The sequence below is a fragment of the Helianthus annuus genome, chromosome 16 (genome assembly GCF_002127325.2).
Source record: "Helianthus annuus cultivar XRQ/B chromosome 16, HanXRQr2.0-SUNRISE, whole genome shotgun sequence".
Classification (NCBI taxonomy): domain Eukaryota; kingdom Viridiplantae; phylum Streptophyta; class Magnoliopsida; order Asterales; family Asteraceae; genus Helianthus; species Helianthus annuus.
In genome coordinates, this window is record NC_035448.2 from 151,542,985 (window position 1) to 151,687,163 (window position 144,179).

Consider the following 144,179-nt stretch of genomic DNA (forward strand, 5'->3'; position numbering starts at 1 on the left):
AATATTACTAAATTAGCGAGTAAAATGATGCAACGTTCATATCCACTAGTAATTTTTATGTAAGCAAGAATATATAAAATAAAAGAAGGAATTCTAGCATCAAGTTATGTAAAATATGCTTTTCATAAGATGACAATATCTTCTTTTGGTGAAAAAAAAAACAAATTGTATTGATATATAAACAGATCTAACTGCAAATTTTTGATCCTTCAAATTCTTAAGTTTGACCTCCACTTTTCTAATGTTTGTCTCTAATTGATGGATTAAAAAGAAAACAAGGGAAACAATAAGAAGGAGCTATTCTTAGTAGCAACATGGAGATTATACCAAAGCATACATCTACTTATATGGGTGAGATTGATGGAACAATGTCCTTAGTTCAAAGACTCAATCAGAAATATGACAATCAGATAACCATATCCTTAAGTCATATACTGCCTCTTCACAAACAAAATTTCGACAACAAGACAACCCTTTCCTTATTTCAAAACTCAATCAGAAAAGCAAAAAAACATTTTACTATATAAGAGTATAAGAATCAATGGACTGTTAGCTTTGTAAATGTAGCATGCTATTTCTGACCTAATTAAGCTACAATGAAACTAGAATCATGTGACGACGCGTAGAACTGTTGTAGATAACATAAACAGATACAATCAGATAAACAAAATCATGAAATCTACCTTCGCTGAATTTCCGATCAGATGTAACCTAACTTTGGAATTCTCACCAGCGAGAAACGGGTCCGATATCATCTCAGATTCCTATGAACTCGATTCATGCTAGCAGCGACGACGTCGACGAGATCTGCTAACACCGACAGTGATGAGGAATTACGCCGGCGATTGGCATCCATTTTCCAGACGACGGTTGTGAAATCCAGATGAATTCAACATTAATACACTTTAAAATACAATTCAAAATGAGGCATTATTACATACAACATCGATAAAACCATCAGGCATTTTCAGAGCATCATAATAAACTTAAAATCAAATCACACACACTCACCTATCAAAGTTAAGTTAACTGCAATCAGAATAATGATATTACACACAACTGAATCAACTTAGAAGCAAAATCTGGTATGTTGTATCTGATATAACCAGATAAATTATTCAGCTTAACATGTTAAATAATTACAAACTTACATGTCATATATATAATTATTTCAAATAAATATCTACTATTAAAAATTAACTTCAATTTCAAAAAAAAATATAGTTATTTATAGTTAATGGCAAGATCTAACCTAGATAACATGAAGAGAGCTTTATCATAATTAAAAACACAATTTAGATGATGTATTCCTAATAGCAAACCACTAAAACATACAGATCTGACGAAAAACAACAAAAAGCATTTGCAATGAAAAGAAAAATGAAATTACACACAACTGAATCAAGTTAAGAGCAAAATCTAGAAGTTAGATCGCAAAGAACCGATAAAAAGAATGAAACGTACAGAAATTATAGAGATTAAATCTTACAGAGATGATGCTAGGGCTTCTATTCAGTCGGAGTGGTTGTTTCTGGCAGTGTTTGATGTTAGCTTTTGCCGATGCTGGTGGCGTACGGCGGTGGCGGTGGCGGAGGTGGTGGTGGAGATGGTGGCAGCGTCGGCGGTGGTTGAGAGAAGCTAGGGTTTAAAAGTGGGATGTAATTCTGTTTGAAACACTGTGTTAATTATTAGATATTTTTTGGACAAAAATGCCCCTGTTCCCTGGTTCCCCACTTTTTTAGTGTTCCCCAATGAACCCTCCCCTATATACATATATATATATATATATATATATATATATATATATATAAGAACGCTAAATATTGTGAGAATTGTGAGAACGAATAAAAAAACCATAAGAACTTCAAAAATAGTTCAAATTCAAAATTTCTTTTTACACTTGTCATTATTATCCGAATAAAATGTTAGAAATTTAATTTACACGTTTAAATTTACGTGAATTCGTAAATATGGAAAATTTACACATGTGTAAGTTTGTCATTTACACATGTGTAAATTTGTTATATTTACACATGTGGCAAAAATCTAATATTAAGACTGATTTTAAGAGGAGAAATGAATTACTTGATGTTGTAAATTCTTTTTTTATGTTATATTTTAATTTCAATGAGGGTTGTATTAAAACATGGTTTTGATTGGTGTTCTCATTTGTTCCCACGATTCTCGCAATATTTAGCGTTCTCAAGATAACCCCCCCCCTATATATATACACACACATATATGTGTGTGTGTATATTAAAAGCTTTCTAAGTAAAATAAATCAAATAATAAAGCAAAACATTTTAAATAAAATTTAGATATATTCACCAATCAATCTTATGTTGACCAAAAACCTTTTTACGCATGATGTAGGTACATGACTTGAGAGAGTTTGAAGTTGAAGACACGTAGGAGGTTCCTTAGTAATAAATGGGATCCTTAGACTTAGTCTATAGTTGATTAGATACCTTAGGTTACTTATGTGCTTAATTGATTAAATTTTCTTAGCTTATAAACACTAATGTCACATACAAATGCATGTGAGCACTTTAATTGTTATATGTTAAGTGTTATATGCTTTACATAACAACATGTGATTTATTATTAAACTAGAATCTATTATTTCTTTTTCTATGTCACCTATGTACACGCACATTGTGCTATATACGAATATTCGATATTCTAATTCTTATTTCTACTTAAAGTCTTGAATCGACTTTTCTTGTAATGCATTTCAATTATTCTTGGATTTGATTTAGTTTTGGATTCCAAGTTTCAATTAATATTTCATTCTCGTCAAAGTGAGCTTTTCAATTAATATTTCATTCTCGTCAAAGTGAGCTTTTCAATTAATATTTCATTCTCAGCAAAGATCCATAGAAAAGAAAGCCATTCTTGCTAGGACCAAAAATCTGATTGAATTTCATGGATATAGTATGTTTGAGATAGGAAACTGATTCAATATATAAATGTTAATTAGTCGACACAGATTCATAAATATCCAAAGAGTTTCAATCAATATTTAAGCACGGGAGATCACATCTATGATCTCCTCTCAAACACACACGCTTAATCACTCTAAAAAAAGATCAGACTCTCAAGGTTCTAAAAGGTTATGAGCAATTTCAAGTGATTGGGTTTATATAGGTGCTTGATTTAATCACTAAGGGATGTCCTTAGTGACTGAGCTCAATCACTAAACCATGACTCAGTTGTTTACATCTCCAAACAATTGAGCCTCATTCAATTACAAACTTTAACAAAAATTAACATATTAAGAACACGACTACACCAAGCCTATTCGCAAAAGCGACATCCTGCAACTTCAGAGTCACGCGTCTAATGATGACAATCTACTTTTGTCAACAAATTTCCCCTTGATCGATGCCTCAGGTATGTAGAAACTTTGACTCGAGTTTTTGTAGCAAAAACCAAGTCCTATTGTTCCGAAAATGATTATAGTTGTTCAACTGTTTGCAACAAGTCCCTAGTTTGTCTCGAACATAGTTAAACATTCATATGCACCATAATGACATGCTCCTTTGAATAATGACAGCAATCTTCTTGAAAGTTAACAAACTTGAAACCCAACACTGTAGCTTCTTCATCTCAATGGAAATCCCATTTACATTCGATTTAATGCAACATCTGCGTTGTTTGATCCGCTGATCATTAAAACCCAATAGACAATGGATAGAAACTTTGAACACTACACTGAAAAACATTTAATACGTCAAAGCTCACAAAAACTTGAAATCCCATTTTGTTTTACTAGGACTGTGAGTCGAAAGTGTTTACATCACTAGAACATCCAGCTCATCAATAATGAAACTCCATAGAACATCCTTGATCTACTAGGACTGTGAGTCGAAAGTGTTTACATCACTAGAACTTCATTTTTTGATAAACAAAAAAGACAATCTGGACAAACACGCAATCCTTTACTGGATCTTTATGTCAAACCACCCGAATACTATTGCAATAACACCTGACTTTCCCAAGAATTAAATAATTTTCGAAGTTTTTATTCCCTCTAATTGTTGGTAAATTCACACCTCATCAAAATCAAATGCAAAAAATTTGTTTTTGGCCCATAATAGTCACATCACCAATCCAGAACAACGATCATCTACTAATGAATGATTCACCAATACCTGGCATATGCTCCGGATCTCGTGAGCAATCTTCAATAACACATATCTGCGTCATCACAAACTGATCCAACACATTCCTAAACAACTAAATTCGACGCTGAAAACCGAATTCGTAAATTCCTGAAAATATGTTCCAAAAACTTTTCACAACATCATCCCCTTATATGTATTTTCTGATTTTTTATGAAAATGATTGCGTCTTGGTAAGAACACGGTGGAACAAAAATCGAAACAAATCGGCTGAAAATAACATCTATCTTCACAATCTTCATCCTCACTTAAATGATTGAGCGAAAAAGTAAACGATTAAGCAATAGTCAAACTATTAAACCCATAGTCAAATGATTGAACACAATCACTAACTTCTGAAATGAATGAGTCAATCATTGAAATCCTTAAACAATTGGACTCAATCGCCAATACTCTCAAACAATTGAACTTGGTCACTAAAACTCTCAAACGAATGAGCTCAATCACTAAAACTCTCAAATGAATGAGCTCAATCGCTAAAATTACTTAGCGATTGAGTCTTAATGACTATCGTGTTGGGGATGAGAACTCATGTTTTCAGCGGAAGTTTTAGACATGGATACATTCATGTTCATGATTGATTGGAACGAATGAATGTCTAGGAATGAAAATGCGAATGCTGAAAGTTCAAACAGAACAAATGGACAATTCAAGTATAACTGAAAATGTCTTGGTACCGGACATTGATTCCGGTGACATCAATTTATACTAAAACGTTTTGGCGGTTCGGGAATTTGGCGGGTAACTGTCCATTACAGTTATTTGAAAAGCTTTCCCGCTTATCCCTTGATTATTACATAAACTTATCATTAACTAACCTTATAAGTGTTTCTAAATATATAAGTATATCCTAATAACATATAAACCATAAACATAACTAGTTTAATAAATCTAACATAACCCCCCTTAAACTAGGTTATGTTTACGAGCTTGATCCAGTACGCTTCGATTTGCTTCATCCATTGCCCATTTTGCATAGTTGAAATTAAAACGCTTCCTTCGCTTTCCTTTATTCCAGTCTTCATCGTCAACTCCTGCAAATAAGGCAACAGATTCCATTTCGACCGCATTTTGTTTGGCAACTCCTGCATTCTTCGAACCTTCTTGATGACCACTGGTGGATGTTCCTTCTTCCAGAACTGTCTTCTTGTCCTGCATATTCTGTTGAACATGTTTGAAATTGTAGTAATATTCTAAGACGTCAAGATATGCGGCATATGTGGCTCTCATGTAGTCACCATCTTCATAATTGAATCCCATATCTTTGGCTATTGCAGGCCAAGTGTTCTCGGTTGTTATATTTGGATAACCACCGTCCATGGCCACGAGTAGATACAAACTCAGTAGATTAACTTTCCTCATATATGAATCCATTGGCAGAACCTGTCTAGTTCTTATTCCCATGTAATTGAACAAGAACCATTTAACCAATTCCTCAAATTTTGAATCAAGTATATGTTTATACTTGATGACAAAATCTCGATCGTCCAACATGTGACACCTGTGTCACTGTGACCGTCAAACAAATGCCAAACCAATGAAATTTTGTATTTCATACTTGGGAATTGTGAAAATATGTGTATCATTTGCACATATCAATTCTTGTTCGATTTCGGGCTTTAAATCGCTTTCTGGAAGGTTATACGCGATCTGATGCGTAAATATAACCAGTTTAATACAACAAACACTCCGGAATAGTGACATAGACTTAACATACCTTAAATAACCTTTACATAACTTAGAAATAAGTTTTGGATGGTTTGGTATGCCGAAATCAAGTTTATTCGACCGCAGGGACTATTTGTGTCAAACTGCGAAACTATACCGATTCGTATGGTGTCGAACAGTCCGGAACTTGATCATAAGTTAAACATACCATATATAACCTAAACATGGCTTAGAAATAAGCTTTGATAGGTTCGGTGTGCGAAAACATGCTTATATGATCTTACAGGGACTAAAAGTGTCATAAACGGCGTAAGTTTGCATTTTCGCGCACATCTTACGTTCTGGACACATCTGGACATCCAAAATTTTTGTACACACTAAAATATTTTTGTTTTAGTGATCGCCATGCAAAAATTCCATTCGTCGCTTAATTTGGATCGTTTTCGCGTCCGTTCGAGTTTCGTCGTAAATAACCGAACAACGTGACCGTACGACCAAACGAACCGACATCCGAGATATTTTTGAGCATGTTTTGAGTCCCCTATGCTTTAACTTCATTTTAGAGCCTTGAAATGAGGTTAACGGGGTTTAAACGCATCGAAAAAGGCTTTAAACACGTGCAGGGACCATTTCTGTCAATTTTGAAACTTTGCTGAACCTGATACATGCTAGCGTAGCGCGAGCCCTAAGGCCTATGCCCTAGCGCTACGCGAGTGCCTCATCTGGGCAGAATGTGTGTTTTCAGCAACAGTTTGTAATTTCAGGGGCCAAACTTGCAATTTCTTTGTGTGGTAACCAAGTTACCACCTCTCCAAGGCTTTGCACCTGCTCCTAACACTTGTATGGATGAGATTTATTCCTTAATGGCTAAACAAACCACTTGTGATGATCCTAGAGCATCACCACAAGTATAAATAGCCCATCCATTTCATTCATTCCTTGCTCATTCTTCTCATTCTTCTCTTCACATCTGCTTTGGAGCTCTCTCTCAAGCATTTGGGACTTTGTCTTCTTGTAGAAAAGATAGCAAGGACCTTAAGTGAGCTTCTTTCATTCTTTTTCTTGCTTTTTCCTTATGTAGTGCAGAAAGTCAAACAGTTTGGCCAACAGTTTGACTTTCGGTTTTGACCATCAATTGGTCAAGTCAAAGTTCAATTGAACTTTGAAACGTGATTGTAATCACGATAGTTATAATCCTTCGCGATTATAACCGCTGATTACCACGTTATCTAGTTGTAGTGTCGAGTCAAAGTTTCGGTCAAAATGCGTTTTAGCACGCATTTTGCCTCGGAACTACTTTAGGGTATCAAAACACTTTGTTTTGATACCAAATCAGTAGGTTAGACATGTTTTGACATGTCTAACACGACACTATTAGTTTGTGCTTGTTTAGGGTCGTGAGGTAAGCGGTCTAAACCACCGCTTAGCCTTTCGAACCCGACCCGTTTGGTCGATCTTTAGGATCCGACCAAGCTTAGTTAGTGATCATAGTTGCATAGGGAATAACCACTGAGGTTATACCTTATGATCACATAGGATTGGTTAGTCATTTGCTTGTTAGCTTGTATGCCCATAGGAAATGACCAAAATGCCATTTTGAAGCTAAAATCCGTATTTTTGCCTATGTGAACATATTTTTGACAAGTAATCTGATTTAGTAACATGTTTAGGGATAATTGGGCATGTAAGACTTGGCATAGCACATAGTTAACCATCCGAACATAGTTTTACGCTAACGACGCCTTATAGTAGCTTATGTTACCATAACGTGTCGAAACGGGTCAAAAGCACTTAGGTAGGCCTTTCAATCAGAATGTAGGGTCTATTAAATCATACCATATGAGTTCAATTACTCATTTGATTTATAGAACCTCATTCTATCCTATCTCCCGATTTAGGTCCGGTTATTTACATAGTTACCTATATAGGGTGCCGTTTGATTCCCTAATCACTCTAGCTTTGCTTGGTTGTTGTTCAAGACTTCTAAGCACCCTCAGGTGAGTACATAGTCCCCTCTTTTACTGTTTTCAAACTGTTTTGGGGTGGAATACATGTGCCTACTTGATACTTTCATGTTTCCCATGTTTTTATATCATATACTTACTATGTTCAATAGTACATTATTAGTACACGATTTCATTATGTTTTGCTATGTATGTTCACTTAACATGCTAGCACATTGATTTCCATATACTTCATTTTGTCGCATATGCTCATCCAGCATATGGACACATTGTTTTACATTTTGAACCGTTGTAACCATTTGATCATATGAACCGTTGGTAACCATTTGACTATGTGAACCGTTAGTAACCGTTGATTATGTGAACCGTTTGTAACCGTTGACTAGATGATCCGTTGGATTATGTGAACCGTTTGTAACCGTTGATTGACACGAACTGTTTGAATCTGTTTGAACCGTTGGGTTAGGGAAGTGATTAGGTAACGGGGCGGGTATAATGTGTTAAAAGCATGGTGGATACGCCGCTGGTACTTCCTATATATAAGTGCTTTTAATATTTTATACATCGTTGCATTGTCTAGATCACTTGGGCAATGGTAAACAAAACAAAGTTGTAATACAAGGTTTTTCCCAACAATATATTATACTATTCGAGTTTTTATTCCATAAACGATTTACAAATCTGGATTTAATTAAACAAATGTTTTGGGGTTAAGAATCATGGCTACGAGATTTTTATAAATTATAACCAATTTGATTTGAGTTGGTTATTTATGTCGCAATACTATACTTTTCAAAACAAGGTTTTTTTTAAATAAGTATTGCAATATGTAAAACGAGCCATGAATCTGAAACTCATACAAAACCTATGTACTCGCCGGCATTTTTATGCTGACGTACCTATTTTCACATGTGTTTCAGGTACATTAGTTGATGGCATTTGATGATGATATTGGTGTATTCTCACATAGGAATGGACAAGGCCTTAGCGACTTTAAAACTTGGAGGATAATAGTTGTATTTATCTAATTTGTATCAAAACATTTAGTTCAATAATTCAATAAAACGAAACTATTTATTCCATGGTTGTGAAACAATGATTCTGTTACAACACTCCCCGACGTTTCCGCCACGTTTTGTTGTTTTACGTGGTCGGGGTGTGACAGAAAAGTTGGTATCAGAGCCAATGGTTATAGGGAATTAGGTTATTAGTAATGCTTTGACCTAGACTATAACCTTCCTAGGACCCTAACGCGAGTTTACTTGCGTTTAGTCATAAAACAATACCGTCACTTATCCTTAAGTGACAACCACAATAAGAACATAAATTGATCTGCCTTGAAAACTAATCATCTGTTCTAGGATGATTTATTATATGGTTTTGAACCCATCCAGTTTGACTCATATTTGGCTTAGTGCCTCTTGAGTTTTCAAACTCGTCAAAGTTTGGGTCTAAATAATGTGAACACGTGCAAACTGGAAGAGTGGATGCCTGTACCCTAGGTCTTCTGTCTAAGGCTAGAGTGTTCGTACAAATCCGCAGTATCGGACCAGTCACTCTTACCTGGGAACTCTTGGGGTGAGTGTCCACTTATAGGCAAGCATGTCTTCGCGATACATTATATTGAACCGCTTACTTTGATTAGTCACTGTCTCATTTGTTTGCCTTTGGTAACAAACAAATGGTCGCAATCTTCATACATTGTCATTCTCTTTTGACTATCTTTCGTTTGTTTCCTCCTATGCCTTCCATTGTCTTCAAGATGCCTCTTCATCGCAACAACACTCAAATGTCCGAACTAGGTGCTGCAGTTACCCAGCAAATAGGCGTCATACTTCAGAGGACCGTTGATTTAGCTATCACCATGACTCGCCTCAGGGATGAAACCGTGCAAGGGAACTGCTCCTTGGTGCAATCAATGCTACCGTCATCACCCAAATCAAATACCCTGTTTCAAATGTACCCACGGTGGACGATGGGGACATTTGGTTAACATCTGCCGCTTTGCGATCCAAAGCAAAGTTGTTACCAATCCTGCTGCTACTCAACCTTCAAATTCTGCTTCATATGTCGCCTTGGCATATCTAGTGCCTCAACCTCATGAACTTTCTACCTTGTGTATCGACGTAAGCACGCCTAGTGCAAGGTGTCGGAACACCTCTCGTTACACAAATTCCAAAATCCATGTAGGATCTTTCTATCCTCATAATTAGATCCTTGTGGATGGGTATCGTTCATCGGAGCCCTTAATTGAATTCTTTGTATGATTCAATACGTACATTACAATTCAATAAGGACAAAGCCGAATTCCTATTAAGATTTTCCTATCTTCATAGATAGATTCTTGAAAATGATTAAAGTGCCAAATGAAATCCACGGATTGGATTCCTGGTATGCTTTAAGTATCCGCGTTCAAAGATAACAATTTAAAGGCCAAATTAAACAATTATGTGATTATATGCTTATGTTCTCCCTTTTATGTTTTTGTGATCCAATTTTGTTATCCAAATCCTCGTAGAATCTTCCATATCTTCGTATAAGGGATTCATAGTAGGATATCCAAAGGTACTATCTTAAATCCTTAATGGACTTCTACGTTGGAGTTGAGTCCCTTGGGTTATGAAGTACTATTCCATAATTAGACCCCTTGAGTGGTCTAGTTAAACAGATTGATCCAAAATTCTGGTTAGGAATATCATGTGATGATATAGCTGAAAAGACTCCTTGAGTGGTCTAATTAAAGAGATCTTTTGTTGATCTAATTAAAAGGACCCTATGGTAGTCTAGCCACACTCATCACAAGTTTGATTTTTCTTCCCCTACACATTATGAAATGAACTGTGCAAACTGTGCAAGGAATTACGTAATTATGGAGGCCTACATAATTATGGAATTTACTGCACAGAAACCACAGCGAGTTTTGTCATGTGCCTTGAGTGAACCTTGTTCATTTCCAATTCTGATGAAGCACCCGTTGAAGAAAAATGAACTAGCTACTCATTTTTCACTTCTGAAAGAATATCCGTTGATGGAAATGAATATCCGTTTGTTTAATCCTTCATTTCCGTTCTGAAGAAGAATCCGTTGAAGAAAATGGATCAACCATTCATTTTCGCTTCTGAAGAATATCCGTTAATGGAAATGAATATCCGTTTGTTTAATCCTTCATTTCCATTCTGATGAAGAATCCGTTGAGGAAAATGGATCATCCATTCATTTTCGCTTCTGAAGAATATCCGTTGAAGGAAATGAATATCCGTTTGAATATCCTTTTCATTTCTGTTCTGATGAAGAATCCGTTGAGGAAAATGGATCATCCATTCATTTTCGCTTCTGAAGAATATCCGTTGAAGGAAATGAATATCCGTTTGAATATCCTTTTCATTTCTGAATCTGAGGAAGCATCTGTTGAAAATGGATCATCCATTCATTTTCGCTTCTGAAGAATATCCGTTGAAGGAAATGAATATCCGTCTGATTATCCTTTTCATTTCCGTTTCTGAGGAAACATCTGTTGAAAATGACTCCGTCTGTTCATTTTCATTTCTGAAGAATGTCCGTTAAGGAAATGATAGGATTATGCTTTGCATATCTCTAGGGGTTATTTGACACAAAGTCACAGACAGACTCCTACGAATAAATTTCGGGACGAAATTTCCTAAAGTAGGGGAGACTGTGACACCTGTGTCACTGTGACCGTCAAACAAATGCCAAACCAATGAAATTTTGTATTTCATACTTGGGAATTGTGAAAATATGTGTATCATTTGCACATATCAATTCTTGTTCGATTTCGGGCTTTAAATCGCTTTCTGGAAGGTTATACGCGATCTGATGCGTAAATATAACCAGTTTAATACAACAAACACTCCGGAATAGTGACATAGACTTAACATACCTTAAATAACCTTTACATAACTTAGAAATAAGTTTTGGATGGTTTGGTATGCCGAAATCAAGTTTATTCGACCGCAGGGACTATTTGTGTCAAACTGCGAAACTATACCGATTCGTATGGTGTCGAACAGTCCGGAACTTGATCATAAGTTAAACATACCATATATAACCTAAACATGGCTTAGAAATAAGCTTTGATAGGTTCGGTGTGCGAAAACATGCTTATATGATCTTACAGGGACTAAAAGTGTCATAAACGGCGTAAGTTTGCATTTTCGCGCACATCTTACGTTCTGGACACATCTGGACATCCAAAATTTTTGTACACACTAAAATATTTTTGTTTTAGTGATCGCCATGCAAAAATTCCATTCGTCGCTTAATTTGGATCGTTTTCGCGTCCGTTCGAGTTTCGTCGTAAATAACCGAACAACGTGACCGTACGACCAAACGAACCGACATCCGAGATATTTTTGAGCATGTTTTGAGTCCCCTATGCTTTAACTTCATTTTAGAGTCTTGAAATGAGGTTAACGGGGTTTAAACGCATCGAAAAAGGCTTTAAACACGTGCAGGGACCATTTCTGTCAATTTTGAAACTTTGCTGAACCTGATACATGCTAGCGTAGCGCGAGCCCTAAGGCCTATGCCCTAGCGCTACGCGAGTGCCTCATCTGGGCAGAATGTGTGTTTTCAGCAACAGTTTGTAATTTCAGGGGCCAAACTTGCAATTTCTTTGTGTGGTAACCAAGTTACCACCTCTCCAAGGCTTTGCACCTGCTCCTAACACTTGTATGGATGAGATTTATTCCTTAATGGCTAAACAAACCACTTGTGATGATCCTAGAGCATCACCACAAGTATAAATAGCCCATCCATTTCATTCATTCCTTGCTCATTCTTCTCATTCTTCTCTTCACATCTGCTTTGGAGCTCTCTCTCAAGCATTTGGGACTTTGTCTTCTTGTAGAAAAGATAGCAAGGACCTTAAGTGAGCTTCTTTCATTCTTTTTCTTGCTTTTTCCTTATGTAGTGCAGAAAGTCAAACAGTTTGGCCAACAGTTTGACTTTCGGTTTTGACCATCAATTGGTCAAGTCAAAGTTCAATTGAACTTTGAAACGTGATTGTAATCACGATAGTTATAATCCTTCGCGATTATAACCGCTGATTACCACGTTATCTAGTTGTAGTGTCGAGTCAAAGTTTCGGTCAAAATGCGTTTTAGCACGCATTTTGCCTCGGAACTACTTTAGGGTATCAAAACACTTTGTTTTGATACCAAATCAGTAGGTTAGACATGTTTTGACATGTCTAACACGACACTATTAGTTTGTGCTTGTTTAGGGTCGTGAGGTAAGCGGTCTAAACCACCGCTTAGCCTTTCGAACCCGACCCGTTTGGTCGATCTTTAGGATCCGACCAAGCTTAGTTAGTGATCATAGTTGCATAGGGAATAACCACTGAGGTTATACCTTATGATCACATAGGATTGGTTAGTCATTTGCTTGTTAGCTTGTATGCCCATAGGAAATGACCAAAATGCCCTTTTGAAGCTAAAATCCGTATTTTTGCCTATGTGAACATATTTTTGACAAGTAATCTGATTTAGTAACATGTTTAGGGATAATTGGGCATGTAAGACTTGTCATAGCACATAGTTAACCATCCGAACATAGTTTTACGCTAACGACGCCTTATAGTAGCTTATGTTACCATAACGTGTCGAAACGGGTCAAAAGCACTTAGGTAGGCCTTTCAATCAGAATGTAGGGTCTATTAAATCATACCATATGAGTTCAATTACTCATTTGATTTATAGAACCTCATTCTATCCTATCTCCCGATTTAGGTCCGGTTATTTACATAGTTACCTATATAGGGTGCCGTTTGATTCCCTAATCACTCTAGCTTTGCTTGGTTGTTGTTCAAGACTTCTAAGCACCCTCAGGTGAGAACATAGTCCCCTCTTTTACTGTTTTCAAACTGTTTTGGGGTGGAATACATGTGCCTACTTGATACTTTCATGTTTCCCATGTTTTTATATCATATACTTACTATGTTCAATAGTACATTATTAGTACACGATTTCATAATGTTTTGCTATGTATGTTCACTTAACATGCTAGCACATTGATTTCCATATACTTCATTTTGTCGTATATGCTCATCCAGCATATGGACACATTGTTTTACATTTTGAACCGTTGTAACCATTTGATCATATGAACCGTTGGTAACCATTTGACTATGTGAACCGTTAGTAACCGTTGATTATGTGAACCGTTTGTAACCGTTGACTAGATGATCCGTTGGATTATGTGAACCGTTTGTAACCGTTGATTGACACGAACTGTTTGAATCTGTTTGAACCGTTGGGTTAGGGAAGTGATTAGGTAACGGGGCGGGTATAATGTGTTAAAAGCATGGTGGATACGCCGCTGGTACTTCCTATATATAAGTGCTTTTAATATTTTATACATCGTTGCGTTGTCTAGATCACTTGGGCAATGGTAAACAAAACAAAGTTGTAATACAAGGTTTTTCCCAACAATATATTATACTATTCGAGTTTTTATTCCATAAACGATTTACAAATCTGGATTTAATTAAACAAATGTTTTGGGGTTAAGAATCATGGCTACGAGATTTTTATAAATTATAACCAATTTGATTTGAGTTGGTTATTTATGTCGCAATACTATACTTTTCAAAACAAGGTTTTTTTTAAATAAGTATTGCAATATGTAAAACGAGCCATGAATCTGAAACTCATACAAAACCTATGTACTCGCCGGCATTTTTATGCTGACGTACCTATTTTCACATGTGTTTCAGGTACATTAGTTGATGGCATTTGATGATGATATTGGTGTATTCTCACATAGGAATGGACAAGGCCTTAGCGACTTTAAAACTTGGAGGATAATAGTTGTATTTATCTAATTTGTATCAAAACATTTAGTTCAATAATTCAATAAAACGAAACTATTTATTCCATGGTTGTGAAACAATGATTCTGTTACAACACTCCCCGACGTTTCCGCCACGTTTTGTTGTTTTATGTGGTCGGGGTGTGACACAACAGATTCATGAAGGCTCTGCAATCTTCGAATTCTTTGAACTCCATAGCATTGACAATCATGATACTCCAATCTGTTTCTTGTGAAGACAGATTAAGTTCTTCGAAATAGGAATTCAAATAGCGTTGTTTGAATTCTTCATCAAGAACATTTTCTTCGATAACCTTTTGTTTCTCCTGTAAGCCTAACTCTTCTTCTCTTGTATCCCACTCGTTCCATTGAACAAGTTATTCACCGGACACGAAAACATTGGATAAATTCTACAAGTATCACCGGCCTTTTTGACCGTAAATCCTTGCAACGTCAATTGATCTAAACTCAATACATTTCGATCGAGTTCCGGTGAATAAAGGACGCTTTGAATTCTCATGTTTTCATTTCCAGTTTTTATTTCTATTGATCCAACCCCCCGTGTGAACAAAAAATTATGTTCACCAGTGCGTGTATCAATCCCGATTATATGTTTGATTCGTTTGAACACGTTTAAATTTCCGGCAATATGATGTTTAAATACAGAACTTACGTACCAAATGTCATTCCATAACCCTCCTTCGGTACCGACAACAATCATTTCCTGATGATTGTTGACATCTCCATCTTGTCTCTGTATTCCTTCATTTACTGCTTGCCGTATCAATTGTGTCGCTTCATCGGTTTCTTTTCTTTTACACGCGTGAATCTTGTGCCCCGGCTGTCGACAATAGTAACATATCTTTTCTCTTAGATTTCGTTTGATTTTTTCTCTTGCCTCATCCGTGCAGTGTTGACAGGGAAGTAACGTAGAACTTGGTTTAATTTCGGTTTTGTTCATCTTTCCCAACACGGCTCTGATACCACTATGTTGGGGATGAGAACTCATGTTTTCAGCGGAAGTTTTAGACATGGATACATTCATGTTCATGATTGATTGGAGCGAATGAATGTCTAGGAATGAAAATGTGAATGCAGAAAGTTCAAACAGAACAAATGGACAATTCAAGTATAACTGAAAATGTCTTGGTACCGGACATTGATTCCGGTGACATCAATTTATACTAAAACGTTTTGGCGGTTCGGGAATTTGGCGGGTAACTGTCCATTACAGTTATTTGAAAAGCTTTCCCGCTTATCCCTTGATTATTACATAAACTTATCATTAACTAACCTTATAAGTGTTTCTAAATATATAAGTATATCCGAATAACATATAAACCATAAACATAACTAGTTTAATAAATCTAACATATCGAATTTAAAAAAACTGAGACTTGTTGGAACACAGATGACCATTGTCAACCCCGGTGACCTTTTCCGGCCAAAAACTCAGCGGAAAAACTCGAAAACACTCTAAATTCAACCAAATTTGACACTAACTAGATCTATGGATTCGGAAATATCAAAATTGTAACACCCTGAAATTCGTATTTCAGTTATTATGTTTATTTTGATAAGTTTCTAGCATCAGATGTTGTGAAAAGTTTTTGTAACAAGTAACATGGTTATGTTAGTATATTAGTATGGATTGAATGAGTAAATAAGGGGCCAATCTAATCAATACCTAAACATGAAGGGTTAAATGTGACATGTGTGAAAGTTATCAAATAAGAAAAAAAATGCAGATGTATGTGTGTGTGCGAGAGAGAGGAAGGGAGAAAACATCTCCAAGAACTTAAACCCAAAATTCAGCAAATTGAAGAGGTAAATGATGGTAAATCTCATGCATGAACTCTAATCTACGATCATCTAACCTTATTAAACATAAGGTAAGTCACAATTCTTGATTTGGTAGATTCAGTGTGATGAAAGTGTACGAAGATAACAAATTCTCTATGTGTGATGAAAGTGTACGAAGATGACAAATTCTGTTGGTTCAGGTCCCACACTCACACTACACTTTAAACTCACGTAAGTATGTAGTATATGTGAATTGGAAGCTAAAAATAATATGCAGAAGGGTTTGATAAACAAAAAAGTGTGTATCTTATTCAATAAACATGGGCTAATATATAGCCATATTACAAACGAACAAAAAACAGAATAAACTTATATTCTCTCCTAAAAATCAGTAACTCCAATGACCCAATCTTCTAAATCAAACGTGCACCACCAACTTAAACTACCATAAAATAAAATTCGGTCAACCCTTTTACAAAGTCTATCTAATTAATATTATTAAATAAAACCCTAAACTTAAAAACCATGTGATTTAGTCTTCAACAACCGGCCATGCAACCTCCATACGTGAAGACTTTTTATTCCATGCATCCAACTTTGCAAATTAATACAATCTAAGATATTATCCTGTGACCCGATAACGTGCCAACCTATGACCCGCGAACAAACCCGAGTAAACCCAACAATCACCCCCTTAATCGGTTTGTTCACACCACTCGGTCACGACACCTGAATCACCTTTTTTTTCTCGAACCCTTACGACCTATCCCGGACACCCGATCTCCACCGATCACGTCCAAAGTCTTCTCGGTTCAACCCGATTAAAAAAACACCACGCTTGTAACATGTCACATGGCATAACGCTGGAACCGTCCATTCACATCTTGACTCATCACAGATCAACGACCCACCCGGTCACATCCGAGTCACCCGATTTGAACTCCATCACCATAATGTTACACCGTGTTTTTTCTTTCTTTACCTTTTTTCCGATCACCCTTGTTCAAGAGGCCGCTCCACCGACAAGAAAACAAAGCCACCCGCTTCTAACGTTTTCTCACCTTGCCAAACGAAGCAAATCCAAAGCCACCTGCTTTGACGGATCTTTTACGCCCGTTTATCACGCAACACGCCGGTCTCCTCTTATCATGAACAATCTGATCAAGGCAACCGTTCTCACCATCTACTATTATCACCAGTTGTATACCAGATGCGCAAACCCACAACTAACAACCGAACAGCCCCGTTCTTCCTCCTTTCATCACCACTAATAGCCACGGACACAAGTGTTTATCACCGGTCACCCCCGTCATCTTAACTGGTACGTCTACCACAACAACGGCCTACCGAAAACACCATAACGCCTCCGTCTTCTGCTGTTAATCAACCCCGAAACAACACCTTCTTTTACGACTTCCCTCCGCCGACCGACCGACACACCCGTCAGCGGCGGAGGCTTCCTCCGATCTTCAAACCCGCTTCTCGAGCCCTAGGCTCTGATACCAAATGTTGGTTCAGGTCCCACACTCACACTACACTTTAAACTCACGTAAGTATGTAGTATATGTGAATTGGAAGCTAAAAATAATATGCAGAAGGGTTTGATAAACAAAAAAGGGTGTATCTTATTCAATAAACATGGGCTAATATAAAGCCATATTACAAACGAATAAAAAACAGAATAAACTTATATTCTCTCCTAAAAATCAGTAACTCCAATGACCCAATCTTCTAAATCAAACGTGCACCACCAACTTAAACTACCATAAAATTCGGTCAACCCTTTTACAAAGTCTATCTAATTAATATTATTAAATAAAACCCTAAACTTAAAAACCATGTGATTTAGTCTTCAACAACCGGCCATGCAACCTCCATACGTGAAGACTTTTTATTCCATGCATCCAACTTTGCAAATTAATACAATCTAAGATATTATCCCGTGTGTTGGTGCACTTTTTATGTCTGTCGCTAGTCTTGTATGTAGTGTCGTATTTTGTACGGTCTTTAGTCTTTTATCGAGTCTGTATCCGTAGTCGACCAAGTCGGATATCCTCCTATCCGCTTGTGTCCGACATATTTTGTCTCTCTTGTTTGTAATGTCGGTTAAACTATGCATGTCGCATGAAAGGGCTTTTATGTATTTTACTTCTGTTCCTTACTGTTTCTGCAAACTGTTGTGCAGAAACAGTTTACATCTTGCAGACCTTGACGAAACAGGACTGTTTCGTCAATATGATGTCGACGAATCAGATCTGTCTGTTTCGTTTATGATTCGTCAAGGTGGTCAACGAATCAGACTTGATTCGTTGACTGTTGGGCTTTATTTTGGGCTTTAATCTGTTTCGTCGGCCCAATTTCACTTTCGTCAATGCTGTTAGCCCAGCTGCTATATATAGGAACAGAATGTTATCTGATAAGGTTAGAGATGCTAGTTTACCATTGTTGCTTGTAAGAACTGTGTTTGTATCAGTTGGCATTTCTCAAGATTAATCAAACGAGGGTGTTTCTTTGGTTAACCGCGTGTTTATCTTGTTCTATGTTTGGTTGGCTTAGTTAAGTGGATTCCGCACACTTAACTTTGTTTGTTATAAACAAGGATTCCGTAGTGAAAATCGATCCTCCGATTTAGGGACCTACAAGTGGTATCAGAGCATTCGCTCGTATCCTTGTTTAAAATCAAACATAGTTCGATTTGTCTAGCTTGTGGTTGTGTGTGTTTTTGCTCAAAAAGTTCTTGAAACTTTATACTTTCTGGAAATATATTCTATAAAAGGTGTGTTTGTTGCTTGTTTGTTGAAAGTTTTACCAAAAACCATGCTAGTTTAAGGTTACACTTACAACCGGTTGGTTTTGGTTGAAAGTTTTACACAAATTTCTGATTTCAGAAGGTTTAAAGTTCTTGAATATTGATAGTGTTCTTCATTTTATTTATCATCTTCAAAGTGTTCTTGATAAAAGTTTGTTTTTGATCCAAAAAGATAAGGTTGTAGTTTGAAAGAAGTGTTTGACCCTTGCTATTGTCCACCATACTTCTAAGTTGGTGGATAGCAGGTGTGGGAGAGCGTGTGAGTAGACAGGTTGGGGTATAAACTTTTCACCAACTTTCACCAAACTCTGACAGTTCTTTTTGACGAAACAGACCTCAACGAAACTGAAAGTCAACGAAACAGGAGTATCTCGCCAAAGGTATCTTTGACGAAACTGAAAGGTGTTTCGCCAAAGATTCCTTCGACGAATCACGTCTGTTTCGCCAAAGGTCCTTTTGACGAATCACAAGTCTGTTTCCTCAAATTTCTTTGAAGAAACAGGTTCTGTTTCGTCAACTTCTGTTTCGTCAATAGTATCATTCTGTTTCGTCAAGGCAGTTTCAAATTTTCAACAGAAGGTTTGCAAGTTAACCATAACTGTTTGTTTTCAAGTGTTTGTTCAAGTTTTCAGGTAATTGTTATCAAATATGAGTTGTACAAGTCCTTGGGACTGGAGTATTGACTCCCAATCTAGTCAAGAACTAACTTCTGCTGCAGCTTGGGCGAAAAGTATGTTTCCACCGCCATCAATCAGTCCAAGTCAATGGGCATTAGTTTCCAATCAGAGTCAAAGCATTCAAAATCTTTTGATTAGTGAAAGCGAAACGGGCAGCAACAACCGTCCACCAAAGTTGAACCATATGAACGACTTTCCATCATGGAAAAACCGCTTTCACACGTATGTTCAAGGGCAAAGCACCGATCTTTGGACGTGTTTCATCAATGCATTCAATGATAATCTCGAGATTGCGGCGTCCACTTTAGAAGGTTATGCCAACATGCTCGAAAATGACAAGAAGGCTTATGAATTGGAGAAAAAGGCCTTTGCCACACTTACACAAGCTCTCAACAAAGATATCTATCATCAGTTCTCCTACTGCAAGAACACGAAATCATTGTGGGATGCCTTAGTTGCTAGAGGAGAAGGCAATGCAGCTACTCGAAAGTCTCGTCATGATTTATTGAAGAAAGAGTTTGATTCATTTCAGTTTTTGGAAAACGAATCTCTAAACGATATGACAACACGTTTCTATCATCTGATTAGTGAAATGGTTGCTTATGGGGTTGTATCTATTCAACAAGACATGGTGAATAAGTTTGCTGACGCTTTACCTCCTAAGTGGAGTTCTTTTATTGAGCTGCTGAAGCACACTGGAACTCTAGACACGGTTAACATCTATGAGTTCATTCAGAAACTGGAACATAAAAATGATGAAGAAATTAGGAAAGCAAAGCGAGCCCCCGTTCCTCAGAATACAGAAATGTACCTTCCAGGCTTCGACTCTTTGGCCAGATCCAATGCAGCACAGCAACCGAAACTGCAAACTGCATTTGTGTCCAATACAAGCTCCTTTCCGTTTCCTCAATCAACTGCTGCTCCTGTTTTTGATCCAAGATCATATATTCCAACACCTCAAGTTAACCCGGCACAACCCCAATTTGATCCAAGATCTTACATCCCAGTTCCATCTCAGCCACAAGTCCAACCTCCACAACAACAACAGCAGGCTCACTATACAAGCAATCCTCAACCTCAAAACCCTAACACAATCCGAGTTGATAATTCAAACCTTTCACACCTCAGCATTGAAGTTGCTAAGGAGCATATGGAAATTATTAATACGATGGTCAGTGCTTACTGTGGTTTGGTAGCAGGTCAGCTTGGTAACATCAACATGACCAATGAAGATTATCAACAGATCGACAAGGAAGAAATGGAGTTGATGGATATTAAGTGGGCTTTTGCAAGTGCAGTTAGAAGGGCCAAAGACTTCATGGCTCGTACTGGTAGAACTTCGTTGGAAGGAAAGAAAGACACGAAGTATGGGTTTGATATTAATGCTGTCACATGCTTTAATTGTGGCGAGAAAGGGCACTTCAAACGTGAGTGCACTCGACCAACAAAACAAGGCAATCATAACCCCTTTAGAAACCAGACGAGGACTTCAAATGTGAATGCCCAGCAAGAAAACCAAGACAGGAGGATTGTGGCAGTCAACAACAATCAGAACCAGTCTGGACCATCAAATCCCAATCGGGCTTTGACAGTTCAAGCTGATGAAGGATGTGACTGGTCTGTGCAATTTGGAGAAGGTGATCAGAGTGGTGGAACAGCTTGTTATGCAAAGATTATCAATCACATCAAGCATGTTCATAAGGAAGAATTTTCTGAGAGTGATGACAGCTCTGGTTATTCGGGTAGTTCTGATGAAGAAGGCTCTATTTCTGGGGATAATCAGTCTGAGCCTGATGTGAAGGAGGAAGGAGGTGCTGATATTCAAGATCTACTGAATGAAGCTGATGAGCTTAAATGTCAGAAATCAATTCTGATTAGGAAGGCGGCTACTGCATCAAAGGAAATGGAGAAGTTCTTTTCTGAAGATGGAGCTTTTTCTTTTCAAACTGCCTTTATGGCAAACATCTCAGCCTCTTCTAGTCAGGTAAATTCTGAACCTCCTGCTCCTAGTGTTTGTAAATCATGTGCTGATATGAAGCTTGAATCAGAAAAGCTTCATAGTCATAATCAGAATTTGGTTATTGAACTGTCGAAATGCAAAGAGGCGAACATGGCTTTAACTCGGAATGAAAAAGAATTTAAATCTGTAATAGAAACATTAAAGAAAAGTGTGTCCGAGGTTAACAAAGTAGTTTACCACAAGCAAGTAAGTATAAATGAATACATTAACATTGTGGAAGAAACTAAGAAGCAATTAGCCATTGCCCAATGCGAGCATGATGCGATCAAACAAAAATTGGAAAGTTATTCTAACTCCCAATTTGTGCTTGATCACATCATCGATGTTCAACAACCGAACGGAAATCAGAAAGGCATAGGGTATAAGAATTGTCCGCCCCCTTTGATGAACAATTATACCAAGATGCCTGATGAGGAGGAAATGCCTCGGTATGAACCCAGTGTGCCTCTTGATGTTGAGGAATTTGCTACTGGCCTAGGGTTCAAACCGGACAATTCTTCAAACACATCCTCTAAGCAACAAGAAACTTCATCATCCATGAAGCAAAGTCCTCCAATTATCGAGGACTATGAGACATCGGATGATGAATCAGAAGTGGATGTAAGTGAACAGGATAAATCACTTAACAAGATGAAAGGAGTAGTTATTCCACGAGAGAATCACATTCTTTGTGATCCTGATACTCCTGATGTCTCATCTGTTAAGAAACAAGTGATTGATTCTGTCAAAGTTGATAAGACATGTGTGTCTACTGTTAAAAGCAGTAATGTGTTGTATACATTGGTTGGAGATAATAAAATCTACTCAGATCACGTTTTCCCAATTAAAAATGTAAATCAATCTTTGATTGATAAAGTCTTTGAAGACAACACAAACAAATTTTTGGGAAAAACACTTCCGGGAATTGTTGTAACACAATGTGATCCAATTCCTAAGGCTGAGATTAGAAAACAGTTCGGTAATCAAAAATCTTCAACCACTCAACAACCTAGTGCTTCTAATGGTAAACAACCAGTCAAACGAGCTCAAAAGCATATAGTCTCTCAGATGAAGTCTGAAACAAAAGGAGCTCGATTTCAAAAGAAAGCAAAAGATGTCAAGTTCGTGTCATCCAAGGGTACTGATAAGATTGAAACTTTTGAGAACAAATCTAACACTGATTTTGTAAAACAAGTCACAATCTTAAAACGTAACAGTGATAACAATTACACTCAACATACAAATGGGTGTGATGAAAAGGCTAGTACCTCTGGTTCCACGAGCTCGACATCTCATGGTCAATCAAGTTCTCCCAAATTGGTTGAAAGGAGAACATGCTTTAAGTGTGGGGAATTTGGGCATATCATTAAAAATTGCCCAAACGCTCCAAAAGAAAAATTTGTTGAGAAAACTCCACCTGAAAAGGTTCACCTTCAACGTCAGTCAGTTTCACCAAAACGTGATAAACGAACAATTAAAGAACAGGAATTGAAACTACGACGTAAGAATGTAAAAACTGTTGAAAAAGGTTTAAAACCTGAAGTTAAAACAGTTAAAAGGGAACCAAGTGTGTCACAGCAGTTAAAGCCAGAATCTTCAAAAACAATTTATAACACTCAATCTGGTAGGCAAAAAGAAACTTGGAGACCTAAAAAGGGTGATAGTTCAGGGGGAGTTAATGTGTTTGAGAATCATCAACAGATCGAGATCACGTTTCGTGATGCTCAGGGACGACCCAAGACCACTACGGCTTGGGTCCCCATCCTCAACTGATCTTTGAACGACATGTGCAGGGTGTTCCAGGAGGAACTATTAATAGTCATTGGATTGTTGATAGTGGAGCATCCAGGCACATGACTGGCGACTTACGGCTTCTGTACGACGTGAGAAATATTAGAGGAGGCTATGTCGCATTTGCGGGAGACAAAGGCGGATACATCACTGGAGAGGGAAGTATCTCCAATGGTATTGTGTGCTTCGATAAGATCAATTATGTTCGTCAAATTGATCATAATCTTCTCAGTGTGTCGCAAATCTGCGATAAGAAGTTCACCGTGCATTTTGATGATGCCGGCTGTTATGTGCTAAAACCCGGATTTAAAATTCCACAAGAATGGATTCTCTTATCGGCTCCGAGAGTTAATGATCTTTACATTCTCGACATGAGCCAGGCGATTACAACATCTGCACAAGTCACTTGCTTTGTCTCTAAAGCCACTGAAAAGGAGTCTATATCTTGGCACAGAAGAATGGGACACATTCACTTGAGGAAAATGAACCATCTGGTGAAGAATAATCTTGTGAATGGTGTTCCCGTGAGAAGTTTTCATTTACAAGATATCTGTGTATCGTGTCAAAAGGGGAAGCAAACGAAGAAATCCCATCCCTTGAAGAAAATCAACACGGTCAGCATGCCTCTCGAACGTCTTCACATGGACCTTTTTGGACCTATGAAGCACAAGACAACGTTCGGTGATGCCTATTGTCTAGTAGTTACTGATGACTACTCTAGATTTTCTTGGGTATCCTTCATGGCACACAAGAGTGAAACTCCTGGCATCCTCAAGGATCTTCTCACAATGTTGGAAAATCTCTATTCGTTGAAAGTGAAAAGGATCCGAAGCGACAATGGAACCGAATTCAAGAATCAAGTTATGGATGAGTTCTGTACTTCTAAAGGCATTCTTCATGAATACAGTTCTCGTTACACTCCACAACAAAATGGTGTCGCGGAGAGGAAGAATCGCACGATAATAGAAACTGCAAGAACAATGTTAGTAGAGTCGGAACTCCCTGTTCAATTCTGGGGGGAGGCTGTGTCGACTGCGTGCTACACATTAAACAGAGTTCTTACAGTAAAGAGACATGGCAAAACTTGCTTCGAACTTCTTCAGAAAAGGAAACCGGATCTTTCTTACCTAGAACCTTTTGGTGGTCCTTGTACTATGATTGAACCAGATGGAAAATTTGGAGCAAAGGCTATCGAGGGATTCTTCCTTGGATATGCAACTCCAAACTTTCGTGTTTGGAATCTAGCTACTAAAAAGATAGAGCTATGGAGTGAAGTGAGGGTTCAAAGGTACACGAGTCCCGTTAGGGCTCCGGGTGATCCGTGGATGTTCGATTATGATGGATTGTTTGACTCCTTCAATCTGCCAACCTTTGACGAAGAATCAGCAGCTGCAAGAATGTTATTTGAAAGTGACAATGCTACTGTTTCGCCATTGGTCAGACCTGTTATTGTTGACCCTCAAAGTTCTTCATCGGTTAACAATACGGTTCAAAATGAGGTCTATGAAGATGCTGCTGACTATAATGAGTCTTCTGAAGATGATGAATATCATGATGCAGCTGAAGGATCTTCTGCTCCAGTTGCTCCTGTTCAAGGTGCTTCTGTTGATACACCTCATGTGCAGAATGTGGATACTGCTGAAGGGAATGCATCCACTTCTACACACATCCCTGGTGTGGAGTTGGTTGTTGATCTTAATCTTAACAATTTGGGTATCAATGCTCGTGTGCCAGATAATCCTGAAATGAGGATTCATGATACCCATCCCCAGCAGAACATAATAGGAGATGTCCATCGCGGTGTGCAGACGCGTAATCAGCTGAGAAACAACCAGAATGCTGGTTTGTATTCAGCCATCAGAGAATCTGGTCTGCAGAATGACTGGTCCTTTGCGTGTTATGTGTCACAAGAAGAACCGAAGTCGTGGAAAGAAGCTTTGAAAGATAATGCTTGGGTTGAAGCCATGCAGGAAGAGCTGCAGCAATTTCAAAAGCTTGGTGTTTGGAAGCTTGTTGAAAGACCTGAGAATTACAAGAAAATTGGCACTCGATGGGTTTTCAAGTGCAAGAAGGACGACCGTGGAGTGGTTATCCGTAACAAGGCAAGATTGGTCGTTCAGGGTTTTCGTCAAATAGAGGGGATTGACTACAATGAAGTCTATGCACCAGTTGCTCGTCTAGAGGCTATTCGAATCTTCCTTTCTTATGCATCATTTAAGGGATTCAAAGTCTACCAGATGGATGTGAAAAGTGCTTTTCTTCATGGGATAGTTCAAGAAGAGGTGTATGTGGAACAGCCTCCAGGTTTCGAAGATCCAGTTCATCCTGATCGGGTTTGGTTGCTAAACAAAGCTCTTTATGGTTTACATCAAGCACCTAGAGCTTGGTACGCAACCCTATCCAACTATCTTCTGGAGAATGGATTCCGGAGAGGCCTTATTGATTGCACCCTCTTCGTCAAGGAACAAAATGGAGATCTTCTGCTGGTGCAGGTATACGTGGATGATATTATATTTGGTTCAACTAATGAATCTTTGTGCAGGGAATTCGAGCAAATTATGCAGGAAAAGTTCGAGATGAGCGCGATGGGAGAGATGAACTTCTTTTTGGGCCTACAAGTTCAGCAAACAGAGTCTGGGATATTCATCCATCAGACTAAATATGTTGGTGACATCTTGAGCCGGTTCCAGATGTCAGATGCAACGCCCGCCAGTACCCCACTTCCGCAGAATCACGGGATTACTCCGGATTTGAAGGGTGAAAGTGTCAACTCTTCCTATTATCATGCTATGAACGGATCTCTCATGTATCTTACTGCTTCGAGGCCTGACATCATGTATCCAACATGCCTGCTCGCAAGATATCAAGCTAATCCGAAGGCCTCCCATTTGTCAGCTGCAAAAAGGATTTTTCGCTATTTGAAGGGATGCCCAGACACCGGTCTTTGGTACCCTAGGGATGATAGCTTTGATTTGACCGCATATAGTGATTCTGATTTTGGTGGTTGCAAAATTGACGACAAATCAACAACAGTAGGATGTCAGTTCTTAGGAAGTCGCCTGGTGACGTGGCAGTGCAAGAAGCAGACGTGCGTTGCTACATCAACCTGTGAAGCAGAATATATCGCTGCCTCAAGTTGTTGCTCCCAAGTCTTGTGGATACAACAACAAATGCGCGACTACGGTTTTGAATTCCTAACTACTCCTATTTTTGTTGATAACAATGCTGCCTTACAGATCACTAGAAATCCTGTGCAGCATTCCAAGACCAAACACATCGAAATTAAATATCACTTCATACGTGATTGTTTTGATAAAAGATTAATCGATGTGATTCATATCCCCACCGAACACCAACGTGCCGACCTGTTTACAAAAGCCTTTGATAAATCACGGTTTGATTATCTACTTTTGGTCAACGGCATTAAGGTGCTCCCTGAGTAAACTCTTTGGCTAATCGTTTTTGTAAATATTTTCTTTCAAAATCCGAAAAATACAAAAAGATTTTCCTTTTATAATCTTTTAGCATTTTAGGGGGAGAAAATTTCAAGAAAATACAAAAACATTAGAAAATCTCAAAAATCCAAAAAGATGTGTTACGTTTCTGTCTTTTATTTCTTAAATTAAAAAAAAAATCAAAAAAAAAATAGAAAAACCCAAAAAAAATGAGTTTCTTGGAAAAAGGAAAGTGATGATATTCACTGGTGTGGTCGGTCAACATGTTTGAAATCATTAAACAAATGATTAGTATCTATTCTAACGATGTATCGATAGGCTCACAATCAAACTAAAATGTGCAGGATGATACAAACCTAACAGACTTCAAGTCAGGTGGGAACCATTCATTGGCATATGGTCTTAGTACCGAAATTTCGTTTGATAGATTGCCGAGGTTCAGAAATATTCGGTCTTTATGCTGCTTATCATCTGGGTATCATGGTTGTATCTTTTACCGAAAAATAACGGGGACGCAAGTCTAGATCTTCCATGATACCATACATACGTGTACATATTGCATCCGACCTCAATAAGTGATAAACAATCACATGTCCAAACAAATAAGTGATAAAATATCACATTTATCCGGGAGTCAAGTTCGTCTCTCTGCTGTACGAAAGTACTGACCTGTTCACGGACTTGCTCCTGTGTCCTCATGCATCGAAAATCAAGTTCCTCATCAATAAGTGATTCTATCACATAGGGCTTGGTTTTCAAATCAAAATAAGTGAGTATCTCACATCTTATACGGTCAAACAGATGATAATCAGTATACTCATCGGTAAGATGAACTCTCGTGCATGCCTTGATACGGGAATGTGTCGTGAGGTGGATTCACATCGACTTGTAAGTATAATTCTTACCGTAAAGCGTATCTCCTAAGTATGATTACGTTTGATAAGTATGAGTTTATGTGGACAACAATATCGATAATCGAGGTAGTATACTTGTTAGGAACTTTAATCAGAAATCAAATCATGTTGACTAAGACCGTAAGCTGGTATGATTCCTTATCCTTGAAACTCGAAAAAGTTGCATCTGTACAGTTGTTTATTTTATCATTTCAACTACATTTAGTTTAGTTTTCAGCATCTTAGGAAATGTAGTGTTTATGCTTGTTTTTGATTATGCCAAAGATGTTGCTTAAGTGTTTGTGACCGGAAGCCTGAAACCTACTTCATAAATCGTTCTTGCTTTTTGAAAACTCAAACGAATGTCAAAATGGTTAAATTGCTAAAACCCTGTGTGCAGTATGCAAAAAGTTTCATGCCTTGGTATTTTTGAAACTGAAGTTGACGAATCAAGGATCTGATTGACGAATCAAAGAACCATTGACGAAATAGACCTGGTCAAAGTCAGTCTTTAGTCAATCTGCTTCATATTGACGAATCAAGTCTATCTCGTCAAGGACTTTGACGAAACAGGGAGCCCAAGCCTGTTTCGCCAACGGGCTAACTTTAGGCCCAAGATAAGGCCCAGTTGTCTGTTTCGTCAAAGCCCGAATCAGATTCGTCAAGGTCCTGTTTCGCCAAAAAAGGTGGGGCGGTGTATAAAAGTCTCTGATGTCAGAGATGTGGTTCATTTTTTCAAAAACACTCAAAAGGTTTCCATCATCTTCTCTCCCAAACAGTCAAAAACCATACCGGCGGTTATCTCATTCTTCTCAGTAAATCTTCAGTTTTTCTTCAAAAACTTACAAACATAAAGGTGCAATGTCGTTTATCTTCATGTCTGTTAAGTTTTGGCTCTTTCGGTTCTCATCAGAAATCGCCGGAACCCTCGTCGGTGACCGGATTTTCGGTGACATTTGAGTGTATTGATGTTTGCTTGCTTGGCTTACATATTAACTGCTAATCCTAAGTGCTTATTTGCTTGTTCTTACTTCTGATTCGGGTGTGGGTTTGTATAACAAAACAGGGTATTGTCTTGATAAATGGATATTAGGGTTTCTACTGGATTTTTGCCAAAATGACTAAGAAGTTATCAACCCTAGATAAAATTGTGACATGTTGTTGGTAATTTTCTGTGGATTGTGGTAATCAAAACATGTAAAAACTGTCTGTTTGGCGAAACTGACAAAACCCTGTAACTATTCCGGCGAATCTGAACTGTCGGCGAATCAGAAATTGGGGGAAACAGACTTGTTGACGAATCAGAGAGTCAACGAATCAGACTCGTTGACGAAACACAAGTGTCTTCTGTCTCGTCAAAGGATGTTTTGACGAATCTGGATGGTCAACGAATCAGATCTGGTCAAACAACCATTTCTGTTTCGTCAAAAACATCTCTGTTTCGTCAAAGGATCCTTTGACGAATCACAATGGGTCAACAAAACAGATCTGGTCAACACTCAGATCTGTTTTGTCAAACTCTTTCCTGTTTCGTCAAATGTAGTCTGTTTCGCCAAAATGCCTTAGTGAAATTCTCAGTAGGCAGTTTGTTCACAGTGGGCATGTATAACAGGCTGTATGTCTAGTGGATACATGAACTGGTATCCATACATGTCCAAATTTATTTGTAAGTGACTATTATTTATTGTGGATGTTTATACTTGCAGATGGCACCCAAGGAAGGTAAACGTAAGCCGGCAACAAAGAAAGAAAACAAAACGGAAGAGGAAATCATGTCGGAAAAGCGGCACAACCAGGTTGCATATTTGGATCCAGAGGAGAAACTTATCGAGCTAAAAGAAATTACACAATGGATCCGGGAATCGCGTATCAATTATGCAATCACATTCTCAACGCCTATATACAAGTCTCTAATCAAGGCGTTCTGGGATTCGGCACATGTTGGAGAATTGGATGGCAAAGAAGTTATCAGCGGTCGGGTAGAGAACGTGGACGTGATTGTGTCACCGGAGATTCTGAATGAAGTTCTTCAGCTACAGGATATTCCGGACGCGCCAATTTCTGTTCCTATCATGTGCATCCGTGGGTGTTTATTACGGATGAAGTGTACGGGTGATATCTTCAGCATGCAGATAAACAAGGGTGACTTCCCGCTTCGATACAAGTTTCTTTTGCACGTTCTCATCCAGTGTATAAGCAACAAACGGGCCAGTTATGATATGGCCAGTAACGAGCTCATGGGACTCTTTGTGGCCTTGGTACTAAATAGACCGTTTAGTATTTCAAGGTTCATATTTGAGTATATGAAAGAGAATCTGACGAGGACGGGAAAGAATCGAACCATCGGAAGCAAATATTGGATGTACCCTCAGTTTCTGCAGATGATCATGAACGTTCAGCATCCAAGCCTGCCAAAAGCCGACAATGATCTGCTAAAAATTGAAGCTATGAATCTCCATTCTTTACGTCTCATCAGGAACTTAGCACATAAACGGTACAAGGAGAGTAACCCTCCAAGGAAACTTTTCGGTGCTCTTCATGATACTACGTTTGTTGCTCCTAAAGATAACAAGTGGCGTCATGCAGAAAGTCAATCTGATGACGAAGAACCTGAGTTGACAAGGATGATGAGTGAGAAATTCGGTCCAGAACCTGAAGTATCAGATGAATCTGATAGTGATGATGATGGTGACGATGGTGGTGATGCTGGTGATGTTGGTGCAGTTGGTGCATCGAGTGTAGGCACAACTGCTGGTGCTTCAGCTGGTGGCACCTCAGCAGGGGGAGTGTCAGCTGGTGACACCTCAGCTGGTGGTGACGATGAGGCAAAGTCAGATTCTGAGGATGACTTTCTACTTGAACCCGGATACAAAATGTATCGGGATGAACATGGGGTAAGAAGGTACAGAAAGATAAGACAGGAAGATGATCCTGAATATGTTCCTGAAGACCCTGAAACGGAGCGTGCAAAGAAAAGGAAAGCTGATAAAGCTGCTGAGCATCATAAGAGAAAGAAAGCTCGAAAGTACTTAAGTACCTCCTCCAGAGGATCGGCACCTCAAGCACCCACTCCTGAACCTCCTGTGATTTCAACCCCTCCTGCAGCTCAAACTGTGCCTGCTCAAGTTACTCCTCAACGCTCTATGGCAGCATCGATTAGAGCAACGACAGCTGGGCCAAGTGCTGAACGAAAGCAGACTTTTACAGATATGACACAGGATGAAAAGAATAACTTCTTGTTTATACAATTTGAAGCTGCGGCTGATCGGATTAAAAGGAAAACTGACTTCATTCATATCACAAAACGTGACCAAGTCAGTCAGTTGGTGGAGATTGAGAGGTTGAAAACAGCAGTTGGTGCACAGCAGGCCACTATCCAACACCAACAGGAAGAGATCAACAGGCTTAAGGCAGAGAATGAGCGTCTGAAAGCGTCTGAAGTTGAACGGGATAGGAGAAGTTCTGTTCTTCAAAAACTGGCCGAAGACTTGAAGGGTCGGTGTGATTATATGAAGAACTGGTATGAATCAAGGAATACAACTATTGCTGAGGGTGTAAAGACAATGACGAGGGGGTATGAGTTCCTAAGAAAGCGCGTGGCGACTTTATGGGAAGATCGGTGCAAGCAACAGGAAATCTTGCAAAAACGGGATGAAGACCCAGAGGATCAGGGTAATCCAGATACAGCTGCTGCACCTCAGCAACCCCCAGCTGGTACTTCATCTGCTATCATTGTATATCAGCCGTCAACTCTTGGATCATCTCAGGCTGGCTCTAGTGGAATTGTTGGTGAAGAACAGCTCCTAGAGGCGTTAGCTGGTACATCCTCTGTTCCCAGTACTGCAGATTTTGCTTTGCAGGTTGTACCACCAGTCACCAATGGACTACTGGAGGAGGGTGAGATAGTTGAAGATCTCACGCCTCAACAGATGATCACTCTCATGGCAATGCGTGATGTAAACGACGAAGAAGTAGAGAAAATGCCAAGTGAACCGGAGACTGGGAGTCTGTGAATGTGGAAAATGTTGATGAGATAGTATTTGAAGGTGATGCCAAGAAATCAACTTATGTGAGAGAAGACGGTACCGAATTTGCTCCGTTTGATGAGGACTGGCTAAAGGATAATGTTGAGGACATTGATGAACACTTGAAGAACCGTGACGCTTCTGAAAATGCCACAGATGCGTTTACCGCATGGCGTCAGCGGTTTCTGTCTAAGGTTGCTAAGCCAGCTCCTGAACCTGAACAGGTGGATTTCCTACGGCTAGAAAAGGCCAAGCCAAGTGTGCGTATCTTATGTTGGATGTTTGTTAAAGAAATCCACTGTATAGCTATCAAAAGGGAGTTCGGGATTCAGTATTTCCGATCATTGCTGAGTATTCTATCACTGCCATTCTACGACGTCGCAGCACTTACAAAACTTGAGCTCATTAATCGCTCAAATTTTGAAGGTGCTTCTCACTTTGCGCGTCTTATCAAGATGAACAAGAAGTCAGGATGGAAAGACAAGTCATACAAGCCGCAGTTTCCAAGGCATGAGCAGATCAGGTTCACACTTGATCCGGAAACAAATACAGGGAGGTACAAGCTGGTGTATGATCCTCCCAGAGTGGTAGACAAGATTCCTCTCATGCCGATGCAACAGGACTTTCTTGAAGATATGCGTCTGTGGTGTTATGATTCGGATACGCATGAAGCAGTGATCGTGTTCAATGATGACAAGAATTTTAGAATATTGGACCCGATGTGGTTGGTGAATATGTCGGCGTCTGATATCACGAAGCTGTATAGGCATGACATCATCTACGAAGACAAGGATGCTCATCAAGCGTTAAAGTTTCAAAGAATTGCATGCTACTGCTATTACCGGGGAATACATTCTGGTAGTTCCTGGTCAAGGCGTCACCTGTGAAGATCAAGATGAAGACCGAAGACGAGCAACAGACAAGGGGGAGTTTGTTGGTGCACTTTTTGTGTCTGTCGCTAGTCTTGTATGTAGTGTCGTATTTTGTACGGTCTTTAGTCTTTTATCGAGTCTGTATCCGTAGTCGACCAAGTCGGATATCCTCCTATCCGCTTGTGTCCGACATATTTTGTCTCTCTTGTTTGTAATGTCGGTTAAACTATGCATGTCGCATGAAAGGGCTTTTATGTATTTTACTTCTGTTCCTTACTGTTTCTACAAACTGTTGTGCAGAAACAGTTTACATCTTGCAGACCTTGACGAAACAGGACTGTTTCGTCAATATGATGTCGACGAATCAGATCTGTCTGTTTCGTTTATGATTCGTCAAGGTGGTCAACGAATCAGACTTGATTCGTTGACTGTTGGGCTTTATTTTGGGCTTTAATCTGTTTCGTCGGCCCAATTTCACTTTCGTCAATGCTGTTAGCCCAGCTGCTATATATAGGAACAGAATGTTATCTGATAAGGTTAGAGATGCTAGTTTACCATTGTTGCTTGTAAGAACTGTGTTTGTATCAGTTGGCATTTCTCAAGATTAATCAAACGAGTGTGTTTCTTTGGTTAACCGCGTGTTTATCTTGTTCTATGTTTGGTTGGCTTAGTTAAGTGGATTCCGCACACTTAACTTTGTTTGTTATAAACAAGGATTCCGTAGTGAAAATCTATCCTCCGATTTAGGGACCTACACCGTGACCCGATAACGTGCCAAGCTATGACCCGCGAACAAACCCGAGTAAACCCAACAAATTCTCTTGTTTGGAAGCATTTGTGAATGTTAATTTGTATGTGTATATGTTATCAGTGAAAGCCTCCATGAATGATGAAGTGGGTTTTGGACATGAAGGCAAAAGTAAGGCTCATAGGATGGATTTCGTTGTTAGTAGAATAATATGGAAGTAGGACGAATTAATTTGATGAGATGATGCTTCAATTTCTATGAGTACTTAGGACATTGCTAAAGGGGAGAACAATGGTGTTTGATGTGAGGAATACTAGCTTTCTATGTATTTTAGAATGTTGCACACCAAGTGCTCGATGAAACGCCTTAATTATGAATCATGTGTTTTTGTGATGAAATCTTGTTAAATATTACGTAGAAATGTGAGGAATTGATGTATGAGATAGAATTTGCTATGATCTTGCTAAATGAGAATGCGTTTATGGTTTATGTTGAAATTATAAAGAAGCTAAGTATGTAATGGTTAAGTGTAGGTGTAAAGGAAGAAGGGTCAAGCAAGCAATCTGAAGTCACAAGGAACACAAGACCGAGGTAAGTTACTTTAGCTTACAAGTTCTTTAATAGTTGTTGGTAGTGTTTTTGAGTTAAGGTTTATGTGGAAATTATATTTGACATGGCATTTCCAATGGCGTAAAGTAGACCCGTTGAAACGGGTCAAACAAGTCAAGCATGATAAATCCGGGTACGGTTGGGTTTAATAATTCGACATCAAGCATACTTAGAAAGATTATTAGATTGGAAAGAAAAAAGTATGGATGAAAAGAGTTATGTTGCGAAATGACTTTGAATGTATATGAATACCAATGAAAATGTAGGATGATTATCAGAGGTTTGAACAAATGTCATATGCCTTGGTGAGTAACTCGTATGTTTATGGTTGTAGGTAAATCCTCTTGTTAGGTTGATAGCAAGCTTGGAACGAACACATCACCCGCCCTCAAGCGCTTCCGAAGTGAATATATGGTCAAATGGGTCAAAAACGTTTGGTAGTAAACTATTATAGTTAAAGTTTAGGTGATGTAAAAAAAATTGTTTTGTACTTACGTAATGCTTTAACTTGTGTGATCATGTTTTTTCTTTTTAACTTTTAAAACGTTCAACTTAGTCTCTTTTTGGGAAATCATACCTTTTGTATAAAAGTTTTAAATTAGACACCCATCTTGTTGTTCCTATTAAGCGTTTTTGACCTTGTTTGTTATGTGAGTTACAAAAACAACAATACGGACCGATCAATATTGACTCTAAAACACTTTTGAATCCTAATTCAAACCAAAATCCGTTCGTGATGTTCATGACCCACTGCTTTCAAATTTTCAACAAAAATATTTAAATTCAACCACATAACCAAGAGATCGGTGATCTAATCAAACTGTTTAAGTAAATTAGATCTAGTACCGGCTTCAATACCACTTCTACGACGGCTTGGATACCACTTCTAGGACTGATAATCTGATTGAATTTGATATAAATTGTATGTTTGAAATAGATAAACAACAAGCTGTAACGTTAACGAAATCATCACGGATTCATAAAGACATTACATTAACATTTAAGCATGGTTTGTGATCTCCTCTCAAACACACAAGCTCAATCTCGTTCAGCATAGGTTTTACTATCAAAGTTCTAAAAGGTGATGAGTAATTTCAAGTGACTGGGTTTATATAGGTGTTTGACTCGATCACTATATCACGACTCAAATGTTTACATCCCCAAACAATTGAGTCTCAATCACTTACAAACTTTAAAAGAAATTAACCTATTCAGCACACACGACCACACCAAGCCTATTTGAACAGCGATAGACACACCAACATGCATTAACAATTATCCAAAAGGGTGCTCGGATTACATAACTATATGCATCATGCATATATTGTGTAGTACTGTCATTATAAAATCCATTAAACGAAACATAAACATCACTGACTTATTCTTAAACGTATGATTGCTTAAAAATCTAGCATAACATGAACATTATACCGGCAACACAAATACAAATGATATAAAACAGTTCAAGTGCTTACTCATCTAGGATTCGAGATTCTTCAGAAATTTTACTATTGAGATAGAGGTCGTAAACGCTTGAAGACGATTGCTGAACAAGAGAGTCATGTGGAGGCTGCATATTTTCAAGATTCCCTTTGACTGCTTGCAACCTGAAATCGTCTTCCGATGTAGCTGGATTCAGGTCTGATTTCTTTATTTTTCTATGGCCCTCGAGCATATTCACTACTTCGGACATGGTAGGCCTAAGAGCCGGGGACTGATTAGTGCACAATATAGCAACTTCCATCATTCTCACAGCTTCTATTTTGTTGAAATCAGACCCTAATCTTGGATCCACCAAATCCATCAAACTTCCCTTCTCTTTGAGAACAACAGCCTTATATAGGTAAGACATATATATAATTAGTCATTGTCAATGATTTGCATGGAAAGGACCATATTGTAGTTTCAATAAAAAGATTTTTACCAAATCAAGAAGAGAAACATAATCTTCATTTGGTTGATATTTCATATTGTTCTTTCCAGCAACAATTTCCAATGCAAGAACCCCAAAGCTGTATACATCGGCTTTGTAGGTTAAGTAGCCCCATAATGCATATTCTGGTGCCATGTACCCTCTAGTGGACCAAAAAAAGGCTTTACTAAGTTGTCAGTATAAGAAAATATAACTAATTACAAACAACTCACAGAGTTCCAGCAACTCTAGTGCTAATGTGGGTGTTCTCTTTTTCATTGAGCTTAGCCAAACCAAAATCTGAGATCTTTGGAGTAAAGTCAGTATCCAGGAGTATATTTGCAGCTTTGATATCTCGATGAACCATTTCTAGTGTGGTCTCTTCATGTAGGAATGCCAAGCCTCTTGCAACGCCAACACAAATTCTTTGTCTTGTAGGCCAATCAATTTTCATCTTAGACTTATCCTGATCTGAGATTTAAAATAAAAGAAATATAGTTACATTTAGAACTACAAGATTCTCATGAAGTAGAACATACGAGAATGCGTACCAAATAGAGCATGTGCCAAAGAATTATTCTCCATGTACTCGTAAACAAGTAATAGCTGGTTGTGTTCTGCACAACACCCATGTAGTCTTACAACATTAGTGTGGTGTATACCAGCTATCATCCCTATTTCATTCACAAATTCACGGTTTCCTTGTTTGGATTTTGAAGAGAGTTGCTTCACAGCAATTAGAGTTCCATTTAGTAGTGTACCCTGCAATTAAAAACTTATGAATGTATCAACTACACTTAATTTGTCTATTCTTCACTTTTCATCTTTTAGCTTCTACACTAGAAAAAGTTACGGAGTAAGGACAAAGGAAAAATCGATTTATTTACAATACCTTGTAGACAGATCCAAAACCGCCCTCTCCAAGTTTATTAGATTCAGCAAAGTTATCCGTGGCAGCTTTGATTTGTTTAAATGTAAATACCCCAGTATTCAAGTCCAATCCTCTTAGATCTTCAAGATAACAATATGTTACTAAAGGAAATAAATGTCAATTTTATTTGAAATACAATTACACCGAGTCAAAGTATTTAAGCACCTATTTCCCTTGATATTTGATTCCCTATATAACCCTTCTTCCATGCAATTCCAACAACTATGAGTATGAAGAAAAATACTGCAGCCACAACTCCAATGACTAGGAATGGTCTTTTTTTTCTATGAGTCGCTTGCTTGATCTCTAGAGGCTTAAACTCTATTAAAATTAGTATATTAGTTAGCTTATTTATTAAACGTACAGATTTATAAGTAGATTAGTAGGATAGAAATGAGGATATACACACATACATTTCAAGCACACAATCACACACATTAATATCAATATCCATACAATTTTAAAAAAAAAAAATATTAGGGGGACACATGACACATATTATAGGACATCTAATTGTTTTCTTGCCCATGGCATTATAGTCTAGTGTCATCTTAGGTGTGATAAAGCTTAGGGACCATTAGGTTCTGGGTTCGATTCCCACAAGGGAGTTAGCCTATTGAAGATGGATATGATGGGTGGTTCTGCTGGTGGCATCTTGATACTCTAGTCTTTCGTTAGTTATCCAAATTTGCTATTAAAAAATTTAATTGTTTCTGACCTCATTCTCCTATTAAATACTAATGATATTGAAAAAAAAATATATTTTTAGATATTTAATTACAAACACTTATTATTTAATTGTAGATAGTTATTATATCATTAACCTAATGGATTTTATGTTAAATTAAATATACCAGAATTTAAAATTGTCTGGTTAAAGTTCATTTTTAAAAAGACATCTCAACAACAGTATGTCATGACAGACTATTAAGGGTGGAGTTCGGTTAGAAAGTCTATATTTCCTAAAAAAGTGTAAAAGTCACACATATTATAATTATTATAGGTGGGGTTCGATTACAAAGTTTATATTTACTAAAAAGTGTAAAAAGTCATAAATATTATTATTTCAGCCATAAAACACACCTATAACCAATAAATAACAGAGTGAAAATTACTAAAATATCGTATTCAAACCATAATAGTCTATAAAAACTTGAGTTAATTACACAGATGGACCATATAGTTTATAACTAGTTTCACCTTTAGGTACTAACTTTTTTAAGAGGTTAGGTTTTATGATTTCATTTTTGTAACAACTTTGGGTACTAACATCAAAATTATACCGACTAAAATACCCTTCCATTTTTTTAATTTTATCAATATAACACCATTGTGTATTAACACCTAATTTTATTTAAGTTTAAATCAATTCAACAAAATCTATTTATTTTCATCTTAACATTATATCTCTTAATTAACATAAAATCTATTTATTTTTTTTATTTTCATCTTTTTATTAAATTTCTTATTTAACATAAAATCTACTTTTTACATCAGTGTCATTCTTCTATCGACTTGCGAGGAAATTATTGTTAATTATAAGAAGTTATGCTGTTCAAAAAAAATTATAAGAAATTATAATTAAACATTTCTAGTGAAACTTTCATTGTTTATATATTAAAATCTTCATTTTTTCGGTTGTTAGTGCGCATCAGTTTTATATTAATAGGTGTAAGTTTCGTATGATCATGTATAAGTTTTTGTTGCTGTGTATATGTTTAAATCGTTCTGCATATGTTTTGTACTTAAAATATAATATAATGTACAATAATACAAAGCACACATAATTACTCTGCATTTATTCTATAGTTAACTTTTTTATATAATACTTTATGGAAATATGATTATAACAATTGGTTTTTAACTATATAAAATTTAAAATCATAATTAGTTAACGTAATTGGATTATTTTTACCCTTAAAATAATAATACTTGTGTAACTAGTAGATTTTATGTTAAATAAGAAATTTAATAAAAAGATGAAAATGAAAAAAATAAATATATTTTATGTTAATTAAGAGATATAATAAAAAGATGAAAATGAAAAAAATAAATAGATTTTGTAAAATTAATTTAAACTTAAATATAATTTGGTGTCACTATTCCAAGGTGTTACATTGATAAAATTAAAAAAATGGAAGATTATTTTAGTCTTTATATTGATAAAATTAACTAATTTTGGTCTTAGTATCCAAATGTGTTACAAAATTGAAATCATAAAACCTAAAGCTGTTAAAAAAAAAAGTTAGTACACAAAGTTGAAACTAGCTATAAACCATAAGGTCTATCTGTGTAATTAACTCTAAAAATTTTAAACACACAATCGTAGAACTATTAATATGGAACACGACATGCTAAACAATATAAAACACAATAATGTTTGTCATTCGATAATCGAAGCCTTAGCATCCAAAACACATAACACAACCCACATATATGATGTTTTTGTAATCTTTATTTTATTATTTGTGCGTTTTTTGTGTGAGTTATGGTTGAAATTTTGGTGTTTTGTTACTTTTTACACTTTTTAGAAAATTTAGACTTTGTAACCAACTCGTAGCCTTTTTATTAAACTCGGTAATACACGAGTTTATTCAACCGAGCACAAGTTTTCAAAAAAATATAATTTAATTAATTCTCAAATATATAACATTAGATTTATTCAATACGTGTAATCCACGGAAATCTAACCTAGTGTGTATGTGTATATATGTAGTGATTGTTTGTGATGAGAAGAGAAACTCAAAACATGTGGACAATAAGCAGATCTACATACCAGATTCAATAGAAATGGCAGATATCAGAGGGCCATACAATCCTCTCTTTGGCACTGCGGTTGTACCTTTCCCAGCATACTGGAACCGAATTTCTAATGTTCCATTAGTTACAGAGATGTTGTTATATGTTTTTATTACTGCCTTATCCACCCCTCCTGCTTCATTTTTAATATCGAAATTTTTAATCGTAATTACACCCTGCAAAATGGGAATGTAAAACCCAATCAACACAAGTCTGTAAGGAAAAAATATCTCACGTGGACCATTTTGAACGTCACAGTTACTGTGACGGATTTTTTTTTTTTTTTTTTCAGAAAAGCCAGCGCTAATACTAATACTGGATTGTCTTAGTGTTTGGATTATGGATTATAAACAAAAGTCAACTGGTTTACTTAATGAGGGGAACAAAGGGCTTGTTTCCTATTAGTACTAATGTGTGTCGTAAAGGTGTTCTTCTCGAAATGGTTATGGTTTATAATCTCATTATAAACATCCGTACATGGTGTGTAAGGTTTTTTTTTTTTTTTTTATATTTTATTTTAACGGCCAAACCATGAAAGGGAAGGCCATTGTAAGTGTACATCCACAAAAATCCTCAAAAGGACAAATTGCATGAAAAGACTAAAAACAACTTTTGGTTAAATTTCTTGTTTGAGTAACCAATGTTATTAACTTATTACTCCAGAGAAAACCATCAAAGGTTCAACATTAATTTTGATTATGAGGTAGTCTTCTAAATTAAGATGTGTTAAACTCAAAAACCAAACTCAACATGGATTGACATATTAAATCGAAATTTTTTAATGTTGATTACCTTAAACTAAATATTAGAAGCTTTGATTACCTTAAAAGTAAATATTAGAAGCTGTCTGGTTATGAAAAATAAAATTTTGACAAAAGTTGATGACCACTTCACTCAATTATGCATTCTAAATATATGAAAGCTTAATATAATGAACTCTTTATAAAACCTGGATATAAACATCAAAAGCACGTCTTCCAAGACCATAGTAAGATCGGTTATCTCTGTAAATTATCTCTGCGAAATGTAGAGTCACCGTATAATTTCCATGTGCTAAGCAACGGCCATAGTAAGTGACAGACAATGGTGAGTGGCGAGCTGTTGTGTAAAGTTCTGAGTCATTCATAGTGAGTATAGATTGGTTATATGCAACATAATCGTTTCCGGTTTGATCAGTGTTCCATACACTTCCTGTGTTACTGAATCCCCAATGATCATTTGAAGGAAGAAATCTTGCAGGTCCAAGTGTATCTAGATCTTCTTCATAAACCTTGTCTCCTATGCTAACTTTCGGACCGCCACAATTAATATGAACTGAATAGTAAGCTAAAACAACAAAATACAAACAAAAAGGGATCAGGTTTCCTTTTATTATTTTCTTTTTGCTTTTGCATTCATATAAGAAGGGAATGCAACATCACAGGAAAGCATGCATGTTGCTCACTCTTTAAGCAAGGATGGCTTTTCAGGCACTTGCCAAGGTCTCTGCATTAAATCAACCATGTAAAACAAGGTGCCTATTTTGTTAAATAGTAATTTTATTCATTAAAAAGAGTATAAGCTTACGAGTCGTTTGTGCTAGTGTAGCTTCTGAATAAGTTCCTAGTAAATGAAGAGGAGGTAGTTGTTTAGTTCAAGTTGTATGCTAAAAAATATAAACATTTGAAGGCTGGAAACTTACAATGATTCATCACAATTTTGAGGTACAGTTGTCTCATTTAAGTGGTTGTAGGAAAGATCAACTTTACTGCATTAACAGCACAGTAAAATCTAGTGAAAAATAGATCTCCCAACAAAATCATTTTCTGGTAAAAGATCAAATGAGAGCAGGTTGATGTCTTATAAAAGGAATAATAGAACTAAGCTTGATAAACCATACAGTTTACTATTATCTTGATTTGTGAGCCAGCTAGGAACAGCGCCATCAAGGGAGTTACCGGTCAGATACCTAGTCATTTCAGTAAATATTTGTGTTATTATTGTTAGAATATATAGTATGTATCCAAAGTTTAATATTAATTTGTATTATATTGTATAGGGGTAAGATCAAATAAAAAGTTTATTTTGCCTAAATAGAATGAGAAGTAATATTAATCATTCATTTTTCAAATCAATGATTAAGATGAAAGTGTAGGAGAAAGGAGGAGTGCAAGGGTATCTTGGGAAAATACTATTTATGTACTTTTTCTCTAGACATGCAAGACACATGCATATTCCACCCCTATTATTTAAACGTTCATAATTTTTTATACGACATTATTTTTTCATAAAAAAATCACCGTAAAATCGAGCGTCTTTTTATCTTTAGTTTGAGTACCATATTGCTATATAAAATATGAAGACTAAAAAACCACTAAAATATGTTGTATTTCTATGTTGTATAACATTTTTTTTTTGCTGGATTTTTGTACTATATTTTTGTGCTGGATTTTTTCCCTTAATTTTTTTTCTCAATTTTTTGTGCTGGATTATTTTGTACTACATTTTTTTGCTGATTTTTTTCATGCTATAGTTTTTTGTATTAGATTTTTTGTGCTATATATTTTTTTTGTACTACATTTTTTGTGCTATATTTTTTGTACTAGATTTTTTATGCTAGATTTTTTTTGTACTAGATTTTTTTTTTGTTGTATTTAAAAAAAAAAAAAACAAAAGGGTATCACATGTTATTTTCACTTCTATTTATAAGAAACAAAATGCTCTCCATTCCTACTTATTAGGAGTACCACATGTCATCATCACAATCGTTTTTAGACTACTTAGTCAAAATCCACTTTTTAGTAGATCCTTCCCCATATTGTATATAACATATGTGTCAATAATTACCACCGTCCCACCTACCAAACCAACATATTGGTTCATGAAAGGGATACACACCCTTTCACCAACCATAAATAACCAATTTACCCTTCATTGAATGTAACCAAAATATGAACTTATGTAGGTCCCTCTCGGAGGATGACGAACCTAAACCTTGTTATACAAACCCACTAGCGAGTGCGGAATCCAAGCTAGCAAGCAAACCGAGATGAAACAAGTATAAACACAAACACACAAAGGTTCACCGATTAGCACCACTTGTATTAATACGAATGAAGGTTCCGGTTACAAGCACAATGTTTACAAATCAGTTTTGCAAACTCTCAAGGTGTGTGTGTGTTTCGGACAGAATGCTCTCAACTTTCTATCTCTCTATGTGTGCATCTATCTATCAAGTCTAAGTGTCTCTACTAACACACACTGCATGGGTATATATATACCCAGCACAGATTGTCTTGTCCGAAGGATCCGATAGATGGTCGAAGGATCATCTATCGACTACAAAGCCTTCGAAGGATCTGCATTAACCTCGAAGGATGATCTATCGAATCATCCATCGAAGGTTCATCTTTCGAGTTCATCGAAGGATCAACATTATCCTTCGATGAGCATCCTTCGAGCCAGACAAAAGACAACCATATTTCTAACTGTTTGGCCAAGTCAAACTAGGAGGACAGTTGACTTGGTCAAACTTACATGACTAACAAGGACATCGTTTTACATCGAGACCGAATACAGACAAAGTACAGATACAAGTGCACCAACAAACTCCCCCTTGGCTGTAGCTTTGTCTTTGATCTTCTATGGTTGTAGATTCGTCTCGATCTTGATCATCTTTGATCTTCGTGTCTTCAAGACTCTGATGTCCTTTCAAGTCTTCAATGTCGGAGGATCTTCAAAGTCTTCACGTCTTGAAAGCAGAGAGTGTATCAATAAACATAATCATCTTTCGACCCATCCTTCGAAGTCAGAGATCTATCCTTCGATCCAGGGAATCTTTTCGAAAGATAGTTATTCGAAAGATAAGGACATCAGAGTCTTGAAGACACGAAGATCAAAGATGATCAAGATCGAGACGAATCTACAACCATAGAAGATCAAAGACAAAGCTACAGCCAATGGGGATCAAGATCGAAAGGACATCAGAGTCTTGAAGACACGAAGATCAAAGATGATCAAGATCGAGACGAATCTACAACCATAGAAGATCAAAGACAAAGCTACAGCCAAGGGGGAGTTTGTTGGTGCACTTGTGTCTGTACTTTGTCTGTATTCGGTCTCGATGTAAAACGATGTCCTTGTTAGTCATGTAAGTTTGACCAAGTCAACTGTCCTCCTAGTTTGACTTGGCCAAACAGTTAGAAATATGGTTGTCTTTTGTCTGGCTCGAAGGATGCTCATCGAAGGATAATGTTGATCCTTCGATGAACTCGAAAGATGAACCATCGATGGATGATTCGATAGATCATCCTTCGAGGTTAATGCAGATCCTTCGAAGGCTTTGTAGTCGATAGATGATCCTTCGACCATCTATCGGATCCTTCGGACAAGACAATCTGTGCTGGGTATATATATACCCATGCAGTGTGTGTTAGTAGAGACACTTAGACTTGATAGATAGATGCACACATAGAGAGATTGAAAGTTGAGAGCATTCTGTCCGAAACACACACACACCTTGAGAGTTTGCAAAACTGATTTGTAAACATTGTGCTTGTAACCGGAACCTTCATTCGTATTAATACAAGTGGTGTTAATCGGTGAACCTTTGTGTGTTTGTGTTTATACTTGTTTCATCTCGGTTTGCTTGCTAGCTTGGATTCCGCACTCGCTAGTGGGTTTGTATAACAAGGTTTAGGTTCGTCATCCTCCGAGAGGGACCTACAAATGGTATCAGAGCCGTGGCTCTTTACCTTGTTTAAAACCGGGTTTGTTCAAGTTCTTGGTGTGTTTGGACACTTGGTTTAGCACCCGTTTTTGGTGGTTTTCTTGCATTTTTAAACTGAAAAACGCGTTCTAAACCTTTCGGGAGTGTTCAAGGTTGGGTTGGGTAACTTAAAAACCTGTTTTTAAGTAACTTGGTGTTTTCCGGCCATATCTCCGGTGTGTTCTGGTGACCGGACCTTCTGGATAAGGTTTGCCATTTTGGGCATATTTTATTTGAAAGTCAAAAAGTTGGTGAAAAGTCGTGTGCAGAAGATCCCTTCTGCCGAAAGTTGGTACACCAACCAATCACCTTTCTCACCAACCTGTCACCTTTTTGTCAGTTGTGTCAGTGTGATCGAAGGATATCCTTCGAAGTCGAAAGACCATCTTTCGATCAAGGAAGGCTCCATAGATAATCATCTTTCGACCCATCCTTCGAAGTCAGAGATCTATCCTTCGATCCAGGGAATCTTTTCGAAAGATGGTTATTTGAAAGATAAGGATCTTTCAAATTGTGAATCTTTCGAAATAATTGCTCGAAAGATAAGGATCTTTCAAACCGTGAATCTTTCGAGATAACTGCTCGAAAGATAAGGATCTGTCAATTGTGAATCTTTCGAAGTCTTTGCTCGAAACTCAACAGTGATCTTTCGAACACTGTTGATCCTTCGAACAAATCTTGATCTTTCGAACAAGGTTGTATCTTTCAATTCTTGTCTGTTTGAATTTAACAGTTTGTGTTTGTGTAGATCTTCAATTAGTATTTCACCAAAATGAGTTGTACAAGTCCTTGGGATTGGAGTTTGGACTCACAATCTAGTCAAGAACTAACTTCTGCTGTAGCTTGGGCAAAAAGTATGTTTCCACCGCCATCAATCAGTCCAAGTCAATGGGCTTTGGTATCCAATCAGAGTCAAAGCATTCAAAATCTTTTGATTAGTGAAAGCGAAACGGGAAGCAATAATCGTCCACCGAAGTTGAACCATATGAACGACTTTCCATCATGGAAAAACCGCTTTCACACGTATGTTCAAGGGCAAAGCACCGATCTTTGGACATGTTTCATCAATGCATTCAATGCCAATCTTGAAGTTGCAGCGTCCACTTCAGAAGGTTATGCTAACATACTCGAAAATGACAAGAAGGCTTATGAATTGGAGAAAAAGGCCTTTGCTACACTTACACAAGCACTCAACAAAGATATCTATCATCAGTTCTCCTACTGCAAGACCACGAAAACATTGTGGGATGCCTTAGTTGCTAGAGGAGAAGGCAATGCAGCTACTCGAAAGTCTCGTCATGATTTGTTGAAGAAAGAGTTTGAATCGTTTCAATTTTTGGAAAACGAAACTCTAAATGATATGACAACACGGTTCTATCATCTGATTAGTGAAATGTGTGCTTATGGGGTTGTATCTACTCAACAAGACATGGTGAATAGGTTTGCTGACGCTTTACCTCCAAAATGGAGTTCCTTTATTGAGTTGTTGAAGCACACTGGAACTCTAGACACGGTTAACATCTATGAGTTCATTCAGAAGCTGGAACATAAAAATGATGAAGAAATCAGGAAAGCAAAGCGTGCTCCCGCTCCTCAGAATACAGAAATGTACCTTCCAGGCTTCGATGCTTTGGCAAGATCCGCTGCAGCTCAGCAACAGCAACCTAAACTGCAAACTGCATTTGTGTCTAACACAAGTTCTCTTCCGTTTCCTCAATCAACTGCTGCTCCGGCTTTTGATCCAAGGTCTTACATTCCCGTCCCAACACAGCCACAAGTCCAACCTCCACAACAACAACAGCAGGCTCACTATACAAGCAATCCTCAACCTCAAAACCCTAACACAATCCGAGTCGATAATTCAAACCTTTCACACCTCAGCATTGAAGTTGCTAAGGAGCACATGGAAATTATTAATACAATGGTAAGTGCTTACTGTGGTTTGGTAGCAGGTCAGCTTGGAAACATCAACATGACCAATGAAGATTATCAACAGATCGACAAGGAAGAAATGGAGTTGATGGATATTAAGTGGGCTTTTGCAAGTGCAGTTAGAAGGGCCAAAGACTTCATGGCTCGTACTGGTAGAACTTCGTTGGAAGGAAAGAAAGATACGAAGTATGGGTTTGATATCAACGCTGTTACATGCTTCAACTGTGGTAATAAAGGGCACTTCAAACGTGAGTGCACTCTACCAACAAAACATGGCAATCACAACCCTTTCAGAAACCAGACGAGTACTACAAATGTGAATGCCCAACAAGAAAACCGTGAAAGGAGGATGGTGGCCGTTAATAACAATCAGGGCCAGCCTGGAACTTCAAATCCCAATCGGGCTTTGGCTGTTCAAGCTGATGAGGGATGTGACTGGTCTGTGCAGTTTGGTAAAGATGATCAGAGAAGTGGAACAGCTTGTTATGCAAAGATCATCGAGCATGTTCATAAAGAAGAGTCCTCTGGAAGTGATGACAGTTCTGGTTATTCTGGAAGTTCTGATGAAGAAGGCTCTGTTTCTGGGGATAATCACTCAGAGTCTGATGTGAAGGAGGAAGGAGGTGATGATATTCAAGATCTACTGAATGAAGCTGATGAGCTTAGATGTCAGAAATCAATTCTGATTAGGAAGGCGGCTACTGCATCAAAGGAAATGGAGAAGTTATTTTCTGAAGATGGAGCTTTTTCTTTTCAAACTGCCTTTATGGCAAACGTTTCAGCCTCTTCTAGTCAGGTAAATTCTGAACCTCATGCTCCTAGTGTTTGTGAATCATGTGCTGAAATGAAGCTTGAACTTGAGAAGCTTCATAGTCATAATCAAAATTTGGTTATTGAACTTCCCAAATGCAAAGAGGCAAATATGGCTTTAACTCGGAACGAAAAAGATTTTAAATCAGTAATTGAAACTTTAAAGAAAAATGTGTCCGAAGTGAATAAAGTAGTTTACCACAAGCAAGTAAGTATAAATGAATATATTAACATTGTGGAAGAAACTAAGAAGCAATTAGCCATTGCCCAATGCGAGCATGATGCTATCAAACAAAAATTGGAGAGTTATTCTAACTCCCAATTTGTGCTTGATCACATCATCGATGTTCAGCAACCGAAGGGAAATCAGAAAGGCATAGGGTATAAGAAATGTCCGCCCCCTTTGATGAACAATTATACCAAGATGCCTGATGAGGAGGAAATGCCTCGGTATGAACCCAGTGTGCCTCTTGATGTTGAGGAATTTGCTGCTGGCCTAGGGTTCAAACCGGACAATTCTTCAGACACATCCTCTAAGGAACAAGAAACTTCATCATCCATGAAGCAAAGTCCTCCAATTATCGAGGACTATGATACATCGGATGATGAATCAGAAGTGGATGTAAGTGATCAGAATAAATCACTTAACAAGATGAAAGGAGTAGTTATTCCACGAGAGAATCACATTCTATGTGATCCTAATACTCCTGATGTCTCATCTGTTAAGAAACAAGTGATTGATTCTATCAAAGTTGATAAGACATGTGTGTCTACTGTTAAAAGCAGTAACGTGTTGTATACATTGGTTGGAGATAATAAAATCTACTCAGATCACGTTTTCACAATTAAAAATGTAAATCAATCTTTGATTGACAAAGTCTTTGAAGACAACACAAACAAATTTTTGGGAAAAACACTTCCGGGAATTGTTGTAACACAATGTGATCCAATTCCTAAGGCTGAGATTAGAAAACAGTTTGGTAATCAAAAATCTTCAACCACTCAGCAACCTAGTGCTTCTAATGGTAAACAACCAGTCAAACGAGCTCAAAAGCATAAAGTCTCTCAGATGAAGTCTAAAAAAAAGGAGCTCGATTTCAAAAGAAAGCAAAAGATGTCAAGTTCGTGTCATCCAAGGGTACTGATAAGATTGAAACTTTTGAGAACAAATCTAACACTGATTTTGTAAAACAAGTGACAATCTTAAAACGTAACAGTGATAACAATTACACTCAACGCACAAATGGGTGTGATGAAAAGGCCAGTACCTCAGGTTCCACGAGTTCGATATCTTGTGGTCAATCAAGTTCTCCTAAGTTTGTTGAAAGGAGAACATGTTTTAAATGTGGAGAAATTGGGCACATCATCAAAAACTGCCCAAATGCTCCAAAGAATAAATTTGTTGAGAAAGCTCCACCTGAAACAGTTCATCCTCAACGTCGGTCAGTTTCACCTAAACATGATAAACGAACTGTAAAAGAACAAGAAACTAAACGACGTAAGAACATGAAAACTGTTGAAAAAGCTTTAAAATCTGAGGTTAAAACAGTTCAAAGGGAACCAAGTGTGTCACAACCTGTAAAACCAGAATCTTCAAAAACTGGTAGGCAAAAACGAACTTGGTTACCTAAGGCGGGTGACAATTCAGGGGGAGCAGTTGTTCTTGAAAACCATCAAGAGATTGATATCACGTTTCGTGATGCTCAGGGACGACCCAAGACCACTAAGGCTTGGGTCCCCATTCTCAACTGAAGTTTTTAAATGACATGTGCAGGATGTTCTAGGAGGAACTATTAATAGTCATTGGATTGTTGATAGTGGGGCATCCAGGCACATGACTGGCGACTTACGGCTCCCATACGACGTGAGAAACATTAGAGGAGGGTATGTTGCTTTTGCGGGAGACAAAGGCGGATTCATCACTGGAGAGGGAAGTATCTCCAATGGCATCGTGTGCTTTGATAAGATCAATTATGTTAAGCAAATTGATCATAATCTTCTCAGTGTGTCGCAAATCTGCGATACACAATTCTCTGTGCATTTTGATGATGCGGGTGCTATGTGCTGAAACCTGGATTCAAAATTCCATAAGAATGGATTCTCTTATCGGCTTCGAGAGTAAATAATCTTTATATTCTCGACATGAGCCAAGCGATTACTACATCTGCACAAGTCACTTGCTTTGTCTCGAAAGCCACAGAAAAGGAGTCTATATCTTGGCACAGAAGAATGGGACACATTCATTTGAGAAAGATGAATCATTTGGTGAAAAATAATCTTGTGAATGGTGTGCCTGTGAGAAGTTTTCATCTACAAGATATCTGTGTCTCGTGCCAAAAGGGGAAGCAAACAAAGAAGTCTCACCCTTTGAAGAAAATCAACACTGTCAGCATGCCTCTCGAACGTCTTCATATGGATCTTTTTGGACCTATGAAGCACAAGACAACATTCGGAGATGCTTATTGTCTAGTTGTTACTGAGGATTATTCTAGATTTTCTTGGGTATCCTTCATGGCACACAAGAGTCAAACTCCTGGCATCCTCAAGGATCTTCTTACAATGTTGGAGAATCTCTATTCGTTGAAAGTGAAGAGGATCCGAAGCGACAATGGAACCGAATTCAAGAATCAAGTTATGGATGAGTTTTGTACTTCTAAAGGCATTCTTCATGAGTACAGTTCTCGTTATACTCCACAACAAAATGGTGTCGCGGAGAGGAAGAATCGGACGATCATCGAAACTGCAAGAACAATGTTAGTAGAGTCGGAACTCCCTATTCAATTCTGGGGGGAGGCTGTATCGGCTGCATGCTACACGTTAAACAGAGTTCTTACAGTAAAGAGACATGGCAAGACTTGCTTCGAACTCCTTCAGAAAAGGAAACCGGATCTTTCTTACCTAGAACCGTTTGGTGCTCCATGTACTATGATTGAACCGGATGGAAAGTTTGGAGCAAGAGCTATCGAGGGTTTCTTCCTTGGATATGCTACTCCGAATTTTCGTGTTTGGAATCTGGCTACCAAAAAGATTGAGCTATGGAGTGAAGTGAGGGTTCAAAGGTACACGAGTCCTGTTAGGGCTCCGGGTGATCCGTGGATGTTCGATTATGATGGGCTATTTGACTCCTTCAATCTGCCAACCTTTGACGAAGAATCAGCAGCGGCTAGGATGTTGTTGGAAAGTGACAACGCTGCTATCTCGCCTTTGGTTAGACCTATTGTTGTTGACCCACAAGCTTCTTCGTCTGTCAACAATATGGTTCAAAATGAGGTTTATGAAGATGCTGCTGATTATAATGATTCTTCTGAAGATGATGAATATCATGATGCAGCTGAAGGATCTTCGGCTCCAGCTGCTCCTGTTCAAGGTGCCTCTGGTGATACACCTCATACGCAGAATGTAGACACTGCTGAAGGGAATGCATCCACCTCTACACACATTCCTGGTGTGGAGTTGGTTGTTGATCTTAATCTTAACAATTTGGGTATCAATGCACGCGTGCCAGAAAATCCTGAAATGAGGATTCATGATACCCACCCCCAGCAGAATATTATAGGAGATGTCCATCGCGGTGTGCAGACGCGTAATCAGCTGAGAAACAACCGGAATGCTGGTTTGTATTCAGCTATAAGAGAATCTGGTCAACAAAATGACTGGTCCTTCGCGTGTTACGTGTCACAAGAAGAACCAAAATCGTGGAAAGAAGCGTTGAAAGACAGTGCTTGGGTTGAAGCCATGCAGGAAGAATTGCAGCAATTTCAAAAGCTTGGTGTTTGGAAGCTTGTTGAAAGACCTGAGAACTACAAGAAAATTGGCACTCGATGGGTCTTCAAATGCAAGAAAGACGACCGTGGAGTGGTTATTCGGAACAAAGCTCGTTTAGTCGTTCAAGGTTTTCGTCAGATAGAAGGGATCGACTACAACGAAGTCTATGCACCTGTTGCACGTCTGGAAGCAATTCGGATCTTTCTGGCTTATGCCTCATTCAAAGGATTCAAGGTTTACCAAATGGACGTGAAAAGTGCATTCTTACATGGTGTGGTTGAAGAAGAGGTGTACGTCGAACAGCCTCCAGGTTTTGAAGATCCTGTCCATCCCGATCGGGTTTGGTTGCTAAACAAAGCTCTCTATGGTCTTCATCAAGCACCGCGAGCTTGGTATGCAACCTTATCTACCTATCTGCTGGAGAACGGTTTTCGAAGAGGTCTTATCGATTGTACTCTCTTCATCAAAGAACAAGATGGAGATCTTCTTCTGGTGCAGGTATATGTTGATCATATTATTTTTGGTTCTACTAATGATGTCTTGTGTAGGAATTTCGAGCGCATTATGCAGGATAAGTTCGAGATGAGTGCTATGGGGGAAATGACCTTCTTCTTGGGCCTACAAGTGCACCAACAACTTAGAATGAATCCTCTCTAATCTATGCATGATTATTGAAGATGTAATTCGTTTACATCGGTCTTAAGTACAAGGGTTGTTATGTAATTAGTAGATAGTTTTATATTGTAATTAGATTAGTAAACAAGTGCGAGGACCGAAAGCGACAAAAGGAAAGTTTATAACCTACAATCTAATGGAACCTATGTCTAACCCTTCATATTGGTGGTAACATCACACAGACTTCAACAGACGCGGCGCTTCATCAAGAGACACATCCATTCACTCGCACCTGTTCATTTAGTATAAATAGGGTTTGTCTATTTCCTTCGTAACAATAATCATCAGAATCATTTAATACTTTCATATTCAACACAATTATTCATTCAATTGTTTGTAGTTTATCTTTGTGTCGTGTTCGTTAAGGGTTCTGAGCAACATGGTATCAGAGCACATGTTACAAATCTGGGAAGAAGAGCACATGTTACAAATCTGGGAAGAAGCCGATTAAATCAGAGCACACGGTTAATTGATTCGGTTAATTAATTCGAAGAAGGCAGCAGTTTCTGTTCCAAGACATTGACGTGTTTGGTTTCGTCGAGTAAGAGGTGCCTTGTTTTCTTTTGGTTTAATCAAATTAGAAGAAAGGAATATAATTTTGCTTTGGGAATAGTAAAGAAACCTTTTACAAATATAAATGGAAGTCATTAATCGGTGTAAGGGAATATCAATTGGATTCATTAAAAATTGACGTTGCAACAAGAATATCAATTTGGAATCTGATTCATTGTTAAAATCCTAGTTTAAATTAGAAAACCGGATTTGAATCACTCTTGATAATATGAATTGTTTTTCGAAATAAGAAAACAATTTATTTTAGTCATTTTAAAATCCAGTTTCACAAAAAAAAAAAAGAACTTATAAGTGGATTAGAAATTAACAAGATAGAATTCCCAAATCGGTTTAGCAAAATTCGAAAGAAAGCAAGTACACCCAAGTCCTTCGTGGTACAAAAACCTTCATGGTACAACCTTCATGGTACAAAAACCTTGCCAGTACAACCTTCGTGGTACAAAACCTTCGTCGTGCAAAAACCTTTGTGGTACCGAATCTTGGTGGTAACAAGACTTGTGTGGCAAAGTAAGAAAAAAAGACCCGTGTAGCAAATCAAAACATGTGTGGCAAAACAAAACCTGTGTGGTGCAAGCAAGAAAAAGTTTGAAGAATAGCAAGAGAATCTTGAAGTAAAGCTAGGAAGATAGGAAAGAAAAAGTCTAAGAACGCAAATCAGAAAGGAAGTATGTTAGGAAAAGACGACATAGAAAGTATGTGAATGCCAATCCACGGACAAGGAAGTATTGTGACACCCCGCGAAAACACTTAACTAAACTAGCTTATTCATTGGTGATGCTGAATTTCGGGACGAAATTTCTTTCAATTGGGGGATGATGTGACAACTTGTACCTTTAACATCGTATCATTTCCCATCACGTTCCACTATACGTTGTAACTATGTGAAATTAATAAGCGTGCTTCAATATATTTAATTTGCTTATATATATATATATATATATGAATGTCGTGAGCATTATTTGTAAATATATATTATAAAGAAGATCCAGCTGTACACTTTAAACAATAATGTGCAGCCACACACTTGGCTGGGTCGCACACTCCTTTTATTCCCGGCCCACACCCCAAGCCACTCAACAGGCCCAAGGGGGCCGGACACCCTCACATATTATGAACTGCACATGTGTGTGCGGCATTACTGTAGGTATTTATACCCCTTAGCTGCCAAACCCTAGAGAACTTTCCCCAATCATTTGACAACAACCTTTTTCCTGCGACATTCCCCTTCCTTTCCAAAAAACATTCTTCTTTTTGGTTTGGGAAGATTGACGGCGACGGTTTTCTCTCGAAGCTTCATCCTCTCCGTTCAAACTTTCCCCTTCACACTTTTCTTCACTCCACATCTCTTGGTTAGTATAATTCCACCATTTTAGAATTTATGTTTCTTCATACTTGACACTAGATGATTTAGAGTGGTTTCTTATGTTAATAAAATACCAAATCTGATCTACGTAGATTGATTTTGATGCTGTGTTGTTTGGAATGAGATGATGATGATTCTTGGCATACGTTGATTTATTAGATCTGAAGGCATCTTTGTTCTTGACGTATCTAATGAAATAGTAATGATGAATATATTCTGTAGGATTGAAAGATGTTATGTACAAAAAGGGGTTTTTTAATGATTATTGATGATATAGAAACCTAGACCTATTTTTAGGATTGTTTTGATTATTTTTTTTGAAGATAAAAGAAAACCCAAAAATTCATTGATTGTTTGAATGATTGTGGTGATGTTTATCTGATGATTGTGTGTCATAATGAATGAACGGATCTGTTGAAACATGATGAATATGATGCTAGGGTTCATAAGAATAGATGTAAAACTTGTAATCTATGTTTGATCAGAAGGATGAACCGTAGAACGGTTGAACACCGTAGTCCATGACAGGGTTTGTTTGTTATTCGCAAACTATTTGGAGACCGCACACTCTTGTTGTATAATCACCTGTTGCACAAGGTAAAACCATAAAACAACATGATCACACACTTCTATGTGGTACACACATTTAATTCACAAAGTACAACCTCATCATGCATGACCGGACACTTAAGTAGTGTCGCACACTATGGTGTGGTCGTACACTTAAGTGATGTCGCACACCTATAGTGGGCTGCACACTTGGGTATATTAGACTGCAAATTATTGATCACTCGTTGGGCTTTTGTTGAGAATCCAGTTATGGCCCACATGTTTATGTGAAACGTGATGTCTTTACGTGTATGGTACTTGTTTGATACATGTAGAAAATACGTGGATTACTTGCATGCAAACTTAATTGATATTGGTAATCATACTAGGACATGGTTAACCAACTTAACACAAGTAAATTTAATCTCTCGAGCTAAGCAAAGGTGAGTTCACACTTTTACTAAAAGCATGTATTCCCGGTGGTCGGGAATGGTACCTCACTTTCCCAAGTTTGGGATTGCCTAGTATTACCGGGAGTGATACTGTTAAATGCTATTTATATTTCATGTCTTTAGCGGACTAAATGAAATTCTATCATAAAGTCCCCGCACATTATACCAATTAATCGCCGGGGAGAACGAGATATTAGTTGATAGCGCTATTAGGTTTGACAAACCTCACACCGTGCCTGGGAGGACAGGCGTGAACCATTATGCCTTGGCAACTGGTCAATAAAGATAGACATTGACTTGGGGTACAAACAACTCAACAGTCACAAGTATTCGGTATCACCCAGTTTATTAGCTTAAAGATGAGGTAGCTCCCCATGACATGTTTATAAATGAGTAATTTAACAACCTATGTTTTTTGAATTAACACTGAAAAACGTGAACTCGCCAACTTTATGTTAACAATCTACTGCATGCTTTGCGGGTACGTTAGGTATAGCGCTGGAGCTTGCAATGGAGGAGTGTAGTGGTTGCGTAAAACCACTGATGGGTTCTTAATAATATTTATGAACTTTGAAACTATTGTATGGATTTTTGAACTGTATGCTTCTACTATTAACTTGAACATTGCTTTTGAAACTTTGAACCTTAGTCACTGATCAATATTGATAGTGATGGAATTGCTTTATTTTAATTGATTGTTCAATATGATTGGTGGCATGATCCTGGTCAGTCCCACGCCTCGCGTAATACTCCGCATGTGGAATTAGGGGGTGTGACAAGTATAACCCTACAATGCCAAAGTTGACTGTATCAAATTACACTCATTGGGCAATTATGATGGAAACAGTCTTGAAGGCATATAGCCTTTGGGATACGGTTGGTTCAAATGAAGGGGTAGATGAAGAGAAGGCGCATACAATGAAAGCAATGATCTTCCAAACGTTTCCAGGGGATATTCTAATGCAAGTTGCGCATAGGAAAGTGCAAAGGAAGTTTGAGATGCAATCAAACTTCCATATCGCCGATATATTTCTGAAAGCGCATCTACAAGCTTTGAGAAGCGAAATAGAAGCCTTAAAGATGGACGAGAACGAAGTAGTATGGGTACCACCATTAAAGATAAGAAGATTGTAAGGAAATTACTAATCTCTGTTTCAAATAAGTTTCTAAGTTTCTACTGATTGTGGCATCCATCGAGCAGTATACAGAAACAGGATAAAATGACATTTGAAGAAGTAGTGGGTAGGGTTACAACATTTGAAGAACGCCTTAAGAGCCAAAACCAAATTGAGAACAATAATCTATTAACGACATGTTAAGACAATCTTTCTGGAAATTGGCATCATGGAAAAGGACGCGGTGATCAAAGTTATGGTAGAGGACGTTTACAAAGTTCGTTCAGAGGATGAAGAGGATGCGGACGAACTATGGATCGAGCAAACAGAGACAGGAGCGAGTTCAAGTGTTACGAATGTGGTGAATTTGGCCGTTTTGCATTGCGTACGAGTGTAGCAATGGCAAAGGCAAGGAATAAAAGGACGAAGAGGCTCACCTTGCATTGAAAGAAGAACCAATGCTATTGCAAGTCAAGCAATTTCAAGACCTACAACAACTTTGATTAGGGGGTGAATGAAGATCTAATCCCTTCACATTTTTAAGTGCAAGGGTCGTTTCATAATTAGTAGATAGTTAGTTTTATAATGTAATTAGATTAGTAAACACGTGCGAGGAACGAAAGCGATAAAAGGAAAGTTTATAACCTACAATCTAAGGAAAGCGACTTCTCCATCATGCACAACCCTTCATATTGGTGGCAACATCACATGGACTTCAACAGACACAACGCTTTATCAAGAGACACATCCATTCACTTGCACCCAATCGTTTAGTATAAATAGGGCTTGTCTATTTCATTTGTAATCATCAGAATCACTTTATACTTTCATATTCAATACAATTATTTATTCGATTGTTTGTAGTTTATCTTCGTGTTCGTGTTCGTGTTCGTGTTCGTGTTCGTGTTCGTGTTCGTGTTCGTGTTCGTGTTCGTGTTCGGGTTCGGGTTCGGGTTCGGGTTCCGACCAACAATTATAACCCCATAATTATTTATAATCATATCCTTTCTTTGAATTCCTTCCTTTTATTTTATAATTTGTAAAGAACAATGGGATGAAATATATATTAGAGTGGAAGAATGCCGAAGTATGTATAACTCAAGTAAAAGCATATCTTACTTACATTTTTTCTAGATTACGTAGTCCACTTAGATCTGGTATATCTCCACCCAAATCGTTGAAACTGAGATCTCTGTGTAAGGATATGGACATAGATAAAATGATTACTTCTGGAAATATAAACAAACACTATTACGGATCTTAGCTTAAATGGATACGACAAGAATGGAAGAGAAAGATGTATATATTACAGATGCTGCAACTTGGACATTAGTTTTATATAACCAGGAATAAACCCCCTAAGATTACATCCTCTTAACACCCTGTAAAATCCACAAATATTTTTGAAAATAAAACAAGCAGCATTGATGAAAAATATTAATATAACCTACAATTACTTACAACTTTTTCATGCTAGCCATGCTACTAAGATTTGGAAACAGCTGTGATCCTTCTCCATTTAAATCAGAGATTGCTCTGAATACAGAAAACATGTATACAATGAGAGTAGTACTTGGTGTATGAATAGGATTAATTGAAATTGGTTTGTGTAATTTACAGTTGAGACAAATTTGTCAAAAGGGAAATGCTTTCTGGTATTGGTCCTTCCAGCCCACTACCTTGGATCTCCCTAATAATATTATAAGATAGATTTAATGAGCATATAAAGCACAAAAAAGTTACAATACAAAAACATCCTATTTGTCCTAGTATATCCATTTATTATACCATTATGTTAATAACAAATTGGTAATCAAGCAATACAAATCGATAAAGAGAAGAAGATAAGAAACGCAAGAGAAGAAGAAGCTAATTCAACAATACCCATTTAATGTGTTCTATCCGTTAAAGCACATGTCACTACCAACCAAAGACACCCCTATACTATTCAACTATTACAGTCTAGTCCTACTATTTTGATACCTAACATTATCCCCCAGTTGTTGAGTAATTACCAAAGTGTTGGAGGGCCAAGCTGCTGACATATATACGGAAATATTTTTTTTGTGACTTTCAAGCTGAGTTAATTGAAATTACGGATTGCATAAATTAACATTACGAAGATCAGCCCGATTGGTTTATTAAGTTTTACATAAATGATTTCCAGTAGCCTTGTGCATCCTTAATTGAGGTAAACAATGGCGTTTTTGTTTTTATATATGACGTTTTCTGTATATGGCGTTTATCATATTATATTATAACATTTAATTTGCTTTTTATCAGGTTGTTGTGTTTTTTTTTTTAACTTTTTGTATACAAACATTCTCTGCATGGTGTTATGGAGATATTGTTTTTGGCATTTTTTCAGGTAATGTACCGTAAGTCTGATTGCACATGCAGTTGCTCATGCAGGCGTTTTGAGCAGTTTGGTTGGCTATGTAGACATATATTCTATGTTTTGAGAAGTTTGGACATTAGGGAATTTCTAAAACAATACATTTTTAATAGATGGCGTAAAGAGGCTTCCCCAAACTGCTCTTCTGAATACTCAATTAGTCGTGAATATATGACCGAGCATGATCCCGATGTGCAAAGTATGATGCAAGAGATTTTTTTTCAATGGAGTATACTTTGACCAGTTTATCTGGTAATAAAGAGGAGCTATCCTTATACAAGGATCATGTTCAATCTTATATGAAGAAGGTTCAAGATATGCAGATTGTTGCTCCTCCTGCTAGTACAAGGATAGATTTGCGGAGATAACCGGTCAATATGTTGGTGCAGTTTTTGTGTCCGATGTTGTTCGAATAGATTAGATTACTTTTTATGCTAATTATGTAATAGTTAGTCAAACGAACGTGTATAGATCCACTCGTTTGAAGTAGTCAAACGAAAGGGTTATTCGTTTGACCGTGTGTGTTTGCAACTGAAGGTGGTGTGGCTATAAATACCACCACTTGGTCATTTGCAACACATGAAGGTTTCAGACTTGGGGGAGAGATCACCACTTGGTCTCTCCACGGATGTATGCTCCTTTGGTATAGTTTGGCTAGCTTGTAATCGGGCCGGTTTGTAACATTATGCTACCGAACTTATACAAGAAAGTTGTTTTATCCGTCTCTAATCTTTCCGTCTTTGAACATAACCACACACTAATCACGGGTTTCAGTCCGAACCATGGACCTACAATTTGTATCAGAGCCATGGTACCCGACTTAATCTAACCATTTGCTAAGTGACATAAGCTCTTGACTAGTGATTTTTGTGGTGTTTTTGTTCAAGACGTAAATGTGGTGTATACAAGCAAAATTCAGACTGGGACTTGAAATATTATGGATCTGAGCTGAAACAGACCATACACAAGGGTTAAGATTTAAGTTTCACACCAAGAAAATCAAGTTTTCAACATTCTTTATCATTTTTGAGGTGTTTTTAGTCACTGAGGATGAACAATTCATCATGTTTGTTGAGGAGTGTGGCAGCTGTTTAAGAAACCTAGATGTAGACCCAAAAGTGAACAGCGAAGAACCTCTCATTCACGAAGAACCCCCTACCGAAGAACCTATCCCCTGCGAAGAACATTTTTCGTCTTGTTGCTTCTGCCGAAAAACATGTTTCACAAAAGAACCAAGCCGAAAAACAATCTGTTGAAGAACCTCCCTAAGACGAAAAACCACCTGGCGAATAACCCTTTGGCGAAGAACCCTTGGCGAAGAAATCCCAGGCGAAGACAAAGAACTTGAATGAAACCCACGAAGAAGGTTCTTCGTGGGTACATATATTCATAGAAACTGGTTCTTCGTGGTTCTTTATTCTTCGTGGGCAGTGGCCGATGTGGTGGTGACGGGTTTCGGTTGATGATAACGATGATCAGAGATAGTCTACGCTGGCAATCAGTGCGGTGATGAATGGCGGATGATGATGGCAGGTTGACGGTGACTTGGGTGGCAGCTAAATATTGAATGATTAGGGTTTGGAGGTTGTGTATTGCAGAGAAAGACATGGAAGATGTTAGCGGCAGGTTTTACCAGAGCGTAAATGTTGTTTTATGTGATTTAGGGTTTGATGGATGCACATGCATGGGCTAGGGATGGGCCTAATGATTTGGTAATCATTGCTGGACTGCAGAGATACCATGTTTAATTCTTGGGCCCACTTTAATGACGGATGGACTTGTTTAATTCTTGGGCCCACTCATATAATGAAGGCATGTGTGACGTTTGGGTATTAGGAATTGTCAAATTTCTAATTTTATTTTGTATGTTGAGCTTACATATTGAATTGGGCCACACACAAAATTCTTGATTTTAATTGGTCATGCTTCAATTTACTTGTTCACAAGATTGGGCCAAGATTGAAACAGTTCTATGGGCCAACAACATAGAATGAATCCAACCATTCTGCATGTATATTTGGCGATTTTACGGTTTACAAAGCAAATTTATCAAAAAGTTGGCACTTTGCAAATATTTTTTGGCTGGGTGTTCGCAAAATTTAATTGAATCGAGCTTCAACGTTAAATTGGTCAAGTTCAAAAACATGCCGAATCAGTTTGGGATGATGAAAACAAATGATGTTTTTGAATGTGGGGTAGTCATGGTTACCGATGCAAATGTCAAAATTGGTGACTTGACTATTATGGGCTAAAAACGGTATATTTATTTCCGCACGTGAAAATTTATTTTGTTTATTGTCATATTCTCGCATTTGGTAACTACTGAAGGAACCTGGAGAGCCGAGACCTGTCATAACGAGTTCATAAAGTCCAAGAGTTATACCTATGATGAAAGTTTTCGGATTAGGTGTTAGTAGAACTTTTGGGGGGGGGGGTACAAGTCGGATCCTACGGGGCTAGGGGACTTTCATTATGAACTAGAATATGCAAAGAAGAAAGTCGATTTCGTGATTTTTCGAAAAACCGAGAACATTTGAAATATTCTACTCAGTGGAGAGAATTTGTTCAGTGAAGTTGACGAAAGTTTCGCTCAGAGGAGGGATTTTGTTAAGGTTTAGAGATTTCACCAAAGAAATGGGGGGATAAAAATTTTCATATGTTTTGTAATTTTTTCTGTAAAACTCTAAACGCAATCACAGGTGGTAAAGTTTGTGATTTTATGGTGATACCCAAGGTTCTGCGTGGCACATATTTGGGGATTTTAATTAATTCTCCAGCCAGCGTGAAGGGTTTTGCACGGAAACATACAGGTATCTAAAGTCAACAGTAGTTTCAAAACGCTGTTCACTGAAGACCTGGGGAATCTTTATGAGAGCTGATAGTTCAAGGCTGACAAGTGTTGATTCAGCTCTATCAGAAGTTGTAGCTGAGGGGGAATCTGCAGGATTCGGTTTTGGGTTTGATGTTTCTTTGGGATTTTACAAGGATCTGGGTGTAACTCAATTCGTTGAGTTTGCAAACGATGTACTTGGTCAAGCTGACATCCTGAGTACTGATGCTGAAGATCCGTAGTGCATTACATGGTCAACTTCACAAAGGCAAGACAATGAGATCTGGATGTAGTTCAACCAAGCGTGCTGGTTGAGCTTGCAAATGATATACTCGGTCTAGCTGACTTCATGAGTGTTGATGCTGATGATCAAAGTGCATTACTTGGTCGATTCCACAAAGATGGTTTACAAAAAACAATTCACTAGAAAACTCTACCAATGTAGTATGCTTGAATGAAATAGAGCTCTTATGACAAGATCAAGACTTGATGCAGTTTTTAAAGAATGGAACCCTTATCAAATTTCGGTTGGAGTATTGGAAGATTAGCGGAAGATCAGTTAATTTTGGCTTGCGTGGAGATGGCACAACACCCAACACGGATACGCGTACTTTGAAGGGGAAATATTATACGAGAAGCTTCAAGGGTTTGGTATTGCTATGAAGACTGAAGTCAAGATACTACTTACCTGGATCATCCGTCAAGCGGGAATTTGTTAACACAGAGAAGATAACATCAACAGATACTTGACTGAAGATCGATTGCAGTTGCATTTTCAGGATTCGACAGCAACAGACAAGGGGGAATTTGTTGGTGCAGTTTTTGTGTCCGATGCTGTTCGAATAGATTAGATTACTTTTTATGTAATAGTTAGTGAAACGGTCAAATGAACGTGTATAGACCCGCTCATTTGAAGTGGTCAAACAAAAAGATTATTCGTTTGACCGTGTGTGTTTGCAAGTGAAGGTGATGTGGCTATAAATACCACCCCTTGGTCATTTGCAACACTTGAAGGTTTTAGACTTGGGGAGAGATCACCACTTGGTCTTTCCCTACATGTATGCTCCTTTGGTATAGTTTTGCTAGCTTGTAATCGGGCGGGTTGTAATGTTATGCTACCGAATTTATACAATAAAGTTGTTTTATCCGTCTCTAAACTTTCCGTCTTTGAACATAATCACACACTAATCACGGGTTTCGGTCCGAACCACGGTCCTACACAATATAAAAACGACAAGAATCCGATAAAAGTCCCTGTTGGGTATAAGTCCAAAGGTTCTGGATCTCGGAAGCGCTTGAAATCTAAACAGGAGATAGCAATCGAGAAAACGAAATCAAAGTCGAAACCCGGGGCCAAAGAAAGACAGTGTCAGAATTGCAAAGGCTATGGACACTATGCATCGACATGCAAAAAGGCCGTAATTAAAAGAAAATCGACACGGTCTTCGAGACCAAGTGAAGAGTAGTAGTATGATGTTTTTGAATTTTTTTTTTCATTTTCACAGAACACACACAAATTAGAATTTGGCGTTTTATATCTCTAATATAGCATTCTTTTTATTTTTTTTTCAACTTTTTTTTTCATCTTATTGTTCATACCATGTTACTTGGAAGTTACATAACAAACAATATAAGATCGAACACGCAAACCAAACGCCAAAAAAAAAAACAACGCCTTTTACTAAATAAAAGTACCTTAAACCTCTAATTTGGTCATGCTAAACTTAATAATGTTTTGCTGAATGAGATGGACAACACTGTTATTGTTAATCCTCAGTTAAGAAAGATGTCTAACAATGTTGTCCACCCCATTAAGTGAAACTTTATTGAGAACAAAACTGAATCTCCAAGAAATGACGTTTTGCAATTTGTGGTTTTTGTATGTTTTGGCATTTATATTGAGGATAAACTCAATACTCAATGAGATGGACAATATCCCCACATCAGGATTTTGCCCATCACATTGAGTGAAACTTTACTGAGAAAATAGTGTATCACAAAGAAACGTCTATTGGAATCTTTGATGTTTGGGGTTTTTTGGCATTTCTAAGATGAATGGTATATAGTAAAATACGACATTTTGGGTTTGGTGTGTTTAATGGAAGGTCTGAGACGTTTTTTATATAGGATGTTTTGGCGCGTTTTTTAGGCGGGACTTATTATAATAAGTGCAAGTAATGAAGTTCTGTCGTTTAAGTTACTGTTTGTTCAGCTTTATCGTTTAAAATCAAAGTTTGGTGTTTTATATTTAATGACGTTTAGATTAGGATGATGTGTGCTTTGTAGCTTAAGGCGGGAATTTAATGGCGTTTTATTCATGAGTTTGGCGTTTTGTGTGGAGAAGTCTAAAGACCTTTTTACCTTTAAAGAAGCGCGTCAACGTAATAAAATTGATGTTACCATCGAATTATTTGGTTAGGGATTTGATAGAGCTCGGTGACACGTAGTTTAGCTAGGTTTTTAGTAGAAACATATGAGTAAATTCCTTTATAGGAATGTTATAGATTGCATGCCTAGTGGGTTTATCTCTTGGAAATGACATATGGATTGTATAATGCTAGCTTTGCACAAGGATATCCAAGTGAGTTCATAACCCCCACTTTTTACAGTTTTACATTTTTATAAATATTTTCGGGGGTGGAAAAACATGAAGTTTTGTAAAAGCATAAAATATTTCGATGGACGAAAATTACATATTTCTAAACCATGTTACAAACGAATTCCAACTCAAATGGTTTATGAAAGGTTTATGCTAAACATGTCGGTTTTACAAAAAACATACACGTTTTTCCAAACATGCATGAGTTTCATGACTAGTGACGGGATTGTCCTAGTTACAGTTAGGGACTGGATTGTCCTACATAGGAAACAAAGGGACTGGGTTGTCCTATATACGAACGATGGGACTGGGTTGTCCCATATACAAACGAAGGGACTTCGTTGTCCTTCTTACAAACATCGGGACTAGATTGTCCTATGAACAAACATAAAGACTGGATTGTCCTCTTCTCAACCTTAAGAGCCGTAGGGTCCTTACAACTGTACAGTGAAGTCCTCACTACATTTCGGAACTATAAACCACTGCTAGTCTACCGTCTTGAGTACGCGGTTTGGCGAGGCATTCTCTAGCTCGAGGTTGGTTATAGGCTCATGCGGGTATGTTGTCTTTGTCATACGCAGACAATGATGGATATACAAGTTTTACAAGTACAAAGTTTTTCAAATGACATGCCGAGGAAAATTTTTTATTACGTTTTCTCAACGTTATTTAAAGTGGTTACTAAAAAGATTTATTTCACATCTTTTTCAAACAAACTATGAACTCCCAACTTTATGTTGACCTTTTTAGCATGTTCTTTCACAGGTTTCACATATGAACTATGGCACAGTTAGAATAGGAGAACCCTTCAGGGACCAAGTACCTTAGCGGGCATTTAACTTTCTAGAGGTCTTAGCATTATACTTCCGATGTGAAATGAAGATACCAGCGTTACGCCCAACTCTGATTTTTGCGGGCATGACATTTGTTGAGGATGCTATATCTGTTTTCAATAAGGGGGGTCCCTTTTTGGGTAATAGTTTCAGTGGAGGTTGGAGGTTGGCATCCTTGTGGATCTGTTTTAGGGGTTTAGGCTGTTGGTGCAGTTGTCTGTCGACTACATCTTCGTTCGAGTCTTAGGGTAGGGCTAAGTGTATTGTGAACAGTAAACAAGAAATCTTGTATTAGATAGGGTCGCTTATAGAGTATATAGTGTGGACCGCTTTTGTGTCACTATATATATATGGGATCGCTCATACGTCATGAAGTTGGATCGCTTTTATGACATGATGAGTGGATCGCTCATATGGACATGTCCATATAAGCGATCCAGAGGGTCTATATATATGGGTGTCATATGAGCGGTTCCAGTAGTCCATATGTGTGTTTTCTAAGGTGTAACGGCGAAGCTCTGCCCGTTTGTCTCCAAGAGCTTGTAATTTGACATTTAATCAATACAGGAGACATTAAGTAGTGAAATCAAGCTGTACGAAGACTAATTCAATGAATTCCGCCTCTGAATTAGTCTAAGCACTCTTCTGAACGACTCGTCAGATCGACAAACGATCCTACAAGTGGTATCAGAGCTCAGGAGGAAGAGTTCTTGCCGTTTAGCTCGATTTTCGCTCAAATTTCTGGTTTCTACACCTTCTTTTCTTAGTTCGAGAAGTTTTAACAGTCGGAATCGTCTCAAAATCTCAGGGATTGTGCACGATAGCATAGAGTTAAATCCTTGAAAGTTTGGTGTCGAAATTCGAAGAAATTTTACATCAAAATGATGTCCGAAAGCTGATCGCTTTTCTGAACTATTCTGGACCGCTCGTAATTTCACATTTGTGGACCGCTCATTTGGTTAATTGTGGATCGCTTATTCAGTCAAGTGACCTGGTCCGCTCCAAATTAACTCATTTGAACCGCTCATTTGACCTTGTTTGGACCGCTTATTCGAACTGCTTTGGACCGTTTATACGACTGATTGTGGATCGCTTATTTGGCCCAATTAGTTCGCTTTTGTGTCCGATTGTTGTTCTGATTCGCTTTTTAGTCAACAAACACGTGCTGAGTTTTTGTGAAAAATGACGATGTTATTCGATGAACAAGAAAACAATAAGCTTGAGGATTTTAATAATTGGTATATGAGAAATATGGATACTGATTATAGAAATGTGAGCTTGGATATTTGGACTGAAAGTTTTGAACTATTTATATATCAAAAGGAGGAAACGTTGAAAGAAATAGAAAACCGGTTTAAAATTTTAACGGACAATATGTGGTATAGGGGTATTAAGATGTCGAATGATGAATATCTATCAAAATTGACAACTGCATTACCTGCTAAATGGGATGAGTTTATGGTTGAGCTAAAACAGAGAGATTTCTTTCCAGGGCTTTTTCCATATCAGTTCTTTAATGAAGTTAGAGCAGAGTGGTATAAGGAAGAAAAGAAAAGGAGGGAATTCTTGTCTGAGATGGAAAAGAATTTAGATAGATTGGAGCTGGATGTACTCATTGAAGTTGATAGAAGAGTTTGTGGTTTTCTTGCAACAAAGAGTACTCTGAAATATGATATCAAAAGGAAATGTTATATTGATGATAATATGAATCCTTTTGATTTTGTTAAACTCTTTCGTGTAGGAATCGACAAGATGGAAACGAAGGATGCTCCAAAAGATGAAGAATCTGTAGAGTTTGAATCTTCAAGTTCTGCATCAGCATGCTCAAAATGTGACCGCTTCAAGACTGAAAATGACAAACTCTTGAAGGATGCGGAAAGTTTGACATCGGAAGTCAAGAAGTTAAAAGATGTGAAGCAAGCTGATGATAATCAGATTCTTATTTTGAAGGAAAATTGTGAGAAGTTGAAAGCTGAAAATGACAAACTGTTAAGTAATTTGAACAGTTTGACATTTGAAAACAAGAAGTTGAAAGAAAAAGATAAGGTTTTTGAAGAAAAAATTAAAGATTTTGAAATTGAAAAATCGAAGAGTGAAAAAGAATTTCAAAATCAACTGAAAATTCTTGAAGATGGGAGAAATGTTTTTAGCCAAAACAACATTGAGAAACAAAAATTGATCAATTCACATCTTTAGAAAATTATTAAACTTGAAAAGGAAGGTGAAAGTGCTCGAAAGAAAATCAAAGAGCTGGAAAAAGAGTTTGAAAGCAAAAAGAAATCTTCAGAAGATAGAAGATGAGGATTTCTGGATTAAGCTGGAAAACAAAAACCTGAAAGCGAGTGAATCAAAATTTCAGGAACAGATAAAAGTTTTGATGAATGAAAAATCTGTTCTTGAAAATTTGAAGATTGATAATGAAAAAACTATCAAGTCTCATTTTGAGAGAATATCTCAGCTTGAAAGTGAAGCTGAGAATTCGAGGAACAGAATTGATGAACTTGAAAAGAAGTTGATCGGTTTTGTGACTTCATCTGACAAGTTGAATATTCCTTGTCCAAAACCAATCAACTCTGTTCCAATAAGTGACGATGTCACAAACTTTGACTCTGTCAAAGTTGAAGATTGTGATGTAAAATCTGATGATGAACATGTTAAAATTGAAAAACAAAAATTGTTTTTAAATTTAAAAGGAAAATTTCAGAAAACTGTTCTACAATCAACTGAAAAAGGTGAATGTTCTAAACAGAAACCTTTGAAGAAGAAAGTGGAACAGAAACAAAAAGATAATAAAAGTTCATCAGATCGATCATCCAATCAAAAGAAAAAATTACAAAAAGTAAAAAATGAAAATTCAAAAATTGCTGGTAATAAGTGGTGCAGGTTGGACCACAGTGCTAAAGCGCCAAATTCAGCAAACTTGAGGAAGGAATATCACCAAGCCAAACAATGCTTTGATCTGAGCGTTTGGACTCAAAATGGTGATTGGTACGATAACAGAGTGTGTTACAGCTGCGGATATCACGGACACATTGCTGTTAACTGCCAGTACTGGAGTTATGAGACCAGGAGGTGCTTTAATTGCAATATCAAAGGTCACATTGCCAGAGAATGCCCAAGGAAATCGAATGACAGATTGAGGGTTAATTCTCAGAAATCGGCAAAGATTCCAGTCAAAGTCAAGCCCCAGGAACAGAAGGTTCTGAAACCTAAAGTTCAAGTACAGTCAATTCAGGAAAAGAAAGCTAAACTTTCACAGGGGCAGAAAGACCGACTGAGAAAGAAGAGGAAGAAGGCGAGGGAGTATCTCGAAAGGATTTTGTCCTCGGGTTCACGGGACAAACAGAATAACAGTTCTGATGAATCTACTCCCTCAGTTGCAAAGACAAGCAAAAAGAATTCATCAGATACAAATCTGGGGACAAAAGAGGAGAAGAAGAAGAAGAAGGTAACATTCTGTGGCGATGAATCTGTTTCTTCGGAAACAAAGGAGCCACATGTCGGCGATGAATCTGACTCAGTAAAGTCAGACAAGCCACATTCAGGCAATGATTCTGGTTCGTCAAAGCCAGAAGAGCCATTGGTTGAAGAAAAATTGTCGAACACACCCAAGGCTGGCCGGGCTTGGGTGGATCTTTTTAAATGAAAAACCTGACTTGCCGGAGATCCCAAGATGGTATCGTGGATCATGAATCGGCATCTTTCTAAATCTGTTTGTAAAGTTTTTGCAGGATTTGCCGGAACTCCCAGGTTTGTAAGCGAGGAGTAGGAATCGGCACCTTGAGAATTCAACTAAAATGGTAATTGGTTGAAAAACAAGTTGAATAGCTTAATTGCTAAATCTATAAGTGGTTGTAAGTTTGTGATTGTTATAAATGGTTCAGAACGAGAACCAGTTGATCTTACAAGTGGTTAAATCAGGGTCATTAAATTGGACTTGATTTAATTATCATTCAAGTATTTGGTAAACAATATGATGATTTTGCCCCAGGTTTACAAAAGGTAAAGACAACTAAACATATTTTCCGGAAAAACCATTCTGATTAAAAGAAACTTAAGTGTTTTGAAATCATTATGGGAAAATAGTTTGTTGTGAGGGGGAGTTCTGATTGTTTATGCCAAAGTGGATGGAGAATTGAAGTGATTCTCATCAGGTTGTCAAATTTGTATAGTTTGTTTCAAATTTTCCCAGAAAATCAAAATTGAAACATATTTTGATTTTAGGGGGAGAAAAATTTTAAAAAAATTAGAAAATTTGAAAATGTCAAAAACATTGAAAAATTTAAAAAACGAGTTTTGTTGCGAAACAAGAGGAAATGATAGTAAATCAGTAGGACTATCACAGCACGCTAAAGAAATGTAATGCCAAATGTGATAAACGGTCTCACTGATGATGTGACGATAGGTTTTTGTACATTTAGTAGATTTATTCGGGATATAAACCTAAAATTTCAAACTTATGAAATTCGCGGGGAACACTACTTGGATATATAGGTAACCCCTGAAATCTCGTTTGAAAGGTCTCATATTCTGATATACTAGGTGTTTATACTCTATGATGTCTGGGGTATTATTCCGGGACTTCTGCTGAACGGTAGTTCTGACCTAGTCCTTGGCTAATACTTTCCGCAAAATGCTTGAAACATAGCATAAAGCCCTCAGTTGATTAGACAATAAAATTGATAATCATCTGTTGTAGCTTGTAGCTGAAAAGATCATCTAAAGGGGACACACTGCTAAGTCGAAGCTGATATCTCTCTGCTGAACGGAAGTTCTGACCTGAGATCCCTCAGTTCTCGCATTTTTCCCCTAATTTATGTACAGACATCATTGTAGTGTTCATAGCTGTAAGACTGAATATTGGGATTCTGGATACGGGAGTATATTCAAGAGGTGGGACACATGAATTGAACTAAGTTCATAAAATACCTAAATAGTATCCTGAATAGATTGAAAATTGTATGAAAATTTAAGAGGACAATTATATCGTCAATCTACGTGAATCGTTTAGAACTTAAAACGATTAGAAGCTTAACGGTGCTTGTGATGTGTCTAAAAAACTGATATGATTCTCTTGCACAAACTCACAAAAATATGTTTGTTTGCATTTAAATTTCTGTCTTTGCATTTACGTTTCATATTTTGAAAAATCCAAAAAGATTTTCGACGACTGATGTTGAAGAGCTGATTTTCAAAATCTCAAAGGCTAAACTTGACGAACAGACAGGTTGGTTAAGTCGTTTGAAATGTTTAAAATGATTCATTAGGTTGAATCAGAAATTGAAATATTTCAAATTTGTGATCAGTGTTTAATTGTAAAAAGTATCAAATGATTAGTTGATTCATTAAGTTGAATCACAATTATTTTGGTTTGTGATAGAGTGGTTGAGTTTTGCAGGTTTCTGATCCTGTTGCTACAGATAGCCAGGAGACACATCAGAACCAGAGAAGAGCTTAAACAGAAAAAGCCAGGAGTTGATTTCAATGGTGATAACGATTTCCAGACAGAGATCCCAGCATGATGATAGGGGGAGTCTGACGAAAGTTAAAACCAGAGAAAGATCCAGGCATATGGTTTCAGGAAGGAATTTCTGAATGATTGAAGACTCTCACTGAAGATTCCGTCAACATTCAAGGGGGAGCCTGTTGGTGCAGTTGTCTGTCGAGTACATCTTCGTTCGAGTCTTAGGGTAGGGCTAAGTGTATTGTGAACAGTAAACGAGAAATCTTGTATTAGATAGGGTCGCTTATAGAGTATATAGTGTGGACCGCTTTTGTGTCACTATATATATGGGATCGCTCATACGTCATGAAGTTGGATCGCTTTTATGACATGATGAGTGGATCGCTCATATGGACATGTCCATATAAGCACGATCCAGAGGGTCTATATATATGGGTGTCATATGAGCGGTTCCAGTAGTCCATATGTGTGTTTTCTAAGGTGTAACGGCGAAGCTCTGCCCGTTTGTCTCCAAGAGCTTGTAATTTGACATTTAATCAATACAGGAGACGTTAAGTAGTGAAATCAAGCTGTATGAAGACTAATTCAATGAATTCCGCCTCTGAATTAGTCTAAGCACTCTTCTGAACGACTCGTCAGATCGACAAACGATCCTACATAGGCCTATATTCAAGAAAAGATAAATCAGCATATACTTTGTGGACCTCAAGAGCACAGTCAAGTTTACAGGACCACATTCTATGGGATAGTGGTATTGATTGGTTGGACGCCAATTATGGGTGTGCATTTGGTAGCCTGCACAGGTCCCTTCCCGATCTTGATCTTGGCGGGTTCGCTAGGAAGCACACCGCCTCCTCTAAAGGCCCAAAATACTTTGGCGAGTGCCGGTTATAGTAAAGTCGACCTGAGTTTGGGAGAGAAGTTTGACCTATCCATGCACTACAAAGCGGTGTTAAGAGTATCGACGGGGCCCTCATGCTCAAGATCTCCTGATCCTTAGCCCCATTAAAGGGCTAGGCCAACACATGTTAGCGGTGTTATATTAGGCCATCCTTAATACGGATTAGTGATCACACTGTTTCCGGTTGATGAGCTTTGCCAAGTTTGCCATAAGGTTTGTTTGGATAACTTTGAGGAGCATGTGGGCTTTAAATACAAACATGATTTGGTCAGGGATTTCCTATGTCATGTGCTTAAGAGGGAAAGAATCTCCACCAAAAAAGAGGCCCCTATGAATTCCTGAGAGACCCTCTTGAAGGGAGGAACCAGTGTTTTGTTTTCCGTAGAATTGGATTTGTTATTCAAAAGGGGGTTGCGGCGCAGCCTGGTGTCCATTTACCTGCCACTTCCAATTTCTAAAAAAAAATCACGTAATCAACTCTTATATTTGTTAGTTATCTGTTTTTTTTTGAAAGGTAGCTTTCTTTTAATCATGTTGTCCGTAGGACTTGAATCCAAACCTTCAAACCTAGATGCTTCGGAAACCTTTGTCTTTGACAATAGACGACCAACCCTATTTGGTCTTTTATCCAAAGTAAAGGAGGTTTAGGATTTTTCTTTATCTACAAGTTTTGGTTTTAGTATTTTAAGCGTTTTAGTATTTGAAGCATGTGTCTCTGTCACTTTTTCCTTGAGTACGATTGGGAATTTTTAAGTCTTTAATAAAATTCGAGTCCTTAGTTGTTATTTCACAAAATTCTTCGGTGTTCATGTTTCTTTCTTGATCCGGTTGAACCTTTCATAATTAATATTCAGAAACCAAGACTTACAATTTCTGAAGTCGTGTTAAGCTTCCAAGGTTTGGGATTGTCCCACTGAAGTAGTTGCTATCCAGGCGGCTGCAAAAAGGTGAAAAGTAGTGATAACGATTAAAGAACATCATCCGATAAATGTGAGCATTAACTTGTCAGCTTGGAAGGGTGCAGTGTGCATACAGTTCTGTCAAGTTGGTCAGACTATTAAGTTCCACTGGCAATTTACCGGTGAGATTATTAGCAGTCAGGACCCTAGGATTTCAGAATAAGCCATTATAATAAACATTTATCAATCATTATACCCAACAACTATATCTAAGCAATAAAAATATAGTAGTAAGAGTACAAAGGTCTTACAGACGATTCAAATTTTTTAGTTTCCCAAGCTCAGCAGGAACTTTTCCTGAGAACATGTTGTTCTCTAGACCACTGATATTCATTTATCCATTATAAACAAACAAACATTAACAATCTGAGTTGCAATATTATGAAACATATGAAAGAGGAAGAGGGGGAGAGAGAGGGTACTGTACAGGTATCCAAGTGTAGTTATATTGCCTAAAAATGTAGGAATGCTTCCATTCAAGCGATTACCCGTGACAGATCTAGATTACAGTTACTATTAATTACAAACAATCTGAGATTCGAATAATTATACAAATAGAGGCAAAAGAAGCTTACAGTTTTTCCAAATTAGTTGACTCCCACTCGTTAGGTATGTTTCCACTAAGGTAATTATAAGATAAATCACTGCATAAAGCAACCGGTATGATCTAGCTTGATTATGGCATGAACCATGGTACTTGGAAGTGTTGGAACTCATAAATATTTTGAACCCAAAATTATGATACAAATGGAAGACAAAGTCTTACATGATCTTAATTGAAGGTAGCTTTGCCAGGGATGGTGGGAGAACACCAGCAAGATCCTGCCCCTTCAAGGATCTGTTAATACAAAAGAAAAAGTTTCACCACAAATTTAATGATACAAATTCTAGTCTAAGTATTTACGATATAATCTTTAATGAAGATAATTTCAAATAGACTATGTTTGATATTTACCAATTTAACACCAATTCTGTATATAGGACCTAAAAATTCCCATATATAAAACATACATGTAAACAACGTGACAAACATCACCAGAGGAGCAAGTACAATTAACAACGTTGCTATACTGTGCATTGTTTCCCCAAGGTGATCTCCAGTTGGGATTTCCATCACATGGGTTCAGACTAAAGTTCCAGTCTACCTTTCCCAGTTGCTTAGCGATTTGTCTAAGAGCATCCACTGCAAGATAACAGCAAAAACTTCTTGAAATTGTTTAGTGCAAGTCAGAATTAGAAAGTGTTGTGAGTTTTTATTCGCACACTAACGAACATAACTACTTGCCTTCATTCGGAGGAAGAAGTCCAACTTGTGCTTGGATACCTGTTATTTGAAGGAAAAGAAACGTAGACAAGATCACCATGAAAAAAAAGAAGAGTCTGGAACTTGGTCCGTTCATCATGGACATCTAGCCTGATGTAGTTTTACAGTAGCAATTTTTGTAATGCTTAAAAGCACTTAAATAGACTGCAAGCTAACTTGATTATGAACTGCACACTGGCATAGAAAGGTCGTATACAATATTCAATGTGTTTTGACTTATAAATACAAACCCTGCATTATTATTGCTAGCTAGAGAAACCGTGCATCATACTAAACATTGATTCTTACAGTTTCAAACTATTATTAATGGAACTCACTGCTGCCAAGAATCATTTACCATCACCATTTTTCTATAGTCATGAGCCTCAAATTCAACGAGCCAATGGTCTATCAAAGAAGAATAATTTGAGATGATAAATTGATAATTAAGTAAGCCTACACGGTGGGAATTCAGTGCGAATCGATTCGCTTCGTAATGTTACTGACACTTGTTATAGCAATAAGACCTTGAAATCAGCTTTTTCAGAAGTGAGAATGCTCACATGAGTAACCATAAATCATGTGGAGACCCAATCACCTGCCAAGGGAAGGTTTTCTGCGTACAGTCAATCTACGCAGAGTGAATCCGTCCCTAAGGAACCCCCAAAAGGGCTGCCGTCCAATGAGTACACGAAAGTGACGAAGTCGCTTTGACTACAGAACCATGCTTGTCTGTTGGAGCGAATTGGATGAGCTGGCTGAGGGTTGCCCCCTCTGACCTTCATTCTCCTTTCCCTGATTTGAATCTTGAGTCATCCTAGTCTTTCTGACTCGGACTGGCCCGGTCGCCCTATATGACTGACGTTTCAAAAGCCGAAACTCTCGTCGTAGTTTGGCAACCCAAGGGACGGACACTTTTTTGTTATCTAAAGGTGAAGACTCGGAAGTTGGTGAACACTTGGCGAACCGAAATATTAAAAAAAATATTGTAATATGCCCAAAAGGATACCAACATATGGTTTATATGATTAAAAACAACAAAAACACGAATACCGATTCTAGTACGAATGTTCAATACTGGGTTGGTTCACCAGGGTAGTTACACGCTAGCGACACTCTTATGCCTACGATACCAAAGGAATACTCTATTAATATTCTACTAATAAAACCGAATATTGGTATCAATATTCAATCAGAATTGGTTCGGTTTTTAAGGTATTGGAACTGTACGGGCACTTTAATGGCCTACAATACCAAAGAAACACTTTATTTTGAATGCAACTTGGTTGTTAACAAAATTTATATGGGAACGCCAAAACTAGGCTTTAGCCACACTATTTCTAAAAGCCACATTTTTTTTATTAAATGTGCGACTAAAGGTCATTTATAACATTTCAAAACACTTTTAGCCACACATTTTAATATTTAGTGTGACCATTGTATAGCAGTCAAAATATTTAGCTACACTTTTAGAAAATAATGTAACATTTACTAGTCACAACATGAAAAGTGTGGCCAAATTTGATATAGGATCACATATATATATTTTTGTTTCATGTGACCAAAAACACATGTATTAGAAACCTTAAACCTTAAGCCACACATTAAGAAAAACATTGTGACACTTATTAGGCATACTAGAAAAGTATGGCCAAATGTTATCTACGACCATAGTATATGTTTTATGTGACTAATAACACATGTATTGGAACCTTTAGCCACACTTTAAGGAAAAAATTGTGATATTTATTAGCCACAGTAGAAAAGTGTGGCCAAATGTGACCTACGACCACAATAGTTGTTTCAGGTGACCAAAAACAGATTCGACCAAAAACAGATGTATTCGAAATCCGTAGTTACACTTTAAGCAAAAATAACTACACTAGAAAAGTGTTGCCAAATAGGATCCACAACGACTAAATATGTTTCATAACGTGGCTAAAAAACTAATACATATTGCCACATGTATTATTTTGTGTAAACCATATTGTGCCTTAATGGATCACAATGGCCAATAGAAGATCATATATGTCTTAATGGACCATGTTAGGCCTTAATGGATCATAATGAGCAATGATAGATCATATATGTCTTAATGGACCATATTAGGTCTTAATCGATCATGATGAACAATAATAGATCACACATGTCTTAAATTGACCATACTAGGCCTTATTGGATCACAATGGCCAACGATAGATCATATAATTCTTAAAAGACAGTATTGAGCCTTAATGGATCATGATGGGCAATAGTAGATCATATATGTCTTAATGGACTATATCGGTTCTTAATGGATCACAATGACAAATAGATGATCATATATGTCTTAAAGGACCATATTAGGCTTAATGGGTCACCAAGAACAAAAATAGATCACATATGTCTTAATAGACCATATTAGGCCTTAATGGGTTGAAATGAATAGTTTTTTAGTGTGTGTTGAAATAGGTCCATGCTTTAGTTAATGCGTTAAGTATAAATTACAAAAACAACAACAATATATTGTGATCCTTTAGGTGATTTCAAATCAGACGTGACCCCTTGACCAATTCTTTTTAGCTGACCTTATTGATTTTACTCTTTTAACCGAATCAAAGATAATGGGCTGAAATTGCTATTTCTATCTAACACTTGCTCCGAAGAATTTCATCTTTCTATTGGTTTTCACAATTTATCACCTTTTGTACTCAATGGCCCCATATTTACTTCTTTTAGGATCCACATGTGTATATGCCTGATCCCACAAAGTGGAAGCTTAATAGATTTTAGTTCAAATGGCTTAAAGTTATGATTGTTCTAGTTTCTAACATATGGTGTTCTTAATGATAAGCAACAAATCTGTTGGATTTTGCAGGAAGTTGCATTGTTAACATGGATATGTTGGACACGTTTGCCCTAAAGCACAGGTTCCATCATTTTCCTATGTTAATTCTTCTTGAATGTTGAATTTATATGTAGTTAGGTAGTTTAATCAAAGTGTTTGGAATACCTTCAATAGTAAAGAGTAGCTTGTGATAATGATATTGGAATTTCTATTTTGCACCTAAATTAAAGTAAAAAATCCGAAAAAAGAGCAAACTGTTTTTTTAAACGGCAAATTTGAAAAACTGATGGACCGCTGGAGTAACATCGTGCCACCAGTGGAACCATTTGATCATATTCATCTCTACTAGGCATAATGCCTATACACCAATTGTTGATACATATATGTGGACGCGACTCGACTTGACGCGACTCGGCTTGAGCAACGGCTTTCCTCCGTCGTGTGCTTCAACATCAAGTGTGGGCCAAAAGACATAAAGAACCTTGACTTGGTCTTTGGGCTGAAAACTAACCGGCGAAACACATATGGGCCTCCTCTGTTTGGGCCAAAGCCCATCTCGACGAAACGTAAAGGATGTCGACGAAACACAGATGTTTCGTCGACCAAGCCTTTGTTTCGTCGTTTGATATTTTGTTTCGTCGAGGTAGGTTCTGTTTCGCCAAGAACTGATCCGTTTCGTGGTGCTGGTGCTATAGATAGTCAGTCTCAAGACAGAACTAAAGAGAGAACACAGAGAGAGCACAGAGAACACACACACGAGAGAGAGAGAGTTTACAGAAAACGTTTGTAAACCTTGTGCTGTAACTGACTTTCAAATATTAATACATTGGTGTTAATCGTTGAGTCTCGTGTCTATCATTAACGTGTTCGATCTCGGTTTGCTATCTCGGTTGGATTCCGCACAACCGGGTTAGTTTGTATACAAGGATTAGGCGACTAGATCCTCCCCTAGCCGGACCTACAACTAGTATCAGAGCCTTGGCTCTTCTCCTTGTTAAAACCGAGGTGTTTTCCGGGTGTTTGAAGTTTATATTTTTCTTGGAAAATCTGGTTAAATCTTCAAATATCTTCATAGTTTGCTAAAATTTTTATCAAAAACCTTGTTTGTTTGCATGATTACATAGTAAAATCGGGTTTTTAGTGAAAGTTTTGTGCAAATTGTTATTCGGAAATTTGTCGGATTCACTGGAAAACTGATATTTCTGGGTTGTGTTCTTCATATCTTCAAACAGTTCTTCATAAACTTAACTTTTTGATCTTTGGAGATTATGTGTTCAAGTTGTTTGTGAATTGGTAATCGTGATTTTATTAAAATATTGTATAACCATACTTTGGTTGGTAAATCAGACATGGTGTAGCCGAAAGCATACTGTGTGTCAGTAAAAGGGATAAGGTTGAACCAAAAAGTCACACCAACTTTTCACCAACTCACTGAACCACTTTTCGACGAAACGAACATAGACGAAACAGAATTTCATTTCGTCATAAGCATACTCGACGAAACACATTTGGGTTTCGTCGAACAATTGGGCCGGAACCCATTTCATCGAGTTGAAAGCCCAAAAGACTTTTCTGTTTCGTCAAGTACTTGTTTCGTCAATCACCATTGGGCCTTAAGTTATTTTGGGCCCGTTTCGTCATTGTCAACCAAAAAGAAAAACCCGTTTCGTCATATTGGGCCTGTTTCGCCAAACAAGTATTGGGCCGTTTCGTTGCTTTATCTGTTTCGTCGTTGGTCTTGTCAAGTTTTTAACAGAAGGTTTGCAATAGTGGTTTAACAGTTTGTTTGAAGTGTGTTTTTTTTCAGGTATTCATTCATTTGTATCAAATATGAATCCAAGTTGGTGGGGTAATCCGTCTCCGGATGAAGGAAAGTATAGAAGTACGGGTTTGTCTCCTTCGTGGGCCGAATCTCCCGTACCGGTATCTTCGCAAGCTAGTGCAATTTCTACCGGTCAATGGGCATTCGTATCAAATCAAACTCCGAGTGTTCAGAGCATTCTATTAAGCGAGAGCGAAACCGGAAGTTTGAATCGGCCTCCAAAGTTGATGCATTTAAACGAATATCCGGGATGGGTTGATAGATTCTATACGTACGTCCTTGGGCAAAATACAGAATTGTGGTTACGTTTCACCACAGACTTCGATCAAGCGATAGAGGTTGCCGCTTCAACTACTGCTACATTTGCCGATCTTCCTGAAGATCAGAAAAAGACGTACGATTTGGAAAAGAAGGCATATGCCTTTCTTACTTAGGCATTAAGCAAGGATATTTACCATCAATTTGTCAGCTTCAAAACGACAAAGAAATTATGGGATGCATTGAAGACAAGAGGGGTAGGTAATGAAGCAACACGTCAATTGCGACACGATCTACTCAAGAAAGAATTTGATGGCTTCACGTGTATGGATAAGGAATCTTTGGGAGATATGACAAGTCGGTTCTATCATTTGCTTACTGAATTGGGTAATTTTGGGGTAGTGACAACTCCAGTAGAGGTAGTGAAAAAGTTTGCAGATGCGTTGCCACCTCAATGGAATAGTTTCTTGGAGATTCTGAAATACAATGGAGTGTTGGCTACAACAAACATCAATGACTTTGTGTAGCTCTTGGAGAACAAAGATCAGGAAGAAACTCTAAAGGCAAAGAAGGTTCCAGTACCACAGAATCCTGAGATGTATTATGGAACCTCCAGCACCTCTTCTGCGAGACCAGTCTCTCATGCTCCACATCAAACGGCTTTTGTCACAAGCACAGACTTATATGGGAATCCAATACAAGTCCTAGTAAAGCCAGCTCCAACAACAGACTTGTATAGAAATCCTCTACAGCCAGCTCCAGAACAGCAAGTCTATCGGCCATCTACCGTAGCAACTGATCTATATGGGAATCCACTTCCTGTCCAACAACAAGCGTGTTATGGAAGTACATCATCTGCTGGTCAGCCATCTAAGCCAAATACAGTACGGCTCGACACCTCAAGCTTTTCAAAAGTCAGTGTGGAAGTAGCAAAGGAACATATGGAGCTGCTAAACACTTTGGTGAGCGCGTATTGTGGGTTAGTAGAAGGTCAGATTGGGAACATTAATCTGACACAAGAAGACTATCAGCAGATTGATAAGGAGGAGATGGATTTGATGGACATCAAATGGGCTTTTGCTAGTGCTGTAAGGCGGGCAAAGGATTTCATTGAAAGAACTGGCAGAACCAGCTTGGAAAGCAAGAAAGACACCAAGTATGGGTTCGATAAACAGGCAGTCAAGTGCTTCAACTGTGGTGAACGGGGTCATTTTAAAAGGGAATGTACAAAGCCAGCTCAGCATGGAAACCAGAATCCTTTCAGAAATCAAGGCAACCAGCAGAATCAGAACAGGAACAATGAGCGTACGTTGATACCTGTCAACAACCCAAGTCAAGCGGGACCATCAAATGCCAACCAGGCACTTGTGGTTCAAGTAGATGAAGGTTGTGATTGGTCAATTCAGTTAAGTAATGATGCTCCGGATGGAACAACTTGTTTTGCTGAGGTTGTCAAGGATTTAAATCACGCCAGTGGTGGAGAATCTTCCGCCAATGGTGGTGAATCTTCTGAAGATGAAGACAGTTCTGGCTACAGTAGAAGCTCAGATGAAGAATCCTCAAGTTCAGGCGATGATCATTTGGATGACATATCAAGTGCGTCAGTCGATGCAGATATTGATGAGCTATTGGAAGAAGCTGCAGCAGGAACTCATAGGAGATCTATTTTGGTGGATCAAGCTGCTTATTCTTCTTCTTCTCTCTATTCAGCCTTTATAGCTAATGTCGACAGTTCATCAAGTCAGGTATGTGTCAATGAACCCACTGCTGTTAATTGTGATAATACTGCTAGATTAAGTGTTAAATGTGCTGATCTGGAGGCAAACATGTCTGAGTTGCAAGACAAACATGATGCTTTAAAAGCTAGTTTGTTTGACTTGCAAGACAAACATGTTTCGTTAAATGCTAAGTGGTGTGAGTTGCAAAGCAAACACGAGGCTTTGCAAGACAAGTATGATGTGACATTCATCCACAACCAAAAGTTGACCGTGGATCTTTCTATGTGCACAGAAGCCAAAATGTTTTATGAAAACCATGAAAAGGAATTTAAATCGGTGATTGAAAAATTAAAGAAAGATAAAACCGAGCTAACAAAAATGGTTTCAAGAAAACAAACTAACATAAATTTGTATATCACTCATCTTAAGATAATGAAAAAAGAGATGGCTTATGTTAAAACTGAAAGTGAGGCGATCCAGCTTAAGTTAGACAGTTATTTGAGCTCTAGCTATGTGTTGGATCACATCATTGACGTTCAGAAAGAGAAACGGGATGTCACATGCATTGGTTACAAGAAATGTCCACCACCTAGGTGACACAATTATGATGCCATGCCTGATGAGGAAGACAGAACTTACTTTGAACCATCTGTTCCTTTAGATGTTAAGGAATTTGCAACAGGACTTGGATACAAGAAAGAAGTATCATCAGATTCAGATGTATCAGCAGATACATTTGTGTCTTCTGCTGAACCGAATCAGGATCCTCCAGTTATTATTGAGGATGCTGATTCTTCTGATGATGAATCCGATGATACTAACCCAGCAAAGTCTGATGCGAAAATCAAAGAAGAGGACATACCTCTTGAGAATCATATTCTATGTGATCCTCCTTCAAAACCCGCTAAGACTGTTGCAATCAAGTGTGACATCTGTGCTTGTGATATCGTTTTACAGACTCCGAACAATACAATATTTATAAAACAGTGTGTTTTGATCCCAATGTTTGCCATTTATGTTTGGTTTTGTGCCCATGTTGATTTTTGATCGATTTTCAACTCTATATCGTTTTCTGGAAAGTTATACGCGAACTGATGCGTAAACACGATCAGTTTAATGCGACAAACACTCTGGAACATCATGATAGACTTAACATACCTTAAATAACCTTTACATAACTTAGAAATACGTTTTGAAGGCTTTGGTATGGCAAAAACAAGTTTATTCGCTCTGAGGGACTATTTGCGTCAACTTGCAAAAGTCTGCCGTTTCGTAAGGCAACGTACAGTTCGAAACTTGATCATAAGTTAAACATACCATATATAACCTAAACATGGCTTAGAAATAAGCTTTGATAGGTTCGGTGTGCGAAAACATGCTTACATGATCTTACAGGGACAAAAAGTGTCAAAAACGGCGTAAGTTTGCATTTTCGCGCATATCTTACGTTCTGGACACATCTGGACATCCAAAATTTTTGTACACACTAAAATATTTTTATTTTAGTGATCGGCATGCAAAAATTCCAATCGTTTCGCAATTTGGATCGTTTTCACGCTCGTTGTGATTTCCGTCGTAATTAGCCGAACAACGCAACCGTACGACTAAACGAACCGACATCCGTGAGTCTTCCAAGCATATTTTGAGTCCTCTAAACTTTATTGACCTTGTAGAGCCTTGAAAATGGCTTAACGGGGGTCAAAAAGGCCTGAAATGGACTCGAATGCATGCAGGGACTAAATCTGCCAATTTTCAAAAGTTTGCTGATCTGGGGGCTCAGGCGGGGCGCGTAAGCCCAGCCCATTTCTTATGCGGGCCGCCTCAGGTGCCCAGCGACCAGAAAGTGTGTTTTTGACTGCTGTTTGCAAATTCAGAGGCTGCTAGTGTAAATTCTTGGTGTGTTAAGCAAGTTAAGTGGTCACCAAGGCTTTATACCTGCTTGTGACAATTGGAGGGCCATGATTTCTTGCTTAATGGCTAATTAAAACACTTGTGATGATCCTATTAACTCACCACAACTATAAATAGCCATCCAAGTTCACTCATTTCCTTGCTCATTCTCATTCTTTCCTCTCTACATCTGCTTGGAAGCTCTCTAAGCTGATTTGGGACTTTGTCTTCTTGTAGAAAAGATAGCAAGGACCCTTAGTGAGCATTCTTTCATTCTTTTATTTCCTTTTTCCTTATGTAGTGTAGAAAGTCAAACAGTTTGGCCAACAGTTTGACTTTTGGTTTTGACCAATAATTGGTCAAGTCAAAGTTCAATTGAACTTTGAAACGTGATTGTAATCACGATAGTTATAATCCTTCGTGATTATAACCGCTGATTACCACGTTAGCTAGTTGTAGTGTCGAGTCAAAGTTTCGGTCAAAATGCGTTTTAGCACGCATTTTGCCTCGGAACTACTTTAGGGTATCAAAACACTTTGTTTTGATACCAAATCAGTAGGTTAGACATGTTTTAACATGTCTAACTCGACACTATTAGTTTGTGCTTGTTTAGGGTCGTAAGGTGAGCGGTCTAAACAACCGCTTATACTTCCGAACCCGACCCGTTTGGTCGATCTTTAGGATCCGACCAAGCTTAGTTAGTGATCATAGTTTCATAGGGAATAACCACTGAGGTTATAACCTTATGATCACTTAGGATTGGTTAGTCATATGCTTGTTAGCTTGTATGCCCATAGGAAATGACCAAAACGCCCTTTTGAAGCTAAAATCCGTATTTTGCCTATGTGAACATATTTTTGGCAAGTAATCTGATTTAGTAACATATTTAGGGATAATTGGGCATGTAAGACTTGACATAGCACATAGTTAACCATCCGAACATAGTTTTTCGCTAACGACGCCTTATAGTAGCTTATGTTACCATAATGTGTCGAATCGGGTCAAAAGCACTTAGGTAGGCTTTCTAATCAGAATGTAGGGCCTACTAAATCATACCATATGAGTTTAATTACTCATTTGATTTATAGAACCTCATTCTATCCTATCTCCCGATTTAGGAGCCGATTTATTAACGTAGTTACCTATACTAGGTGCCGGTTGATTCCGTGACCCTTGGAGCTTAAATTGGTCTTATTCTCAAGACTAATTAGCAATCCCAAGTGAGTACATAGATCCCCTCTTTTACTATTTTCAAATATTTTGGGGTGATACACATGTACATACATGTTACTTTCGTGCATTTCATGCTTTTATGACATAAACATGCTACTTTAACCTAGTACATATATAGTACAGGCTTTCCATTGTGTTTTGCTATATATGCTAGTACATTGATTTGTTACACATTTGTTGCATATGTTTACTTAGCATATGTAACACATTGTTTTACATGACGTTTCTGCTATGTATGTTTACTGAGCATGCTAGCACATTGTTTTTACATGAACATTTCTACTAGGCATGTTTACTTAGCATTCCTAGTACATGGTTTTCACATGCTACATTGGTTATGACATTTGGTATGTTCAATCGGGACAATAATACATTCATTAACATTAGCTACGCCACTCGGACTTATGTTATGGTACCATAGGAATTGACAACTCCCGTTTCCGACTTCCTGGGTTTGTTTGGAAGTTGGGGATGACAGAATCCGACTACATAACTTTAGATGAACCTTTAATTTGTTTAAAGGTTTGTCGCCACAGTCTCAAGGCTTGAATGTATGCGATTAACATTACTGCATAAATGTTTGTAATCATAAAGCATTGTTTTTCTGCAAAGCATAACATTTGATTTAAACTTAGGTTTATTCAAAAACATGTTTTGTACATTTTCTATCGGGTTGAGTAACTTCTAGTTATTCACCATACATGACATTTGTTTTCACATTAGACATCATTACATAGTTAAGTAGATGATTTCCTACTTGCTATGCATTTTATTGGTTATACATGATACACATGACATTTTACATGGTTTACACATACACATTTTGACATGGAACAAGACATTTTGGCTGGTTATTGATAAGTGACTTATGTAACGGGGCTATGTGTTATATGATAAAAGCATGGTGGATACGCCGCTGGTACTTCCTATATATAAGTGCTTTTATTGTATTATACATTGTTGCGTTATATGAATCACTTGGGCAAGACATGAAACATTTTATACAGGAACAAGACATTGTTTTACAAAGTACACATTTTATCCAAATTCATTTTCACTTGGTTATTCATTTAACCATGCATTATCATTTCATCATCATTTGATTTTCATTGATTTTCACATAGTTTTACAAAGGTAAACATTTTACAAGGTTCATGACTACATTTTATTAAACTCTTCTTTCAAATACAAGTCATGAACCTGCATAAACAAAACCTATCTATCTCACAGGCATTTTTATGCTGACGTACCTATTTTTACATGTGTTTCAGGTGCTAATGCATAAGGGTGTTTGTGCTACACATAGGCGGACCCGGGCCTTAGTGACTTGAATGACAGTTATTATGTAGTTTATTTGAACTCAAGACATTGTAACTTTAATTTTAATAATACAAAACTATATTTGCCATGGTTGTTGAAACAATAATTCTGTCGCTACTCACCTCCCCGGCGTTTCCGCCGCGGCTTTCGTTGTTTTACCGCGGCCGGGTTGTGACAGAAGAGTTGGTATCAGAGCCAATGGTTATAGGGAATTAGGTTATTAGCAATGCTTTGACCTAGACTATAACTTTCTAGGACCCTAACACAAGTTTACTTGTGTTTAGATTTTAAAACAATACCCGTCACCTATCCTTAGGTGATTACCAAAACTTGAACACAATATTCCAAAATGATTTTGAAATCAATCATCTATCCTTAGATGATTTCTTTTTGGCCTCGTGCCTTCCAAATTTTCAAAATCTCGTCAAAGTTTTGGGTCTAAATAATGTGAACACGTGCAAACTGGAAGAGTGAATGCCTGTACCCTGAGTTTTCTGTCTAAGGCTAGAGTGTTCGTACAAATCCGCAGTATCGGACAAGTCACTCTTACCTGGGAACTCTTGGGGTGAGTGTTCACTTATAGGCGAGCATGTCTTCGCGATACATTATTATGACTCATTTACTTTGATTTGTCACTGTGTTGTTTGTTTGCTTTGTGGTAAGAAACAAATGACCACCTTCCTTGCTTTTCGTCGATTTTATTGTTATCTCATTTTCATCACATCATCTCACTCGTTTTCTCTCATGTTTCCTCTTTTAGAATGCCTCCTCGACGTAACGTTCCTCAACCTGATGCCGAACTGGCAGCTATTATAGCACAGCAGATGGCTGCTATGCTACCTGGTCTCATAACTCAAATAAACCAAGCCACCAATAACAATGTTAATGCACCTGCTCCGTGCAACTTTAAACAGTTTAACTCGGCTAAACTGCTCAAGTTTAGTGGTACTGAAGGAGCAACAAGGCTTCTCCAGTGGTTTGAGAGTCTTGAGAGCACATTTCGCCATGTTCAGTGTCCGAACAATCGCAAGGTCGAGTTTGCTTCGAGTGTATTTTAAAAGAGGGCTCTTACCTGGTGGAATGGGGTAATGAGAGATAGAGGTGCAGATGGTGCTTTGGGTCAGACTTGGGAGGAACTCAGGGCTCTCATGATGAGAGAATTCTGTCCTCGACATGAGCAGAGGGCACTCGAAGATGAGTTCAAGGATCTGAAGCAAGTCAGTGGTGAACACCGGGCTTACACAAACAGATATGAGGAGTTAAGCTTGCTCTGTCCGACAATGGTCACGCCTTTGGATAAGGCTATTGAGAAGTACATAGACGGTTTGCCAGATCCTGTTCAAGATATTGTCACTGGCAGTCACCCTACTACCGTCCGACAGGCCATTGAGCTAGCTGCTACCCTTACTGAATCCCAAATCAAGAAGGGTAAACTCCACAGAAAGGGTGACAAGAAGCAGAAACTGTCTGATAGCACCAAGGAGAGTAAGGGCAAGAAGGCTGCTGAGTCTTCTAAGAAATCGAGGAAGCGTAAGGCTTCCAAGAATTTTGCTGTTACTGCTCAGACAAACCAGAATGCTCCTAATCAGGCTGCACAGAATCAGGTTGCACAACCTGCTGCCAAGAGGCAGTATGCTGGTAATGCACCTCTGTGCAACAGATGTAACAGCCACCACCAGCCACATATGCAATGCCGTATCTGCACGAATTGTGGCAAGTCTGGTCATCTTGCAAACACCTGCCGTTTTGTTCCTAATCAGAACCCAGCTGCACAGAACCCTGCCCAGAATCCTGCACGACCTCACTTTCCGCCTGGTTCATGTTTCAACTGTGGGGATCTGACCCACTACAGGAACAACTGCCCGAGGTTGGCAAACGCAAATCAGGCACCGGCTCGTGGAAGAGCTTTCAATCTGAATGCCAATGAGGCTCGCGGGGATAACGAAGTGGTGAACGGTACGTTCCTTGTTAACAACCATCCTGCTTCTGTTCTATTTGATTCGGGTGCCGATAAGAGTTTTGTGTCCTTAGCATTTGAGCCTTTGCTTGCGATGACTAGAACAAAACTAGGAAAGCCCTTGACAGTAGAAGTAGCTAGTGGTGAACCCGTTGTACTCGACTGGGTTCTTCGAAATTGCCAGTGAAATCTCAATAACCATCTTTTCCCTATCGACCTTACACCGATGCGACTTGGGAGCTTCGATATTATAGTAGGAATGGATTGGTTATCCAAGTACCATGCTGAGGTGGTATGTTTTGAGAAGTTGGTTCGTATACCGCTATCGACTGGTGAGATTTTAGAAGTTCGTGGGGAGAAACCCATTAAACTCATGTCTTGTGCCCAAGCCCGCAAATACCTGTGAAAGAAGTATGTTGCTTTCTTAGCACATGTCATAGAAGATAAAGGCAAGGGTAAGACAATCCAAGATATCCCTATTGTTCGGGATTATCCAGAGGTATTTCCTGAAGAATTACCTGGTTTACCCCCTGTGCGCCAAGTTGAGTTCCGCATTGATCTTGTGCCTGGCGCTAATCCCATTGCTAAATCACCTTATCGTCTTGCACCGTCTGAGATGCAAGAGTTATCTAAGCAGCTTCAGGAGCTATTTGACAAAGGATTCATCCGTCCAAGCTTTTCCCCTTGGGGCGCTCCTGTCCTATTCGTGAAAAAGAAAGATGGATCATTCAGGATGTGTATCGATTACCGTGAGCTTAACAAGCTTAACATCAAGAATCGATATCCCCTACCTCGCATTGATGATCTCTTTGATCAGCTACAGGGTGCTACTTGCTTTTCAAAGATTGATCTACGTTCTGGGTATCATCAACTTCGAGTTCTCGAAGAAGATATTCCCAAGACAGCTTTTCGTACGCGTTATGGTCATTATGATTTCACTGTTATGCCTTTCGGTTTAACAAATGCTCCTGCTGTTTTCATGGACTTAAAGAATAGGGTTTGTAAGCCTTATTTGGACAAGTTCATCATCGTCTTTATTGATGATATTTTGATCTATTCTAAGACTCGAGCTGATCATGAACAACATCTTCGTCTTACAATGGAGCTTCTAAAGAAAGAACAGCTTTTCGCCAAATTCTCCAAGTGCGAATTCTTGCTTAAGGAAGTTCAATTTTTGGGGCACATCGTCAACGAACAAGGTATTCATGTAGATCCCGCCAAAATCAGTGCGATTAAGGACTGGGATACTCCTACTACTCCTACCGAGGTTCGTTCATTTCTTGGTCTAGCGGGTTATTACCGCCGTTTCATTGAAAACTTCTCCAAGATTGCGGTTCCTCTCACTGCTTTAACTCAAAAAGGCAAACCTTTTGAGTGGGGATCCAAACAGGAAGAAGCTTTCCAGACCTTGAAGCAGAAACTTTGTGATGCGCCTATTCTATCTTTGCCCGAGGGTAACGACGACTTTGTCGTGTACTGTGATGCATCCAACCTAGGCCTTGGCTGTGTTCTTATGCAAAGAAACAAAGTTATAGCCTATGCATCAAGACAGCTGAAAGTGCACAAGAAAAACTACACCACTCATGATCTTGAGTTAGGTGCAGTAGTCTTTGCTCTCAAAATCTGGAGACACTACCTTTACGGTACAAAGTGTGTAGTGTTTACTGACCACAAGAGTCTCCAGCATATCTTCAATCAGAAAGAACTAAACATGAGGCAACGACGTTGGGTTGAACTCCTAAACGACTACGATTGCGAAATTCGCTACCATCCTGGTAAGGCAAATGTCGTGGCTGATGCATTAAGTCGTAAAGAACGTGTCAAGCTTCACTGTGTTCAGGTTCGATCTGACCTTCAATCCCGCATAATTCAGGCTCAACACAAGACTTGATGGGTAAAGAATTACCGTGTCATACTAATCATGAGCTTAAACTGAGAGATTTTGGGATTTTCTATTACATGGGCCGTTTGTGGGTCCCAAGCATAGACAATCTTCGCACCTTGCTTATGGATGAAGCTCACAAGTCTCGTTATTCAATTCATCCTGGTGCAGACAAAATGTATAAGGATCTTCGAACCCAGTACTGGTGGCCGGGTATGAAGAAAGACATAGCCTTATATGTTTCCAAATGCCTTACTTGTCTTAAGGTTAAAGCAGAACATCAACATCCCTCTGGATTATTGGAGCAACCAGAGATTCCAGTTTGGAAATGGGAAACATTTCTATGGATCTCATTACCAAGTTACCGTGCACTAAGAAGGGTCATGACGCCATTTGGGTTGTTGTTGATCGTCTTACAAAGTCAGCATATTTCTTGCCAATCCGTGAAAGTCTATCTGCTGATGATCTTGCCAAGATATATGTTGATGAGATTGTATCTCGACATGGTGTTCCTTTGAACATTATATCTGACAGAGATGCTCGATTCTCGTCTCGCTTTTGGAGAACCATGCAATCTGCCATGGGTACTCAACTTCATTTGAGCTCAGCGTACCATCCGCAGACAGATGGTCAATCTGAGAGAACAATCCAGACACTGGAGGATATGCTTAGAGCTTGTGTGATTGATTTTGGTGGTAGTTGGGATTCGCATCTACCTTTGATCGAATTCTCCTACAACAACAGTTATCACTCTAGCATCAATATGGCTCCTTTCGAAGCTTTATACGGTCGAAAATGTCGTTCACCGATCTGCTGGAATGAGATAGGTGAAGCTCAGCTTACTGGACCTGAACTCATTCTAGAAACTACAGATAAGGTCAAGAAGATTCGTGAAAACCTTCAGACAGCTAGAAGCCGTCAGAAGTGTTACGCGGATCGACGACGCAAGCCCTTGGAATTCCAAGTTGGTGATCACGTCCTACTCAAGGTATCCCCTTGGAAAGGTGTGATTAGATTTGGGAAGAAAGGAAAACTTGCACCACGCTATGTTGAACCATTCAAGATCGTTGAAAGAGTCGGAAAAGTAGCCTACAGATTAGAGCTACCTCCTGAACTTGGAAATGTTCATCCAAAATTCCACGTGTCCAATCTCAGAAAGTGTTTAGCTGATGAGAACCTCCACATACCCCTTGATGAAATTCGTGTTGATAACACGATGCACTTTGTTGAGAAACCTGTGGAGATAGTGGACCGTTCATTTAAGCAGTTGAAGGGCAAGCGGATTAAATTGGTCAAAGTTCGCTGGGAATCTAAACGTGGCCCAGAGCTTACTTGGGAACGTGAAGATCAGATGAAAGCGAAATATCCGCATCTATTCTCACAAGTTTCCTCTAAATAAATTTCGGGACGAAATTTCCTGAAGTAGGGGAGACTGTGACATCTGTGCTTGTGATATCATTTTACAGACTCCGAACAATACAGTATTTATAAAACAGTGTGTTTTGATCCCAATGTTTGCCATTTATGTTTGGTTTTGTGCCCATGTTGATTTTTGATCGATTTTCAACTCTATATCGCTTTCTGGAAAGTTATACGCGAACTGATGCGTAAACACGATCAGTTTAACGCGACAAACACACCGGAACATCATGATAGACTTAACATACCTTAAATAACCTTTACATAACTTAGAAATAAGTTTTGAAGGCTTTGGTATGGCAAAAACAAGTTTATTCGCTCTCAGGGACTATTTGCGTCAACTTGCAAAATTCTGCCGTTTCGTAAGGCAACGTATAGTTCGGAACTTGATCATAAGTTAAACATACCATATATAACCTAAACATGGCTTAGAAATAAGCTTTGATAGGTTCGGTGTGCGAAAACATGCTTACATGATCTTACAGGGACTAAAAGTGTCAAAAACGGCGTAAGTTTGCATTTTCGCGCATATCTTACGTTCTGGACACATCTGGACATCCAAAATTTTTGTACACACTAAAATATTTTTATTTTAGTGATCGGCATGCAAAATTTCCATTCGTTTCGCAATTTGGATCATTTTCACGCTCGTTGCGATTTCCGTCGTAATTAGCCGAACAACGTAACCGTACGACTAAACGAACCGACATCCGTGAGTCTTCCAAGCATATTTTGAGTCCTTTAAACTTTATTGACCTTGTAGAGCCTTGAAAATGGCTTAACGGGGGTCAAAAAGGCCTGAAATGGACTCGAATGCATGCAGGGACTAAATCTACCAATTTTCAAAAGTTTGCTGATCTGGGGGCTCAGGCGGGGCGCATAAGCCCAGCCCCATTTCTTATGCGGGCCGCCTCAGGTGCCCAGCGACCAGAAAGTGTGTTTTTGGCTGCTGTTTGCAAATTCAGAGGCTGCTAGTGTAAATTCTTGGTGTGTTAAGCAAGTTAAGTGGTCACCAAGGCTTTGTACCTGCTTGTGACAATTGGAGGGCCATGATTTCTTGCTTAATGGCTAATTAAAACACTTGTGATGATCCTATTAACTCACCACAACTATAAATAGCCATCCAAGTTCACTCATTTCCTTGCTCATTCTCATTCTCTCCCCTCTACATCTGCTTGGAAGCTCTCTAAGCTGATTTGGGACTTTGTCTTCTTGTAGAAAAGATAGCAAGGACCCTTAGTGAGCATTCTTTCATTCTTTTATTTCCTTTTTCCTTATGTAGTGCAGAAAGTCAAACAGTTTGGCCAACAGTTTGACTTTCGGTTTTGACCAATAATTGGTCAAGTCAAAGTTCAATTGAACTTTGAAACGTGATTGTAATCACGATAGTTATAATCCTTCGTGATTATAACCGCTGATTACCACGTTAGCTAGTTGTAGTGTCGAGTCAAAGTTTCGGTCAAAATGCGTTTTAGCACGCATTTTGCCTCGGAACTACTTTAGGGTATCAAAACACTTTGTTTTGATACCAAATAAGTAGGTTAGACATGTTTTAACATGTCAAACTCGACACTATTAGTTTGTGCTTGTTTAGGGTCGTAAGGTGAGCGGTCTAAACAACCGCTTATACTTCCGAACCCGACCCGTTTGGTCGATCTTTAGGATCCGACCAAGCTTAGTTAGTGATCATAGTTTCATAGGGAATAACCACTGAGGTTATAACCTTATGATCACCTAGGATTGGTTAGTCATATGCTTGTTAGCTTGTATGCCCATAGGAAATGACCAAAATGCCCTTTTGAAGCTAAAATCCGTATTTTGCCTATGTGAACATATTTTTGGCAAGTAATCTGATTTAGTAACATATTTAGGGATAATTGGGCATGTAAGACTTGACATAGCACATAGTTAACCATCCGAACATAGTTTTTCGCTAACGACGCCTTATAGTAGCTTATGTTACCATAATGTGTCGAAACGGGTCAAAAGCACTTAGGTAGGCTTTCTAATCAGAATGTAGGGCCTACTAAATCATACCATATGAGTTTAATTACTCATTTGATTTATAGAACCTCATTCTATCCTATCTCCCGATTTAGGAGCCGATTTACTAACGTAGTTACCTATACTAGGTGCCGGTTGATTCCGTGACCCTTGGAGCTTAAAATGGTCTTATTCTCAAGACTAATTAGCAAACCCAAGTGAGTACATAGATCCCCTCTTTTACTGTTTTCAAATATTTTGGGGTGATACACATGTACATACATGTTACTTTCGTGCATTTCATGCTTTTATGACATAAACATGCTACTTTCACCTAGTACATATATAGTACATGCTTTCCATTGTGTTTTGCTATGTATGCCAGCACATTGATTTGTTACACATTTGTTGCATATGTTTACTTAGCATATGTAACACATTGTTTTACATGACGTTTCTGCTATGTATGTTTACTGAGTGTGCTAGCACATTGTTTTTACATGAACATTTCTACTAGGCATGTTTACTTAGCATTCTTAGTACATGGTTTTCACATGCTACATTGGTTATGACATTTGGTATGTTCAATCGGGACAATAATACATTCATTAACATTAGCTACGCCGCTCGGACTTATGTAATGGTACCATAGGAATTGACAACTCCCGTTTCCGACTTCCTGGGTTTGTTTGGAAGTTGGGGATGACAGAATCCGACTACATAACTTTAGATGAACCTTTAATTTGTTTAAAGGTTTGTCGCCACAGTCTCAAGGCTTGAATGTATGCGATCAACATTACTGCATAAATGTTTGTAATCATAAAGCATTGTTTTTCTGCAAAGCATAACATTTGATTTAAACTTAGGTTTATTCAAAAACATGTTTTGTACATTTTCTATGGGGTTGAGTAACTTCTAGTTATTCACCATACATGACATTTGTTTTCACATTAGACATCATTACATAGTTAAGTAGATGATTTCCTACTTGCTATGCATTTTATTGGTTATACATGATACACATGACATTTTACATGGTTTACACATACACATTTTGACATGGAACAAGACATTTTGGTTGGTTATTGACAAGTGACTTATGTAATGGGGCTATGTGTTATATGATAAAAGCATGGTGGATACGCCGCTTGTACTTCCTATATATAAGTGCTTTTATTGTATTATACATTGTTGCGTTATATGAATCACTTGGGCAAGACATGAAACATTTTATACAGGAACAACACATTGTTTTACAAAGTACACATTTTATCCAAATTCATTTTCACTTGGTTATTCATTTAACCATGCATTATCATTTCATCATCATTTGATTTTCATTGATTTTCACATAGTTTTACAAAGGTAAACATTTTACAAGGTTCATGACTACATTTTATTAAACTCTTCTTTCAAATACAAGTCATGAACCTGCATAAACAAAACCTATGTATCTCACAGGCATTTTTATGCCGACGTACCTATTTTTACATGTGTTTCAGGTGCTAATGCATAAGGGTGTTTGTGCTACACTTAGGCGGACCCGGGCCTTAGTGACTTGAATGACAGTTATTATGTAGTTTATTTGAACTCAAGACATTGTAACTTTAATTTTAATAATACAAAACTATATTTGCCATGGTTGTTGAAACAATAATTCTGTCACTACTCACCTCCCCGGCGTTTCCGTCGCGGCTTTCGTTGTTTTACCACGGCCGGGGTGTGACATCAAGTCCTCGTCTGCAAAACAGTCGGAGAGTGTGAACTTGCTGTACACTCTTGTTGGTGATGATAAAATTTATTCTGACAAAGATTTTCATATTAAGAATGTTAATCAATCTTTAATCAGTAAAGTCTTTGAAAATTCGACAAGTAAGTTTTTGGGAAAGACAGGATCACATGTTACGGTAACACAGTGCCCTCCTATTCCAAAGGCCGAAGTTCGAAAACAATATGGCAATCAGAAATTACCAATAGAGAAAAAGCAGCAAAATCATACCAAACCAAAAGGAAAATCAACGACTCAAGGTCTAAAGAAACAGAGTCAGAAAAAGGACACGAAGGTGAACTTTGTGAAATCAAAGGGAATGGACAAAATTGAAACATTTGAAAACAAATCTAACTTAGATTTTGTTAAGAAAGCAACAGTGTTGAAAAGAAATGAACCAAACAGTTCAAAACCTAGTACCTCGGGATCACAAAGTTCATCATCGGCAAGACGATCACATGATACTTCGGGGTTTGTTAAACGAAGATCATGTTTTGAATGTAGCGAAATTGGACATATAACTAGAAACTGTCCGTATCTTCATAAGTTGAAAGCAAAGGTTGATGATCCCCGTGACCAAATTGACCGCAAGCGATCTGTTTCATCAAAACCAGATCCCCGTCTTGTAAAAGAAAGGGAAAAGAAACAGAAACGCCAACAGGTCAAGAAAATTGAAAAGGCGATTAAAACCGATGTGGTTAACAAAACATTTGTTTCTGTCAAACTAGACAATTCAAAAACTTCAGACAACCATGAAGTTAAGATTTTAAAGAATAACACTGGTATAACAAAACAGACCTGGAAACCAAAAGCGGTTATTGAATTAGGGGGACCATCACAATTTCAAAATCATCAAACAGTAGAAGTTATTGTTGTTGATGAAAATGGAAGACCCAAGACCACAATGGCTTGGGTCCCCATCTCCAACTAATCAAGTGAGTTCATGTGCAGGGTGTTCCAGGAGGAACTATCAGTAGTCATTGGATTGTTGATAGTGGGGCATCCAGGCACATGACAGGCGACATGAAGCTTCTCTACGACGTAATATCTATTAGAGGAGGTTATGTTGCTTTTGCTGGAGATAAGGGCAGATATATTACTGGTGAAGGAATGATATCCAACGGGGTTGTAAGCTTTGACAAGATCAACTTTGTGCAACAACTTGATCACAATCTTCTCAACGTTTCACAAATCTGTGAAAAACAGTTTTCAGTACACTTTGATGCAAATGGATGTTATGTGCTGAAACCCAGCTTCAAAATTCCAAAAGAATGGATTCTCTTATCAGCTCCAAGGATAAATGATTTGTATGTCCTTGATATGAGCCAAGCTATTACAACGTCTGCACAAGCAACCTGTTTCGTTTCCAAAGCCACAGAAAAAGACTCAATCTCTTGGCACAGATGAATGGGTCACATTCACTTACGCAAAATGAATCATTTGGTGTCAAATGAATTGGTGAATGGTGTTCCTCTTAAAAACTTCCATCTTCATGACGTCTGTGTTTCGTGCCAGAAAGGAAAACAAACGAAGAAGCGACACCCGACTAAGAAGATCAACACGGTGGCCGTTCCGCTCGAACGTTTGCACATGGATTTGTTCGGTCCTTTCAAGCATAAAAGCATTCGGAATGATCAATATTGTCTCGTGATAACTGATGATTATTCAAGATTTTCTTGGGTGGCGTTCATGGCACACAAGAGCGAAACTTTCGGTATTATCAAAAACTTGATCATTCAGATTGAGAATTTGTATAAGTTGAAAGTTAGACGGATACGCAGCGACAATGGTACAGAATTCAAAAATCATGCTATGGCGGAGTTCTGCACTTCAAAAGGTATTCTTCACGAATTTAGTGCAGCTTATACTCCTCAACAGAATGGTGTCGCTGAACGTAAGAACCGTACATTGATCGAGACTGCTAGGACTATGTTGGTAGAGTCGCAGTTGCCCATTCCATTCTGGAGTGAACCTGTGGCCTCTGCATGTTACACGTTGAATCGAGTCCTTACACTCAAAAGGCACAACAAGACCTGCTATGAGCTTCTTCACAAACGGAAACTAGATTTGTCATATCTTGAACCGTTTGGAGCTCCATGTACGATAATCGATCCTAATGGAAAGTTTGGGGCAAAAGCAATTGAGGGATACTTTCTTGGGTATGCCATCCCGAACTTAAGAGTCTGGAATCTAGAGACTAAAAGGGTCGAGGAATGGTCTGAGGTCAGAGTACAAAGGCACACTTTGCCAGTCAAATGTCCTAGTCAGCCTTGGATGTTTGAGTACGATGACTTTTTCAATTCGATCAATATTGAAGCAGTTAAAGAAAATGCTGCGGCAAGGATGTTTTTCGAGAGTGACAACGCAACAGTTTCACTGGTGGTTCGTCCAATTCTTGTCAATCAAGAGCCATCTTCAGTGAACAACAATGCTCTCGACAATGAGGATTTTCACGATGCTACCGAATTGAACGAATCTTCAGAGGATGATGAATTTCTCGATGCAGATCAAGAAGCCCCAACAACAGCAGTTCATGGTACTTCAGAGGGTACTCCTCCAGTGGATGCCCCTAGAACAGCTGAAGCTACTGCATCATCCTCTGCGTCAATTCCGGGCATTGAATTGGTTGTTGATCTTAATCTCAACAATCTGGGTACAAATATTCCTGTTCAAGATAATCCAGAAACAAGGATTCATAATGCCCATCCTCAACAAAACATCATCGGAAACGTACAAAGTGGCATTCAAACAAGGAACATGTTGCGGAACAACAACAATGCAGGCTTGTATGCAGCTATTCGAGAATCTGGGCAACAAAATGATTGGTCTTTCGCGTGTTATGTCTCACAGGAAGAACCAAGAACTTGGAAAGAAGCTATGAAAGATAACTCATGGGTTGAAGCAATGCAGGAAGAACTGCAACAATTCCAGAAGCTTGGTGTCTGGAAACTCGTAGAGAAACCTGCTAGCTACAAGAAGATTGGTACCCGTTGGGTGTTCAAATGCAAAAAGGATGACCGTGGAGTTGTTATTTGGAACAAAGCAAGATTAGTCGTTCAAGGTTTTCGTCAGATAGAAGGGGTCGACTACAACGAAGTCTATGCACCTGTTGCACGTCTGGAAGCAATTCGGATCTTTCTGGCTTATACTTCCTTCAAAGGATTCAGGGTTTACCAGATGGACGTCAAAAGTGCATTCTTACATGGTGTGGTTGAAGAAGAGGTGTATGTCGAACAGCCTCCAGGTTTTGAAGATCCTATCCATCCCGATCGGGTTTGGTTGCTCAACAAAGCTCTCTATGGTCTCCATCAAGCACCGCGAGCTTGGTACGCAACCTTATCTAATTATCTGCTGGAGAATGGATTTCGCAGAGGTCTTATCGATTGTACCCTTTTCATCAAAGAACAAGATGGAGATCTTCTACTGGTACAGGTATACATTGATGATATTATATTTGGTTCTACTAATGATGTTTTGTGTAGGAATTTCGAGCGTATTATGCAGGATAAATTCGAGATGAGTGCTGTGGGGGAAATGACTTTCTTTTTGGGCCTACAAGTGCAACAAACCGAGTCTGGGATATTCATCCATCAGACTAAATATGTTGGTGACATCTTGAGTCGGTTCCAGATGTCTGATGCAATGCCCATCGGTACCCCACTGCAGCAAAATCACGGAATTACTCCAGACTTGAAGGGTGAATCTGTTAGCCCCTCATACTACCGCGCGATGATCGGATCTCTTATGTACCTCACAACATCAAGACCAGATATAATGTACCCAACGTGCCTGCTTGCCAGATATCAAGTCAACCCGAAGGCCTCACATCTTGCAGCTGTAAAAAGGATTTTTCGTTATTTGAAGGGTTGCCCTGACACCGGTCTATGGTACCCTAGGGATAATAACTTTGACTTGATCGCTTTCAGTGATTCTGATTTTGGCGGATGCAAAATCGACGGCAAATCCACAACGGCTGGATGTCAGTTTTTGGGAAATCGCCTAGTTACACGGCAGTGCAAGAAGCAGACATGTGTAGCTACATCAACATGCGAAGCTGAATACATTGATGCCTCAAGTTGTTGCTCCCAAGTCCTGTGGATCCAACAACAATTGCGCGACTACGGTTTTGAATTCCTAACTACTCCTATTTACGTTGATAATTCTGCTGCCTTACAGATCACTAGAAATTCTGTGCAGCATTCAAAGACCAAACACATCGATATCAAATATCACTTCATACGTGATTGCTTTGATAAAAAGGCTAATCGATGTTGTTAAGGTCCACACAGATGACCAACGTGCCGACCTTTTTACCAAAGCATTTGACAAATCAAGATTTGACTTTTTATTATTGGTAAACGGCATTAAGGTCAAGCAAGAGTAAAACCAACATCGGAAAATCATTTTTGTAAATATCTTTGTGTCTTTTAAATTTATCTTAATTTGTTGATTTTAGGGGGAGTAAATCAAAATTTGAAAATCCAAAAACATTGAAAATTTTCAAAAACACAAAAACAATAGAAAAACAAAAATGAGTTTCCTGGCGAGCAAAAGAGAAAATGATAGTACATCAGTGGTCTGTCCAAACCTCTTTAAGCCTAAACTGAAAAACGATAAGAAGCTCTACATAAGATATATCGGTAGGCTCACAATCATTTTAAAGTGTGCAGGGTGATATAAATCTTAAATCGACTGAAGACCAGGTGGGAACCATTCATTGGAATATGGTCTTAGTACCGAAATTTCGTTTGAGAGATTGCCGAGGTTCTGAGATATTCTGTCGTTATGCTGCTTATCATCTGGGTATCATGGTTGTATCTTTTACCGAAAAATAACGGGGACGCAAGTCTAGATCTTCCATGATACTATACATACGTGTACATACTGCATTCGACCTCAATAAGTGATCAACAATCACATGTCCAACAAAATAAGTGATAAAATATCACATTTATCCAGGTGTCAAGTTCGTCTCTCTGTTGTACGAAAGTACTGACCTGTTCACGGACTTGCTCCTGTGCCCTCATGCATCGAAAATCAAGTTCCTCATCAATAAGTGATTCTATCACAAAGGGCTTATTTTCAAATCAAAATAAGTGAGAATCTCACATCATATACGGTCAAACAAATGATAATCGGTATACTCACCGGTAAGATGAACTCTCGTGCATACCTTGATACGGGAATGTGTCGTGATGTGGATGAACACCGGTCGGTAAGTATAAATCATACCTTAACGTATCCCCTCGCCATGATTACATCTGATAAGTTGAGCTTATGTGGACAACAATACCGATAATCATTATAGGATGTTTATCTTAATGTGAACTAATTGAACAACAAGAGCGTTTTGACGTGACCGTACACTGATATGATTCTCTTACCCTCGAAACTCACAAAAAGAATGTCTGTAAATATTTATTTAATGCTTTCAGTTTCTGCATCTTTGTATATATTTGTTTACTGCTTTCTGTCTTTACATTTGAAATATTCAAAAATTCCAAAAAGATTTTAGGTGTGTTTTAATATAAACTTTATAAAAGCCAAAAGGATTTTATTTCTATCTTATTTTCGATTGTTCGATGTTGGATCTCGAGTCTTCGTTACCTGAAACCTGATTGAAAACCAAATTGACTAAATCTTCATAAACGGTCAAAATTTGCAAGTTTTGAAAGTTAAAAACTAAAATTGACAAATTTGATTGAACTTTCAAAATGTCGGACGGTAGTTGATTGAAATATGGTCATACGTGTGTCGTTTGTTTATTTTAACTATATTCCAAGCAGTTGTTCTCATTACGCGTTTAGATTTCTTGCATGTGTAGATGCTAAAGGCAAGGAGAACATGGTCGACGACAAGCTTCGGAATGAAGACACGACGTGAAAGGAACTCAAAAGATAAAGATGATCGAGTTGCCGCTGACCATCATCAACACCACAAGGATCTCAAGTACTGAAGATCAAGTCATTCACGAGCATAACTCAAGGGGGAGCTTATGTTAAGGGGGAGTTTGTCAACAAACTTCCTACATGAAACGGGGAGTTTGTTGATACACTTTCTGCTTTCAACACGTGAAGACTTTGAAGATCCTCCGACATAGAAGACATGAAAGGCGAATCTCGCGAGTGGCGTCCAAGGGGGAGTTTGTTGATACATATATGTGGACATGACTCGACTCGACGCGACTCGGCTTGAGCAACGACTTTCCTCCGTCGTGTGCTTCAACATCAAGTGTGGGCCAAAAGACATAAAGAACCTTGACTTGCTCTTTGGGCTGAAAACTAACCGGCGAAACACATATGGGCCTCCTCTGTTTGGGCCAAAGCCCATCTTGATGAAACGTAAAGGATGTTGACGAAACACAGATGTTTCGTCGACCAAGCCTTTGTTTCATCGTTTGATATTTTGTTTCGTCGAGCTAGGTTCTGTTTCGCTAAGAACTGATCCATTTCGTGGTGCTGGTGCTATATATAGTCAGTCTCAAGACAGAACTAAAGAGAGAACACAGAGAGAGCACAGAGAACACACACACGAGAGAGAGAGAGAGTTTACAGAAAACGTTTGTAAACCTTGTGTTGTAATTGACTTTCAAGTATTAATACATTGGTGCTAATCGTTGAGTCTCGTGTCTATCATTTACGTGTTCGATCTCGGTTGGATTCCGCACAACCGGGTTAGTTTGTATACAAGGATTAGGCGACTAGATCCTTCTCTAGCCGGACCTACACCAATTGAGAAGGAAATCCAATAAATATGAGAAAACCCCCTTGTGGGAATCGAACCTAGGACCTATTGGTTCTAAAGTCTTATCTCACCCCTAAGATTCCACTAGGCTATAAAGCCATGGGCGCAAACTGTTTATTCGGTGCAGCTACTTATGTAAATACTAGATCATGTTCCATGATGTTAGGTGTACAAGCTGCTTATGTGTTGTGAAGGGATGTGGCTTGATCGGTTCAAAATGAGGCTTTACTAGTCATGGTACTATATTTATCCATTTAGTCAAATATTACATATAAGTAAGAGAAAACTTTATGTGGACCGGTGAATGTATCTGAAATAAGGGAAAGTGGTGCCAAAACAAAAGGATATTTGCAAACATGAAGGAGCAAAGGATGAAGGTTTTATCTCAACAGTAACACAACAATAATGTTGGGAGCAGAAATGGACCTGGACAACCAAGGCATACGTTTTCTTCTTAATGGCTATTGAAGACCTTGAGAGGGATCCTTATGAAGTAGTAGTTGCATCATTTGTAGATAGCTTTTGATTAGAAGTTTATACAATAGTTTTTAAATTTAAAACTTATGTATCAATTTTGGTTTATCATTGTTAATATCACTAATATTGTTATTAGGTTTGTTCATTTTTACTCCTGTTTTAATTTAAAAAAAATTGAAAATAAAATTGTTAATTACACGAAAATGGTCACATAGAACCGTAACAAATATGTGTGGCTATAGGTTGGACAATAGCTACACTTAGAATCTACAAAAAATATTGTGAGGCTATAAATAACCATTAGCCACATCATATTCACTTTGTTTCTTTATTTGTGAAACCGAATGATAGCAAATGTCATACGAAAACAAAATTACATGTGACCAAAGGTTAACAATAACACACATAAAATTAAAAAATTCCATGAGGCTATAAATAACCATTAGCCACACCATAGTCACTTTATTTCTTATTTTTGTGACAAAATGAAATCAAACATCATGGGAAAGAAAGTTATGTGACTAATAATTAGACGTTTATGTTTGTGTGACCAAATGATACTAAATGTGATGGAAAAACAAATATGTTGGTGCAGTAATATCTATCGCCTCCGTCAATATGAGTCGTAGCAGAAACAATTTAATTCAAGCTTTATATTGTAATAAGTAGAGAAAAAGGCAAGGTGCCAATATTGTAATTAATGAGAAATCTCATTAAAGCCTTGGCCTATAAATAGGAGGCTTATGCCTTAGACTTTAGACTTTTGGCATTTGGAGCTTTGGAGAGCTAGAGCTAGAGAGAGAAAGTCTAGAGTGAGAAAGTGACATCGTGATTCAGGTGCTTTGTACGATTTCATACGTTTCAATAGAATCATCGATTATATTACGTATCGTGTGTTCGGTCACGTTCGTGTACGGATTCCGCACGTTACACGTTCGGTTCGCAATCGTTACGGAGTCAAAGTCGGTCCTAACAAGTGGTATTAGAGCGGGTGCTCGATTGCACGGATCAAACACACAATTCCGATCGAGAATTCGTCAGATTCAGATCAAAAAACGGATCAGGCTTGCTCAATTTCTTCATCTTTTCATATTTTTCACGTTTTCAACTGAAAATCGCCAAATTAAACGACTTTTTACGGATAAAATGGACTAATTTTGTGATATAACACGCGAAATACTGTTTTAAACAATCCCTAAAAGAATTAGACCCTAATTCGACCTAAATCTTGATCAATTTTGTCAAAAACATATCCGATCGTGTGACATCAGCAACAGTTCGCACGAAATTAGCTCAAGTCGCATGAATTGGACCTCCACTTCGCATGAAATGGTCCCAGTTTGCTTGAAAGTCCATCAGTTCGCATGAAATAGATTCCAGTCCGTTTGAAAAGTGTTACCAGTTCGCACGAAGTGAATGAAAAGGTCCAGATCATTTGAATTAGACTCCAGGTCATGTGAAACAAAGTCCAGGTCGCATGAAAGAGGTTCAGGTCATGTGAAACTGAACCAGGTCGCTTGAAATTACGTCAGTTCGCACCAGAGTTCAATTCGCACCAAAGTTCAATTCGCACCAAAGTCCATTTCACACCAAAGTTGACTAAGTTGATTGAACAAATTTGAAAAGGTCCAGTTCGCATGAAATAGGGTCAGGTCGTTTGAATTTGATCCGGGTCAAAGCAGTTCGCACGGTTTGACAACTTGAACCTCAGTTCGCACAGAATATTCCCCAGTTCGAGTACCAGTCTGATTCAGATAATTGATAAGTGTTTGAACTAATCTTGTGTATTTGTGATTCAGGTGATTAAAAGGTGCCGAGATTTGAAGAGTTAACATCAAGGCTGAAGAGTTCTACAACACGTTTTACAAGGCGTTTACGTCCGAGTCTTCCGAAACCTCAACTGTCACACCGAAATCCATTACAAATACGATCAATGAAAATATTAATCATGAAATTTTTATGGAACTCATTCAAAACTGCCCAAGCTTGAAAGTATTGAAGACTATACTTGGTGGAAGGATCGTTTCATCAACTGGGCAAAAGCTTACATGCACGAGAGCTGGTTTTGTTTGGAATTTGGATATGATAGACCTGTTAATGATAATGGCGAAGAAATCCCACTCAAAAGCTTATCCACAGATGACAAAAAGAACTTCTCATCTGAACAGAGAATGATTGCTTTAATCCAATCATCAATTTGAGATGACATGTTTGCTTTACTTCAACATGACGGGTCATCAAAATCTGTTTGGGAAGCTTTACGGATTAAAGCTGAGGGGGGTAAACAAATCAAGAAAAATAAAATTGCTTAATTAAAGAAAGAATTTGATTTGTTTGATAGCTTGAAAGGTGAATAAGTTCGACAAATGATAGAAAGATTTTGTCATTTGAAAATTAAACGTGATAGGTTTAGTATTGTTAAAACACGAGAGGAAATAATTGATAAAATCATAGAAGCGTTACCACGAGCTGATCAGTGGCAAACATTTGTGTTTATTCTAAAAAATGATGTGCTATATGATACAATTTCTCTTCATGTTTTGATAGAAAAAATTGAAAGTCATGAACTGGAGCTACAAAAGCAAAGCAAGATGAGCAGTTCTTCACATCATCAGAATGTTGGTCTTTATTACAAAGGTAACATACCGTCAGTGAAAGCTGGTGATTCACCAAAGACAACATTTATTGGTGAGAAGACAAAGGAACCACAGAAAAGCTCATCAAGCTGCAATCCAGGATATCACTCATCTTCTGCAAAAGCTAATCCTGAAGAATCAGAGGAAATACCGTGCAACATTGCTCTTAAGCTAAAGAATTCTCCAGCTATGAGCATCAACTCTGCTATGCAGCAAATGAGCTTCCTTGCATCTGTCCTGGAATCGTATGAAGGTCTAGTAGCTGGCAAAATTGGAAATTCTGAATTGACCAAAGAAGACTACGACCAGATTGATCCGGAAGAGATGGAACTTATCGATATCCGCTGGTGTTTAGCGAGCTGCATCAGAAGAGCTCAGAGGTACATGAAGATTATAGGCAAACAGACTATTGGTGGACCGTCAACTAAGCTGGGATTTGATAAATCCAAAGTGACCTGCTTCAAATGCAAGCAAAAAGGTCATTTCAAGAGAGAATGCAATAATTCTGCAGTTGATGGAAATGAACATCCTTTCAGAGATGATTATTATCGAAAGGCGATCTACCACCGAAGCAAAGAAGAGCCTTTATTGATGAAGGATATGACTGGATACAAAAGAATACAAAAGAGCTTGTGCAGTTTTCCATGATGATGAAGGATATGACTCGAATGAAATTCTTCCAGAAGAAGATCGTATTGATTGTCGACTCAAAATTAGAACAAAGGAAGATGCAAAAATTCTTCACAGAAAACATGATCATTATGCCTTTGTTGCTGAAATAAAGGAGAAAACCAGAGAAGAGATTTCTAATGAGAAAACTTACAGAGAAAGATGCATTGATGGATACAGAATCGAAGATATGGAAAGAGAGTATGGAGAAGCGATAAGCAACAAAAGATGGGACAAGAAGCGAGAGTGTTATATGAACAGGGATGGTGAACCGGTTGTTCATCCAAGTGAAATATTTTTAATGAAGTTCTTGCAATAATTACTCTATTCGGCGAGTATTACTCAAATGTTGAAAAAGACAAAACATACAAGAAAAGGCTCGAAAAACTAATCAGAGATGCTATGACATCAAGTCTGAGGAAGAGGGATGAAGCAAGAATGAAGAAAAATGTTGAGTGTATGGTAGAAGAGTTGAATAAGGTGGCTGAAGAAGTGAAAGAAAAAGAAGAGAAAATTGAAGAAAAAGTTGTTGTGAATGAAGAAGTTGTGAAAGAAGCTGTTACTGAAAAACAGCAGATTGAAGAAATGAAGAAAGAAGAAGAAGAAGTGAAGGTAGAAGTTGTGGTTGAAGAGAGTGAAATTTTGGAAGTTGGTGATGATTCTAGTGTTGATGTTGGTGATGAAACTGATGATGGTGATGAAGCTGAAGGTAAAGAAAGAAAAGAGAATGATGCTGATCAAACAGAAATTCCAGCAAACACCAAGGTGCCAATCACTAAGGTAAATTCTAATTCTGAAATCTTAATCAAAATCGTTGAACAGTGCAAGAAATGCATGGAACCATGCAGTGCTTGTACTGAAAAAGACGAAAAATTCAGAACAAGAGATCTTGAATTTGCTAAAATTGAAGAAGTTTTCAAAGAAAAATGCAAAGAAATGTTAGAAAACAAAAAGATTTTGAAAGATAATGACGAAAAGCTCACACAAAAATGCAAGAACTTAGAAAAAAAAAATGAGATTTTGAAAGAAAAGGTTTCAAAAATGACAGAAGAATGTGTTCAAAAAGAAAATGCATGTCAAGAAATGAAAAAAAATACGATTCAATAAAATTGGCTTATCACATTACTAAAAAGTCATATGAAGACGTGAAAAGTCAAATGAAACTTGTTCAATCCAGATTGAAATACTGTTCTAAAACAACTGATACGCTTAAGCGTCAGTATTCAATAAAGCAACAAGTTATTAATTCTTACATTGAGGATGTTGCTAAGCTAAAGCGTCAGATTGCTGATTTACAACAGGATAACAACAAGTTAAAAAGTTATCATGCGTCATCATATGTGCTTGAAAGAATTTTCAACATAAAACCGGGTGATGATGAGTCTGAGAAAAACAAAAAGGGCATTGGTTCTGAGTATCATCATGTTCCTCCACCGGAAAAGTTTGCATTTTATGATGATGAGAAAGTGGAAAAAGCTTTCAACATGGTTGATCAATTGCCAGATAACATTGACGTAACCTATTCCAAATCTGATGATTCTAGTGATTCAGGGGTGGTAGGTAAGGTCGTTGAAAGTGTGTTGAAAGAAGAGTCGGTTGATACAGGTAAATTTGAATCACATAATGAAAATGAAGGTAGTTTTCATGAAGAGTATCTGAAAAACTCAAAACCTAAGAAAAATTTGAATGATGATTCAAAAGGATTGGTTTATACCATGATTGGATCGGACAAATTATTCTTAGATATTGTATTCCCGATGCAGAATGTGATTTCAGAAAAGATTGATAAAGTTTTCAAAATGGTTGAAATTGAAAAATCTGAAATTCCAAAGTTTGCTGGAAAAGGTCACAAAACTTTTTATAACAAACCTGGTTACAAAAAGAAAAACATGGAGGCTGGGATGGGTTATAAGAAGAAACAAAGTTGGAAAAGAAATGAAACGCCAAATTATCATACAAAGATGAATTTTGTTCATGGAACAAGTTCCGAGGAAGAAAAAGAACTCCAATTTAGACGACAGTCTAACGAAGAGTTCTATGCTCAGAAGAAGCAACAACAACAGGTAAAAGATGTGTCCAAGAGAACATGTTTCAAATGTGATCAAATAGGACATCTTGCTCGCAAGTGTCCAAATCTGAAACCTGTTGATGTTGAAACGAAAAAGAAGTCTGATGATGTTGAAACAGAAATCTGAGGATGTGAAACAAAGGTCAACCAGATTTGATTCAAAACAAACTTGGAAATCAAACACGAATAGGTTCGATTCAAGACAGACCTGGAATTCTCACACACCCAAATTAAGAACAACACAAAGTTGGAAAACAACTATTGATGCAACAAAACTAAACCAGTTTTGGAAACCAAAAGTTGTTCAGAATCAAAAAGTTCAAAAAGAGTCACATTTTTACAAACGAGGTAATCCTAAAGGTCAAACATGGAGTGTTAAGAAACAAGAGACTTCGGTAGATGATGTTAAAATTGAAAAAGTCTTTGTACAAAATGACAAAGATTTTCCAAAGTTGAATGAAGCATATTGTGTTGAAATGCCTAAGGTTAAACAGACCTGGGCTAAATTGTTCAAATAATTCAATTATTGAATGTGCAGGTGTTTCCGAAGAAATCTGAATGTCAACAAGAAGAATGTAGAAGCAGCCTGGTACGAAAGGAAGAGGCTGCTGGTCCCTGCTACTGTTGAACAGGGAGTTTGTTTGATTTCTGTACATAAATAAACAATATTTCAAGAAAACCCTAAAAATTGAAAAATTTTAAAACCAAAACTATGTTTTTATTTTGTCAAAATTTTGAAAAACCAAAAATGTGTTTGTTTTTAAATTTGCAAAAATTCAAAAAAAATATAAAAATTTGTTACTTGAATATGCCGAAACCCTCACGGCAGAACAAACATGATTACTTTCACAAATTTGAAAAAAAATTGTTTTCAAACTGTAAAATATCAATGTGTTGTAAATCATGGGGGTACATTATATTTTCTGCAAAATCAGTGCATGAGAATCAGAAAATGGATGGCGAGACGAAGCTATCAGTATCAGGTTGTCAAATTTTCTTTTAATGGTTTTGGATTTTAGGGGGAGTAAAATCAATTGAAAAATATGTGTAACCAAAGGTTAGGCAATAGGCACACTTTCAATTACAAACATGTTTTATGTGTCAAATAAAAGTTTTTAGCCACACTTATAATAAATTCATATGGCTACATAATAGAACTGACCACACTTTCAGTAAATTCGTGTAATCGTTGCTATAATTTAGCTACACTTAATAGACAGAATGCTTGATTACAACAACCCTTTTTGGCACACAGTTTTTAATTGATGTGGCTAAAATAGGGGTGTTCATCGAATCCAATAATGAATTTTCGAACTATTAGAATCGAATTTTTATTTTTTTACCGGAATTCGTATTCGATTCTCGTAGTCTTTGAAACTCGATTCGAATCGGATTCAATCCGAATTCGAATAAATTCGATTTAATTCAAATTCACCCTAAACATAAATTGTTTTACTTTCATTTTTTAAAACTAATACAAACTAATTATATTCAACATAAAATATAATAATCTGCAATATTAATTAGCTATCAATATGTCAAAACACCAAAATTTTGAAGATATGTTTGGTTACTAGCGGAGATTTAAGTTAGATAAAAATTTAGATATAAGTAGTATGTGGTTTTCGTCAGTAGATTTGGTAATTTTATGAATAATTTAATTATCACTTATGAATGTAGTACATAATTTGGCCAAGTTTAGAAGCTATATGTGTGTGTATATATATGTATTTGTGTTGATATATATATATTAAAAAAATTATATATAAATTGAATTCAAATTTTGAATGGAATAGAAAATCATAAATTCGTATTGCATTTGAATTCGATTACTAGACTCAAAGACGAATCAACTTGAATTCGAACCTTATTAATCGAATTCGAATTAAGTTGAATTTCGGATTTGTCGAATCCGAATCGAATTCTGAACACCCCTAGGCGAATATAAACTTATTAGTAAATTTATGTGACCATATAATAGAAACACTCAAACCTAAAATACAATAATGTGGCCCTTGCTATCTTTTTGCCGCACTTTAAGTTGCAACGACCACTAAAAGGTGAATGTGGTCGTATGATACCTATGATGGACTGGACCTTTGGTCATAGTTAAGTGACGGGTGGTCCGTACGACGATCCTTAAGTGTTATAAATGGTATTTTAACCTACATTTAGTCAAGTAATTGTCTAGAATTATATGACTACGTTTGCTTGTGTTTTAGGTACATTCAGAGCTTAAAAGTTTGGAAATGAACCTTCGCAATAGGCGCGGCTGGATTGGAGATTGAAAGATGGAGCATAAATGAAGAAAATAATTTATTGGAACTGAAGAATTAAGAAGATAGCATGATAGAGGACGATGGAGACTGACGTGAAACTTGTAACTCCCTCATTTAAGCCACCATAGGCCATTTCAAGCCACCGTAAGCTACGGTGGCCACCGTAGCCTACGGTGGCCACCGTAGCCTACGGTGGAGACTGACGTGAAACTTGTAACTCACTCATTTAAGGTTGTTTATGGTGCCTTTTCAACATCCAATCATTGTGGACGGTTTTGGACAGTTCTTGGGGGCGAATTTTGGTATTCTTGCTTCAAGACAATTTCTAAACATTTGGTTGGTGTTTTCGATTCATATGAACATTGATCTTTGTTTTATGATGATGTACCAAGTCATGAGTGGCTAAACTTATGGTGATCATCCGAGGTTGAAGGTTCGTTTATAACATTTGTGTTCTTGTTTGTATTTCTAGAATAATAGACTAGCAATGTTTGTTTGTTTGTTATGGTGTGTTGATGTTTGTTTATAAATTGTTTATTTATGTTCTAGTCATAGTCTAAACCATACGTTCTTGGTGCCGTTGGCAATCGAGATATCATGGGAGGGATTAGGGTTGGATATTGATTAATTGGTCATCGAGTAACAACTTCGCATTCTTGTAATCCAAGCAATTAGTTCCCTTTTATCACAAACAAGTAACTACACATGAGCCATGTGTATGTGGTTCTTTCTAGTTGAATTTGAACATGAATGTCAATTGAAACCGGAAACCTAGGATGGTCATTTGTTCCTAAACTGTTTACAAAACCAATTGTTGATTTGCAATCTAATTTAGTTCAATTTAGATAATTAAAACCAATCACCACAAATTCTGAATTTAAATTTTTGCAATTTAGTTTAATCTAGTTAATTAGCAATCCATTTAGATAACACAAATTCCACAAACTCCCTATATTCGATACCCACTTACCACTAACTATTAGTAGTAATTGGATTAAATTTGAGTGAGACTTCGACCTCACGTCAAGTGTTGGCGCCGTTGTCGGGGAGTAGTGCGCAACGTGTGTTATCTTGTGTATTAGTTGGAGTATTAGTTAAAAAACTAAATTAAAAACCCAAAAAGATCTTTTTTATGTTCGTGATTTACACTTGGTAGTTGAGTTGTGTTGTGTAGGATAATAGAGCCTTACACATATTTCAGCTCTTCTACGTGTAGATTGTGTAGGGGTTCACGTCATCCGTGTATCGGTTGCACGAGGCCCAATACATGAGGGCACATGGAAAACCGGAGTCTTATGTTTCAGAGCTTCTACCTCCACCACACTTTGATGAATATGACTCGGAGGATGATTATTACTCTGATGGATGTGATCGGGACGAGGATGCTTATTATGAGACAAGGACGGATGGACAATGTTTCTGTTGCGGTGCTGATCACACTTATGATTATGATGTGTGCGTGGTGTATTTGGAAAATCCAAAGTATTGGAATAAAAAAAAAATGACAGATGCGTACATCTTAAAACCATCTCAGGGATACCGACAGTATCATCCCGAGGAATATTCTGAACCCGAGGGTGTCTATATTTATTAGACCGAGGAGGAGAAAGAGCTTGCTATATTGGAAGTGACTTTGTCCAAACTCGAGCAGTATTTATCAGCATCCAACCTTTCCGATGAAGATCGAATCAGCTGTTTAGTTTCTAAGTGTCAGAAGTTAAAAATGAAGATAGAAATAGAACAACACCTCTCACCATTACCTGATGATATTAGAGATTATTCTCAAATAAAGGAGGAGGTTGTGTAGGATAATACCACACTAATGAGTCCTTTATCTGATGAAGAGTCACTGGTGGATCAGATGGTGTGTGCAGATGATGAGGCAGAGTAGTCTGATAAGATGAATGTGTGTACCGAACCTCTACCCATATCAATCATTCAAATTAACAATTGTGGGGAAGAGGGTTCGAGGAAGAGGATGAAAACAGCGAAGCTACAAGACATCGGAGTATATCTCGTGAAGTGGATTAGCGAAACCCGCAGGTGCTGTCTAAACATGCCAATTATACCGACGAGCTTATGGAGATGACATGTAAAATTCCAGGCATTCATTGGAAATACACTGGGTAAGTGTGCATTGAGACCACCGTAACGCATATCAGGTATGGTCTGGCTGAAGTCCTTTAAACTTAGCGCGCTCGGGAGGCAGCCCGAGGGTTTAGTGTATTATATTTGTGTTTTGTTTTGTTATGTTTTGGTGTGTGTTCTGTTTTGGCAGGTCACTACGTTTTAATTCTCGCGGATGCAATGATTCAAGTGTGGGGATGTTTGGCAACATCCCCGATGAGATACCAGCGAATCCAAGAGATGTTTACGTCCCTGTCCGATCACCGCAGCGGCATCACTACCGATACTTCTGATTTATTGATCAGGTCGTGTTGTATCTCATTATGTATATTGTTATATATATTTGTGTTTTATATTTATCGTTGGGCGGTTGGGTGGTGTTTTGATGTGTTTAGTTGATCGGTTATGAAAGTTGGTGGTGTTCTTAGTAATTAGAATATAAAAAAAAAACATAAAAATAGAAATTTGGGGTTTGAGTACAAAAGCAAAAATTGATGTTGTGGTGTTTGGAGCGATCTTTCCCTTCAAAGCCATGCATTGGGGTCAATGTATCCCAAGTGTGGGGATGGGGGGAAATTTTTGAAAAATTTTATAATCAAGCGAAAAATGATCTAAATTTGAAAACTTAAAGTATTGAAACCGCATAACACGTCGGCAACCCCGTATACCCCCTTTTTCTTGGTGAGAGTTTAAGCCACTTATTTGAATTGTTAGAAATATTTTCTTTGATGAGTGTGGCAGTGGGTGGGGGTGCATTAGAACATGTGCTTAAATGTGGTTTGAGGCCTTAGCTTGATATGCATGTGAAAGGGTTAAGGGCAATTAGGTAGCCTCGTCTTGGTGGGAGCGAGTGTGGGATTTGGGGGGTTGGACCTCATAAGTTATATATATGAGCATGGTAGTGAGAGGGGCGAGGGTTTGGACTTTTAGTAGCCATTTTGAGCTTTAAGCCGTTCGTTTGTTAACCCATGCCTAGTTCCTAAAAAAATCACTTGTATTCGACCCGGTCTAGCTGTTTTAGCATTTTGTATTAGTATGTTTTTTATGTTATGTTTATGTTGAAAAAAAATACAAAATGAAAAAGAGAAAATACAAAAAGAATGAGAATAAACGATTGTAGTAGTAGTAAAAAAAAAGAAGAAAAAAAACAGAAAAAGCAATGGAAAAGAAAAGAAAAAATGTTGGGATGTATTGTATATAGATGTTTACATTTGTTTACATAGTAATAAAAGACCGGGTCGAATCATTAACTATTTCATATATATTTCCATTTCCTACCAATACGCCTAGCCACGTTTCAACCTTTAAGTCCCTTTGAATCACGTGCGCGTTTTAGCAAAAATTCTTTAGGCGAAGGACCGATTTAAGTGCAAGCATATTGTTGTGCAAACCCCCATTTGCCTTGAGTGTGTTCTAGCTCATCCTTGCTAGAATTGTTTGTCACCAAGAGTAGAGTCATTGTGAGGGGTGTGTTTTGCGGGGTTTAAGAAAAGTTAGTAAAATTAGGACATTTGTTTGCTTGATTTATGTTGATCGCTTGAGGAGTTACGAGTTGTTTTTGATGAGTTGCTTGGGGGTAAGCAACGGTTAAGTGTGGGGATGTGACGGGTGGTCCGTAGGACGCCCCTTAAGTGCTATAAATGGTATTTTAATCCTACATTTAGTCGAGTAATTGTCTAGAATTAGATAACTACGTTTGCTTGAGTTTCAGGTACTATCAGAGCTTAAAAGTGTGGAAATGAAGCTTCGGAATAGGCGCGGTTGGATTGGAGATTGAAAGATGGAGCATAAATGAAGAAAATAATTTATTGGAACTGAAGAATTAAGAAGATATCATGATAGAGGACAAAATTACGAGAACGTGTCTGACAACTGGCACCAAACCGATAATTTCCGTACACTTTAATTATTGCTTGATGATTACAATCATGTGCTTTAATGTCAACATTATCTGATTACATACCATATAAGTAAATTCATGCACGTTTTATACTACAAAAATTACATTATGCAATAATGAACTGCGTTGCGTCAGAAATACTAGTAAACTCACCGGTAAGACACATTGTGTCAACAATTCTGCAAAAAGCAGTCAGACAATAAAATTGGAGCCTAGGTGTAGGTCCAACGACAAGAATACACTAAAACCCAAGAATACATACAAGGGTTAACATATAGACATTCCGGAAGCTAAAATACGCACTAAAAGGCACCCGAAACGCACTTTACGTGCATAATTTATTTAAATTCAGCTATAATCAGCATTAGGACACTGAAATGTTATGTAAAAATTATGATTTATCATCCAGAATATTTCCCTAAGTGTCAGGAATTGAAAGTGTCACAAAAGAATACTTAAAAGACACTAAACTGTGCAATTTAGCACTTTAACGAACCGATATCTAACCGAATAACCGGACATTACCCGGAACATCAAAATATTATTAGAAGCATTGTTTTAACATTACTAAGCTAGTTATGGTCCCTAAACACCATATTACATCATAAAAACACTTAACACCTAAAATCCCTAAACATATCATTTAATATGTAACTAGAACTAGTAACCAAGAATCAAGATCCAACTAGATGCCCCCCCCCCCAACTGGTTATGGAGACATTGGGAACCCCATGATTTTATAAAATTGTTTATTTGATCATGTCTAGTACTCTTGAAACATATTAACCCATGTGTAATTTCATGTTGGAAAGTTGTTTATAAAGTCCATTAGTTCTTTATTCTCATTATCCATCCACAACTCAACACACGTTCTTCTCTTCTCCTTCTTCTTGCAATCGGCTGAACCAAACACCACCACCATCACCACATTTTGATCTTCATTCATCCAATCCAAGGTTCACTCAAGGTGTAAGGAGGCATTATAGGAAGCTTGGTGTTTGCGGATCATCAAGGACCTCATTCGTTTGCTATTAACCACTCAATCTTCATCCTTGTTCTTCCCCTAGCTTTAAGCTAGTAGTAAGCACCTTCAACACTCTTATTTACTTCTATCTTTTTGTGGTTAAAAGACTTGTTATCTTGAAAGTTTTGAAGAACACTAAAGAACAAGAAACTTGAACATAAAAAATTGAAACATAAAGCTTTACATGAAGATTTACATGATGAAATGATGTAGTAGGATGTTCTAGTGAACATGTTGTTGATTACTTGATGATTTACTCGTTAATATGGATGTTAAAGGTCGTTGTTGATCACTAGACATGTTAGCGGAACAAATGGAACGTGCGTTAGGACACAATAAGCTGAAAATAGTTTCTGTCCAAATATTACAGCCAACTTCAGTTGGCTGTAACCAGGTCGTAACTTGACATAAACTTGATTTTCTTGAGTCTATCACGTGTTATTATGAAATACGGTTCTAATGGCACTGGAATCATAATTTTTGGACTTTGTTTACTATTTTTAAAGACCCTTTTTGTAACAGCAGCTAAAGCTGAGTTTTTACTGCAGTAAATGGGCGAAATGTTTTTAAGCATAACTTGAGTTCTGTGTAGAATTAGCTCATGAAATTTATACTGTAAATGACCACTGACGTATTTGTAATTCTCCCACTGGAATTTCGTAAATCGGACTTACGATGAATTTTAAATAAATTATTCCGTGGGCTGCAGTCAGAAAAAGATGAATCTGATTGCAATCTGGAAAATGAATTTTTATAAAATACTGATAATGGATTGGATCCCGAGGTTTTTACACAATAATATTTGGATCGTTAAAGATATTCTACAAAAGTTTGAGAATTTTTGGAATAAGTTAACTTTTTTATTAAAATCCTCAAAAACAGCCCAGTTTTGAAGAATAAAGCTGAAACGACATAAGTGGTAATTTGCGTGTCTAAATGTCGGGTAGGTTATTTGAGAACGACCTAACATGTTATAGAAAAATGATATGCTACTTAGCATGGACACCTCCATTTACAAAGGAGACTATGGTGAAATTTTCTGAAAATCCTAACACTTAGTAAATATTTTCTAGACGAATGTTTGCTAGTGTGTTCTAAACTATGCTTTTCAAATATAAATCTCGCCATAATTTTTGTAACAAAAATACACGTACAACATACAAGATATATAATTCGGGCACAAAGTGTAAAATATAAGAAACTTATATTTATTGTTGAGAGAATAATATAAGTAAGACACTTAGTTAAAAACATAAAATATTTGTAACACAAGAATACACATACAAAAAGATAGTGACTTGTGCTTGTGCGATACAAGTCTAGTGACTAACGATAACAAAACACGTATAGGTCACGACGTTAATTAAGCAAATCTGGTGAAGTTTACGATGCAAGGAACACAAAGTTGTGAGTTCAAGCTCCCCCTTTTCTTTACCTATTTTTGTTTTACACTTCGGGAGTGAAATACATGTTACAAATTTTACAATGTTTACGTGTGTTATGATGAGTACAAAAACATCCAAGTGAAACATTCTAGACCATGTCTCGAATAGGGTACCATAAGCACCATTAATCAACGTATACATTCAGACCGCGGAACAATAGGTTAGATCTAATGGGTTTCAGGCAACCCCACTCTTGGCCTACTTCTACCAATGAGTGCTTCTGTGTCTCAGTCAAAGTTGACAAAAAATGCCTAGGTTTGGTGACTTCCTATGTCGTGACATATGTTAGTGGCCTTACAAACCACTAGCGATCTCACACATTCAAACAGTCATAATACTCAGTTACTGATACGTTTTACAAGTTACATTCAAACCTTTATACATTCTACAAGTTTCATAACATGTTTTCATTCAAGTATCTAAACATTCAAAACAATCACTGCTTGAATTCACACCAACATTATGTTGACGTTTTTTTTTTCCAAAACTCACATGTATTTCAGGTAACTAAAGGTGGATGTGCGTGCGGTGCTACTCATGCTTGTGGATGTCGTCTATGTTATGTTTAAATAAAGTTGTAAACTTTTAAGACAATGTTTTATGCTATCTCACGATTTAGACGCTAAACTTATGTTTTCAAATTATGAAATGTTTGGTATTTGAAGTTATTTTTACGAGCATGTAGTATGTTTACCTTTCGTATGCAATGAGAACCTTTCATGATCACACCTCGTGCTTCCGCCGCAGAAAGGGGTATGACAGATTGGTATCAAAGCTGCGATTGTAGTGAACCAGGATTCCTTCTCGAGTCTAGTCTACAATCTCTAGGATCCTTTCACGAAAATGATTTTTCAAAGAGTTTTCATTGCATAAAACTTCCCGCGACATCCACTACCTGAAACTGTTTACATGAGTCTAGAAAAGACACTACGAGACTTAGGGTGCACAGGAGTAGCACTTGTCTTTAACTGAGAAATTACTTGCAATTATGTGTGATAATTAGCATATACATGTACTAGATGTAGAATATCACTAGTATACATGACTTTACCTGAAAACAATGGCCTAACTGAAGGAAGAAATACGAGGATGAAACGAACTGTGCGGACTGTGCAAGGAGTTACGTAATTATGGATGCATACATAATTATGGAATTCAGTGCACAGAAACCACAGCAAGTCTTGTCACGTATAGATTCCCCCAGTGAAAGATAAGGGTCAAACGCGAATACCCCTTCCAGCCTACTAAATACTCTGCTAGAGTAATAATTGTTTGATGTCATTTATGTGGTATATGCCTGTGTATATATATACTACTATTAGGACGATATCGAACAAACATCTAACCCTGCTGTGCTATGTTCCGTCAGAACATGGCACCCAGGAAAGCTATGAACACTCATGATCAACCACCTCCTCCCCCACTGCCAAGAACTGCTGAAGAGCTGAACGCTCTATTGGAAGAGAGGATATCCACTGCTAGCGCCCAATACGAGACGAACCGTACTCAAGACAGTGAAGGATCAAGCAATGCCAGACGTAACGGACATGGAGACTCGTCCGGAGGAAACGCGGCTCAAGGTAACCTTAAGGCAATTTGCTAAGCATGGAGAAATTTATGAACGGTCTTTGTTTCATTATTCCTTCGATAGCTCACATGTGAGTTGGTTGGATCAATTACAGGCTGCACTTTCAAGCAGCTCCTCGACTGCAAACCACTGAACTACGATGGCACTGGAGGTGCAGTGGCATTTGTATGTTGGACAGAGAAGACTGAAGCCACTATCCGCATGAGCAAGTGTACCGCGGATCAGCAAGTCACTTTTGCTACTGGTTTGTTTGTCGATGAAGCTCTGACCTGGTGGAACTTACAAGTTCAAACTTTGGGTGATGATGTCGCGTATGGCATGACTTGGGATGAACTAAAAGAAAGAATGAGAGAGAAGTATTGCTCACGTGCTAAACTCCAAAGGTTGGAGACGGAGTTCTGGCACTTGACTATGCTAGGTGCTGACATCACTGGGTATACTCGAAGGTTCCATAATTTGTCTAGGGTGATTCCCTACATGGTGACTCCCGAGTTTAAGCGTGTTAGACACTACATTTGGGGACTGGCCCCAGAGTTTCGTGGCATGGTAACTTTGGCCAAACCTCAAACAATCACTGAGGCTGTAAATCTGGCTGTCACCCTTACTGAAGATTGTGTTCGCATGAAGAAGTTATCATTAAACCCAACTGAAACAACCGAGACGCAAGCTGAGTCGTCTGGTGACAAGAAGAGAAAGCATTCAAATCTGAGCCAAGTAACCCGCAGCAACAACAAGGGTTTGAACAACATGAAGCGTGACACTAACCCACCTAGGGAGGCAAAAACCTTCGCAACTGCAAATGAGTCTGGAGCTAAGAAACATCAGGGCACCCTGCCCAAGTGTAACCGCTGTGACTTTCCCCATGTGGGAAACTGTCGCGTTGAGAAGTGCGAGAACTGCGGAAAGTCAGGCCACCATACCGAGGATTGTTGGGGCAAAGGTATCGGAGGCCGCAATGGTAATGGTAATAGGAATGGGAATGGAAACCATAACGGTGCTGGTAATGGGAACGATGGTGGAAATGGAAATGGCAATGATAACCGGGTCGGAAATGAAGCTGGGCGTAACCAAGGATGCTTCAGTTGTGGAAGCAATGAGCATTTCATGAAAGACTGCCCAAAGAGAAACAATGCTCAGGCTCGATCATTTGTGATTGGAGCAAGGAACGCGCGTGAGGACCCAGTATTGTTCGTGAAGAAAAAGGAAGGAACTCTGCGGATGTGTATCGACTACAGAGAACTGAACAAGCTCACAATCAAGAATCGGTACCCACTACCGAGGATTGATGACTTATTTGATCAGTTGCAAGGATCAAGCTACTATTCCAAGATCGATCTTCGATCTGGATACCATCAGCTAAGGATACAAGAGGAAAGCGTACCAAAGACTGCATTCAGAACACGCTATGGGCATTACGAGTTTCTTGTGATGCCATTCGGACAGACTAACATGCCAGCGGTATTTATGGATCTGATGAACCGCGTATGCAAACCATACCTTGATAAATTCGTGATTGTATTTATCGATGATATTCTGATCTACTCACGGACAAAAGAAGCGCACGAGCAACATCTTAGAACCATTTTGGAGCTACTGAAGAAAGAGAAACTTTATGCAAAATTCTCTAAGTGCGAATTCTGGATTCGTGAAGTTCAATTTCTTGGTCACGTTGTGAATGAGAAGGGCATTCACGTAGACCCATCCAAGATTGAAGCAATAAAGAATTGGGAAGCCCCCAAAACCCCAACTGAAGTTCGACAATTCTTGGGTTTAGCGGGCTATTACTGACGTTTCATCGAGAACTTCTCAAAGGTAGCTCAACTGCAAACTACCCTCACTCAGAAAGATAAGAAATACGACTGGGGTGACAAACAGGAAGAAGCCTTATAACTACTAAAGAATAAGTTATGCGATGCACCAATACTATCTTTACCCGAAGGCACTGAGGACTTCGTGGTATACTGTGATGCTTCACGACAAGGTTTGGGTTGTGTGCTCATGCAACGCCAAAAAGTCATCGCTTATGCTTCAAGACAATTAAAGGTACATGAAAAGAGTTATACCACGCACGACTTGGAACTCGGCGCGGTGGTATTCGCCTTGAAGATTTGGCGACACTATTTATATGGTACTAGATGTACAATCTTCACAGATCACAAAAGCCTACAACACATATTTGATCAAAAGGAATTGAACATGCCTCAGCGACGATGGGTCGAGCTGCTAAATGATTACGACTGTGAGATTAAGTACCACCCTGGAAAGGCGAACGTTGTAGCAGACGCGTTAAGCCGGAAGGAAAGGGTTAAGACCCTAAGGGTTCGAGCATTGGAAATGACGATTCGCACGTATTCGTGACGCCCAACAAGAAGCCCTTAAGATGGAAAATCGAAGAACTGAATACCTCCGGGGTGCATTGAAATATATGGTGCCAAATGAAGAGGGAGCCTTATACTTTAAGAAACGTATATGGATTCCGCTCTATGGTGGCCTACGAGAAGTCATCCTTGATGAAGCGCATAAATCGAGATACTCGATCCACCCAGGATCATACAAGATGTATCAAGACTTAAAAGAATACTATTGGTGGCCGAGACTTAAAAGCGATGTTGCTGTCTACGTTGGAAAGTGCCTAACCTGTGCTAAGGTTACGGCTGAATATCAGAAATCATCTGGCCTACTACAACAGCCATAGATTCCCATGTGGAAGTGGGAGAAAATCTCGATGGACTTCATAACAAAATTATCCAGGACCCCTAGAGGGCACGATATGATATGGGTGATAGTCGATCGGCTAACGAAGTCTGTGCATTTCCTACCAATCCGAAAGAAGGATAGCACTGGAAAGCTTGCTGAGATATTCTTAAAAGATGTTAGTGCATCACGTCTATTGACTTCGTCTTGTATCATGAAATAGGATAGGTTAGAATAACCAGTGCACGAGGTTCGAGAAACAGAAGTTAGTAGTTAAGAGTGTGATTTCGCTCATATGGACCAAGGTCACTTGGAGCGAAATCAGAAGGTTCTGATTTCGCTCATAAGGTACTTGGTCATTGGAGCGAAATTAGCCACAGTATAAATAGTGCACTTGTTCATTTTCATTTGGCACGTAATCTGGATTGTGTAACGAAGTGCTGCCAAATTGTTCTCAGGTTGTAATCAGTGTTAAATCAATACAAGAGGCATTATAATTAGTTTGAGCGTCCGTTTCATTGATTCCGCCTTTGAATCGGATAAACGACTCTTCTGGTCGACTCATTCGGGTCCAACAACGATCCTACAAGTGGTATCAGAGCACAGGAGGAAGAGTTTAGCTCAATTGCATCAGTTTTCTGTCTTCTACACCTTCTTTCATCATTTCAGGTAGTTTTATCGAACAAAACCGGATCAAATTTTCACAGTTTGTTTAAAATTGGACATAGATAAACCCTTGAAAGTTTCACATCTAAATTCGGACTAAAATGGACAAAAATGGACTTCGAGTTGATTTCGCTCGAAAGGACAATGTGTGATTTCGCTCCAATGACAATCTGATTTCGCTTTTGAGACACAAAGAAACATGATTTCTCTCTAAGAACATGTTGATTTCGCCCCAAATTGTTAAAATCGTGATTTCGCTCCAAGAGTTAGTCTGATTTCGCTCCTAATAGCAAAGACTGCTATTTCGCTCCAAAAGTCAACCTGATTTCGCTCCAGAGTTCAAACTGATTTCGCTCATAAGCTCTATAGTCTAATTTCGCTCGAAAAGACAAGCCTGATTTTTCTCGAATTGATTAGTCAATCGTAAGCCCTCGGTTCAAACCCGACAAGGGGAGTGATTTCGCTCATAGTGTTATTACTTGATTTCGCTCGAAAGGGAATATTTGGTTAAAATATGATTTCGCTTGAGAGTTATATTTCGCTCGAAAGCGAACTTTTTCGCGTCAAGATCATTTCACGACAATCGAGTGTCGGTGTATTACAGAATATTTGATTGTGAATTCTCAGGTATTTCAAGAATTTCAAAACATGGCTAATGTTGATCCTGATAGATGGTGGAAAGCAGATTATGCAAGATGGGAAATCGGAAAACTCAGTGAACCATTCAAAGAAGCTCAGAGAGCCGAAAGATGGAATGACGATTTGGAATGTTACATGGATCCATGAGATAATCGAGTTGTTGACCCATCAAAGGTGGATTTTGAAGCTGTAATAAATTTGCTTCCAAGTGAGGGTACTTTCAACACAAGAAGGTTATCTGAAAAAGAATATTTGCCGGATTTGGAGAAAAAGATAAGAGAAGTTTGTATAGCAAGTCTACCAAAGGTGGTAGAAATGAAGAAGAGAACAGAAGAAAAGGTGAAAAAGATGTTTGAAGATTTGAAAAAGAAAGTTTTAGAGGAAGTCAGATTGGAAGTAGCAAAAACTGAGAAAGAAGAGTTTGTAAAGCCTGTATCTGTGAAATCTGAAACAGTGATTAAGAAAGAGATTGAAGAAGACACATCAGTCTTTGAGAGTGTTCAGAAGGAGAAGAAACAGGCTGAAGAGATTCAAACTTTGAAAGATGAAAAGAAAATTGATGATGAACAGATTCTGGAGTTGCGCTTAAACTGTGAAAAATTAAAATCTGAAAATGACAAAATTTTGAAGAATGTTGAGAGTTTGTCATTAGAAAAAGAAAATTTTAAAAAATCAGAAAATGATTTGAAAAATCAGATAGAAATTTTAGAAAAAGAAAAATCAATTTATGAAAAATATAATTTGGAAAAGCAAAATTCAAGAAATTCTCATCTTGAGAATATCATTCGACTTGAAAAAGAAGCCGAATGTAATAGAAATAAAATGGTTGATTTAGAAAACAAGTTGAAAAGTTTTGTGACTTTTGCACCATATGTGTGTTCAAAACCGATCAATGTTGTTCCAATAAGTGACAATGTCACAAATTTTGACAAAGTCAAAATTGAAGATTGCAATGAAAGATCTGATGATGAAAAAGAAAAAGAAAAGAAAAGAAAAATATTTTTAGATTTACAAGAAAAATTTCAAAATACTGTCTTGCAATCTACTGAAATAGGTGAATGCTCAAAGCAAAAACTTGTTAAGAAGAATGCAGAACAAAAACAAAAAGATAACAATTTGAAAAATTCTAAAAATGAAAATAAAAGCTCATCAAATAAGTCATCCAATCATTATAAAAAATCTCAAAAATCTAAAAATGAAAACTCATAAAATGTTGGTAATAAGTGGTGCAGGTTTGATCACATTGCTCAAAAGCCGAATCCAGCATTGAAGAGGAGAAATGACTATAACCAAGCCAAACAATGTTATGATCTGAAGGTTTGGACTGAAAGAAGTGGATGGTACGATAACAGAGTGTGCTACACTTGTGGTGTTAGAGGACACATTGCTGTTAACTGCCAAAATTGGAATTATGAAACAAGAAGATGTTATAATTGTCCTATCAGAGGACATATTGCCAGAGATTACCCAAGGAGATCGATGGGTAGATCGAGGGTTGAATCTCAGAGAATGGTGAAGAAACCAGTTAATGTCAAGCCCGAAGAACAGAAGGTTCTAGAACAGAAAATGAAGCTTTCGCAGGGGCAAAAAAACAGACTGCGGAAAAAGAGGAAGAAAGCAAGAGAGTATTTGGAAAGGATTTTGTCCTCAGGTTCACCAGTTGGTACAAATAAGAATTCTGATGAATTGATTCACTCGACTGCAAAGCCAAGCAAATTGAATTCCTCAGATGAAAATTTGAGGACAAACAAGAAGAAAAAGAAAGTTATTGGTGATGAATCTGGGTTATCAAAATCAGACAAGTCAAGTTTGGGCAGTGAATCTGATTCCACAAAACCAGATGAGCCACAAGTTGAGGTAAAAAAAGGAAGAGATAGTTCCTTTAATGAATGGTAAGGATTTTCCTCCATTACAAGCCGCAAACCTAAAATCAAAAGGTGTTGTTGCTGGAAAAATGTTTAATAACAATGTTAAACATATTTTTAGTAAGATGGCTGATGGTAACGAAAAAGGAGTGAAAGAATTTTATGAAGAAAAGAGAAAAGCTCAAAATGCACCTAAGGCTGGTCAGGCTTGGGTGTCAAAATTTGTTGGTTGAATTTCCTGACTTGCCGGAGCTTCCAGGTTGGTAAGTGTGAAGCAGGTATCCGCATCATTCTTGAGAAATTCACAGGATGGTAACTGTGATATTTCGTCTTACTAGTGGTTAATCAAGGACATTAAGTTGTACTTGATTTTCTACAAGTGATTGTGGTATTTGATCTAATAATGTTAAAATTGTTACAAGAACAAGATGATGATGTAAACCTCTAACCTATGAGTGGTTGGTAAGCAAACTATTTTTCCGGAAAAACCATTTTGATTAAAACAAACTTAAGTGTTTTGAAATCATTATGGGAAAATAGTTTGTTGTAAGGGGGAGTATGCTGAAGAATTGTAAAGAATTAAATAGCGTTAAACAGTCTCACTGATGATATGCCGATAGGTTTTTATACACTTAGTAAACTTTTTCAGGATATAAACCTAAATTCAAACTTGCTTATTTCGTGGGGAACACTACTTGGATATATAGGTAACCCCTGAAATCTCGTTTGAAAGGTCCCTTATTCTGAGATACTAGGTCTTTATACTCAGTGATATCTGCGATATTATTCCGGGACTTCTGCTGAATGGAAGTTCTGACCTAGTCCCCGAATAATACTTTCCGCAAATGCTTGAAACATAACATCGCCCTCAGCAAGCTGATGAAACAATAAAATTGATAGTCGCTGCTGTTGTAACTAAAAGATCCTCTAAAGGGGACACACCGAAAAGTCTAAGCCGTCATCTCTTTGCATATACGGAAGTATCGACCTGAGCTCTCACGGCCCTCGCATTTAACCCCTTACAAATATCATTTGTGGTATACTCACCTGTAAGATTGAATAATTGGGATTCTGGAAACGAGAGTATATTCAAGAGGTGGGACACATGAATGAGTTTAAGTTCTTAAAACACCTAAATCATATCCTGAATCAGTTGAAGTTTGTATGAAAATTTAAGTGGACCAGTATATCGACAATCTAAGTGAATTGTTTAATTCTTAAAGTGAAATTAAGCTCAATGGTACTTGTGACTTGTCAAAATCTGATATGATCCTCTGTCGCATACTCAAAACAAAAATATTGTATGTAAATATGTTTGTATATATTTCTTTACTACTATATATTTTCAGAAAATACAAAAAGATTTTGATTTCTGCTTTATTTTCGACAATCGATATCTGAGATGCTGAGTTTCAAAATCTAAGTAAGCTAATTGTGTTTCTGGAAATAAAACAAGTTCATTAATTTGAAACTTGAATTTCTATTAAAAATCAAAAGCAGTTTGTTATATCTCCAAGGTCATTTGTTTGGACTTGGATGATTAACGGTGGGGAATTTGGATGCTTATATTGTTATAGAGCAAGTTTCCGATAGGATTCGATGAAACTGCCAAATTCATGAGAAGTGATTTAGAAAGTTTGAATTGCTAGATTATGATTTCTGGAAAATTGAAGTTTAAAATGTTGTTACTTATAGTTGTACGAGTGATTGCAGGAAAAGTCCAGACCACGATCCCGAGAGCAGAGTCTAAGGGGGAGTCTGAAGACAAGCTGGAAGTTAGAGAGAGCTTGTAGCTGGAAAGAGAGGTGCCGATCCCTAAAAGCATGGAAGCATGGCGAAAGGGGGAGCCTGATGATGATGTAGCTGTTGATGATAGAGCCAGTGATGAGATCTTGGTATAACATTCAAAAGTGTGAAGCTGATCAAGAGAGTGAAAGATACTTACAATGTTACAATCTGAATGAGAAAGCAAAATGATCAAGACTGAAGAGGTTTCATGATAAAAATTAGTCACTGAAGACTTCGTCAATATCCGAGGGGGAGTCTATTAGTGCATCACGTCTATTGACTTCGTCTTGTATCATGAAATTGGATAGGTTAGAATAACCAGTGCACGAGGTTCGAGAAACAGAAGTTAGTAGTTAAGAGTGTGATTTCGCTCATATGGACCAAGGTCACTTGGAGAGAAATCAGAAGGTTCTGATTTCGCTCATAAGGTACTTGGTCATTGGAGCGAAATTAGCCACAGTATAAATAGTGCACTTGTTCATTTTCAGTTGGCACGGAATCTGGATTGTGTAACGAAGTGCTGCCAAATTGTTCTCAGGTTGTATTCAGTGTTAAATCAATACAAGAGGCATTATAATTAGTTTGAGCGTCCGTTTCATTGATTCCGCCTTTGAATCGGATAAACGACTCTTCTGATCGACTCATTCGAGTCCAACAACAATCCTACAAAAGAAATTGTAACACGTCATGGAGTGCCTATCTCAATCATTTCAGACAGAGATGGACGCTTCGTCTCAAGAATCTGGAGATCCTTCCAGGAAGCTTTTGGATCCCAGTTAGATCTGAGCACGGCATTCCATCCACAAACAGACGGCTAGAGCGAACGGACTATACAAACATTATAAGATATTCTTCACGCATGTGTCATGGACCTAGGCGGCAGCTGGGATACTTACCTACCTTTGGTCGAGTTTTCCTACAATAACAGTTATCATACAAGCATAAAAGCCGCACCGTTCGAAGCTCTGTATGGCCGCAAGTGTCGATCGCCCTTATGTTGGGCAGACGCGGGAGATAAACGTATGGTTAGTCCTGAACTTGTACAAGAGACAATCGACAAGATTGTGCAGATCCGAGAGCGCATCAAGGCGGCTCGAGATCGACATAAGAGCTACGCTGACCAAAGACGAAAACCATTAGAATTCGAGGTGGGAGACAAAGTTTTGCTGAAGGTTTCACCTTGGAAGGGCGTAGTAAGATTTGGGAAACGTGGAAAGCTGAATCCTCGATACATTGGACCATTCAAGATCTTAGAAAGAATCGGTACCGTGGCATACAAGTTGGAATTACCGGAAGAACTGAATGGGGTACATGACACGTTCCATGTATCCAACCTCAAGAAGAGTCCAACACAAGAAAACGTGATCATCCCTGCGGATGAAATACATATTGATGACACCCTCCGACTTACAGAACAACCCGTTGAGGTTACAGACTGGAAAGTCAACAAGACCAGAAGGAGCAATGTCAAACTTGACAAAGTACGTTGGAACTCTAAGCACAGACCCGAGTACACGTGGGAACGTGAAGACCAGTTCAAAGAAAAGTATCCCCACCTGTTCAAGAAGACTCCTACGAGACTTAGTTCAGCCTGAATTTCGGGTCGAAATTCTTTTAACGGGGGGAGATTGTGACAACTGGCACCAAACCGGTAATTTCCGTACACTTTAATTATTGCTTGATGATTACAATTATGTGCTTTAATGTCAACATTATCTGATTACATACCATATAAGTGAATTCATGCATGTTTTATACTACAAAAATTACATTATGCAATAATGAACTGCGTTGCGTCAGAAATACTAGTAAACTCACCGGTAAGACACATTGTGTCAACAATTCTGCAGAAAGCAGTCAGACAATAAAATTGGAGCCTAGGTGTAGGTCCAACGACAAGAATACACTAAAAAGCACCCAAAACGCACTTTAAGTGCAGAATTTATTTAAATTCAGCTATAATCAGCATTAGGACACTGAAATGTTATGTAAAAATTATGATTTATCATCCAGAATATTTCCCTAAGTGTCAGGAATTGAAAGTGTCACAAAAGAATACTTAAAAGACACTAAACGGTGCAATTTAGCACTTTAACGAACCGGTATCTAATCGAACAACCGGACATTACCCGGAACATCAAAATATTATTAGAAGCATTGTTTTAACATTACCAAGCTAGTTATGGTCCCTAAACACCATATTACATCATAAAAACACTTAACACCTAAAATCCCTAAACATATCATTTAATATGTAACTATAACTAGTAACCAAGAATCAAGATCCAACTAGATGCCCCCCCCCCTAACCGGTTATGGAGACATTGGGAACCCCATAATTTTATAAAATTGTTTATTAGATCATGTCTAGTACTCTTGAAACATATTAACCCATGTGTAATTTCATGTTGGAAAGTTGTTTATAAAGTCCATTAGTTCTTCATTCTCATTATCCATCCACAACTCAACACACCTTCTTCTCTCCTCCTTCTTCTTGCAATCGGCTGAACCAAACACCACCACCATCACCACATTTTGATCTTCATTCATCCAATCCAAGGTTTACTCAAGGTGTAAGGAGGCATTATAGGAAGCTTGGTGTTTGCGGATCATCAAGGACCTCATTCGTTTGCTATTAACCACTCAATCTTCATCCTTGTTATTCCCCTAGCTTTAAGCTAGTAGTAAGCACCTTCAACACTCTTATTTACTTCTATCTTTTTGTGGTTAAAAGACTTGTTATCTTGAAAGTTTTGAAGAACACTAAAGAACAAGAAACTTGAACATAAAAAATTCAAACATAAAGCTTTACATGAAGATTTACATGATGAAATGATGTAGTAGGATGTTGTAGTGAACATGTTGTTGATTACTTGATGATTTAGTCGTTAATATGGATGTTAAAGGTCGTTGTTGATCACTAGACATGTTAGCGGAACAAATGGAACGTGCGTTAGGACACAATAAGCTGAAAATAGTTTCTGTCCAAATATTACAGCCAACTTCAGTTGGCTGTAACCAGGTCGTAACTTGACATAAACTTGATTTTCTTGAGTCTATCACGTGTTATTATGAAATACGGTTCTAATGGCACTGGAATCATAATTTTTGGACTTCGTTTACTATTTTTAAAGACCCTTTTTGTAACAGCAGCTAAAGCTGAGTTTTTACTGCAGTAAATGGGCGAAATGTTTTTAGTCATAACTTGAGTCCTGTGTAGAATTAGCTCATGAAATTTGTACTGTAGATGACCAGTGATTTATTTGTAATTTTCCCACTGGAATTTTGCAAATCGGATTTACGATGAATTTTAAATAAATTATTCCGTGGGCTGCAGTCAGAAAAAGATGAATCTGATTGCAGTCTGGAAAATGAATTTTTATAAAATACTAATAATGGATTGGATCCTAGGTTTTTACACAATAATATTTGGATCGTTTAAGATATTCTACAAAAGTTTGAGAATTTTTGGAATAAGTTAACTTTTTTGTTAAAATCCCCAAAAACAGCCCAGTTTTGAAGAATAAAGCTGAAACAACATAAGTGGTAATTTGCGTGTCTAAATGTCGGGTAGGTTATTTGAGAATGACCTAACATGTTAAAGAAAATGATATGCTACTTAGCATGGACACCTCCATTTACAAAGGAGACTATGGCGAAATTTTCTGAAAATCCTAACACTTAGTAAATATTTTCTAGACGAATGTTTGCTAGTGTGTTCTAAACTATGCTTTTCGAATATAAATCTCGCCATAATTTTTGTAACAAAAATACACATACAACATACAAGATATATAATTCGGGCGCAAAGTGCAAAATATAAGAAACTTATATTTATTGTTGAGAGAATAATATAATAAGACACTTAGTTAAAAATATAAAATATTTCTAACACAAGAATACACAAACAAAAAGATAGTGACTTGTGCTTGTGCGATACAAGTCTAGTGACAAACGATAAGCAAATCTGGTGAAGTTTACGACGCAAAGAACGCAAAGTTGTGAGTTCATGCTCCCCTTTTTCTTTACCTGTTTTTGTTTTACACTTCGGTGGTGAAATACATGTTACAAATTTTACAATGTTTACGTGTGTTATGATGAGTACAAAAACATTAAAGTGAAACATTCTAGACCATGTCTCGAATAGGGTACCATAAGCACCATTAATCAACGTATACATTCAGACCGCAGAACAAAAGGTTAGATCTAATGGGTTTCAGGCAACCCCACTCTTGGTCTACTTCTACCAATGAGTGCTTCTATGTCTCAGTCAAAGTTGACAAAAAATGCCTAGGTTTGGTGATTTCCTATGTCGTGACATATGTTAGTGGCCTTGCAAACCACTAGCGATCTCACACATTCAAACAGTCATAGTACTCAGTTACTGATACGTTTTACAAGTTACATTCAAACCTTCATACATTCTACAAGTTGCATATCATGTTTTCATTCAAGTATGTAAACATTCAAAACAATCACTGCATGAATTCACACCAACATTATGTTGACGTTTTTTTTCGAAAACTCACATGTATTTCAGGTAACTAAAGGTGGATGTGCGCGTGGTCCTACTCATGCCTGTGGATGTCGTCTATGTTATGTTTAAATAAAGTTGTAAACTTTTAAGACAATGTTTTATGCTATCTCGCGATGTAGACGCTAAACTTATGTTTTCAAATTATGAAATGTTTGGTATTTGAAGTTATTTTTACGAGCATGTAGTATGTTTACCTTTCGTATGCAATGAGAACCTTTCATGATCACAGCTCGTGCTTCCGCCGCAGAAAGGGGTGTGACAACGTAGGCGAAAACGGTGAAGAAAACGAAGTTGAAACTAAAAAGTTATGCTGAAAACAAAATTTCATGATGAAGCCTACCGTAGTTTACGGTAGAGGGCCTAGCTTACGGTGGTCCCTGACAAAAATTGTCACCGTAAGCCAGATTAAACCAACCATAGGCCATTTCAAGCCACCATAAGCTACGGTGGCCACCGTAGCTTATGGTGGAAACTGACGTGAAACTTGTAACTCCCTCATTTAAGGTTGTTTATGGTGCCTTTTCATCATCCAATCATTGTGGACGGTTTTAGAAAGTTCTTCGGGGCGAATTTGTGAGTTCTTATTGGTTCAAGACAATTTCTAAACATTTGGTTTGTGTTTTCGATTCATATGAACATTGATCTTTGTTTGATGATGATGTACCAAGTCATGAGTGGCTAAACTTATGGTGATCATCCTAGGTTGAAGGTTCGTTTATGACATTTGTGTTCTTATTCGTATTTCTAGAATAATAGACTTGCAATGTTTGTTTTTTATTATGGTGTGTTGATGTCTGTTTGTAAATTGTTAAGTTATGTTCTAGTCATAGTCTAAACCATACGTTCTTGGTGTCGTTGGCAATCGAGATATCATGGGAGGGATTAGGGTTGGATATTGATTAATTGGTTATCAGGTAACAACCTCGCATTCTTGTAATCCGAGTACTTAGTTCTCTTTTATCACAAACAAGTAACTACACTTGAGCCATGTGTATGTGGTTCTTTCTAATTGAATTTGAACATGAATGTCAATTGAAACCGTAAACCTAGGATGGTCATTTGTTCCTAAACTGTTTACAAAACCAATTGTTGATTTGCAATCTAATTTAGTTCAATTTAGATAATTAAAACCAATCACCAAAAATTCTGAATTTACATTTTTGCAATTTAGTTTAATCTAGTTAATTGGCAATCCATTTAGATAACACAAATTCCACAAACTCCCTATGTTCAATACCCGATTACCGCTAACTGTTAGTAGTAATTGGATTAAATTTGAGTGAGACTTCTACCTCACGTCATTGAGTTGAGCTGGAAAAAAATCGTGTGGTGAAATCATATAGTCCACCTTTTTTTTGTGTGGTTGTAGCCCCTTTTTGACGTAGTGGAATGTAGGGTTTTTCAAGTTAACGAACACAGGTTATGGAAGAAAATAAAAATAAAGAAAACCAAATATATTAAAGGTTTGTATTATTTTATGTATAAGGGATAAAATTTAAACTTCAAAAATAAATATGATAATAAAAAAGAATCATATGTTCTTATTTAATTTAATAAATATAATGGTATATTGGAAAACGGTTAATCAGAGGAATAAGTTACTGTCAACAAAAGTTGCTAATTATAATATTATTAATGGAAGTGTATGTACAAAGTGAAGTTACCCATGTGAGTTTTGTAATTTTGTGAGAAATAAATAGGGTTGGTTTAGTGTCGCCCTTGAAGCATTCATATCCCACTCTCCTTTTCTATCTACATAATATACCTAAAAACACACACATTTCTTTAAAATTTGTTTATAAAAACCTCACATATCTCATTCTCTATTTCTATCTTTATCTTATTCACAATCACTTATTTTATTAACTTTTTCTCTTTATTATACACTCACTAAAAATATCGAGGTTTGATTTGATTATAAAATATGTATTGTTTGATCTGAGAGTGAGTTTTTTTTTATAAAACAGTTCTATACATTCTAAAAAATTCAATCAAACAGTGATACTAAACACATCATCTTAAACACAACTGGATTTAGTAATTATTGTCAATTGGTTTCGTACAATCAATCTGTATACGGTACATTCAGAAGGTACAAAAGACTCCCTATCACCAGGTGCACTCTCTAACTTAGTTCTTCTACTTTTCAGCTCTAAGTGTTACGAATAACATTATGAGCAGAACTATATATAAGAGGAGAGAATTGATGGTGACATCACCATGAAAGCGACCCTAAAAACCCTAATAAATGGTGTAACTACCAGCAGTTTAGTTAGTTTGCAAACAGCTGTACAATTAAGAAAAATAACTGTTACATTAAACTACTATTTTACAAAGAGAAAACAACCGGAAGGATTTCAGCATCTTTGGAATCCAGTACTTCTGGTCTTATGTTAACTTGGTCTTCTGGTCTTCAGCTTTGATTTATTAACTTGGTCTTCTGCGAAATACCCGTGGAATATTCCATAGTAACGTTGTCAAGACCAAGTCAAGCTCAATACTCCTGCAAAACAATACGAAACACAAACAGCCAATCATTAGTATGAGGATCCTTAGGGTGATCCATGATCCTGATCCTGAAGCTCTTCTGAGGATCACTATCTGTCACAGAAGTAAGGATCACTTATTAGGATAGCAAATAAGGATCACTAATTGTTAGAAAATCCTCCCCTAACAATTGCCCCCAAAATATAAGGAGTAAAATGTAAAATTAACGAGTTATGTTTTCTTGATCTTATGTGCAACAAACTCAACGGATATATAGCCGTTGATATCGAACTATCTGTTGCATTATGACGTCACAGAAGTGACGCCCCTGCAGAATCATCATTATAAATAGGAGATATGGATATGATCGTATGCATTTAAATTCCAGAGTTACTCCCTTTATAACTGCATTCCGAAGATAAATAGGTATTCATCTTCTTCCTTTCTTTGCTCTGTTTTCCTCCCCTTTCAATTATTCTACCAAAATGTTGCTTCGAAACTCCCCTTCCAAGGATCACACGAAGAACAGCCCGCTAAAAAGCCAAGGAATCATTGAAGATTCCATAAAAGAACGATGTTGCTTCTCCGTTCCACAAATCGATAGGATCCGCTACTGCTTCTCAGCGATCACATTTCTGATAACTGGGTTGCGTTTCCTGTTACCCCCTTCACCATAGGTTACACATATCCCTTTCTAGCTTTCACCCAATCCTTCTTTTCCCTGACCGGCATATCTTACATCCAAGCCATGCCGATGATCTGGAGGGTTTTATATACCCTTGAAAGGATCATCGAGCAGGAGGGGATAGATTTAGGCATGGCTGAGTTGGGAGAACTGTATGATCTTACCACCTTTGGTTCCCATCATTATCTGTTCAAACGAAAGCATGGGGAGGAGCATCCGATCTTCAAGGCTACCAAAAACGATACCAACTAGAAGCGGCGCTTCTTTTTTGTCAGGAGAGATTCTATCCCTAATGGGAAGGATCTACCCAAGAAGCGGGCTACCCATGGTAGGATGGAGGATCCTGAGAAGGATCACCAGAGAACTTTATAATATGAGGATCACTGATATTGTTTTGTTTTCTTGTTGTGCAGCTATCTCCGTTTCACATCTCAGATTGACTCCTGCTGCTAAAGAGAGACTCTCGGCCTTCAAGAGACTTGACCCTGAAACAAGAACTTTCAAGACTACCACCCAAGATTCTCAGGAAGTATCCTCTGGTTCTGTCACGATGTCAAGTAAGTATCCTTGCTTAATAATTCAAATAAATAATGAAATACAAGTGAAATTAAGATACTTATCTTGTTTTGGTTGTGTAGGTGCTGGAAAATCCACCAAGTCTGCTTCAAAGTTCAGCGTCACCGATCTCACCACCGTTAGATCCTCCAAGAGAAAAGCTCCTACCAGCCCGTCAACTTCGATCCCCAAGGCACCCCTCAAAGGAAAGGGAGGCAAGAAGAGAAAGGCCTCCGAAGCTGAGGATCTGCAAGATCTCCCCTTGATCCGCCAACAATTCCTTGATTACTTCAATGAGGTAAGGATCACCATCCCTGTTCCTATATCCTGCTGATATGAGGATCATTTGGTTCTAACCCTATCCTTTGTCCTCTTTGCAGAAATTTGCTGAAATTGAGACCTATGTTGGCCATGTTGAGGATCAGGATAGCAAGATTGCTGATCTTCAACAGGTTGCAGTGCTGAAGGACCTCAAGATAGCTGATCTTCAGAAGGATCTCCAGAACGCCAGAAACGAAACGGCCAAGGTGTTGATCAACTTTGACTATGAGAGGCACGAGATCACCGAAGATGCGAAGGTCTCCGCCGCCATAGCAATGTACAAGACCAAGCTGCAAATGGCCCTGGAAGCTCAGGATCCTGCTTTTGACAAGAGCACCTGGGATGTGGAGGGCTGGAAGGCAAGGCTGGCTGAACTGGAGGATAAAGAAGAGGCTGAAGAGATCCTGACCATTGAGGCTAGAGGCAAGGGTGAAGGTGGTGAAGCAGGTGGAGCCGGAGGTGGTGATGCAGCAAAGGTCTAGGCTGCAGGATTGGGCGATGAAGGAAACTTCTAGACATAGCCGGAGCCCAATTTTTTTTTGTTTGATGGTGGTTTGTACTCTTTGAACAATAGCTTTAGGTTTAAGGATCAAGGATCCTTCAGACAATAGGCAGGATTGCAAATGGTGGAGGGATCCTCTGTTTGGGGGATGAAACCATTGTGATCCTGCCGCCTTTATGTTCCTGCACAACTTCAAACCTATTATCATGGACACCCTTTACCTACCCAGTGGACAGGCCACGTATTGCTGGTAGAGGCTTGGGGTAGGTAATTTTGACAACCTTTAAGGGTTAGTCTTTTTGTTAATAAATAAAATCCTAATCTTTTATCGCTTATCTTGTGTTGTTATCCTTTTAGTTCCTTTGATTCTCAATTGTTTTGGTATACACTTATTAAATCAGCAGTTTTAAATAAGTCAGATTGAAAACATTTAGGATATGATCCTTGATCAAATATCCTATAGTTGAAAAATCCCAAAAGGTAGTATACATTTTAAAGATTACAAGATTAGTTGTCAAATTTCAAGGGTTACTCAAAGAAAAAATGAATAGAATTAAAAAAAATTAAGGATCATACATGAGGATCCAAGTTAGGATCCTAACCCTTAGTACTATAATCAGGATAATTACGAGATAAACCTTAGAGATAAATAAGGATCAAGGATCCTTAGTTGTTTAACTTCAAGGACCTAAAATAGAGCACAACTTGGGACTAAGCCAATATAAGATAAGAGTTAGCAACTGGGGACAAGCCCAAGGATAACTGGGGACAAGCCCAAGGATAACTGGGGACAAGCCCAAGGATCGTATGTAAACTGGAGTATGGCCCTAACTGGCGACTATCCAAACTTAGTGACATGATAATGCCAAAACCTTAGCTAACGTGAAAACGTTAGAAACCTTAGGAACTGATGTATGGTACGTCTACCATTATACGTAGGATCCTGGGTATAGCCAGTACAATGGAATTATCAGCCCCTAAAGCGAGTACTGGTCCCAATGCCTCGAACTATACGAGGATCATCATGCGCTACAGGCGGAACTAAGCCCAAATAACTGGGGTTAAACCCAAGGATCTGGATTGCTTCTGCAGATAATCAACATTATGGTAAGAATACCTGAACTTTCAAAACTCAGAATCATGTGAGAGATGGATGAAGGACACATGATCCTTATCCTTATATGAAAAAATAAGGAAATGAAATAGTTCAAGATTAGGACATTACCAGAGTAAGGATCATTGATGCTTTAAGGATCCTTCAAGGATACCCCTAACGTAAGGATCATACGTGCCAGGAGGATCCTGCTCACATGAAATATTTCTTCAAATGGACAGCATTCCAAGCTCTTGGTAACAAATCACCTTCCATGGTCAGCAATCTATATGCCCCCTTTCCTGCTTCAGCTTCAATCAAATAAGGGCCTTCCCATTTTGGTGCCAATTTTCCATCAGCAGGATTGGTGGTATTCTGAAATGCTTTCCTTAATACCATATCACCAATCTGAAATTTCCTGATCCTAACATTTTTATTGTAAGCACCAGCCATTCTTTGTTGATAACTAGCCATCCTTATCCTAGCCAGATCCCTGATTTCCTCAATAGTATCCAGGTCTTGAGCCAGGTTCTCATTATTTTCCTCAGGATCACGGGTACTTGTTCTAGCAGTTGGAACTACCATTTCTGTTGGGATCACTGATTCTGCCCCAAATACCAAAGAGAATGGTGTTTGACCAGTAGCATTCTTAGGGGCTGTCCTATCAGCCCAAAGCACATAAGGTAATTCTTCTGCCCATTTCCCTTTCTTGGATCCAAGCTTCTTCTTCAAATTGTTGATGATGATCTTGTTGGATGATTCTGCTTGACCATTAGCTTGTGGGTGGACTGGTGTTGATGTTATCATCTTAATCCCCCAGATGTCACAAAAGTTAGTGGTTTTGCCCCCAATAAATTGGGAACCATTATCACATATAACTTCAGAAGGAATAGCAAATCTAGTTATAATATTTCTTTTAATGAAGGATATAACTTTCTTTTCTCTGACTTGGGCAAAAGCTTCAGCCTCTATCCACTTGGAGAAGTAATCAGTCATAGCAAGCATGAACACTTTCCCACCAGGTGCCTTAGGGAGCTTACCAACTATATCCATCCCCTATCTCATAAATGGCCAAGAGGAGGATATAGGATGTAGAAATTCAGCCGGCTGATGAAGGATATTGCTGTGTCTCTGACAAGGATCACACTTTTTTAGCATACTCCACAGCATCCCTTTTCATAGTTGGCTAGTAGTATCCTGTCCTCAGGATCGTTGAGAACAATGCCCTGCCCCCAGTGTGGTTTCCACAATCTCCTTCATGGAAGTCTTTTAAAACTTCTTGGATTTCAGGATCCTCAATGCATCTTAAATATGGTCCTGCAAGAGATCGCTTATACAACATATTATTTAAGATTGTGAATTGAGATACCTTAATTTTGAAAGCCCTTGGATTTTCTCCCATAGGGATCTCTCCGTGTTGTAAGTATCTCATGATTGGTGAGATCCATGATCCTGATCCTGGATAAGATTGAGTATCCTCACTGGGGATAATTGCAGAATCCTCCCCTATTTCCATGGCCACATGATCCTCGATGGCAGGAGCCAAGATATGGATAATGGGAATGCTTATATCCTCCGGGATCTTCAAAAATGATCCTAAGTTAGCCAATGCATCAGCTTCTGTATTTTCTTCCCTTGGTACCTGTGTCAAACTAAAGGAAACAAAAGAGAGTGCCAATTCTTTGACTATCTCTAAATATTTGGTTAGCTTTTCACCTTTAACAGTATAGGATCCATTAAAATGATTTGTAATTAATAATGAATCTACATGTACCTCAAGGTACCTGATCCCCATATGCTTAGCAATTTGTAAACCAGCAATCAAGGCTTCATATTCAGCCTCATTGTTAGTGGTTTGGAACTCACAAGCTATGGAGTGGGGTATTATGTCCCCCTGTGGTGATTTTAGTAGTATACCAAGCCCTGTGCCTTTAATGTTTGAGGATCCATCAGTATAGAGTATCCAAGGATCCTTGGTCTCTTCTAGCTGCTGGACTTCTAAATCAACTTCTTTTTGTAAATCACTACTGAAATCAGCCACAAAGTCGGCTAATGCTTGGGATTTGATGGCTGTCCTGGGCTCATATCTTATATCATAGGCACTAAGCTTCACTGCCCACTTAGCCATCCTTCCTGACATTTCTGGTTTCCTGAGGACATTCTTAATTGGAAAATTAGTTGTAACAACGATAGCATGAGTTTCAAAATAATGTCTCAACTTAGTGGATGCCATAATTAATGCAAGAATAAGCTTTTCAAGGTGTGAATACCTGGATTTGGCATCAAGTATACTCTTACTTACATATTAGACAGGATGTTGTGTACCTTCATGATCCTTAACAAGGACTGCACTTACTGCTTTTGAGGATACTGCAAGATATAAGGATAACACATCTCCTTTCTCTGGTTTCATCAAGGCTGGGGCTGAGGATAGGTAATCTTTGAGAGCTCGTAAAGCACTCTCATGCTTCTCAGTCCACTCAAATTTCTTGTTCTTCCTTAGGATATCATAGAATTCTTTGCACTTTTCGGGGGATTTGGATATAAATCTGTTCAAAGCTACTATCCTGCCTGTTAGTCTTTGGACATCCTTAGCATTGGCAGGAGATTTGATATTCACTAAGGCTTTGATTTTTTCCGGGCTAGCTTCAATGCCTCTCTTGGTCACCATGTATCCTAAGAACTTACCTGCTTTAACACCAAAGTGACATTTTGATGGATTAAGTTTCATGTTATATCTGTCAAGGATATCAAATGCTTCCTCTAAGTCCCTTAGGTGATCCTCAGCTTTTATGGATTTTACCACCATATCGTCTATGTAAACCTCCATTGTTTGTCCAATCTGATCCTTGAACATCATATTCACCATCCTTTGATATGTGGCACCTGCATTCCTTAATCCAAACGGCATAGCAATGTAACAATATATACTAGTTGGAGTCATAAAAGCCGTATCCTCTTGATCAGATGGTTCCATCTGAATTTGTTGAAATCCAGATGAAGCATCCATAAAAGTCAACAGTTCATGACCCGCCGTTGCATCCACCATGGAGTCAATGTGGGGTAATGGGAAAGGATCCTTGGGACATGCCTTATTTAAGTCTGTAAAATCGACACATACCCTCCACTTTCCATTTTTCTTTTGAACACCAACCACATTGGCCAACCATCTTGGATACTTGACCTCTCTAATCATACCTGCCAGGAGCAATTTCTCTTCCTCTTCCTGGATAATGGCATTTCTTTCCGGTGCAAACTTCCTCCTTTTTTGATGGATTGGTTTGAATGACCTGTCAATGCCAAGTTTATGAGTTATAATATCCTTAGATATACCTGTCATATCCTCATGCTTCCATGCAAAAGTAGTCTTTCTTCTTTTGAGGAATGATACAAGATCTTCTTTCATTTTGCCAAGGATCCCTGATCCGATATAGATTTTGGATTCAGGATCATCAGGATCCATGAGGATTTCTACCACATCCTGCTCTCTTGCCTCCAAGACATCCCTTGGAGGATACTTTGATTGCTATTGCTCCCTTGATTTCGAGGCTGGTTTCATTGATGAAGTGTAGCAATCCTTAGCCTCCTGTTGATCACTATCAATCTTGACTATTCCCCAAGGACTAGGGAGCTTCACACATTGATGGTAGGTAGATGGGACTGCCTTCATATCGTGTATCCAGGGCCTGCCAAGGATAACATTACAACAAGATAAACAGTCAATAACGCAAAATTTTTGATAATTATGTAATCCTTCAACATAAATTGGGAGTTTAATGTCCCCCAGGGTGTTCTTGGTTTCGCCACTAAATCCCACGAGCACGGAGGATCTTGGTATGATATCTGATTCAGGGATACCCATTTTCTTCAGAACATCTAGCTGGATAATGTTTACTGAGCTTCCTCCGTCAATAAGGATCCTGCGGACAAAATGGTTAGAAATAAAAAGAGTAATAACTAAACCATCGTGATGAGGATCCTGGATGTCAACACGATCATCCTCATCAAAGGTTATGACTTTTCCTTCAGAGACACTTGATGTTCGAACAGGTCTTTCTCCATTATCCATTTTAGCTTCCTTTGCATGCCTTTTAGCTGCTGAGAAGGATGTACCACAGATGTCTGATCCTCCAGAAATAAAGTTTATCACCTGTGCATCTGCTGGTGGGGCCGGAGCTTTTTCAAAGATCCTTTCAGGATCCTGAGTCCTTGACTTTTTTCTACCCAGCAATTCTTTTAAATGCCCCTTGCTCAATAAGTATCCAATTTCCTTTCTCAATGCAATGCATTCCTTTGTTAAATGCCCAAAATCTTCATGGTATGCACACCACTTTGATTTGTCTTTGGCTGCAGTCGGTCTGTCATTTTTTCTAGGCCATCTGGCTTTATCTCCTAGATTCTGCATCTCAAGGATTAGTTCATTGTTATCAACAGAAAAACAATATTCAGAAATTGGAGGATAATCCTCATCATCCTCTTCTTGATCAACTGCATGCACGTTCTGGTTATCAGATCTGTTATAGGATTTGAATTTGTTGTTCTTGAACGAGGATCCTTGCTTCTCTTGTTTTGAGGATCCTGCTAATCTCTCCTGGATCCTTTTGTCATCCTCTAGCTGGATGAACCTGAGTGCCCGGGTTCTTACCTCATCTAGGTTCCTACACGGTGTCATAACAAGATCATCATAGAACAATGAATCCCTAAGCAATCCCATTTTGAAGGCCTCAACAGCCGTGGCTATATCCAAGTTGGTGATGTCTAAGGATTCTTTACTAAACTTGGTTGTGTAATCCCTTAATGATTCATTATGACCCTGGGTTACCCTATATAGATCACTAGTTAATCGCTCAAATTTCCTACTACAAGAAAACTGATTATTGAATAAGTTAACTAGATTAGCAAATGAGGTAATAGAGTAAGGGGGAAGACTTAGCAGCCATTTGAGGGTTGATCCAGTAAGAGTGGATCCGAATCCTTTGCACAGGCACGCTTCCTTTAACCTTTCTGGGATTGGATTGATCTCCATCCTCTCCCTGTATTGTGCTATGTGTTCCTCAGGATCCGTCGAACCATCATACAGCTTCATAGTTGGAACATGGAACCTTTTAGGTATCTCAGCATCACAGATTGGTGGTTCAAAACGAGATATCCTATGGCTTCCATCTGCAATCTCCGGGATAGGTTTGACCACTCCTGGAACGCTTGATATCATATCCTTCAGTTTTTGCAACTCTCTGGCCATAGCATGGTTGATACCTGCATCCTGCATGAATCCATGGTTAGCGGTAAGAGAATTATTAAAAGTGTTACCTCCCATCGGGTTCAAATTAGGAACACCGGATGTGAATCCATATTGCTGGGATTCTGGAATGATGGAGGGACCAGTAGAAGCAATGGTCTGCATCGGAAAAAAATCTCCTTGATGGACATCGGAACTTCCTGTTTGCAAACTCCTCAAGGATCCTGGTATCTGGAAGGATCCCTGAAACTGGGACGATCCTGGAACAGAGGAGGATCCTTGAACCTGGGATGATCCTGGAACAGAGGAGGATCCTTGAACCTGGGATGATCCTGGAACAAAGGAGGATCCTTGAACCTGGGATGATCCTGGAACAAAGGAGGATCCTTGAACCTGGGATGATCCTGGAACAAAGGAGGATCCTTGAACCTGGGATGATCCTGGAACAAAGGAGGATCCTTGAACCTGGGATGATCCTGGAATAGAGGGAAATCCTTGAATCTGCTGCGCTCCTGAGTAGGCTCCTGAATTCATGAAGGATCCCATATGCTGAGGACAGGATCCCGCTGGCTGGAAATATGAACCTGATGCCTGAGTCACTATTGCTGAACCGTAGTGCACTCCTTTTGGTCCACCCACATATTGAACATCTGGAACCACTGATGGCTGAGAAGTAATCACCGGAGTGTCAAAATTCAAAGATCTGGGCACCAGTGGGGAATGATCCTCTGCCGCTTTCTTTTGTTTCTTGAGATCTCCGATTTCTTTGAGGATCCTATCACTGGTCTTATCCTGTTGCTGTATATGTTCCTTCATCTGCAAAATCAAAGTAAACATGTCACTAGTAGTAGGAGCGTAAGGAGCTGAAGAAGTTAGAGGTTTAGAGAAAATGGGAGTTGGTTTCTTCTCAGCATTTTTCTGAGATCCAGCAGGAGGTGGAGGCAAAGGTGGGATGCCCTGAGACGAATTGACTGCAGACATTGCAGTAGAGGTATTCTTCAATGATGAAGCCATATATTCGTATGCAATGAACCGGAATGATCACCAACAGAAAACTTTCTTAGAAATGAATCACCAATTGCCCCACGGTGAGCGCCAAACTGTTTTGGTCAAAAATCACACAAGGATAATGCAACCAAACTCCTAGTCACGGGGAATGATGCTTGAAATGAAGAACAATAATAAGGATCACTTCGATGTAAATTGCACAAATGACACAAGGATTTATACGAGGAAAAAGCCCTTGATCAATGAATGATCTCCGGCATAAAAAACCTCGGATGATGGAAACTACCGATCACCAAGCTCAAATAAATCAATAAAAGTTTACAACTTCGGATAGTGACGAGCTAAGTACAAGGATCACTGTGGTTAATCGTGTAAAAGTGTGAGAATTGTTAAGTGTTTGTTGAGAGCTTTGAGACTGCAATTGCACGAGAGTGTGTGTGTAACCGAAAATGGCTAAGTGTCCTAAATTTAGCTCGTCATCCCTTTAAAAATGAAAGCTAACTAATCTAACTAATTGTCCGACTTTTGTGCCATGCTCCCACGTTCTCCACAACGTCCATTTCTATTCAAATGTGTGCCAAATACCCGTGGAATATTCCATAGTAACGTTGCCAAGACCAAGTCAAGCTCAATACTCCTGCAAAACAATACGAAACACAAACAGCCAATCGTTAGTATGAGGATCCTTAGGGTGATCCATGATCCTGATCCTGAAGCTCTTCTGAGGATCACTATCTGTCACAGAAGTAAGGATCATTTATTAGGATTGCAAATAAGGATCACTAATTGTTAGTAAATCCTCCCCTAACAGTTGACTAACACTTTATCAATCCAGCACTTTGTACACTGTCTTCAGTACTTTGAGCAACAATTCTAGCAATTCTTATATCAATAGTTTTGATGGTTGTTTAGAAAGTTTCAAAAGGGAACATCAAGACTCTTGGTTGTACTTAAACTTATTCCATTAGGTAGGGAAGATGGTTCCCTTGAGTTTTGGTTTGAATCATCAGCAGATCTTACATAACCCAACAATCTCCCCTAGATCTGTTGATTCCAAAATCTCTCTTATTATGGCATGTCTTTTATTTTCTTATTTGATGATGCCCAGCAGTCTTTCCCTGATCATTCGTTTGATGCCAAGTTCTAGATTCAGAGCTTGAACATCATCTTCATCATTTTCCATATACAGATCAACAATGACTTTGATGTTATCAAGGCTAACACTTTGGACTTCATACTCATCCACCTGGAATCTAGAGCCATCTTCTCTAAGACTGGATGCAAGTTTAAGACTTTTGTCACACCCCGATATTTCAACCACAAACCCGGTGGGCCCGGTGGAGAGTATCATGACGTAAGTTGATATCATCGTAGTCAATATACACAGAATAACACATCGGAAGTCTTGGAATAAAATTACTATTACAAACCAAATGTTCAAAGTTCGAAATAATAATACAAATGGCTTAGAATAGTAAAGATCAACAGGCGGATCATAAATGTACGAAAATTGAGTTCAACAGACTTTAGGCATATCTAAGGATTTGCAAGATCTTCTTCTATCAATGTTAGGGGTGGATTCACCTATGATCAGTGATCCTCATGTACTGTTGGGTCTAGTGATCCTTGCTTCAGCTTCAGCTAGTGATCCTCAGAAGTGTTGCAGGATCAGGATCATGGATCATAGTAAGGATCCTTATTCTAACGATTGTCTACTTTGAATATGATATTGTTTTGCAGGAGTAAGAGCTTGGACCTGGTCTTGACGAAATTCCTGGAGCATATTCCTTATTGATTCCGCACGTGCTTGACCAATATGGACGTTATGTAGTTCGTGGGAGACTTGCATGAAATGCGGATAGTTAGTTAGCTTAGATATTTTCCATTTTTAAAAAGGGGATATCGAGCTAATTTGGAACACTTGGCTAATTTTGGCTAAACACACACACTACTAACTGCTCTCACCAGCTCGTTACCATTGACTTGGCGATTACACACTTTTATACACATTGCACTATAGTGATCCTTGTAACTAGCTCGCTATCATCCGAAGTTGTAATACATTTCTTGTTTAATTTGAGTTGGTGATCAGTAGTTTCCATCACCCGAGGTTTTTTATGCCGGAGATCATTCATTGATCAAGGGCTTTTTCCTCGTATAAATCTCTGTGTCATTCTTTCATTGCATTTCAGAGTGATCCTTTATATTGTTCAATAATTCAAGCATCATTCCCTGTAACAAAGAGTTTGGTTGCATTATCATTGCTTGATGTTTGACCAAAACAGCTTGGCGCCCACCATGGGGCAATTGGTGCTTCATTCCTAAGAAACTCTTGTTTTTGTGATCATTTTGGTTCATTTCATCCAAGCAGATGGCTTCATCATCAATGAACACTTCCAATGTGATGTCTGCAGTCAATTCATCCTAGGGCATTCCACCTTTGCCTCCACCACCTTCTGGATCTCAGAAAAATGCCGAGAAGAAACCGACTCCTATTTTCTCAAAACCTCCAACTTCTTCTGCTTCTTATACTCCTACTACTAGTGACTTGTTTACTTTAATTTTGCAGATGAAGGAGCATATACAGCAGCAGGATAAGACCAATGAAAGGATTCTCAGAGAAATTGGAGTCATCAAGAAACAGAAGAGATCGCCAGAGGATCATTCCCCATTGATGCCCATATCTTTGAATTTCGATACTCCGATCATGACCTCTCTGCCTTCAGTAGTTCCAGATGTTCAATACGTGGGAGGACCAAAAGGAGTGCACTACGGATCAGCAGCAATGACTCAGGCTTCAGGATCATACTTTCAACCAGCAGGATCCCTCCCTCAGCATATTGGATCCTTCGCTAGCTCAGAAGGATACTTGGGGCGCAACAGATTCAAGGATTCTGTCCGTTTCAAGGATCCTCGCAGGTTCAAGGATCCTCTCAGGTTCAAGGATCCTCGTAGATTCAAGGATCCTCTCGGGTTCAAGGATCCTCTCAGGTTCAAGGATCCTCGTAGGTTCAAGGATCCTCTCAGGTTCAAGGATCCTCTCAGGTTCAAGGATCCTCTCAGGTTCAAGGATCCTCTTAGTTTCATGGATCCTTCCAGATTCCTGGATCCTTAAGGAGTTTGCAGCCAGGGAATTCAGATATTCATCAAGGAGATTTCATTCCAATGCAGACCATTGCTTCTACTGGTCCTTTAATCGTTCCAGAATCTCAGCAATATAGATTCACATCCGGGGTTCCAAATTTGAATCCAATGGGAGGTAACACTTTCAATAATTCTTATACCACTAACCATGGCCTTATGCAGGATACAGGTATCAATCATGCTATGGCTAGGGAATTGCAAAAGCTGAAGGATATGATATCAAGTGTTCCAGGAGTAGTCAAGCCTATCCCGGAGATTGCGGATGGGAGCCATAAGATATCTCGTTTTGCACCACCCATCTGTGATGCTGAGATACCCAAGAGGTTCCACGTGCCGACAATGAAGTTATATGATGGCTCAACGGATCCTGAAGAACACATAGCACAATACAGGGAAAGGATGGAGATCAATCCCATCCCAGAAAGGTTAAAGGAAGCATGTCTGTGCAAGGGATTTGGATCCACTCTTACTGGACCGGCTCTTAAATGGCTGCTAAGTCTTCCCCCTTATTCTATTACCTCGTTTGCCAATCTAGTTAACCTGTTTAATAACCAGTTCTCTTTTGGTAGAAAATTTGAGCGTTTAACTAGTGATTTATATAGGATAACTCAAGGCCATAATGAATCATTGAGAGATTATATCACTAAGTTTAGTAAAGAATCCTTGGATATCCCTAACCTGGATATAGCA

General features: G+C 38.1%; 1 protein-coding gene and 1 long non-coding RNA gene across 2 annotated transcripts; one reads left to right on the forward strand and one right to left on the reverse strand.

The window, feature by feature from the left end:
* The first annotated feature begins 16,412 nt into the window (after positions 1-16,412).
* On the forward strand, positions 16,413-34,833 carry LOC110918094. The gene is made up of 3 exons (XR_002581064.2): positions 16,413-16,536; positions 34,250-34,307; positions 34,660-34,833. It is a non-coding gene; the product is annotated as an uncharacterized LOC110918094 (long non-coding RNA).
* Positions 34,834-35,581: 748 nt separating this feature from the next.
* On the reverse strand, positions 35,582-73,420 carry LOC110916458 (probable LRR receptor-like serine/threonine-protein kinase At1g07650). The gene is made up of 24 exons (XM_022161185.2): positions 73,215-73,420; positions 72,941-73,112; positions 72,696-72,767; positions 72,505-72,573; positions 72,357-72,428; positions 72,181-72,252; positions 72,004-72,075; positions 71,839-71,907; positions 57,567-57,638; positions 57,410-57,484; positions 57,259-57,330; positions 57,072-57,140; positions 41,847-41,915; positions 41,649-41,714; positions 41,534-41,569; positions 41,412-41,452; positions 40,917-41,293; positions 39,945-40,143; positions 37,334-37,489; positions 37,130-37,248; positions 36,789-36,999; positions 36,471-36,708; positions 36,250-36,400; positions 35,582-36,159 (listed from the first exon to the last, which is right to left on the reverse strand). Exons 1-24 carry the CDS (start codon positions 73,336-73,338, stop codon positions 35,797-35,799), a joined length of 3,036 nt encoding a protein of 1,011 aa, XP_022016877.1. The 5' UTR covers positions 73,339-73,420; the 3' UTR covers positions 35,582-35,796.
* Between the last annotated feature and the right edge of the window lie 70,759 nt (positions 73,421-144,179).

What these genes read in the sequence shown, in the direction of transcription:
- LOC110916458 (XM_022161185.2), bottom strand. Translation starts at nt 73,338, where the DNA reads ATGTCCATGATGAACGGACCAAGTTCCAGACTCTTCTTTTTTTTCATG. An exon ending in CTACGTAATCTAGAAAAAAT is followed by an intron (nt 41,916 to 57,071) that starts GTAAGTAAGATA and finishes TGAAATGACTAG; the next exon opens with GTATCTGACCGGTAACTCCC. An exon ending in TGCCATTTCTATTGAATCTG is followed by an intron (nt 37,490 to 39,944) that starts GTATGTAGATCT and finishes TAATTTTAATAG; the next exon opens with AGTTTAAGCCTCTAGAGATC.